This window comes from Neospora caninum, chromosome VIIb, assembly GCF_000208865.1.
Source record: "Neospora caninum Liverpool complete genome, chromosome VIIb".
Taxonomy (NCBI): Eukaryota; Apicomplexa; class Conoidasida; order Eucoccidiorida; family Sarcocystidae; genus Neospora; species Neospora caninum.
The window spans coordinates 3,542,154-3,680,894 of NC_018394.1; the positions used below are offsets into that span (position 1 = coordinate 3,542,154).

General features: G+C 55.6%; 14 protein-coding genes across 14 annotated transcripts in view; 8 read left to right on the forward strand and 6 right to left on the reverse strand.

Moving 5' to 3' along the window:
• Nucleotides 1-5,258: 5,258 nt before the first annotated feature.
• NCLIV_028430 (hypothetical protein) lies at nt 5,259-17,724 on the forward strand (the record flags this gene model as incomplete). Its single annotated transcript, XM_003883037.1, has 18 exons — nt 5,259-5,402; nt 5,859-6,021; nt 6,598-6,792; nt 7,411-7,860; nt 9,353-9,433; nt 10,652-10,780; nt 11,497-11,816; nt 12,751-12,831; nt 13,658-13,717; nt 13,779-13,841; nt 14,789-14,908; nt 15,350-15,362; nt 15,949-16,047; nt 16,212-16,313; nt 16,480-16,581; nt 16,746-16,847; nt 17,014-17,103; nt 17,690-17,724. The coding sequence occupies 18 exons, from the start codon at nt 5,259-5,261 to the stop codon at nt 17,722-17,724; spliced, it is 2,349 nt and encodes a 782-aa protein (XP_003883086.1).
• Nucleotides 17,725-22,938: 5,214 nt separating this feature from the next.
• Nucleotides 22,939-32,651, forward strand: NCLIV_028440 (hypothetical protein; the record flags this gene model as incomplete). Its single annotated transcript, XM_003883038.1, has 12 exons — nt 22,939-23,017; nt 23,737-24,015; nt 25,606-25,686; nt 26,612-26,734; nt 27,490-27,888; nt 28,837-28,917; nt 29,776-29,835; nt 30,824-30,925; nt 31,080-31,181; nt 31,637-31,723; nt 31,898-32,002; nt 32,620-32,651. The coding sequence occupies 12 exons, from the start codon at nt 22,939-22,941 to the stop codon at nt 32,649-32,651; spliced, it is 1,530 nt and encodes a 509-aa protein (XP_003883087.1).
• Nucleotides 32,652-34,373: 1,722 nt separating this feature from the next.
• Nucleotides 34,374-43,092, reverse strand: NCLIV_028450 (conserved hypothetical protein; the record flags this gene model as incomplete). The annotated part of the gene is made up of 11 exons (XM_003883039.1): nt 34,374-34,435; nt 35,518-36,091; nt 36,546-36,624; nt 37,248-37,511; nt 38,415-38,578; nt 39,165-39,236; nt 39,943-40,024; nt 40,514-40,585; nt 40,894-40,989; nt 41,113-41,617; nt 43,032-43,092. 11 exons carry the CDS (start codon nt 43,090-43,092, stop codon nt 34,374-34,376), a joined length of 2,031 nt encoding a protein of 676 aa, XP_003883088.1.
• Nucleotides 43,093-45,514: 2,422 nt separating this feature from the next.
• Nucleotides 45,515-49,917, forward strand: NCLIV_028460 (hypothetical protein; the record flags this gene model as incomplete). The annotated part of the gene is made up of 6 exons (XM_003883040.1): nt 45,515-46,975; nt 47,271-47,434; nt 48,031-48,043; nt 48,495-48,608; nt 48,966-49,549; nt 49,836-49,917. The coding sequence occupies 6 exons, from the start codon at nt 45,515-45,517 to the stop codon at nt 49,915-49,917; spliced, it is 2,418 nt and encodes an 805-aa protein (XP_003883089.1).
• Nucleotides 49,918-50,519: 602 nt separating this feature from the next.
• On the reverse strand, nt 50,520-55,163 carry NCLIV_028470 (conserved hypothetical protein; the record flags this gene model as incomplete). Its single annotated transcript, XM_003883041.1, has 2 exons — nt 50,520-54,489; nt 54,940-55,163. 2 exons carry the CDS (start codon nt 55,161-55,163, stop codon nt 50,520-50,522), a joined length of 4,194 nt encoding a protein of 1,397 aa, XP_003883090.1.
• A 5,038-nt stretch (nt 55,164-60,201) lies between these two features.
• On the forward strand, nt 60,202-72,170 carry NCLIV_028480 (hypothetical protein; the record flags this gene model as incomplete). The annotated part of the gene is made up of 13 exons (XM_003883042.1): nt 60,202-62,595; nt 63,169-63,430; nt 63,948-64,107; nt 64,581-65,296; nt 65,760-66,361; nt 66,778-67,172; nt 67,517-67,565; nt 67,955-69,263; nt 69,543-69,619; nt 70,058-70,186; nt 70,391-70,477; nt 71,034-71,173; nt 71,732-72,170. 13 exons carry the CDS (start codon nt 60,202-60,204, stop codon nt 72,168-72,170), a joined length of 6,759 nt encoding a protein of 2,252 aa, XP_003883091.1.
• A 2,414-nt stretch (nt 72,171-74,584) lies between these two features.
• Nucleotides 74,585-78,277, reverse strand: NCLIV_028490 (conserved hypothetical protein; the record flags this gene model as incomplete). Its single annotated transcript, XM_003883043.1, has 1 exon — nt 74,585-78,277. The coding sequence occupies one exon, from the start codon at nt 78,275-78,277 to the stop codon at nt 74,585-74,587; it is 3,693 nt and encodes a 1,230-aa protein (XP_003883092.1).
• Nucleotides 78,278-81,651: 3,374 nt separating this feature from the next.
• Nucleotides 81,652-86,526, forward strand: NCLIV_028500 (GJ17676, related; the record flags this gene model as incomplete). The annotated part of the gene is made up of 8 exons (XM_003883044.1): nt 81,652-81,774; nt 82,437-82,514; nt 82,997-83,254; nt 83,937-84,049; nt 84,411-84,489; nt 84,937-85,004; nt 85,293-85,353; nt 86,011-86,526. The coding sequence occupies 8 exons, from the start codon at nt 81,652-81,654 to the stop codon at nt 86,524-86,526; spliced, it is 1,296 nt and encodes a 431-aa protein (XP_003883093.1).
• A 2,333-nt stretch (nt 86,527-88,859) lies between these two features.
• Nucleotides 88,860-91,175, reverse strand: NCLIV_028510 (Uridylate kinase Ura6, related; the record flags this gene model as incomplete). Its single annotated transcript, XM_003883045.1, has 4 exons — nt 88,860-89,419; nt 90,080-90,154; nt 90,378-90,465; nt 91,116-91,175. 4 exons carry the CDS (start codon nt 91,173-91,175, stop codon nt 88,860-88,862), a joined length of 783 nt encoding a protein of 260 aa, XP_003883094.1.
• A 2,048-nt stretch (nt 91,176-93,223) lies between these two features.
• On the forward strand, nt 93,224-98,844 carry NCLIV_028520 (putative methionine aminopeptidase; the record flags this gene model as incomplete). Its single annotated transcript, XM_003883046.1, has 10 exons — nt 93,224-93,236; nt 93,884-94,093; nt 94,986-95,105; nt 95,569-95,658; nt 96,102-96,172; nt 96,632-96,702; nt 97,390-97,490; nt 97,827-97,874; nt 98,212-98,303; nt 98,785-98,844. The coding sequence occupies 10 exons, from the start codon at nt 93,224-93,226 to the stop codon at nt 98,842-98,844; spliced, it is 876 nt and encodes a 291-aa protein (XP_003883095.1).
• A 4,668-nt stretch (nt 98,845-103,512) lies between these two features.
• On the forward strand, nt 103,513-115,520 carry NCLIV_028530 (putative phospholipid-transporting P-type ATPase; the record flags this gene model as incomplete). Its single annotated transcript, XM_003883047.1, has 11 exons — nt 103,513-105,175; nt 105,725-106,107; nt 106,674-106,859; nt 107,330-109,171; nt 109,554-109,716; nt 110,259-110,368; nt 110,801-110,849; nt 111,594-111,754; nt 112,384-112,500; nt 112,882-113,233; nt 113,485-115,520. 11 exons carry the CDS (start codon nt 103,513-103,515, stop codon nt 115,518-115,520), a joined length of 7,062 nt encoding a protein of 2,353 aa, XP_003883096.1.
• A 3,896-nt stretch (nt 115,521-119,416) lies between these two features.
• NCLIV_028540 (conserved hypothetical protein) lies at nt 119,417-120,988 on the reverse strand (the record flags this gene model as incomplete). The annotated part of the gene is made up of 3 exons (XM_003883048.1): nt 119,417-119,752; nt 120,135-120,282; nt 120,645-120,988. 3 exons carry the CDS (start codon nt 120,986-120,988, stop codon nt 119,417-119,419), a joined length of 828 nt encoding a protein of 275 aa, XP_003883097.1.
• A 3,343-nt stretch (nt 120,989-124,331) lies between these two features.
• Nucleotides 124,332-125,981, reverse strand: NCLIV_028550 (conserved hypothetical protein; the record flags this gene model as incomplete). The annotated part of the gene is made up of 4 exons (XM_003883049.1): nt 124,332-124,492; nt 124,781-124,880; nt 125,465-125,542; nt 125,814-125,981. 4 exons carry the CDS (start codon nt 125,979-125,981, stop codon nt 124,332-124,334), a joined length of 507 nt encoding a protein of 168 aa, XP_003883098.1.
• Nucleotides 125,982-129,641: 3,660 nt separating this feature from the next.
• Nucleotides 129,642-138,741, forward strand: part of NCLIV_028560 (conserved hypothetical protein) — a gene marked incomplete at both ends in the record, with an annotated part of 18,829 nt that continues 9,729 nt past the window's right edge. The window contains 8 exons of the mRNA XM_003883050.1: nt 129,642-129,736; nt 130,213-130,711; nt 131,080-131,187; nt 131,988-132,028; nt 134,687-136,211; nt 136,960-137,307; nt 137,678-137,761; nt 138,457-138,684. Coding sequence (XP_003883099.1) covers nt 129,642-129,736; nt 130,213-130,711; nt 131,080-131,187; nt 131,988-132,028; nt 134,687-136,211; nt 136,960-137,307; nt 137,678-137,761; nt 138,457-138,684 — 2,928 coding nt within the window. The remainder of the gene's footprint in view (nt 129,737-130,212; nt 130,712-131,079; nt 131,188-131,987; nt 132,029-134,686; nt 136,212-136,959; nt 137,308-137,677; nt 137,762-138,456; nt 138,685-138,741) is intronic.

Below are 138,741 nucleotides of genomic sequence, written 5' to 3' on the forward strand. Positions count from 1 at the left end.
GAGCTGAAGGGATGGTTGTGCCCATGACGCCGGAGTATTTGTCGTCACATCGGCTTCTTTCATATGTGTTCGTGCCTAGGAATGTGTAAGAGTCACAATGAGGCTGTGTGTACGGTCCAGTGAAACAAAACGTGAATATAGGCATTGCACTTATTAATGTATGTAGGAACCTATACCCTGTCCTCGCCCTTGGTATCTACCCATGTCTATACATATATATATATATATATATATGCACTGGTCTAACGGAGCAGACGAATGTATATGCATATCTGATGGGACATGGGAAGAGCAATTGTGTTTGTGATGACTAGACCGGCTCCGTCCCACAGGGGTGCCGTAGGCAGCGAAGGTGGTGATTCCTCTCGAATATCTTTGCTGGTCCATGCTTCCGCCTTATATGACACCTGCTCGTGCTACCTCTTACCCATCCCTTCTGAGTCTCCCCTTTTCTTCTGCGACAAAAAGTCAAGTTGGTTTCCTTTTTCTGTTGCACCGATATCGGGATCTCGTGTCAAAGCTCTCTTCGGCACACTCTTGAAGACACAATGACCCGATGACGTCGTGCGAGTCACCTCATTTTGCGTATTCACCAAACAGCGCATATATGTTATCAGAAGATGTTTCGGCTGAGATTGTTGACGCGTCTGTCCGACCTCGTGCCTATTTGTCGACTATTTGTCGAGCTTTCCGGAAGTATACCATTCCCCTCCGCCAGCGATCTACACATACTACCATCACTGAGCTTCACTGTCTGTAGTCCTCTATGGATACTGGTAGCTGTCGTATCCTTGTACACCTACTGTTCTGTCGGTGAAGCCTTCTGCACACAAGCCTATCTTGCAATTGCCGTTTCTGCCGACGTACTTGTCTTTGGGTCGGTGGGTCTCTCTGTTTACCCACACTGCCCCAGAGTTCCCAGTCAAGTCTTAAATATGCCCTGGCTGTTTCGCTCTCCGACATGTATGGACTTGCTTGCACGGGCAAAACGACCGGAAGAAGATTTCAATCCCTGTTTGCTTTCTCCACTCTCTGTTGCCAAAAGGATGCACTGACCACCTAGGGAACTGAGCGGCGGTACACTGTTTCGATCGGCTCCACCTCTCGCATCAGCGATGCTCTCAGCTCCACCTTCATTTTGTTTTGCTGTCGGTTTTTTCCGTGTTTCCGTGACTCTGCGTTGCGGTCCTCCTGTTGGACCAGGGTCCTTCACAGTGTTATGCTTTCCTTCACAGTTCTCTATGGCACATTTTTACCTCGCTCTTTGCAGAGCGAAAAACAGGATTTCTCCTGGATGTGCGCTCGTATCATTCCCCATGCTTTTTCCATGTTTGTTTATTTAACAAACAACGTAGACCACCTACAACCTTATCGAGCTCCTTCTTCGCACGAAAGCTGCCTCTCACACATGATGCAATCGATATCCCGAAAGGAGGCGAAGATGCAGGCGCTAGAAAGAAAGCAAACAATTGCAATGCGGTCGCATATTGGCTCCATTTTTTGACCGATGCTTCTTTGGTGTACGCCACGCTGTCATTCACTGCAGTCTTCGCTTCACTCCTCTGTACCTAGGGTTCATTCTCATCCATCGTTGACCACAGAAGCCGTTCCACCACCCCTTCATCCCTTCACCAGTCGACAACACCTTTTCTGAGTTGGCTCAACTACTTGATCCAGATGAAGTAGCATATGGCACCGAACAAAAAAAATCCAGCAGTAGCGGTTAAACGATAGAAAAGTCGAGTAAAGAAAAAATATAAACTGTTCCCTTGTCGGTTCCCGCGACATCACTACAATTTGTCTCGATTTAGCTATACAGACTGCCGCATCGTCTTCAGGTCAGCTCTTGTCGTCAAGTGTTTCCTGTATCCAGTGCGAAATGGAGCTGACTCGCTGCCTCCCCAACTTTCTTGCCCAGACCGCAACAGCAAAACTAGGTCACTTCACCTGATCAGAGGCGTATGCATTCGGAAGTAAGAGGGCAACCGAAATCGTGTATGAGCACCATTGTGCTTCCTCTCGATCTGACGCTATAGTGTGTGCATTCTGTATGGGTGTAACTTCTCGCCACGCACTTTGCTTTGGCTTCTCGTTCCTCTTTATTCCCCATCCTGATGACACCATCCTTTTCTTCAGCTGGTTCCATCGTCCAACAACCGTCCCCACATCCTCCTTCTCCAGACAGAAGTATTCTCCGAGGAGTATACAGCTGTCATCGAAGACGTCACTTCCGGGAAGACGACGACATTTTTAGCTGCCAAGGACTGCTGCTGTGATCCTGTCACCTAAAGCTCAGGACACCCGTTTTTGGACATGCCATGAATAACTTCGGACTGCAGTCTCTACTATTTCCCCTGTCCTCCTTCCTTGATAATCCAGCTTTTGTCTTGGTTATACTCAGACAACGGCGGACACTACCGGCCGCTTTTCCATGCGGCTCCGCCGGAAGAGACCACCTTACCCCATGTGCTTGTATTGCTTGATACAGAAGCCTACGGTGAGGGATGAACAACGAACACACGCTGAGCTATTGAAGCATTTCGTTTCCAGCCACACCAAGCGTAAACTTTTCTTCTATAAACATAGTATTTATCAAGGCGGATTGGTACCACCTAATCCTCCCGGGGATTCCTTCTTTCCTCACCTTCGCCTTCTCTACAGTAAAAACCGGACCTGCTATACCACATCTCTGGTGTGTTTTCCAGACGAAAGCAGTGTAGCTGACATAGCGCGACCCTCGAGGAACGAAATCAAGGGAGGACTGAAAAGGCCAGCCGGCCTCAGGGAGTAGTCTTACGTATCGTACGCCGCGGGACGGATGGCACGAGTGCCCAGAAAAACTAAGTAGACCCCAGACAGAGAGCAGGTAATCTCCATTTAAAACGACAGACGATAGGTCAGTGAGATGGTGCTGAGGGGCAGCGGTGTATGCTGCACCATTTTTGTGCCACTGGGCCTTGGGACAGGGGTACCGGACTGGTGCCTCTCTTTCCTCTCCTGCTCATTTGTCCAGCAATCGGCTTACCCCTCACTCCCAGCCGTCTTTTATGTTGGTGTGAAGTTAGGAGGTACCTGCGTTGTAGCTAAGAGTAGCCCGGGAAGCAGGACTCAGAGAAGCAAGAGCACCAGAGACAAAGGTAGCAGAAAACAGCGAACGCACCAGAGCAGAAGCCCCGAACTCACTGGCGTCCCAACAACAGCTTCGGACAGCCCTTCTTCAAAGTATCACTTTCGTCATGGCCTCGTTCTCGACGGGGCGAGGTGTCCTTGCGAGTGTCTTCAGGCGTTGGAAATACCCACAAGGATTCAGACGAACCCTCGCGCTCACTACTGTGACGGAGGCTAAGATTGGAGTGCAGCGTACGGGCAGTTGTGTCTAACTGCAGGAATAGTGTAATGACAAAAATTGCCGACTTTCAAGTAGAGTGCACACCACGTTAAGACAGGTGTAAGGTGGGGGCGAGCGGCCGGGGAGGAGGGTCTCTATGGGTTCCGCTCGACATCGTCGATTGCACCGCGTCGGAGGCATATGAGGTTGACGAGCTTGAGAGTCCCCTAAATCGTCTTTTGGTATCCGTTGCCTGTCCAGAAGGCGAAAGGGGTTCTACATGTTCCAGTGGCATGATTCAAACCATATACTTACATATATACATGCGAATGTTCATACTTCCCTCTCCTGCCGGTGTCTTTTGCCCGAAAAGATCCAGAGTGTATGTCGCCCGGGCGCCGTCGGCGTCGAGTGAGGGGAATAGCGACAGGGGACCCGCTCTCGGTGTACCGGGTCCACCATAATTTTCGCTGTGCAACGCACGGTTTTTAATCCTGCTGATCGAATTTTCTTAGACGGCTCAGCTCTTGTGAGTCGCCAAATTTCGAGTTGCAGCCCTTTCCTGGGCTTTTTATCGATTCCAGTTATGCTGGATTCCATGTAAACTTACATGGTGCGTGGCTTCTGTGCCGAATAGAAACGGAGTCCACGGGATCCTCACCTTTGTTTTTTTGTGCAGGTTTTCTCTCCGCGGTTGCTCAATGTTTTCCGAGGTTAAACTTCCATGGGAAAACAGACACTTTGTGTTGCTCCGTGCCGTGCCCTACGAAATCGCGGTGGGGTCTTCCCGGAAGCGATGCGAATGGTGTGAGAGAATTGAAGTTGACTGTCGGTTGCTGTCCAAACAGAGAAGATTTACCCTGGTTAGTGTTTGCCTCTGATGTCGTTGTTGATCCTTCATCGTGAAAGGAAAGATTCCAAAGCTGTTGATCGTGGTCCAGCCATGTGGCTGCAGAAGCGGGGGTTGACACCGACTCAGAGAGTAGGATAACAAAGAGAAACGACATTTAAACGCTACAGTGGAGGAGGCACGGCAAGAAACAAGGTGTGCACAAGAAGAGACTTGTTACTGGTATGAGGCAGTAGGACTGAAGCGAATACCTACGTAGAGGGAGACACAGGTAACCAGGCGGAAATGAAAAATTTCGCGGGGCAGTGCTCGAAGACAGCGGGAATGTCGGGAATGGACAGCGTCGAAGGAAGCTTAAGGAAGAGCCAAGTGGTAGACAGAAATCGGAGACAACTGAGGCATCAGAAGATGTTGAGGGTGTAATGTGGAGACCACCGCAAAGGACGCGTTATACACGCCGTGACTCCTTCACAAGTTGTTCTGAATGCTTTTGGTACGATCTGTATTTCCGGTCTTTTTTTCACCGCCGCCAATTCTGGCCATCAACCAGCTCTGGGAATAAAATTTCCTGGCGTCAATATGCAAGTGCTCGTGGTCCGTTCATTTCCGCGACCCTCAGCTAGTTTGTGTGCAATGCCCACAACCTTGTCTCCTGGTTCAAATCCTGTCGTACTCTTCCCCGTGTTTACACCCCGTCATCTTCCACTGCTGCCTTCCAGCATCATTGAGTTTTATGTTCACTCTTGATCTCCACGCTTCTGATTCGACCGCCTCACGGTCTCCTATCTGGACCCTTTCCCGAAAGGCTCCTCGCGACGCTGGCGTCTTCTCCGTGTTCCTGTTCTCTCGTTCACTGGTTGCCAACTTACTGTTCCTTCTCAGCCTCGCTTTCGTGTCCTGACCAGCGCCTCCTTTTCACCTTCCTCCTTCTCCTTTCTGTAATTTACTCCTATCTGTGGTGTATCAAGCCTTTCTTCTCAACGTCGGAACTGACTGGAGCCGAAGCAACCTGTAACCAGCTGACTGGAGGTAAACTTTGCAGCGGCTTCGCTCTCTTCTCCGAGTCTGCGAACCCCCAGGATGAGCGTCGTCCCTTCCGGGAACCGCCCCGGCCAGGGGCATCCCTCTGCTTCTGTGTCTGTCGTCGCTCGTGCTGATGTTTCGTCTGGTCCGGGGAGTGTGGGGGACGGGAGCCTTGCTCGAGATGCGGTGGATGACGTTGGTGTAAGGGTCGACTCGAGGAAGACAGAGAGTTTGTCGTCCCCTTCGTCTCCGTCTTCTGTTGGGGCTACATCCGATGGGCGAGCTTCCAGCATTCTCGCACCTAAAACTAGGCGTACGTACCGGGCATCGCGAAAACTTTCGAGACGAAATGAGAAGCCTAGCTGTCATCGCTGCCATTCCGTTGGAACTGTCGCCTTGGCAGCCCTCACGGCTTGTCTAGTGTCCCTAAAACTATTCTTTTTTGCATGCGTCCGCGGCACGAACAACTTCCCCCCGTCTCTATCGGCTGTTCCTCCCGCTTTTCCTCTGGCGGGCGCGTCGCCCAGGACTCTGTCCTTTCTTCCGTACTCTCCCACAGCTTCTGGTGTTCTGGACTCGGGACATTTTCGGCGACTCGCCAGCACACCTCCAGAAGAACCTGATGAAGCGACACCTTCCATCAAGTCTCTCTGCCAGGCAGGGGAGGAGCCATCCGAGAGTTCAAGCGGAACTGGAGCGTCAAGGGACCGAAAGAGGAAGGGAGGAGAGGGACAAGTTCAGTCCTCGGGGACGAAGCGTGCACGAGGGAGACCTGTGCAGGAACCGACAGAGGAGGAGGACGAGATCACAGAAGGCACAGGTGCGGCGACACTCAAGTGTGAAGCGCCTGTCGAGTGTACTCGTCCCCCTAATGTTTTGGCGTGCCGCAGAGTTTGAAACGACTCGTCGAATCACCCGGAATACCACTTGCCTCTATTTCCCCCTTTCCTCTGCTGTGCCTATGGATCCCATTCTTGGTTCTGGTGATTCGGCCCGCCACTGTGTCAACTTTCGCCCTTCGCCCTTTTCAAGCCTACTCGCGGCATCATGTTGCCTTCACTCGCCCGTACGGTGTCTCAACCTGCCTGCGCTGCCGTGAACGTTCTTCTCGCACCATATGCACGGCCTCTGCACTGTCCTCCCGCCGTTATGTTTCGCGTCCCCGCTTCAGTGCGTTTTCTGCTTCCACGCTTCGTTCCTCGACGGTGCTCCTTTTATCTCCTCCGTTCGACTTCCCTTCTCACTTGCGCCTCCCCTGCTGCGTGTGTGGGTGTTTTCAGTTGTGTTCCTCTGTCGGTTCTCCGTTCTCTCGTCGTCGCGTTTCTGTCGTGCTACTTCCTCTCATTGTTGTCTCCGCTGGATGATGCTTAATGTGTGATTCTGGTGTGGTTCACAGGAGTAGAAAAAAAGGCGTTGAAGCCTGCGACGGAAGGCGACGGCGATGACGATGCACCCACCTTCAAAGTGGTGACGAGCAATCAAAGGCAGAGGCGGTGGCATGCTATAGAACGCTTTGTCGATACCGAGCACTTGGACCTAACCGAAGAGGAGCTGACACGTCTGCTGGTTGAGCCAGAAGATATCCCTCCTCGTAAGTTGAGGGTGAAGCCGAACGGCGCGTCGGGTTGTGCAGGTTCAGAGTCTCTGAGCGATTGACACTGAAAGTCCAGAACGCATGCGAACTTTGTCCACCGTGCGAAGGATTGCCACTACCGTTGCGAGCGCCTCTGTCGTCGAGTTCATGTCTGACGTGTTCTCTCGTGCATGCAAAGGAGAGAAAGAACCATTGGAAGGATTTAGTGGGGGTGAATCGCAGCCTGCATCTGAGATGGTTTCGTCTTCACGTATATCGCACTGGACGGGCATAGTCGTTCGTGGAGATCTGCAGACGGACAGGCGCGTCGTGGTGGACTGCCGCCTGCGTGTTTCATGTTTTTGAATGCCCGGTTCCTTTACTGTACAGAGCTGCCTCCGTTGACGACAGGCTTTACGCGCGTGCGATCCGTTGGACTGCTGTATTGTTTCACTCTGGGGTGGCAGCCTTATTGCCTGTTTCTCGTGGGTCATCTGAGTTTGGAGGCAGTTTCGCGTTCGTTTGCCATCCGCATAACAATTGTTTCTCTTGGAATCAACCGTTTAAGTTAGTGTAACCTTAACTTTCCTCATCGTCCTCTGTTTTTACTTCTGCGCTCTGACTCTGTTTTCCCAGCATCACATGCCAATGCCTACTACACCGTCCTTCTTACACTGTTCGACCGATTATCACACGACATTTACGCATTTAGAAGCGTGGCGAAACGCACCGGCACCATGAGAAACGTCAATAGGTTCCTTCGCGCTACCGCTAGGGCGGTGTTTTATGTTCGTCACTATGACCGGCTTGACCAATACGTGCCGCCGCCGTCCAATCAGGAGCTCCTCACATTTGCGGTCACGGCGAGGGACCGTTTGCAAAATGCCATCGGGCACTCGCTTACCATGCTGTTCGGCGACGATATAATGTTTTGCCTAGATCGCCTGGAGTTGGAGCTTCTGCGAATAGCCATTGGGGCGTCACGTGGGAGTCATGGCAAGCCGACGACGCCCCGGAGGACACTGATACTCCATGGAGTCAACGAAAAGGATCCGTACATGAAACACATCCTGGACAAGCGATCTGGTGAGGCACAGCTTTAGGGTGAACGATAAACAACACGAACGTAAAGTGGACTGTGGACTAAAGGAAAGTCTAAAGAAGTGGGAAACAGCCCTGTCACATCTGTATATATATATATATATATATATGCGCGGGTTTTGGGGTGTTCTAACTGAACTCTGACGGTTGGGAAACTTCTGAGGACGTCTGAACCAGTGTGCAAAAACGTGAATGTTAGTCGCGTACCAAATTGGTTGGGAGACTGCGAATGTCGTATATATCGGCCAGCCTCTTTACCATAACACCTTTCAGAATACATACCTACTTTTCGGTCTTGCACTCAGTTCGTCTCTGCAGACTGACACACTTCCCGGCCCGCTGACCCTTCGTTTATACAGGAATCTAGTCAACGAGCATGCCTAACCGGTCTCTGGAGGGTACTATCGTTGTTCCCATATAGTAGAAGATCTTCCTATTCTGCTTTCTGGTCATCTCCCGGTGTTTTCTTCAATGCGCTTGGCCTCCCTCCATCGTGCTTTCTCAACCTGTATCAATTTTGTCTGTACTCACTGATGCGCTCCTCCAGCTGCGACTTGCGTATCTCTCGGTGTATTTGTCGACATACTCATGTTTATCCGCCGACCTAAGCGCCATCGGGCGGCTTTTGTATGAGCTCACATGTGTATTCTAATCCATATTGGTGTTTCCACATATTCAGATTTATTCATATATATGTATATATATAGATATGCATTCGTATAGGTCGTTTGTGCCCTAGAATGTCTATCAGGCGGTGCACCAGTTTGCCCGCTTCTCGTTCTACATTTATATATAGATATGCATTTATGTAGCTTCAGATGCTGTTTTGCAGGTTACTGTGCTATGCAGTTCTGTGGCACATTTGCAGAGCGTTACATGTCACGTTGTAGGATCGGTCGGTGGTTGCTTAGACAGAGCCACACCTACGGGCGTACAAGAATATAGTTAAGGTCATACGTCCATGGGAACATAGGGGCAGATACCCCCAGTACATGTAGAAATATATATATGTATATATATATATATATGCCGCTGCCGTATTGTAGTGCATTGCCCCATGTGGACGTAGCTGCATACAGCCAGAGATGCAGAGATACATGTGCGCAACAGCCTAGGCTCCACTACTTGTACTACGAACTACCAGCCCCGATCAGGAACTGTCAGCGCTCGATCAGGATGGTGAAAGCCCTGAGATTTAACATATAGGACACCACGGTTTGGCGAGAGGAGGACGAGGTACAGAGAGTCCCACATGTGGCGGACACTTACAGGCTATCTCCGAAGGAACAAGCGAGTCGACAGCGAATACGTGTGGAGGAATGGTTGACAAAATAAGTAGGCGGCGTGAACGATAAGAGGCGAAACGTCTCTGAATCAATATCGCTGAGGAAAAGGAGGGAATGTTTCTGTGGCGTCGACGAAGATGTGGATGAGTGTCGGCGGATGGTATTTTGTTTGCCTTTGCGCTGTTCTACAGAGTTGGCCTGGCGCCTGACAGGCAGGAACCCCGTGGCAGATCTCACTCTGTGGCTACAACGAAACCCGAGCATCGACGAAAGTAAGGCCCAGCCAACGAGCGAGGAATTAAGGAAACATTGGCGGGAACAACAGGCCTAGACTGGCACACAGTGAGGGTTTAGGGCTTTCGACTGGGTGCGTTTTGCCGTCATGTCCCGTTCGCTGTCCTCATCCTCACGCATAATTGTCCCTCGCTCGTTCCTTTTTTCCTCAGTCTGCTGCTGAGTTCTTGCTGGTTCCATTTTTCTTTTTTTTGTATGGCTGCTTCCCGGTCCGATTACTGAATTTCGTATTCGTTCGCTGGGCTGTCCGTGCGCTCCGAAGGTGTTTTCCCATCCGCTTCGCTCAGCCTGCAGCGTCCATCTTGTTTTTTTCTTTTTTTGGGGCATCCGTGATGGTCACCCAGCTAGCTGCATTGGGCAGAGTTGAAGCCCACGAAGCAAGGGGAAGGCAGAAACAGTCCTCCCGTGTGTGCTTGTTCTTTTCTGGATGCTGTGTGTTCTGTGCTAAAATGCAACGTGCCCTCTTTGTCATCTGCCATTAGGATTACCTGAGAACAGCCTGCTAAAAGCCACTATCCGAGCAGATCAGGCAGGTATGCAGAGCAAATGCGTAGCTGAAAAGAACCTGCTACTTCCAGTTTTTCAGCCCACCCACTCGCCCAGATTCCGTGTTTTCTTGGGGGGGGGGGGGTTATTAGGGAGAAGCTGGAGTGACATTTCCGCTTTGCCTGACCATGCACGAACCCCAATCTGTTCGAGTACATGTTCCGATATGACTACGCTTACATCCGACAGCGCTACGTGCAGTCCGCCGTCTCCTGTATATTCTCTCAAATGCATATGTATGTAGGTGTGTGTATTTCGTTCAGGTTTCCTCGTGGGCCTACATTCGATATTCATGCCTGTGTTTCCACAGTCCTCGTCAAATGCCTTAGGGCCGGTGCTGAATTTCTCGCGTGATGCAAAAAAAAAAGCAACGCCAGTGTGTGTGTGTGTGTGTCGATGCGTCCATCAGCCTGCGTGTGTAGGAATGTAAGCTTTTGTGCTGATATTTGGATGTGCCCATGCATTAGTGTGTCCGTGGGGAATGTCGATATCGACTGCGTCACAGTTTTGCATTCGTTGGCTTTCCCGATGCCATCTGGAGTATCAAGGTCTTTATGGTTCACGATGAGCAAAATATGTACTTTAAATAATTCAATTTTACTGACGCATATAGGTCGCGGTGGAGTGACGCTTCTATGGTTTCGTCTCAGCTGCCGCCTTTGGCCCCCATGACCCGAGGGCGATATTGCGTACTGACGAGAGTGGCCGCCGGTTCCGAGAACCTACAGTGCCAGCGTTGCCGCCGGCGAACATTTTTACGGAGGATGTCCCTGGAACAGGTTGGTTTTTGGAATCGTCTGTTGTGCAACGAAAATTGAGTTGTTCGCAGGCTGCCTCCGTACCAGACGAGCCTGATGGGATCATACTCTTTCGTGAAGGGACACAGAAGTTCACTTGTACACGCATGTGTGTCGATGCAGATCTGCCATTATCTCTACATCTTATGGGGGCTGGAAAACGAGCTCCACTGTTTCCGTAAATGGAACTGTATTTTCATCTGTATGCATACATTAACGGTGCATGCTGGGATAAGGAAACGTATGAACTGTCACGCGATCGTATGCACAGCGAGACGCATCTACTGAGAGAGTTCCTTGAATGCCTAGACGCGGGAAGGAATGCCTGCGTGTTTTCTCGCATCCACCTCTATTCAAAAGCGTATTGTCCAGCACACAGTCCATCACGCGTCCGTACGCCTGCAGCAGTCGATGACCGTCTCTCAGGGGCCCACGCAGTCAACGTTACCACGGAGCGGTCAAGGAGTCTATAAAGCAAATCACATTTCCATCTGCATTCTCTATGCTCTCATGCATCCGACCCATAAGATGCGTTTGTATGTATGTGTATGTGAGTGAGAACATCTAGCACATCCAGTGGGAGTCCCAGCAATTTTGATGGTGACTCTGTCCTCTGGCGTACATATCTGCATGCACCTGTCCCGATTGCACCCTCTTGGTTTCTCGCTTTTTCCTTTCTTTATTGGTCTGTTGCTCAGATTTTCCACCTTCCGAATGGGCTGTGTTCCTCGATGACCAAGCACATCTGGCTATTAGAGACGCCGGAGAAAGCCGGAGAAATCTGTTGCAAAGGCCGACGGTTCTGTCCCTCAATCGCTTTCTGCATCGGCACACAGTGGTTTGTCTGCTCTTGGCTAGAGCGGCAGCGATATTGAGCACTTACCCGTCCCTCGAGCGTAATTACATGTTCGTAAGAGCTACGCAAAAATTGAGGGACATGCTCAACCTCTCCTGGCACAAGATGGGCATTGGAGAGTCCGCAGGAAAGAAGATTGAAAACGTCCTCATCGCTCGCGGTGTGAGTGCAACACATTATGCGAGACGGGAAGCAGCCGCTGAATCAGCCACCTACGCCACAAGTGACAGGCATGCCGTGGGGCACCGATTTGACGCTGTTGTTACAGGTGAGCAGAATCGGAAAAAACCGGACCGCACAGGTGAAGCGACGACGAACTGAGACTCCTCAGTTGCAACCACAGCTGTCGTGAGGGTCAAAAAACGTTTCGGGCGTTGGAGATAGGGAAACGTTTGACGGAAGCAGTAGAGAACGACTGGTCGAGGCAGGCGAGGCGAGAGCTTATAAGGATGTAGGGTAGGCCTACCCAAACGTGGCTGCGGATGTACACTGGAAACAAAAGGCAGTTTCGCTGGGGCAACGCACATGGTGAATTTCGTTACATTCGCCGGCTCCTCCCCCGATAGACACGGAAATGGATCCACATAGGGGCCGCTATGTACAGCCGTGTGCACAGGAAAACCGTGTGTTTCGGCAATGGGGCTACGGCGTTGCGGGGCGTCGCCACTGGAGGAGGAAGTTGCGAGCTTTGCCAGCAAACAAGTGTGGACTGCTGAACCATCCTATAGTGTCAGAAGACTAAAAGCAATGAGGGCTTCCGTGGGGCGCTGAGGAAAAGGCGAAGAAGGACCCGATCCCCACACGTGACTCGTCCCTCGGACAGGTTGACACAGCGCACACGCTGGCACTCAGGGATATCTCGTCATCTTATGGGAGGGTGTCCCTTTTCCCCCTCGGCTGGCGGTTTGCACGAGGAAACATCGTGTCGCCGGAAAGCAATCTATGCAGCGCCCTCCCCACAGGGGGACCACCGCGTACCATGTGTCTTTCGTTGGGTGAGACGGTATTTGGCCTTGCATCTCCTACGTTGTTCGACGCTACGTTTCTCGTGGACTTTGGTTCGAAGTTCGTCTGTCTGTGTGTGTGTGTGTGTCAGCAACGTGGACAGCGTTACGCCGCGTCGACATGGTGGAGTTACTCGCTGACGCTCTCGAAGGCGACGACGAATTTGCGCAGCGTACGTCCGATACACATAAAACCAGATCATGGGATACTAGTGAGAACGCAGGAGAGGAGAACTGGAGCAGGATGAACGTGAAGGGCGGTGAGAACAACGGATCGCCGGAGCGATAAGCGAGAATGTTACACCATAGCCATGGTATACGAAACGGTGGTAGATGCGGAGACACGGTCACAACGGTCGCGTAGTGGGCGGGCACGATTTGCTGGGAAGTGTATGTAGATCAGCTGGTTTAGTGGCAGGAAGATGAAAGATGGGACCACGTCGAGAGCGCTGCAGCCGGGCAAGTGGAGATGACCGAAGGAGAAAATCGAACATATGAGACAACAAAAATAAACGGCCTGGGAAAGCGGGGGGAAGGTACAAATAAGGGGTAAGTGGACCGACGCCTAAGAGGAAAAACGCGTAGGGATAGGATAGGTGAACAGAGCGTGTCCGAGGCAGCCTACGCGGCGAAAGCCAGAGGGACGAAATGTTAAGGGTCAGTTCAAGGAGACGTGTTGCGGGGGAACACAGGAGAGCCACGGAGCAACAGGGGACACGTCCTACGAGATAGGCAGAAGGACAAGCAAAAGAGAGGAATTAAGGAACCTGCGATAAGCACTGACGAGGAGGAACGCTGCTTGAGGCAAGCCGCTTTCCGTTTCAGCAGCGGCTCGGTGGACACTGTTCACGGTACACTACTTGGTGCAGGTGTCACCGCGCGCCTGAATTCACAGGCTTTCCTGCAGTACTTGCGCGCCTGCCCCTCGGAAGCACATGCACAACCAGTGCGTTGGAAGTTCCTCGATCTCTTTCTCCGTTCTCTGCTGGCTGTATGCAGGAAGTGATGTCAGCACCGAGCCCGGGAGCCTCCTCGACCTTGTGCGGCTGTTTCGCGAAGGTATGTGCACTGCCGACTGTGTTTTCGGTTCTCTGTCGTGTGCCTTGTGTGCGGTTCCCAGTCGGTTGCTTCGTTTGCTGCCGCTCTCTCCGGCCCTGTCTTTCCCCTTGCAGGCCCTATGCTGGTGCGCATCTCAGGGTCGCCTACTGCTCTGCTTTGGTTCTTTCGATTGTTCCATGGTATCTTGGCCGCTCGTTTTCCAGTTTTCGTGTGCGCTCGCGTCTTGCCCCCTGCCTCTGTGTTCACCTCGTGTCGCTGCGCTCTCTCACGTTTCTTGTCTACGCCGAGCTCATATGGTGCGGGGCCTACTGTAGCATGGTGTTGCGCCTGGCGTTGCTCCAGATTTCATGTGCCCGTGGCGATGCTGCATCTTTTTCTGGTGCTTGTTTCCAGACGTGCTCGAACTGCGCGTGTGATTCTGTGCTGTCAGCTGGCCACTGGCTTGTCTCGTGTGTATGTTTTGAAGTGCTGACAGTATGAGCAGGAACGGCTGTGTTGCTGTGGGATGGTCCTTACCGTTGTATCGCTGATATGGCTACAAGTGTCTCTGCGATCGGTAAAACGAGCGCCTCGTTGCGTCGTGCCAGCATGTGCGCCTTCACATCCACTTATAAAGGCAACAGGGTTACAGCTAGGTGGGCACGCGTGTGGCTATGTGAGCGCCTCTGTGTGGCTGGCCGTACGTGCCCCTAAGTATAGCGTAAATGCGCATGATGCACTGCCGAGTGCGATGGCGAGTAGGGACTATATCATTTTGTTTTGTCACAACCTCTTGCCAGTTATGTGAGCATGTATATGCGACGCGTTTTAAGATGGGAAACACATTTAGTAGTGGCCGATATAGTCGCTGGGAACAGTGAGTTTCTTATGCGCACTCATCCCCCCCGTGACGCATAGACAGTGACTATTGCCATCTCTGTCATTGACCCCTTTCTCGCTTGTCGCGTATCCTCAATGGCACGCCTGCTCACGCTGAATCTGGGTTTCCGCTCTGTTTCCCGCACATGCTGTCAGGGACCATCGCTTCCTTTTGCTTCTTTTGTTTCGTTGCGGTGGACAACTGCCCTTCAGGTTCACTGGATTTCTCTGTCCGAGGCACGAGACCGCTCCCGGGATGGCGGCGTCTTGGCAGGGGCCGATGGACCGCGGCGGATGACGGTCGAGACTCTCCCCAGACAACCCCGACTTACGGTAAGTGAAGAGCGGAGCGGACACAAACAAAGGTGTTAGCTGGGGGAAGATCCAATGTAGACCAGCGTGGAGCGAAAACAGATGTGTCACAAACGGCTGTGCGAGCGAGGCTTGCAGCGAGTGCTCCACGCATAACCATATATACATATATATATATATATATATATATATATATATATATATATATATATATATATATGTACATATATATGAATCGGTACATGAGCGGATATGCATAGGTATTCATTCATATATCCATGTACAGATGGTAATAGCTTCACGCGTGGAAGGGCCGACCTGGACTAGTCGTAAAGTAACGATTACGGAGCGGGTTGTGCATCAATTTACTCACGTGTCTACGTTGAGCTCATGTGTGTTCCTCTATTTCCGCAACATGTCTCATAGGCATCTGTGTAATGATCTACTCGCTTTGTGTAGCAGTGGGCTTCGCAACGTAGGCCCGCCACGGCTCGGTTCTCTTCTCGCGCTATCTCTGGAACTCTCCGTATCATCGTCTCTCTTTTTCTCCGTGTCGACGCAGACGTCCATGTGCGTTATTCCCTCTGCGCAGTATTCTCCTTACTCGTCGCCGTATACTCCTTGTTTGTCTAATTCGAAATTAGCATGCCTCTTTGTTCGACGCTCGACTCCCGAATCAAATCCTGAACGTGCTTGTCTGTCTGAATAACCACCCCTCTACTAATACAGACTTGCCTACGCATGCGACAGAATGGTTGTCTGTTTTGGCCGTTTTCGCTTCTCGCGCCACATAGGCGGTCGCAGCGACTTCGTGTCTATGTCGGTGACCGTATTCGTGCGAGTGCTGGTCAGCTGGTCCCTCGTCCCCCTGATACGAGGCCCATATATTCGATTCGTCTCTGTTTTTACTTCCTTTTCCGTTGCACTCGGTGTCATCTGCGCTCCGGGTATGGTTGTTCCGAGTCCATTTCCTTGGGGCGGTCCTCCGTTGCCGCGTGCTTGCATTTTTTCCTTTGTGTTTCTACTTGCCAATGTCTGTCTTATTCCGTGTCTCCATGCAGACACAGGAGCCCAGCCTCAGCCTTTTCACGCACCTCCGGCAGACGACAACGGCGAGTTGCCTGGTGCGGCTGCAATCATGGATGCAAGTCAACACGAACGTACGCGGTAACAGTAAAGCAGAGCTGACCGAGAGCGTGGCGGGTTCGTCGACACAGCCAGGGGGGTGTTGTTTTCGACTGTTTTGGCTAGCTGTGTTCGCCAGGTTGTCCACCCGGACACACGTGTTCACTGTACAATTCTGTTGTTTCGCTTCTGTGTTCAGTGTACCAGGACTACCCGGCACCCCAGCCATATCCCCACGCATATGACATCAACGAGCTGTTGGAGGATGTGTTGAGTGTCATCGAAAATGACATCGGGCAGGGTAAGGTGACAGATCAGCTCAGATCCTAGCATCTATCGGTCACGCTTGTGCAGAAATTACATGAGTTCCGGGGTCTATCCGGTTGCATATCCCACAGCGCCCGATTCCGGCGTAGCCATTATCCGCATTTCTACCTCATCCCACTTTTTGTTTCTGTTGTATTCAGACCACGACGGAGACCATCAACAACCTGTCGTTCCCCCTCATCCACACGACAACGGCGAGTTGCCTGGTGCGGCTGCAATGATGGATGCAAGTCAACACGAACGTACGCGGTAATAGTAAAGCAGAGCTGACCGAGAGCGTGGCGGGTTCGTCGACACAGCCAGGGGGGTGTTGTTTTCGACTGTTTTGGCTAGCTGTGTTCGCCAGGTTGTCCACCCGGACACACGTGTTCACTGTACAATTCTGTTGTTTCGCTTCTGTGTTCAGTGTACCAGGACTACCCGGCACCCCAGCCATATCCCCACGCAAATGACATCAACGAGCTGTTGGAGGATGTGTTGAGTGTCATCGAAAATGACATCGGGCAGGGTAAGGTGACAGATCAGCTCAGATCCTAGCATCTTTCGGTCACGCTTGTGCAGAAATTACATGAGTTCCGGGGTCTATCCGGTTGCATATCCCACAGCGCCCGATTCCGGCGTAGCCGCTATCTGCATTTCTACCTCATCCCATTTTTTGTTTCTGTTGTATTCAGACCACGACGGAGACCATCAACAACCTGTCGTTCCCCCTCATCCACACGACAACGGCGAGTTGCCTGATGCAGCTGCAATGATGGATTCAGGTCAGCACGAAAGCCAGCGTGTAGACCGAATGAAAAAGGAGACACTCCTCTGTAGTTCTGACTTCTCTTGAAAAAATTGTGGAGCGCAGCATAGGGGACCTTTCGTCTTGCCCGCAACCGACTTTTCCGGCACTCCTGCCTTACAGCTGGCAGCTGCATCTTTATCCGCGCTTATTTCTTTCCTTGGCCTTGCGTTTTGCTGCGACGGTAGTTCTTGGCCGTGATTCTTCTTTATTTTCTTCTCTTCGTTGCATTAGCTGGTCCTGTACAATGCAGGCACTCCGTTAACTCCCACCAGCTTTTCCGTGTCTCGTCTTATCTACCATCTTTTCCACTGTGCTACGAGACATGTTGAGCGCATCTGATATTCCTTTTTCGGTCTCCCCTGCGTTTGCTTTCGTGGCCGCCAACCCCCGTGCTTCCATCCTCTTTACTGCCCTCATTCTCCCCGTTTTAGCTAGAACCGCCCATGAGATTCACCCGCACACCCGGTCGGGTTTGCTGTCACACCTGAGACTCTTCCACTTACTGCATCCCATCGTCATTTTTCCTTTCTCGTTTTTACACATCTTTGTCCGTGTTGCAGAAGAAGACCCACAACAGGAAGGAGACGAATCGTGAATAGGAGAAGGAGAATGAGAAGAAACACCTGAGGTGCCATAGAACAAGGTTCCAACCACGACACAGCCGCGCTAGGTCTTTCGCCTCGTGACTTTACCGTAGTTGCCGCCCGCCCCCCTTAGAGTGATTTCTGAGAGGAATGCGTTCTGTCCCTCAATTATTTTTTTTTCTGAGAGATAAGGCTATTGCTCCTATCGTGCTCTATTTTGGCGTATGTTCCATACTTCTGCAGGCAGTCCCCTTCGGCCGCTCGGAATTTCACTCAACCTTAGCGGATTCGTGAGATTGTAGTGTGTGGGTGTGTGTATGTGTCTGCCTGCGTCGCTGTGTTCTCAAAGTAGAAGACGAGAAAGCGCGCGAACTCTTCTTCACTTCTCATCTGGCTTGTCGTTCCCCCTGTGTATCCGTGGACAACAGCCGCATAGGTTATACCGGTACCTGTAGGATATTATTGTTTCTGAGTCCAGTGCGAGCAGCGTAACCGCCGTGCCGCGTACTTCGACTGTACCGCGCTTCATTAGCGGAAGCGTTCCTGACAATTCACTGGGGACAGGAAGTGATGCTTGGTGCGAAATCCTTCATGCGAACTCCGCCCCCGCACCGAAACTGTACAGTGGGAACCTGTGTGTGAAACCCGCATGGTGTCCGTACACGAAACCGGTTTGTATCGCCCCCCCCCCCCCCCCCCCTCCACCACGCGTTCACGTACTCAGAGATCCAGGCTGAGACGAAGACGAGCGCGCCTAGCGAAATACGCGGGACGTCCACTGAAAGTGGATTCCTCCTGACGCAGCACTCTCGCAAGTGTCATGGACAGTGCAGAGGCCTGTCCACTGACTGAAACAAAGCGTTCTACATTCTTCAGTTCCACTGAACACCTTTGTGCCATCGTAAGCAACTATGGAGGCAGGGCCTCCGATGCAACAACCGTATGATCACAAAGACCCTGCCACATGACGGCAACGCTGGCTTAACTATCACAATACTGGCAGCTGTTGAAAGAGTAGCGGTTGCTGGTCGGTCCCCCCCCCCCCCCCCCCAAACCACCCCCAAGAGAGCTATCTGAGATCATGTCCGAAGCATTCAGCTCGCTTACCCCTGATGCCCCTGTTACGCACATATGCTGATAACAGCAAAATCCCGGAAGGCACAGCAGATGGCAACCATAATCTCGAGTTCATTGAAATCGTGGCGGTCTATGCGCAGGTGTAAAGCGCTGTTTAGCCGCGTAGCGAAGGGCTGACTCATGACACTAAAGGTGTTCGTGGCATGAGCAGAACACAGTCAGCAAAATCGCCTTGGATCCGACGGGCATGAAAAACACCGAGTCTGGCTTCTCCACATGTATATTCGTAGACATAAGGCAGGGCTACAGACGGCGCGTGGATCATCCACGAATAGAGTGGGGACGTAGAACATTCTGGAGCATCCGAAACCGTGCGGTGACGTAGAGCATGTGTGACAAAAGAAGACAGGCGATATCAAAAGGAAACGCGCGATTCCGGAGAAGTTGGGAAAAAGAAGACACATAGTACAAGCGCGCCAAATGAGGAAAGAAACACGACTCACTGGACGGTTTGGGCCACAAGCACATATTCAAACACGGATTGTAACCGTGACTGGCAGCGACGAGCAACAGTCAATGCTGCAGCACTTCTGTGTCACTAGGTGTTGGGACAGGAGTATTGAGTTAGTGCCCGCTTTTATGAAATTTCTTTAGCCATGTTTATTATAAAATTTAAAACTATAGTCATAAAAAGCACAACAGAACTTGGATCCGGTTAACAAAGACATTCAAGAACTAAACCAGTAGTCCAACTCGGAGTGAGTACTCGCCCGAAAACAACGGTGTACGGACCTAGAAATCGTCGGAACGCTTGCCGTCGTTGTGCGCAAGCATAGTGACGCACCGTAAGGGTGACCGGATCCCTCACACAGAGTCGATGGAAAGCTGCGCAGAGTTAAAAATCTCTCTAGTTCAAAGAAAGGGTGCCTTTCTTCAGGACTGAGATGGCAGCACTGAACCCCCCCCTACCGGACGACCTGTTAGGGAAAACGCCTTCTTGCCACGATACGTTTCCCTTCAGCTGCCTGTCTTCCTTTTGATTGGTAACTGTTGTGTCGGAGTAGTGGTTAACGTCCCCACGTTGCTTTTTCATTCTCTGCAGCAATGCTGTTTTTTTTTCGAGAAATGTAGACACCTCCGGGAAGAAAAATTCCTTCTCGAGCGGAGACGCTACCGACGTACCTCCCCCGCTCCCTGCGCCCCGCCCGTCCACCCCTCCCGTTGCATTGGCAACGATTTACAACGGCTGCAGTGCCGCTGTCACCCGGGGGATCGATGTTTTGTGTCGGTGCACTGCGTTAAACCCGCGGTAGCAACCGCACCCGCGGGCAGGAATACCCGGCAGCTGCCGAGAGAGGGTATACCCGACCCTGCCGCTCTCTCGGTGTACTTTTTGCTAAGCAACCATTGCCAACTTTTTGAAGCTCAAGAGTTCTCTCCCCTGCGTTTCTGAGTGAATGCGCCTCACTTTACTGCTGTTGAGATATCTCCAGTGAGGCTGAGACACACACGTCGACACCTGGTTCCTCGCTTTTGCCCGTGGGCAAAGTGCGGTACTCCATCGTGTATTTTCAGCGGTATAGTACGCAGAATTTTTCGTTGCCACCGCAAACCAGATCGAAATATACCGTGCTTTACCCTTTTCCTCTGACTCGCCTTTTTGCTCCGCCTAGGTTAGTGTCCTCTTTAAGCGAGCGTGTACCTAGTTCTATCGCACCTGGGCCGTCGTTGACTGTCGTCTCCTCTGCTTTGTACCGGGCAACAGAGGGGGCCGGCATTTTGCTTCCCCTTGCGCGCAACCGTTTCGGGTCTGCCAAGTCAGAAAGGTGGTGGCGCATTAATGAGGTCCATTCACACACAAAAAGTAGGAGTGGTGCCTCCGTGTCCACCTGGTACGTCTCCATATACGCGATTCGGTACTGCGAAGAACAACCGCCGCTTGAACCCGGTGCTACCGACGACCATGCTGGAGCTCTTATATGCTTTGACTTTTGCACTTCAAAAGCCGTGAGAAGCGTCGAAGGGGGACGGCCTAAAAGTAGAGGGCCCTCAGCTAGATGTCGTAGGAAGTGCGAGACAAATCGTGGTAGTGGAGTCACAGCATTAACTGAGAAATCCTAAGGAAAGAGAAGAACGGCGTGAAACATTCAGGGACCCCGAAGACTAAGCGAACGGGAAAACATCCAGAGGGAAGTATATACACCACTTCTCACTCATTGAGCCTCATACAGTGTACGCCTGGGACCGCATTCTTCTTCGTCTTCCCGCCGTTTGTCACTTTCCTTGACGTCTGCTGTAGATTTTTCTGTCTGCCTCAGTTTGTCGGGCGCACACCTTTTGTTGTTCTCTCTTTATATTTCTCAGCCTGATCCCTTCTCCAGTTGTCGGTTTCTTTCACTGTCTCGGTTTCCCCTGCATTTTACTGTGTGCCATTCGTTTTGGCCTGATTTCTCCAACTATCATCCTGCTTCCAGCAGGCCGCGGTTTCTGGTTTTTTCCGAGGCCTTCTACTCGGATTAAGGGCTCACAGAAACGTGCCTCTTTTAATGTAAACCCATGGGGCGGTTCCTTATATCATGATTCTACACCATGCCGCCCGTACCATCACTAAACCCTCTGAGGACACGCCGGCTATCTGATTCCCGGTCTCCTTTCCCTCGTTCCACCTCTTTCGATTCTGCTTCCGGACCAAAACAGAGTGCGACAGTGCATACTGTTACCACAGGAGAAGCGGGTGCGTCAAGTGTCGGGCAGGCGTGGAATCCCGTGTCTTCTGCGGTTTCATCTCCTGCCAAGAAGCCTCCAGATGCTCTGACAAGGAGAGGCTTGGGGACGCACATGACCACAACCAGAAGAAACCTCCTGGAACGGATGATTCGTTTGCAGAGATATAGACAGTCAACCTTCTTTCGTTCTGTCTCCCGTGTCACTCTCGCGGTTACGGTTCTGGCTGCGTGCATGATTGCTCTTAGACGTTTTTATTTAGTCTGCGTGCCTGGTGCGAACCGCGCTTCCCCACCTTCGCTTTCGCCGGGTTCTGGATTTCGTTCCCTTCTATCCCCTTCTTCTCAACCTGAACCGGCACGACTTTGGGAGGGAATGGTTACTGGGCAGCGATTTCGGCGACTAGCCGAGGCTCCGAAAGAGCATCCCAGCCAAGGAATTCCTCAGGATGGTTCTGCAATCTGTGAGCCAGAGGAAGCAACAGACGGTGACGGACGAGAGCCACAGGGAGCAAGCGGAAGGAAAAGGCAAGGCAAAAAACGCAAAGCAAGTCGTGAGGGCAGTGACAGAAACGAACACGGACAGAAGCCGCAAGGCCGTCGTCGACGAGATAAGCCAGTCCAAGAACCACCAGACGCTGAGGAGCACGAGGGCGCAGGGTCACCGAAAAAGGCCAAACAGGCTAGTACAGGTCCGCAAGAGCTGGTTGGTTGTCGTTAGTTTACTCCTGCAACTGTGCCCGTTATATGAAGTTCGAACTATAGTCGACTTGCAGACACCATATGTCTTGGGTCTGTTGTGTTTACCGCTCACCCACTTCTTTCTACTCTCCTAAATGCCAGACCTGTTCCCTTTTATCACACTCGCCGTACCTCCGCCACACTACAGCAAATCACCTGACTGCCCGCCCTCGCGGCTGGCCCTCTTTCTCTTCTGCTCCTCTGCCCGCGGTTCACCCCGTCGGGTATGTTTCCACTGCATCTCCTCTTTTGTTGTTTTCTGCTCTGCGGTCCCCTTCGCAGACGCCTTCCTGGACTTGTATGCCTCCGTGTTTTTGTTTCTGAACGCTGCTGACTCGATTTCTGCTGGGTAGGCCTCCTTGCTCGAGCTTCCGCGTCTTCGTCCGTCTCCTCATCCTTCTAAAGTGGGTTACATGTTTAACCTGCTTTAGCGTCGCCTCGCTCGGGACATCGACATTTGCTGCGTGCAACTCACTCCCTTCGACTTCCTCTCCACTTTGATATGTGTCCATATCCCCTACAGAAACTCTGGCAGGGGCACCCCTACAGCCGGGCACAAAATGCAAGAGGAAGAAACTTGCGGCCGGGTCCGAGGAAGAGGGAGAGAGCGACGAAGCAGTACATCGGAAGCAAAAACGAACATCACCTGAATCGCCAAATCGTAGCCAATCCCGCAAGAGCCAAATGGCCATCGACATGTACGAAGATCTAAGTGAAGAAGAGCTGGAGGCCATGGTTGTTCAGCCACAAGACACCCCAGACTGTACGTCACAAGAAGACAGACTCGCACTGAAGAACGCTAGTGCACAGAACAATTCGACAGACACTTCCACGGCACGCAACAGGCGAAAATGCGCCTCCTTTTGCAGCACATTGCGTTTTGAAGAAACCGTTGGTTAGCGGCTCGATCTGCGTCTTACGGGTGATGTATCTTAAACGGATGGGAATTGTTTCGGAAGGTATCGAAACATGGCAGAGAGCTTCCTGAATGCGGATGTAAATGTGCTACAGGTTGTACCTGAGCGTGCGTGATCTGGTTCGAGTTCGCTTGCAATCAACAATTCCTTCCTGTATTTACATCACAGTTTCGGAAATCCACCGAGCACTCAACCAGCCGCGCACTCGTGCCGTGGTGCACACACGGGGCCCCGTCTGTCTAAGTGAAGCGGTCCTCCGCCGGCCTTCCCCCTTCCCCTCGCGGTTAACCCAGGTGTCGACTTCAGTGACGAGCCTCCGTGTAGCTAGTATCGGCATTACTCTGACACGTCCGGTCGTGTGGTTCTCCTTCTCTCTTTTGTTTCCTGCATCCAGCAAGTGAAGTGGTTCAGTGGTATAACGCTTACGCGAAGACGATGCTGCGGGTGTCGACCAGCCTTAGGCGGAGACGTCTACGTGAGAAAGGTGGGCAGCACAGCGCCCGCTCCCTCAGTACGGGACTCCGCGTTGTGGCGAAGTCTATCTTCGCGAGTACGCGTTTTTCAGTAATGCAGAAACTTCTGCCGCCGTGTCCAGTTCCGTCGGTGCAACGGAAGGCCTCAGAGATCCACAGACAATTGCAAGAGACCATCAGGCGGAAACTCGTTGCCATCGTCGGCGAGGATGCAGCTTTCTGCGCACACCAACTCGAAGTGGAGCTGCTTCGCACAGCTGTGGGGGCGTCGCGAGGGGCTCACGGCCCCCTCAGGACAGGAGGGCGATATGTAGAATCTCCAGGTGTCACCAAAGGATCGCAATCAGACGAAATCTTATGGCAGCTATCAGGTAAGCAGTAAGAAAACCCGGGGACGTGGAGACGTGATACCACTGTGGCCGGGGAGCACATGAGTAGAGGTGCTGTGATCTGCCCGGGAATCACGACGGTAGCTGACGGAACGAATGGAGGTGGCTGCGGCAGCGACACTGAACAGCGGTATTCGTACGTTTGAACGCATGAAGCGAGGTATACGCAGTTTTTTTGTATGATGGCCGTAGCCGAATGCATCCACTTAAACGACTCTTCGTCTACGAAGAAATAAACGAAAAATCCATGTGTCGTACTCCGTTGCATACGGATGTATATGGTTCTCACGGCTGAACCAGGCTTTACATCCATGTGATTGTCTCTCTTTCGGAAAGTGTACATTGAGTTTATCCTTTATCGTAACGTATTCTGCCAAGAGTTGTCGCCAGTCTGGCGGCCAGTTCACTCTTGCGTCAATGACGCAATTTACTGACAAACGGATACGCTGATCGCGTCGTAGGTTTCCTTCGGTGTGGCTGTTGACTCTCCGGAGAGTTAATGGCCCGGCGCAGCAACCACCCTAAATACCGATCAGCTGGGCTATCTCTTCGTTCAAGGGTTTGCCTGCAAGCGCCTGTTGATCTACTTCCATGTTTACCTGTCATCGCGTGTAAAATCATTTGCAGGATTGTCTGTGTGCTTTAGCCCCGCATCCTTGTGCTGCTTTCTCCACTTAATCGCTTGCTTACAAATAGGATGACATGTTCAGGGCCAGTTTCTGGATATGCTATTGTATCCATATGTTTCCGTCGAATGCCGTGAGTTGTCTAGGCACTTAGCATATTTTAGGTTTCTCACGTTGCTTGTCGAGCTTCTTTTCTATGGAGTCAGACGCAGCTCTAACGACTTAGACGCAAAAACCTTGAAGCATAAGGATGCGGCAGTTCTAAAATCAACCGATGCGTTCGCACCCGTCTGAATCGATCATCGTTTGCGCATCTCACTGGATGGATAGTTTGAGTGTGTGTTATGGGCACCAGCATATAAAATACTGTTAGTGCACTCACCGCTTGTCACGGAAATATGCAAGGGAGGACATATTTGCGTATCGGTGCATGAGCATGACTTTGTATACCTATACAAACTAAGCTTCGACTTACGCACGTAACGCCATACTTGCATCCGCGTATGGCACGATTTACGGGGCTGGTGTGAAGTGGAGGGACACAAATAACACACGTGTTAGCTTTATGAAATTGTGCAAGTCATAGTGGTAGCGCGTGTTCGGGCTAGACATCAAAACGGATGTAGAGAACCTTATGTGTGACATCCCACCGCTTATCATTGCCACGGAATCATAGCGAAGGCAACGACGACGCTGTATATTGGCGTCGCAGCGGCCAGATGTTGGAGGAAAACTGCAGGCAATCTGTGACGTTATCAGCTGACCGGCATGAGACATGGGGGGAATGCTTGCCGAGCCTTCTCTGGTTGCCCCTGTATATAAACACACATGTGTGGCTTCATGTGAGTTTCTGCAGCTCTCTGGTTCTCGCGTGATCTCTGTCTATCTATCTACCTATCTATCTATATGTCAACGTAGAAGGCCGTTGTTGTCTTGTTGTGTACAGAAGTGGGCATGCGTCTTTCTGGCAGAGAGCCGCTTCTCGACATCCAGGCTTTTCTCAAACGACACCCAGATATCTCTGTCCGTGAGTACAGTGGACGCGGGTGTCTGCGAGTCAGTAAACAGCCCAGACGGGTGTAGAGGGAGGACCATCAATAAATTGAAAAACCGGAGAAACGAGAGCTCGCACTGCGTGCTGATGTCTTTTCTGCGTCCCCACGGTTCTGTGTGATTGCTTGTGTATCTGTTCTTTTCCGCCTCCTCCTCAGCGAGCAGAAATCACTCCACAGTGGCCGTCCGTAGAGGGTTGGTTTCCGTTTTCCAACATCGCCCAATCCGTGCGATGTTTTGCATCCACTTTAGGCTGCCGTCTTCTGTTGCGCACTGCGCGTGGGCTGTCAGCCTTTCGACTCCTTGCGATATCTCTCATATGTGCATTTTAGGAATCCCAGGAAACTCCCGGCTAAAATCTGCTATCCGAGAAGCTGTATCAGGTCAGGATACGTGGTGTATAGCCTCCATACCCGATTCGGTTCCTTCCTGTGGCCAACGCGCGGATCTGGGTTCTTTTGCGGGATACCTGTTTCACGATACGCAGAGCCTCATGTCCCCGTTGATACATCTACTCCGACAGAGCCGTGTTTGTCTGGGGTGACTAGGCTGACCCTATGGTTCTTGACTGTCACTTGCACGGTTGCCGCTCATATATCCAAAGAGTCGGGGGTCGTATGCATGCACTTTGCATGAACGTAGGTACATGTAAATAAGCAAAAGGATGGAAGGCGGCATATTATTTGGTGACGGGGGGTTGTGTGCGCAAGTCCTGGCACAGCAATACATCGACACTGAAACACGCTGGTAGCTGTTTCTTTCCTTGTGCAAGCTGTTTCGAGGGGTCCGCTCGAGGCGGGGAATCTATGAGGCGTCCGAGAGCTTACCAAAGCATCGCAGACGCTACAGTGAGTCCTGCTCACGAGTCGACGTATGCTGTGTCTCGACGTTGAACACAGATCTAGAGGATGACGGCTTCAACACGCCTACGTCACCAGATACCCCAAACTCAAAATCCCAGTCGAGTACCGATGTGTTTGCCCTTGCCAAGGAGATATTCACGCCCGATATTTCCGCTTCCGGTCAGTTGTCACACGCGCCGTCGATGCCGATCTCACCGCGGTTGTTGATCCAAGGACGTTTCTACATCCCTTGACTCGAGACCCTATTTCCTCGTACTTGTGTGTGCGTTAAAGTGCGGCTGTTTAGAGGTGCAGTGACTTGGTTTCTATGCGGAGGACGAGAAATAAGTTAGGAGTCTGCCACGGACGGGAATATATTCATCGGAATTACCAAGGGTTTGGTTCGTGATTCGCGAGAATGCTGGAAATGGCCTGACCCCACACTGGGATGGACACATACACATTTTCCTAGATAATCGTCGCCTGATGTGCATGTATATGTGCCCAGACAGGGACGCGATTCAGCTTATCTTACGAGTATAATGGATATAAGTCTACCTTGGTGTGCATGGATGCCGCATGTTCGATATCCCATGTCGTTGTCACGCTGTGTTATTTCCACATCCCGTCTAAACCTCTAGGACATACAACCTCCCGCAAATGCGTTGACTGGCAAAAAGTGTGGACCACCTCATCGTTTGGCAAATACTGTCTTTAGAGTATTGCTCTGACGCCACATTGAGCTTGCGGATGTTGTGCTAGACAGAGCTCTATCGATTCAGTGCGTCGAATCCTTTTTTGGTCCATCCCCTGTATGCGTCGGTGGCTACATACGTTACACTAACCTTTGCGACTTCGCCCAGTTGCATACAAATGCACACAGTTTTTCACTGTGTTTCAACCATCCTGCTGTTCTGGTATGGCCTTATGTTCAGCTGCTCCTGCGCAGGTCTGGGATGAGCTAGTGTCGGGAAGGGCACGGGCGGCAGGCGTCCGCATCAAGCAGCTTCGGTACCTACTTAAAAAAAGAAGAACGAGAGCTGCGCTTCAATCCGTACTCTACCACGTAGCTGGCGCGCTGCTACTTGGGGCCCGGACGGCACATTTAGCTAGAGAGTTGCCGCTCCTGCAGAGAAGCTCAGTTTTCTTCGAAGTGCAGAAGGCACTCTCCGTAGTGTGGAATACTTTTGGATTATGGACTTCCGCTGTGAATAAGCTTGAGGAACTTCTACTCCGCCACGCCATCGATGAAACCACGGACGTCAGGAGAGATGCAGCAGCCGGACCAGACGGCGAGGAGTTCCTGCCGTACAGGCTCAAAAATGTTGAAACAGGTGAGCATATTGATCGGCACGCCCCAATGAAGAGACATACCGACGCGCGGGAGTGGGAATATACTGAATTGGAGAAAGTCGATTCAACGCGACGCTTAGGCAACTCACTTGTCATCTGTCTGCAGATTCTCAATACCTGCGAGGAACACATATATTTGAGCCCAGCAGAAATCCAGCATCTGTGTGTGTCATATAAAAGAGGAAAGACAGTCAGGACAGGCACCTGCACTTGTTTCTCGGTCAATCCGAGGACAACGAAGCGATTGTGGGATGCGGACATTAGTTGCTTCGACGATCAGTCGAAATATAAAGAGTATCGCCCAAGGCAAAAGCCATGCCATGGGTGCCTAACTGCAATGTGATATAGCTTTTCTGGGGAGCACGTGATACGCGGTGGACTGAGGGTTTACATCTATAGGCCCTGTGCGTTTTGAGCGTTCGTTTCATCAACATGTCACTGTGGTTACCAATACCGATGTAGTCGCAGGCACTGGTGGAAGGCTCTGAATGAAGGGAGGCAACCGGCCACACTCTTCAGGACGATGGGCTAAGCAGCGGGCGTTTCACAGTTAGGGAAGACACAGAATACGAGCGAGACACAATCACAGTTTCGGGAGCTCAGGCGGAAGAGCCTGTTTCACTGTGCTGTGAAAGACTTGGAAGTTCTGGCAACCAGTAGATGGCGGGTACGGGCAAACGGTGAACCTGCAATATTCCTTGGACATCAAGGCACTACTTCTTTTCTCCCTCTCGTTTGAGTTGGCATCCTGTTCACACATTCGTCGTCACACATCTTCCTTTGACCGTTTTTGCACATATATAAGTGCTGCTATCGCGGAGTGTATCGTGTCCCCCCTTTCACTCTGTAGGAGCTGTTAGTTCTAGTGTGGCATTCTTTGTCCGAAGATGAGCGAACAAAGGCGTCTTGTGTATCTGTTTGTTATCCAGCGACTTCGAAGCGGCTCCGACAGTTCGATCTCCTGAAACTAGTTCTTGACTCAATTGAAGAGGACGAGCACTGGAGAACAGGTAGGCCGTTTTCACAAGGCGAGAGGGGTAATAGCAAATCGCGTGAAAGCACGCCTGGCAAGACGAACACAACGAAATGAGAAAAAGGGACATGACCAAAGAGCAGGGAAGTACAAACGCAAAAGCAAAGTTACATTACAAGTGGTGAGAGGGAGACGAGACACGGCAAGTGTGCGGGAGAACACTTCTCGCGTAGTGAAAGTGGGCGGACGAATGGTAAAAGAGCGACCAGCCTGAAAAAAGCCAATCATAAAGACAATCTAACGAAAGAGGACGCAAGAGGTAGAGCGGTGGGGAGGCGAGGATGGATGATCGTCAACGGTAGATTTTAGGATCTCCGACCAAAAACACGCGGTATGAACGAATCGAAGACAAAATGTCTGCTAACCGGCACCCACGCTTAAAGGGCAAAGACGCTACAGTTTCATGTGTACCGGTTTTGGATGGTGTTACATTTAACACCGCATCCCGAAGTTACACACCCGTCTTGCCTGGTTCCTTAGAGAAACGTGTTTTGTGCCCCTGTAACATATGTATCCTTCTGTCAAAAAAAACAAATAATACATGTCCGTGGTGGTCATCTGTTTTCTTGTTTTAATCCATTTAAAGCGTTCTCCCTTTATGTTTCTGCAAATGTAAAACTAACGGGATCGCCTAATAGCGTCCAACGGTAGGGGAGCGTTTAGCATTAAAAGAAAGCAAAATCGTCAAATTCTCTGAATACAGCAGAAGTGATCATGTCGATCATCTAATATATTATGCCGACGTTGACGTTCGCATTCGGCTCCTCACCATCTGCGCGTACGATTTCTCGTGATAGCGGACGCCTGCTGCGCGTGGGTGTTTCCACGTGTTCAGGCCCCCGTGGCATTGACGGGCAACAGAGGCTTCAGGAGCTTTTGTGGGCCTACAGTGGAGGTATGTCTGTCGTTTTCTCTTGGCGTCGTCTTCCATCCGCCTTTCGCTCGCCTTGCGCTATTTCTTTGTCGCCTCTGATCCCAGCATGCGGCACATCGTAGTCTCCGCCTGTACGTCTCTCCTTGACCTCTCTTTCGCTGTGTATTGTTTCGCGTCGCTCTTTCCGGTGGTACCTTGTCGAATGCTTTCGTTCGTATCCAGGGGCAGGGCCGTCTTCGTCATCAGCTCTCCTATCCCTGCCTCTGTTCCCATCTTTCCTGATCATCCTTTACCACTTGCCGCTGCATACCTCGTCCTGCCGTTTCAGTCTACCTTTGTCGCGGAAGTATGGTGCCCTGTTTGTTGCGCCTTTGTGTCCCGTTTGTTCCCATTGCTTTTTCTTTCGTTTGTATCGAGAACGTCCCTCAACGTATGCCACCGGAGGTCCTCAACCTGTCCTGGTTCAGTCCGCGCGTGTGCCCAATTCAGACAAAAACAGAAATCTATCTGCTTCTTCTTGTCACTTGTCCCAGGCTGACGATCAGAAAAAGTAGCCAGTGCAGTGGCCAGACTCATGGTAAAATGATGTGGAGCAAGTGGGAAAGTGTCGGCGGCGATGTCTTACTGTACAGAACACCCTGTCAAAATATGACTCGTTCGCATTTTGCCAGCGTAACCTTCGCGTTTTCCTTCTGCTCTAATCTGCTTCATCAGGGTCCCCGGATGCATCCCCCCCTTCTCCGACTCAACACCACGATGCGGATTTCTCTGCGCCGCCGGCAGCCGACTCGACGACACACGACGGAGAAGATGGGATCACAAGTTTAGACGCGGACTCCCGGGATTCGCTAGAAACAAATGGTAAACTTCGTGTTAGTTCATACGTTTCACTTCGCGTTCCAAGGCCGTATCTCGTTGGGGGTGTAAAGGTCCGACGGTCCGAGTTGGAGTAAAGGGGCATGTGCCTGTGTGGACTATTCTCTCCTGTCTTGTCCTCTGCGCCTCTCAGGCCAAACGCCAGACGATTTCGCGTCTTCGAAGTCTTCAACAGACGCCGATCTCGATGATAGTCCAGCTCTCGGGATCCTTCTGGACGCCGACGACAGCGACAGTAAGAAACCTCCAAAGGCAGATTTGACGGGCACGTGGCGTATTCACCGAGGTTTCGCGAGACCCATGTCAACGTGTTACGTGCTTGCTTGTTCCCCGTCCGAATATTCTTAAATAATTCGTTTCCTTGTCCTTTCGCCCTATGAACGCTTCAGGCACGATTTCTGCTACATCACCGATCCTCAGTCCTCAAATCCCAGAGGCGCCTGACACCCTAGACCAGGCGTATGCCATCTCCAGCGCACCTCAAGACGAACGTAAGGGAGATGAAGGCAGTGTATGCCAGGCGGAGACATGGCTACCTCATCTAGGGCTGCCGTCGTACGGTTCGGTCCGTCATACACGTCGCGTCCCCCCGCTAGGCCAGTGCTATTTCCTGCTTCAACTCTCCACCCATAATCTGTTTTGTTGACTGACGCCAAGCTGCGGCTCAGAGACGACCGGACACGCTTCGGCGGTGTCCGGTGATGTGGGGGCACCGAGGCCGCCCCCTAGCAATTTAGTTCATGGACCTCATGGCTAGCGATGAACAGGACAGGCAGCGACCAAAGAAAAGAAGATTGTAACCTGGAGATGGTGTGGCATTTCTAGTCACTCGTATGCCCGGTGCGCTGTGCCTTCTAACTCGTGTGCCGAGTCCTGTTATGACCATCCAGAGGCCAAACCGTTTGACGGCTTTTGTGAATAGTGGTGTGAACTGGATTTCTTGTAGAACCTGAAGTCCCTGTCTGGTTGCCGACGCTAGACGACGGCCTCATAGAGGAGGCATTAACCCTGTACGGTTCAGATGATTATGAAGGTACGACTGAACCAAAGGGCACCTGTTCGCAGGGGGGTACGTGTCTTCCATGGGACTGGAAGGGCGAATAGCTGTCGTTTGCTGCTAACGAATAGCCAGTTGCTACAGCGGTGTCGGTTCGCCTTTCGCTCGACTATCTCTGTGTCACCTCAATTTATGCTTTCCACAATTCAGAATCCGAAGGAATCCTGGAGGGGCCGTTCGCTTCTCTTATCCAAGACGGCGACGATGATTTATTGCAGCAGATGATCGCAGAGCTTGACGCTCTAGAAGAAACGGGTAAGGAAACACGAGAAACAACGCCCGAAACCAGTGTGTTTTCGTTTGAGCACGGACCTGCACTTTTCGTCACGTACGTTGGTCGTTTGGAGAAGCGTGACGTAAACAGGTAAATCTCACGTGAGCCGTCGTCGTTCGTCCTCCAGTCTGTTCACTGTTCAAATGTTCAGCTTTATTTGCGACTGTGGACACACTGTCTCCGCATGACGGGATCCTGTCAAGTCTTCCGCTTTTCCGTATACTACTGGAGCCGCCTAGCACGCGATGTCTCACCTCTCGCTGGCGTCGTCGCTGTAGTCTCCTGCCTCGTCTATAGGTTTCCTCTTTTCCATGGTTTCTTTGTTTTTCGTTTCGTATTGGGTCCTTTCTAGCTCTGGGCAAATTGCTACAGTGTTTTTTGGTAATGCGGGAACAGATGCCAGGGGCATCAATTCCCGTGCTCTCTCCGTTGCGTTGGAATTGACGCACAGGCCGTCGCTGAATCATTTGACTCCTTCATTCCCCGTTTGTTTTGCTATGCTGATGAACTCTGGTTTCCACCTTGAAATATGTGTTAGCTTTGTCTTCTCTGTGTTGCTGTGCTCTTTCCGTTCTCCGCCAACTACACTGTGTTCCAGAAGGAATCGAACAAGACGGAGCGCACAAGTGAAATGCCAAGGACACCAAGCGCCGGTGGTGTTTGTAACAGGTAGTCCACTGTGTGAGGGGGGTCAAGACACGACGAGGGCTGCTAGTTCAGTTGTGTCTTCTCTTTCGTGCAATAATTCTCCGGCAAAACAGGGATACTTGGGTCCATCTCGTCCCGCGACTTCATCTAATAAAGGTTGCGAGTCCACTACCCACCTCGCCGCCGGTGGCTGGGAAATATCCAGGCCGAGCTGCCACACCGTTACCAGGCCAGAAGTGTCTCAGTTCTCTGTTTGGTTCTGCCATCACTGTGACAATGTGGGCGACGAACTCGCGTGTTGTCTTCGTCTCCTCTTTGTTCGTGTGGATTTTTGTTCTTATTGTTCACACCTGGAACCGGTTCCACGTAAGGCGCTTCTGATTCGGCACGCGGATCGCCAGTCTCCTGTGACTCTTGGCAATCTATTCGTTCCATCGTTGACAGGCTCAAGTCATATCGGTTTTTGTTTTCATCTGACTCTGTTGCGTGCCCGCGAAACACATGGCTGAACAACTATGTAGAGCGCGAGGCCATCCACATCATCCTGACAGAGGTTGCATGTAGACTAAACTCGCTCATCGTGCGAAGCTGTCTCACCTGTGGGTCGGGCACAAGGGACTACTTGACATGCTGAATCTGGACCCTTCCTATCAGTCCAGTTTCTGGTGGTTCAAGAATTAGGTAGACAAACGCACAGCCATATACAACCTGCCTAGTCCTCAGAGTGTATGCTGAAATGAACTGTAGGTGAACCATCAGCGAAACCAAAGCTGGTGCATTAGATTGCTGTATCACTTCCGTGATACACCCCAAGCAGTCTTCTGAAAAAGGAACCGAGACACATGCACCGTCAGTGTTGACATGGTGGGGAAAACAACAGCCACCAGTCACTCATGATTGTGTCGGCAGAGCTGCAGAGACACGAGGAGCGGGTGAGCGATTGAGTAAGAAAATCGCTGAAGTGAAGAGGGAGGGACGGGGAAATGGAGGACACGCTGCCACAAGGAGACAAAACGTAGACCAGAGAGAGAGAAAGAGAGAGCAAACGAATGCAGAGCGACAAAATCAGAGTGGGCGACGGAAGAAGAAATAACGCAGAGACACAGCAGACTAATAGGAATTGAACAGGCACGGATGTACCAGAGGGTGGCGCTAGAAAGACAACAAGGGAGTGGTGGAGAAGCAGAATGAACTCGGGGTTCAGGGATCCGCAGTTGCACTTGCCATTGAAGCGAGATGCAAAACAAGCGATTACGAAGACCAGAAGGATGGACCGGATTTGTAAAGGCATCGAAGCAGGAGCAATGCCACGAACAGAAACGCGGTGAGGAACGGTTTTCCCTCACATGCCTACCGCGCAGATACAAACATTCACTGAGGGAGAGTAGGTCTCTGCAGACGGACCCAAAGCACCCCAACATGACTCGAAAAATGCAGGGTGAGAGAGAAGTATCATCGCGTACCATGGAGGCAGGGAGAAACAAACGAACGACACCATCCTTTCGAAGATGAGCCGCAGATGCAACAAAAGAAAACGGCCACAAACAACTAAATGATTAAGACGGAAGAATATCGGCAACACTCGAGTGACGAAGACGTATTTTCGTGCCCCAGTTCGCCGAAAAGAAACAGCGCAGCCACCGTGGGCTCCTATACCCTGGGGGTGTATCCAGCGTCTGTCCGTGTCACGTCTCCTTCGTCTGTTTAGACAGTGGCCCTTCGGACCTCCGTCGGATGGACGAACGACTCGTAGGAGAATGGCAGACCTGAGAAAGTGATGACGAAGGGGGGACGCAGGATGAAGGCGGAAGGGAGCCAGGATGAGAAGGTGAGGCGCAAAAGGACGAGTGAGGAAAACGCAATGATAATGGTCTACGGTTGCCTTCATCAGACACCCGTCGCCGGGGTGACCTGTGCTGGGATGGCGGAGACTGAGATAATACGTATGGATATGTAGCTTCAGATGATGGCAGTGCATGGGACGGCGAAGCAGATGGCGACGAGGAAGACGGCTGAACAGGACGGCTTAGCGGAGTCACGCGGGGTGAGCGGGAATTCATTTGATGACGGAAAGAAAATGGAGAGGAGGAACTGAAATAGGGAGTTGCAGCTGACGCTCCATGGGCAGACCCAGACGGCGACACAGATGCAGAGGTGAACGAAGCGAGCAGCGGTGACGAAGGAGACATGGGGTCATCGAGGCCTTCAAGGAAGCCATGGGATTCACTCTGAGTCCTCCGAGGTAGGGACAAATGTGGACGGTGTTCGTCGTCTGCCACTCCCTCCGCTCGGGCAGAAGATAAGGAGAGGGAAGAGGGGACACTTTGAAGAGGAACTAGGGAAAGGTTTCGCGAGGCCGCGAGAGCCCGAAGAGTAAGGCGACGACGAAGGCGATCTGCGAAAAAGAAAATGAAGGCCGATTTACGCCCAGTTATCACGTGGCCCTCTGGTGCACCGATTCGTGCTTGGAGAGAGGACACGAGGCTCTATGCTGCGAATTCAATGTGCTTCGCTCTACCGTGACATACATGCAACCTGTGCCGGCCTGTATGGCACTACCCAGGGAAAGCGACTCCCATATATATATATATATATATATATATATACATATATATATTGCACGCCCATGCCGTGAACAACATCAAAGAGCACGGGATCTCTATAAACCGGAAATTCATCAGCCTCTGCATGAGAAGGGTGTACGTGTAAATGTATAAATAAATGGGAAGCAACCGCGAAGAAAAGCCCCTCCACGATATTGTAGACCCCGAAAATGTATGCAGTAGTAATGCATTCACGCCCTATGGTATAGGTGTTCGTGTCTTGTAAAGGGAATTGTGTTGCATACCTAGCTTTTTCCTTTGGTCGTGGGTAACCGGCGCGGGCGCACATATTTCCTCGAGCGTCGCTCCGTTCTCCACCAGCTCCTCAGCCCGCTGGAATTCGTCGCAGATGATTTTCCACGCTGCAGCAGAGAACCGGTTCACTACTGCCCGCGTCAGGGGGCATCTCATCAGGACGCGGCGAGCCATGCTCAGAGGCGATGCGAACTCTCCAGATTCGTTGACACTGCACATGCCTGCTTGCCTCTTGCTTTCCGATTCTTCTGCTTCACCCTGACTGGAAGCGGAAGGGACAGCTGTGCTACTCTGCGGCGTAGCGCCGAGCGGATCTGCTAGTGCTATGGCCTTCAACGTTTCAGCGGTCACATGTGAAAGAGCTGCCGACGCTGCGAGGGATGACGCATCGCGCGGCCCAGAATGACACGAGGAAGACTCGGGAGGAGGCGAGCCCAAGGCCGACGAAGACGAGGAAGAACCAGGCGGAGGCGGGCATACTGAGATGGACCCGTCGTAAACCTCAACCGTGACCGTGGCGCCGTCACGAGGGCTGAACAGCTTGCTGCTGCGTTTGCCATAAAACTGCATGCATCAGAGAGCACGGCATGCTGGACACCTTGTATACTCCCTTGAGCATCATACCGATAGCGAAAGCTCTGCAGTAATTGCTTCAAGGATGCGGACGATAAATTGTGTCTGCTGTACGTGCGGCACCGGAATTGAAGGCAAGAACGGCCACTTGAGTTCTGCCAGTAAAAACCACAGTATACCCCGCGCCTCAGCACGAAGTGATCCGCAAGCATCTTCCCCAAGTTGACAGAGAGCGACATCAGTGCACACAATTAAACCGAATAACGAAAGACAGAGATACCAGTATACAGAGTGAGACATCAGGAGAGACGTGGAAACTGAAGAGCATAGGGACACGAGGAAGAGAAGTAGACAACGAGAACCAGGTACCTGTCAGAAGCCGCCTAAAAAGCATCCGAGACGGAAATCACAAAATGACGCAGCGAGGACGGTGCCCACACCTTACCAGGAAGAAATCGTGAATCAATTCGCCGACGGTTTCTTTATTCCGACCATACTCGGGGAAAAGGTTCGTACGGATGTAGCTGAGAATCCCACAAAGCAAGCGAAGGATAAGATACCGTGCATGGCACACCGCAAAGACGAATGAAACATCGTCGACGACGGAACGCGCGTGTGAAACGGGCAAGAAAAGCGGGACAAGCTTCGCTCGGATGCGTGTAGATTTATATGCGTACATATATACATATACGTATATATACATGCATACACATACATGAATGAACTGAATGAGACCGTGATCCTGTGCCTTGAAGCTCTACATATGCCTGCATATTTGGATAGAGATGAGATACTGTATCAGTATACCTGAGGCCGACGATCATGCGCTTGATAGGCGGACGGGTGGACGCAGCTAAATGCGTCGAAAACGGTAAGAGCGTAAGATACTCGAGACGTTACCAAAAGATAAAGAAGCCATTCGCATGTAACTGCAGGGCTAGAGAGAGCGATGCCGGGCCACGCAGGAGGCAAGCTCTGGGAGTGCCGTGCGGAACTTTCTACATGGGTTTGACCCGCAGGTCTGCGCCCGTAGTGGAACAAACTGCTGACGGGGCGCCAGACACCGGTGCCAGGACGAGCGTCCCAGTGCCTGTTCGATCAGGTGCATACGTGATTGCACATGTTCAGTATGCCTTTGCCGGCTTACTCTATATCTGTGCAGAAAGGCAGTGGCTTTAGGCCCTCTGCCGGCGTTCTCGGCGCCATCGCAGACTGGCCGCCTGCAGCCACGTCTTGCCTTGCATCTTCCTCTTTTCGTTTACAGTCAGCGAAGTCTTCTTCAGACGCTGGATTGCCGTCTGCTTGGTGGGACCCCGCACTCGGCGAAGAGGGAGAAGACACGGCAAGGAAACAGGAAGAAGGGGCAGCAGAAGCTGCCGCCTTTGCGGGGGCGCGGCCCAGCAAAATCGCCCTGGACGACGAGCAGTAGACACATCAAGCAAGGCGGACAGACGCGCGCCTCAGGCTCCGCTCGCCAACAAGCGGCAATGCGGGGTGACCAGCACGTGAATCCCGACATATATCACGCGCATGACGATCCGCATTGATGTGTGTAAGGCAATGTCAAGAAATATGCAAAAGATACCGTACATCGACGAAGGCCTGTCTCCCCCCTGATGCATCTGCTTGACTTCGCCCACGAGGAAGCGATCGAAAGAAACATAGGTTGCAATCGCGCATCTACATGTGTACTAGCATACATGTAGCAAAGACACTGCCGCCGGCTGGATACCAGGCTTTGCCTATCGATCCACATGCAAATTGACGTAGACACGGTAGTTACGGACGCGCATGCACACGTCAGAAACCGCACACATACATAGATATTTACGTGCCCGCGTGGGTGTCAGACGCAAGGGTATTTACGGGACGTCCCATCAGAGCGCGTTTGGCAACTCACGTGTACGGCGGCAGGATTGGAGGGCTTCGTCGTTGCAGGAAGAAGAAAAGCTGCAGCATGAGAGTGTATGTACTCAGCGTGCCTTCGGCTCTAAAGGGAAAAACAATCGTTGGGGTGCAACGACAGAGGTGAAACTGAAAGAGCCGCGCCAACATGAATCGCAGGCACGCGCAACCGCGCCACGACTCGATCGTCTGCTGGTCGCAGCGTCTCCAGAAAACACCTGCATCGTATGGCCTCCTCTGGGCCACCTTAAGAGCATCCCGCGTTCACTCTCGTGGCCCGGCTCGTCTCCCTGTCTCCTCTGGCCTCCCGCGTGTGCACAGTTGCCTCTGTTAGCAGCCTGGCGGCTGCGTCCCCGTCGGCTCTCTCCGCATCAACTGGTGCATGTCTTCGTCTTGGTCTGGGTCGCACCTGTTGTTGATGTTCCGTTGTTTCGCCCAGTGCTTGATGAAGCGCCCTAAAGGACGGACGCGGTCGTCGATGGCACCGAAAGTCTCAACGAACATCGAGTTCTCGAGGGCGGTACAGTTGTTCACGCTAACGTCGATAAGGCCTTTGCCGTGGGCGTTGCAGACCTGAGCACGGGAGGCAAGAGGCACAGAAGCAAACCACCTCTAGATGCATGGAGAACTCGGCCCTGACGCGCGTCGCCATCATTCGCTCCGGGACAGCCGAGCAAAAAGAAACGTTTTGCCGCCGGAAGGCGAAGCACCGCATGCGAAGACGGCAGACGGGATGGGCGGCGAGACCCGTGAGGGAACGGCCGACCGAAGGCGCGCGGAAACGGCGAGGAAGACAGGTACATGCGAGAGTGGAAGAGGAACGAGAAATCTGGCGCCAAAGCCTTGGGGAACGCGAGCACAGCGCAGGAACGAAGCGGGCGGCAGGCAAGGCGAGACGTGGGGCGAACAGGCGAGAGACGCGGAACCTCGAAAGGTGGGCACAGACGCGACGCGAAACCGCGTTCCCCACACGCAGCGGCAGATTGCGGGCGCCTGCAAACGAGACCCGGCCGGCCGGTGCCGAGGATCGATACGGGGTCGCAGCGGGCGTGGTAAACCGGATGGGAGAGAGAAAGCCAACCAGAGCAGCTGCCGGCAAGGTGGAACGCGAACAAGCCGACGAACGGACCAAGGCGAAAAAAAAGAGAAGCGAGTTTACTTTTGCTATCGGCACTTGAGCCGGAACGACTGTCGCCTGGCCAATGCGGTGCCGCTCAACCAGTTCTCTGACCTGCAAAAACAGCAACGAACCGACACACTGGCAGACGCCGTTGCCGACGTATACGCGACCGCGTATCCACATGGAATCATATATATATATATATATATATATATATATATATATGGCCAAATAGCCCCACTTGTCTGAGCCGCAGAAAGGGGGGGAACGAGACGCGCGGGATTGCCGTGTCGAAGCGGCACCAAGGAAGGCGTGTGGAGGCGCCACGCCTGAATACGTTGAGAGCCCGTTTGTATGGCGACCGTAGAGTTGCGGAAGATCCGTTCCTTGGCGTGACCATAGTCGTGCCCAGTCTCCTGTGTCTGGAGAGCGGGAAAACGCGGATGGGGCCCTCCACGTACGGGAGCAGAAGAGACAAAGGTCGGCCACACAAAAAGGGAGAGAGGACTACAGAGGTCTTTCGCACGAGAGACAGACTGCGCAGCAAGTGGAGGGAGGTGCGAGACTGCTGGAGAAGCCGGCAGCAAGAGGCCGAGAGATCCGGACGCCCCCAAGCTGTGTCCGCAAGCGTGGAGCGACCTCGGGCGAACGACGAAAATGTACACGTGGCGCGGAATGTAGGTTAAGCACAGAGAGCGCGACGGCAGACGCCTGGACCGCCAGAGAGCATCGAAGCAAGGCGGAAAGGCAGCGCGCGCGAGAGCGCAGCGAGTCGGGACAGCACCGACAAGGCGGTGACGCGCGCGCCTGACCTCACCACGCGGAGTTTCGCTCGTTGGGCGATGCGGCCTTCACAGCCGCTGAGGACGAGGCAGGAGTCGACGTCGCTTCCGCGGACCCTGGAAAGAAGGCACGGATCACCAACACGCGGAACGCGGGACAAACCAAACCCGGGATTTTAACCGCAGGAAAAGGGAAGGAGGCGCCACAACACGCCTGTGACCGTTGCGAAGGAAGCGGAACCCGAAAGGACGTGGCCGCGAAGGCACACTCGCCGCCGCCTCAGGCGTCGCGGAGCGTGGATCCAGGAACGCGCCAGCCCAGCGCGACAACGAAACGAACTCCGGAGAGAAATGACAAGGTGGTAAGACGAACGGCCCCCGGACCGGAGGGAAGCATACTGAGTCTGGAATCCATTGCTGGATATATTCGACGAACAAGCCGTGGAGCTCTGGATTCTGATCGCGGCGGGGACAAGCGCGAGAAAAGTGCCCAAGACACAAGAGCGAGAGAGATAGATGGTGCGTGACGACGGACAGCCACAAACAGCTTTCGATGCGTCCCCCGCGTCTGTGGAGTCTCGTGGCGTGTGGCGCCGTGAATCGTACCAGAACCCATTCGCACAGGAGCCAAACGGGACCAGCTGGCCTCCAATGTGCTGGCGGAGAAGCGGGCCGAGCCTATAAAGACAAGCGAACGAATGTGTGAAAAAATAGAGAAGGCGCATGCGCCAGTCTCGCCACGCACGGTTGAACTGACGGACACAAAAACCGCAGGACAACTGCCAAGGTGTTTCGCCTACAAGATCCCCGTGTGTGGCAAGACGTGCGTGGACAGACATGACTGCCGATCATAGGACACTGCCTACTGTATAAACGTGATCCGCATCTAGAGTGCTGCTGACACGTCTGTCCCGAAAAGCCTGGAAATCCGTGCACACACATCGGAGCCGTTGTAGGCCAAGCAGAGTCAGAACACAAGGGCGTACGTGTCCAGCAGGTATTGCTTCTGCAGGAATTGATCTGCGTCCGGGAGCATGCGCTGGTCTATCTCGAGAAGCTGCGCGCCCAGTTGCGCCTTGTACCTGCTGCACAACCGCGCACAAATCCACGAGATGAGCGACGCCTCAGAGAAGTCTCACTACACGTTCGCAAAAAGGCAGAAAAGCGGGAGTCTTGAAAAGAACGAAACGCGGTCGCTGACGTACTCCTCGCTGCCGGTCGATTCGCGACACACGGCCAAGTCACGTGCCGCCGCAATGGACGGGAGCGACGACGCGTGGCGAGATCCAGTCGGCGAAGAACGCGAGTGCCCCGACGAAAACGGAGACGTATTTGCGGAGGCAACCAGGCCGAGAGAAGCCGACGCGGCGGGGCGCCCACAGGACAGCACAGCTGACGAGGGCCCGAGAGCCGCGGGAGCGGCTGTGGGGACGCGGCACGGCGGCGCATCCGCCCGCGAGGAGGCGACGGCGGCAAAAGAGCGGTGAGAGGAAAAAGACAACGTAGCAGGACGAGAAGAGATTAGTTGTTTGAAGCCTTCCACCATCGACCTCGATCTAGGCCGGGGAGCGGAAAGAATTGAAGCTGTGCTGCCGGAGGCGTGGACCGGGGCGACCGCGCGCCGCCGCAGTGACCGCCCAGGGAGCGGCAATCGGCCAGGCGACGCACCCTGCGTAAGTGGGACCGGCAGCCGAGACGCCGAGGGAGGCGCTGGAGCCGCAGAGCACCCAGGGTGCGCAGAAAGAAAAAAAGAGGGTTTCGGCGAACCGCAAAGCAACGAGAAAGAGGTGGAGAGGGAAGACGTGAGTGCAGAAGGCAGAGTGTGAGGTGACGGGGGGGAAGGCGGAAAACGACAGGTTGAGAACCGGCCCAGAGGCGAGACACACGCCCCTGTAGAGGAAACGAAACGGACGTCGGTGCGCACCGCCGCAGACCGCCAGTCAGCCAGACACGGCGCCCACGGGCCCTCTGTCACCGCATACATCACCCGGCGCCGTCGCGCGTGCATTTCGCGTTTGCCCCCGGATTGGACACAGCTCGAAGCCCCCACGCGGCGATCCAACGCGAGCCTGGTGCGTCGCACCTCGCGGGCGGCCCCGTGTTTCGGACAAAGTGAGAGACTCCCGGTAGGCCTGGGGCTGATTCGGCAGACGCCGCTGCGAATTTGGGGGCGGTGCGCGGGCTGGTCTGCAGCTGTCGCTCTTGCCCCGTAGTCGACAACACATCGCGGGATCCGGTCTCCTGGCCTCGTGGGAAGGCCTGTCGGGCGGACATTAGGCGTGTATCCCCGAGACCGGGGGCCTCCACCGCCCCGGAGACACTTGTCTGCGGCTCCAGTGTCTCCGCGCCACAGATCCGCCCCGCGGAGCGTCCGCACAAAGCCCGACGACAGGGGGATCATGCTTTCTGAGGAAGAGAAGATGCCCTGGCGTGCAGGTGAGCGCGTCGACACATGCGTCACACCGTTCCTAGCAAAGAGCTGGAGAGAAAAAACAGACAGGCTGCGAGGAAGTGCAGAAGTTGACCGGACGGCGGGCTCCCAGCTCGGTGCGCTCTCGGTGTCTGCCCCACCGTTTTCCTAGTGTCTCGGCGGCTCAGATTGCACGCAGCGGCGCCCCGCGCGCGCGGTTCAACTGCTGGACAAAACGGCGCGCGCTGAAGACAACGCGCAGGCGCTCAAGCAGAACAGGCGCTGGCAAGTGAGAGAGGGGAGCGTCGGCCGGTTGCATCGACGGTCGGATGGGAACAGGGACGGGGGCCAGCACAGGAAGTTCGTTTCGCAGAAAGGAATGCGCGTTAACACAGTCTACAGAGAGGAGGCGCAGGGGGACGCATTTCAATTCACCAATCGGCGGAGAGATTCGCCCGCGAGGTCCCGGAGGCTCCTTCCACGGATACAGTGGCCCATGTGAACACCAGACGAGGCAGAAGCGCTCGCGGAACCTTGTCGCGAACCGGAGTTCCCCCGGCGAAGTAGATGAGGCGCAGAGGGGCCTCTTGCATGTCTGAAAGACGTGTGTCTATTCGCGGTTTACATACGAATCTGTTTGCATGCATGTGCATGTATCCATGCCTGTTGCACATACACACGGCTGTGTCTCCACTTCATGCATGTAACACGCACCAAGTCCAATACCGGGCTGGAACTCGCGTTTCTTCAGTCGTTCGTCGCTAGATGCTTCCATTTGACTCACGTGAAAAGACAGCGATCACGAAAAAAGGGGAATGCAGCTGGGTCCGAGTCAGAGAGATTCAAGCCGCACAAAAACCGCACGGGCTGCGCGACTACGCAGGCGGCTCTTGCCCGGAAAAAGAAGATCCCAAGCGCACTTGCGCTCGTGGCCATTCGCCCGACTTGGCTAGAAAGTCTTGAGGCCAGGCGGAAACCTGAAAGGAATGACCTGAAGACGTTCTCGCGGAACGCATGCATGCACGCGGCGCCCCCCGCCCCGAGGCGAGAGAAGAGCACACCCCTTTCCAGCTGAGTTGTGAGCATCTTGGGACGGGGATACGGCCCCAGCTTTCGTCGGTCCGTGGAGCTGAAAAGGCAGATCTGCCCTCGAACTCTTTCGCCCCTCAGAGGAGAAGTGAGCGCCAATCTGTTATGATGTAAACTTTTTTCTGGAGACGAAGAAACCAGCGCAGCTGCATTTCACCGTCCTTGCGCCGCACCCGCGGCTGCTCTTAAACATGCGCCGACATCGACATCTACACACAAGACAAAAGCTTTCCTGTCCGTCGTTTTGTCTCCACCAGCGCAGCACCCGTTTTCGTCGATCTGCGTCTATGCTTTTTTTCCCGGCCGCGCCTTCGTTGCTAAATCTCCTTCTCAACGGAAACAGCCGTTTTTTCTCTTCCGTTAAGCTGGATTTGCGTTCGGGCCCCTTGTCAGTCTTCGGTCTGTCTCCCAGGTGGTGTGCTCCTTCGGGAAATTTCCCGCCAAGTAGGTTCCCATGTTCGTTTCGTCCTTAACGGCGTCGCGTTTTCTCCCTGTGCATGTTTTGGCCCCGCCACTCTCCTGCTGCCAGAGGTTTTTCGCTCCGGCTTCTCTCAGCCCTCGTTAATGCAAACGCTCTGTCGCGCACACCGTCTTCCTCATCTGTCGGTCGCCGAGATGGGTGCTTCACGCAGAAAAGCAAAGAGCTTCATCTTCCTGCAACCAAATGAGACGAGGCTCTCAAGTGTGACACAGCTATCCAGGGTCCAGGCATGTCCCTCTAAAGGGAGAAACCTACTACGCACTCCTACATTTACATGGATTTGAACAGAGACACCTGTGTACATGCAAGCACACATGTAAACAGGGAGAGAGAGGGAGAGACAGACATATGTATATCTAGGTAGACAGATGGGGTTATGTGGACGTTCGGCACACACGTCGTTGTATCTGTCTTCTTCTGTGTCGTGAGCGGCCGTCGTTTCCTGCTTCACTGTCTCTTTCCTAGCGCTTATATCTCCAATGCGGCTGCCGTATATCTGCCTCAATCCAGAGGACCATCCCGCGATGGTGCACACCACAGAGGAGAGTAGTGTGTTTCTTCCCTCGCGTGCCGTCTCGCTCGTCTGCCTTCTTTGACGTTCTGCACCATTAAGGCGTATGGGGACTGCGCCACCATGGCGGCTCGATGGTGGGCTGCGTCGCCTTCGCTCATTCTCCTCCTCCTGTTCTCGCCTGTTACCTCTTCTCGCGACGCGTTCGCCGCTCCTGTCGCCCACGAGCTGTACCACAGCCCGTCCTCTCGACTGTCCCTGTCCCCTCGTGGCCGCCACAGATCCTGGCCAGGCCCCCCCGACCGCTGCGGGCGCTGCGCCTCCGACGGGGGCCTCGTCCTGTCTCTGGAGCCCACGGCGAGACCGTCCCTTCCGCTTCCTCCGCTGCCCGGGATCCGCGTCGGGGACTCGGCGCCTACGGCAGCGGTGTCGCCTCGCACCGGGGGGTTGCGGCGACCCGTCGACCGGCGCCGCCCCCCTCCAGCCGCCCTCCCGCGGGCGCCCAGGGCGGGGCGAAGCTCCCAGGCCACACACGCCCGCGGGGCATGCGCCGCGCGAAGGAAAGAGGCGCTTCCAGCGTTTCCGTGTTTGCCAGGGAGCGGCTCTGAGTCCGCGAACCGCCACCAGCAAACGCACGGAGTGAAAGAAGGCGGGCGACTCAGCAGGGAACGCAGAGATGTTTCTTCAAGACCAACGCATTTCTCGCCCTTGATTCGCGATTCTCGTCCACTGCTCCTTTCTCCGTCTGTCTCCCGTTGGGTTTCATCTCCAGAACGAAAGAAACTTCCACGTTTCCATTTCGTCGCCTTCTCTACTCGCACTGCCTACCCGCCTGTCCCCGCCTTCACGCTGCTGAGTGCGACGGCTCGTTTTCTCTGTTCCTGCGCTTACGTCTGGGCCCCGCGACGCCACGCCTCCGCGGCCTCTCCTCGGCGACGGAGGGGACATCCAGGATGCCTTTCTGCGTGCAGCTGTGTGACCTGCGTTTCGACGCGGCGCCGTTCCTTGTCCGACGCGTCTTCTCGCTCGCCTTCGCCAGCCTTGTTTGGCCCCTCCCCTTTCCCTGTTTCTGTCACGTCCGCCTGTCCGTCATCGCTAGGCCCTCGAGAGGGTGCAATGCGTGTCCGAGCCCTCTCACCTGTTCTGTGGTATCTCCCTGCTTTCGGGCCAACGCCGTGTTCCTCGCTCTCTGCGACCGCTCCGCCTCATGGTGCTGGGCCTCAGTGTCCGTCGCCTGTCCCACCGGCTTCTCCATCGCCTCGAGAGAAGCCGACAGTCTGTCTGTACATCCCGTGCACGCATGCAGCGCCATCCCAGTCCGCTTCTTCCGCTCCGTCACCGTCGTCTGTCTCCCCCCCTGGCAGCCCTACGCACAGCCCTCCAGCTGACCCCCCTGCGGCGGCGCCACCGGCCGTGCCGCCCAGCCGGTCGCGCTCGAACTTCCGTTTTTGTTCAGACAGCTGCCGGGAGGGGCTGTTGCTTGCTCTCCCTTCTGTCTCTCCAACCTCCCTGCCGGAATCTCTTAAGCACTTTCTAATCTCGTACACTTCGGCTTTCCCGGCGCGATCTCTTCCACTCCTTTACGTCGACGCCGTACAGGCGGCGTCTCCCGCGTCCGCGCACACCGAGGCGACCGCGGAACTGTCCGCCGAGCAACGCCAAACGTGTGCGGCTGCAGTCGGTCCGCTCGTGGGCACCGCAGATGGCCGCATCTCTGCGGCGTATACGCACTGCGACGACCGGCCGTCAGGGCTTCCCATTGTCTACACACCTTGCGTGGTGCCTCCCTCGTTCCCGCGCAACCATGCTCTTCAGCCTCAGAAACTCGGTCGGCTGTTTGCGCACTTGGCTCACCAGAGTGAACGGCGAGACGCGCGAGCACTCGACGAGGGCCGGAGAGAGCAGCGAAGCGAAGCGCCGGAAGCTGTCGAAACGGCGGACGCGAAACAGATCGCGCGGCGGGACCCGCGCGACTTGGCCGGACGCGCCTCTAGGAAGGGCGAACCCGAAGGCGACTTGCGGCACAGCTGCGCAGACGCCAGAGGGCTTCTCAGGGGAACGCGAACGCTGAGCGATCCACGCGACCCGACGACGCCCACCGGCGCAGGCACGGAAAAGAGCGGTCGGGCGACGGAGAGCGCAGACAAGAGCTGTACGGATGGACCACGTCGAGAAGGGCATGTTCCGGCCTCCAGCGCGCTCTCCGTGTCCTCTCCTCGCCATTGCCCCGGACACCCAGCGGCCGAAAACCGGTGCGGGCGAGACGGGCGTCGCACGTCCACGGCCCCGCAGACTCGGCGGCTCACGGACGCGCACGAGCCGGCACAGACCAACGTCCAGGCGGCCTCGCAAGCGCGGCGAGTGGCGCCAGCCCGACGCGCTCTGGGGACCTCTGTTGCCTCACGATTCTCGCTTTTCTCTCCGATTCAAGACGCCGACGTCACCTGCGCCTGGCTGCGTAGTGTACATACGGCCGACTACGTGCGCGCAGCCTCGGCAGCGGCTCTCAGCGAAGCGGAGGAACGCAAAATAGGTCTCCCAGTCACCAAAGGTTACGCATCCAAATCGCTTGCAGAGGTACGTTTCCGCGGCGACTCTATTTGCGTCTCTTCCGATCCCTGCGATTTGTCTTCCGCGCCTCCGTGCGCCCTTCCGGCCCTTACATCGACGCGTCCCGACTCCATCCACAGTCCGTCTGTCTTTTGGTCTGCTCCTCAATCTGTTGGGCTGTGCGGGCTATCGGCGCTTCTGGATCCCCTTCGCTGCTCGCTTGCTTGCCTGGGCCGCTACCTGCGCACGTTTCTCGGGCACCTTCCGCTTCCACACACACGTTTGCTGAGTTGCGTCTGACAAATCCACACGTGTCTCCCAGGTGACGTCGACTGTCCTGGGCACCTGGCTCGCCAGTCACTTTGGCATGGCATGCGTTGTCGGCGGCGGAACTCACCACGCGAAGAAGGCTCACGGAGGCAAATTCTGTGTCTTCAACGACGTCGCCGTCGCGGCTGCACTCGCACTCAAACAAGGGATTGCTGAGTAGGGCCCTCCGCCACGGGCGAGGAAAGCGCAAAACGCTGAACCGGACTCGAAGCCGCAGTCGGACGGTTTGGAGGATACTGTCGTCCGGGTACTCTTTCCTGGCAATGACAGATACGGGGCGGGACGGCACAAACGGCGGCCAGGGCCGAAACGAGAGCCGGTGACTAGCCCAACGGCTGAAGCGTCTGACGACGCGGAAAGAAAAGTGACCCACACGTGCCAGGATTCGAAACCGTTCTAGCGGGAGGCGGAGACAGCGGTATTGCGTTCTCGCGTCCCCAGTCGTCGCTGTTGATTTCCTGTGCGGCGCGCCCTTCAGTGTCGGCCACAAACGTGCAAACCCTCAAATTGCTGATCACTTGTGTGCCTACCGGTGCTGCCCACGGCGCCTTCAGGCCTCCGCCGTCGTTTCCCCTTTTCGCGTTTCTCTCTTTCTCGCTGCCTTGCCGCTTTCGGCGAGTTTCTCTTGCGCTTCCTGCCGGTTTCGCCACGTCACCCTCCCCTCCTATTTTGTGCATTCCTTTGCTTCGTCGGGCGGCTGTGTCCCCGATGGACTCCACCTGTCTTTGCTTCGGTTCCGGCTGTTTTGCCAGGGGGTATCATACCGTAAGTCGTCCTTTGGTTGTGTCTCACGCTTGTCTCGTCCCTTGTCTCTCGCGTTGCCCCGCGTCTGGCTTTGCAGCCGCATTCTCATTCTCGACCTCGATGTCCATCAAGGTGACGGAACAGCCGAGATCTTCGCGAACGAGCCGCGGGTGAAAACGGTGTCTATACACTGCGCGGACAACTTCCCCTTCCCCAAAGCCCAGTCAGTCGCGTCACTTAAAAAGACGCAGTCTCGCCACAAATGCGTCAAATCCCCCACCCCACCCCTTGCGGCACCCCACCTGGCGTGGTTGCTATCTAAAGCCGAACGAAGAATCAGTCATACCCATATGCGTACACCTACACGTGCATTGTGCGTGAAGATCTAAGTAACATCGTGGTGTGCGTCTGTGACAGCCGCCGTGGCTTCGTTCTCATTCGCTGTCTTTTGGTTCATCGGCTGCCTTCTCAGTGCAAATTCTGTTTCCTGATGCCCTCGACGGTCCCGGGAATGCGCAGGTCAGATGTCGACGTGGCGCTGCCAGCGGGTACCGGAGACGAAGTGTACTTACACCACATAAATGAGGTAGGCGGACATCCAAACGGGGAGAGCGCCTGGTCGCCACAGACGCAAAGATGAGTTTCAGCGTCCTCACAAACCCACGTTTCGTGGTCCTCCAGCTTTTATGACCTACTAAGACTAGCACACCTTACTGGTCTGGTGCAGTCTGACGGCAACAGGCACGCATGCGTAACCTGCTTCAGACCGTCCTCTATGTACATGCATTCCTAACCAAGATTCACACATACACCTTTCCGAACGCGTCGATGATGTGCACATATGTATATGCATATGAATTGCTCGAGGCACGCACATGCATGGAAGTGCGTGTGTACTTCAGCCGCCGGGGCCGGGTATGGACTGTCTACTTGCTTCGCGTAGGTTCTTCCTCGGATGCTCCGAGAGCATTGTCCGTCGCTTGTTTTCTACGTCGCGGGCGTGGATATCCACGAGCGCGACACTCTGGGCAACTTCCAAATTACCGACGCGGGCATCAAGAAACGGGAAGAGCTCGTGTTCTCCCACTGCCTCCGCTACAATCAAGAACTCATGCGGCGCGCAACGCAGAGCGAGGAACGTCCCCGCACGCCTGACGCGGCCGCAGAACGCGGCGCAAGTCCGTGCGAGCCCCCGGGCACGACGCCGCGGCCGAGTGGCGCTTTAGGCGTGACGATTCAGGGCCGAGACGGCCCCGCTGGCACGCACGGGCGCCGCACGACGTGGACGCAGCATCCAGACCGAGAGGCGTCTCTCGAGCAGGAAGTGGGAACGCTCACGCACGGGGTGAAGGCGGATTCCCTTCCGCACAACGGCCGGCCTGGAGACGCGACCCCCGGCCGCGCGGAGACGTCCAAAACGCCGGCGCATGCAGTCGCGCGCCGCCCCGTCGCTATCTGCTCCGTCGTCGCCGGTGGCTACAGCGACGACATCCAAACCACTGTCGAGAGCCACGCAATTCTTTTCGAGTGAGTCGAGACAACACGCGAGTCTGCCGGCGGCCCCCGTCCCAGGCCACACTCGATTCGCACCGGAGGGCGACGTCCTCGCTCTTTCTCCGTTCCGTTGCTTGATCGTGGTTCGCGGTTTCGCCTCGTCGTCTTGCCGCATGTATCATTCCCCGTGGCCATGCCGCGCGCCTCGCTCCCTCACCCTGTGTCCGACGTTCCCCCACGCGTTTTCCGCCTTGTCTCACGTTCCTGTCCCCTCCCCCCCCGCGTCGGTGTGGATTTGTGGTTTGTTGCGCCGCTTCAGGACTGCGGCGTATTTCTGGACGGAGCGCCGATTCCCGGACTTCTACACGCCCCCTTACAGGGCGCACTGCTGGCCGTATTAACGGTCTCGGCCGTTCGCGTCGATTCCTGCGGAGAATCCCCCCGGACGGTTACGCGCTGACTATTTATAGAGACCGAAGTCTTCTTGTCCTTCCACAAAGAAAAGCCCATCGCGTTTTGGCTTCCTCACGGAGCATGTCAAGTTTTCTTTTCCTTCGCGCAGCTGCGACCTCGCAGACGCGCCCGCCAGGCTCTCGCAGTGTCTAGTGGAGGACGTCCTTTGCTCTTCGCTCGCTTCCGTTGCTCGGTTCTCTTCCCGCTGTCTTTTCTGTTCAACGATATTCCTTTTCTGCTTCTGCTTTCTCGCCGCCCTTTCCTCTGCGACACCTGTTTGCATGGACTCGTCCTCTTCCTCGTTCTCTAGAGACAAAACCTCCGCTGTATCATCGGTTGCCTCCTCCAGTGAATCAACCTCTTAACCTGAACTTCTTTCCCCGCCCCGAGGAATGTTGTCGTGGTTTCGTGTCTTCGTTTTTAACGCCGTGCATGGGTTCGCACGAGCATCATTCTCCCCCTGCCGTTGCCGGCCGAGGACATGCGCCGACTTTCTCCTTGCTTCCCTGAGATTCGCCTTATGTGTCCGCGTCGTGGCGCCCGTGGTTTTCTAAGGCCCAGCGAGTCTGGTCTTTTGTTCCGTTTCCTTTTCAACTGGGAACTCTTTCGATTCGTCTTCGCCGTCGCTCCTTCCTTCGAGACACCACGAACCGCCTTCCCACTCTCCCCCGCTTCCGCTGTCGTCCTGCCTGCGTTCCTCGCCTTCGATGCCCTCGCTGGCCTCTCGGCTCGCCCGTCGTCGCCACCCGCCCTGGCGCTCCTGCGCATGTGCGTGCTCGCGTCCCATCGCGTCTCCCCGGCTCTCGCACGTCCACTCGTCATTTTCGTCTTCGCCCTCCGCTTCTCCCACCCCACAAAAAGCCTCCTCTGTCTGCCTGCCGCGCTGCCGCGCCAACCGTCCAAAGACGGGGGGGAAGACAGACTGGTCCTCCTCGTCTCCAGCACGGACCGAAGATGCCGAAGACGAGTTCCTTTGAATCGCGAAGTCGCCGACCCCGCCCCTGTCCCCTCCCCACGAGACGTCTCTCACTTCTGCTGTGGCGAGGTCGCCTTCTTCACCGCTTGCCACAGACACCCCCGGGCGACCTCCGAGGGTATCCAGCTGTCCCCCCCGAAGCTCGGGCCGCCTGGCACGCGACGCCCCTCCTTCGCCGTCCTTGGGAGACACGCCGCAACGCGCAAGATGACCGGAAAGCTCTGCAAACAGACTCCGCGCACCTGGCGCCGATTCGGCTTGTCGCCGTAGGCGGCGGGCGAGTTGGAGACTCTCGGGAGTCACCTCGCCGAGCCCGACGCCTGACAACAGACAGCCGTATGTTTCCGGGGCAGTGTCAGGTTCGTCGGGGCGCCTTGGCCTCTCATGGAGTGGAGACGCGCCCTCCTGACGGGCGAGCCACGCGCAGCTGTCAGCATCTCCCCACCTGACTGCATGCGCTTGGGTGAACGACGAATGCGAGTGATCGGCTCGCTGGCCGTCCGCCTCTTGTTCTTCTCCTTCGGGACCTTGGAGCTGTTCGCCTCCGTCGTCCGTGCTGGTTCCGTTCGCAGGTGGCCGCCATCCCACCCACTGCGTCTCCGGTGGATTGCGGAAGTCGAGCAACTCCTCTCGGTCGTCTTCCTCGCCTTCCTCCTCCCGCAGTTCGAGTCTCAGGCGGCGCGCTGCTTCGTCTTCGCTGTCTTCCGAACCGTCCCCCGCCCCTGGGGGCACGCCCCGGCCGCTCTCCGCCCCTCTCTCACTCTGGTCGGCAGGAGCTGCGGAAGGCGAGGCAGCCACGAGTTCCTTCACGAGGCGCCTTTGTCGGCGTTGCCGCTGGATGCGCGGATGCGACATGAAAACGCGCTTCAGCTCACCCATCGCCAAACGGCTTTTCGCTAACGCCGCCCCGTCGAGGTCGTCGTTGAAGAGAGGCACGGAGTCGAGTGCAGGCCTTTGTCGTTCTCCGTCTTCTTCACCTAGCCCTTTATAGATCTCGAGCAACTCCTGCGGCGGCGCCGGCAACGCCAGACGTCCCGTCGCGCCTTCCTGCTGCCGGTCTCGCTCCTGTCGCACCTTCTCGCCTTCGCCCTGGGGACACCTGTTCGCGGTGTCGTCTGTCTCCTCTCCACCGTCTTTCGACGACGCGTTCTCCACACCCTTCTTCCTGTCTCTCTCACGCCGTCTCCTGGCAAACAGATGCAGCGCCCGGTCACAACTCTGCCTGGCGAACATCAGTTGCTGCTGAGTCGCTTGAAGGACGTAGACCCACTCCGCATCCGCCAACTCGTCTGCCTCCTCCGCGGAACTGTCCACCCGCGTTTGCTTCCCGTTGCTTCTGTCTCCCATGGGCCCGAACGCAGCCGCTCTTCCCATCTTTGCGGCGTTTCGGTCGGGCGCGAGAAGCGCCGCAGCCTGGCGAGAGTCGCTCCCCCGGCACTTGGTGCACAGCTGCGTCTCGGCGAGGGACAAGGCCTGGCGCGCGCCGGGATCCTCCGCCCCGTCAGCTTCCCGCGCGGACGACGCGGGGCGAAACGACCTCGAGCACGCCGCATTCGGGCCGAGACGCAGAAGCGCCAGAGCGGCGGCGACGTGCTGATTAAGCCTGCCGAGTCCGAGGCGAATGTCGCCAGGCGACAGCAGAGTCGAAGAGTCCCGGAAAAGAGGAGACACGGGTGGCGGGTCCAGGCAGCACGGCACGACGGAGACGGGCGCTTCCCGAGCGGGGTTTGTGCGCCCGGCAGACGCGTCGCCTCGCCTCTCGCCGCGCGGTTTGCCGCATCCGTCAGCTGGACAATCAGGGGAGGAAGCGGGAACAGACGACGAAGCGGGCGGGAGAGACGGAAGCACAAGACGCGGCGCTCGAACGCCAGTGGCGGCGAGTCGCGTCCAATCGTAGAGAAGTGCACTTCTCAGGCGGCCGGTCGAGTTCTCCAGTTCGCGCTCTGCAATTCTAAGCGCGAAGAGAATGCCGACGAGCTGGACGACCGCCTGCCACGAGGCTACGGCGACACTCGCCAGACACTCGAGGGCCTGCAGCGTCCTCGCAGCCGCCGCAACGGCAGTGCGAACGAGGCGAGGGAGGCGCGAGACGGGGACGGTGGCTGAAGCAGGCAAACCGGGAGAGAGGAACGTCGCGCCTTCGAGTGTCGGGCACGCGGAGCGGCTGCCGTTGGTGATCGCACCAACGCCCGACGCACAGGACGCGAGAAGGGAACAGAACGGAACGGAACCGGCAGATGCAGCTGACGCAGAAACGGTCGAAGGCGCACCCTCGCGGGCGGCGCCGCTGGGTGGGATCGGCTCCCCTCGAGCTCTCGCGTTTTCCGGGAGCGTCTCGGGATTCGCGACGCTTTCAAGCGCGCCGTCGGTCCTGCCTCCCACCCCCGCCTCATTGTCTGTCGTGTCGCCGTCCCGCCGCCCTCCACCCATCGAACTCCCTTTGTTTCCCGTCGCCAACTGCTGTCCCGACACCCCCTCTCGGGCGTTGCGCGCGCCGTCCTTCTCGCGGGCTTCCAGGAGCTCCTCGAAAAGCGACGGAAGCGCTGCTGCCGGTCGCCCCGCCTCTGCGGCCGTCAGGGCGTCTGCGGAGACGTCGAACTTCACTTCTTTTCTTTTTGCGCTCCACCGGTTTGTTGCGGAGACTGCAGACGTGCCTCCCGCCCCTCCACTCGCAGGCGCGCGCGGCTGGCGAGCGTTCTGCCGCTTCCACACAGAAGGAAATGGAGTTGCAGACTCGTCGGCTGCGGAAGGAGGCAGTGGCGGCCGGCACCTGGTCTGCGAGAGGGGCGAGACGCCCACGAGCTCAGGGGTGGCGTCTGCCGCCTCACCTGCGGGCTTCCGACGGAGCACCATGTCTCGTTCTGCCTTCGCAGAGGACGAGGAAAGGGCTGTCGACTCGCTGTCAGACCAAGACGATAGAGACGCCGACGGCCCCGATATCGCGTCGGATATCAGCTGAAGGAGGCACGTTTGAAAGCCAGCACACAGGTCCCGTTCTGCTAGCCACACTTGCGAAGCGACGTCTTTCATATTTGCGAGAGAAAGCGTACAGTCCGACTCCTTGTCGGGGCCTGCACGAGGAGACAGAGAGGCCTTTCCGCACGCTTCTCCCCGGTGGGCGTGGCCATTTGACACAGTGCGAGCAGCGGGCGTCCCCGACGTGGCATCACCTGGGAGTTCGCCTGCGACGTCCGAGCGCATTTCGCGAAACAGATCTCGACAAGAGACTCCACGCAAAAGGATCTCCGTCGCCCGACGCAGGCCCCTGCCGGTGTCCAGGCCTGTCTCCACGAACGTGCGGCGCACCTCTGCCGTCAGCGCCGTCGCTGGAGACGACGGAACTCCTGACGCAGAGGACACGGCAGGGGAAGAAGGCTGAGAGGATGACACGTCAGAACACACAAACTTAGCAGACCCAGGCGAGCCTGAACCCGCCTTTCCTGAGCTCGAACCCCTCGCCGCGACGACCTCGGTGCCTACCGCGGCATCCACCAGCATCCAGTTGTCAACTGCTCGGTGTGTCACCGCTACCTCTTGCGTCCACCTGGAACAGTCGTGCACAGACAACTCAGTTCAGCAAATGTACATCAATATATATATATATATATGCGTATATACAGGTGAAGCTTCCCAGATACGCCTGTGCGGGTAAATTTGCGGCGTCGGCAGCGGTGTGACGCCGTCTCTCCGTCTCCAGAGGGTGGTGTGTGTGTGTGTGTGTGGCGGCAGCTGCGATGATTGGACACCGTGGAGAGTGAGGCATCGTGGCGAGAAGGGCGAAAGACAAAGAGAGTGAATGGCGAACGGATGCGTGAATCGCGAATCCTAGCTACCTGAAGCAGCTCACGCCCACAGGCAGACTCACGCTTCCCCGTATATGATCTATTGGTTCATATTTTCACATGTGTATCTATGCATGTGGTTATTATGGTCGCCTCCTCCTTAGGCCTACAAAATGTGTCCCTCCGCACCGCGCGAGAATCCCCTTCCTCACCTGAGAATCTCCTTGATGTACTTTTGTTCGAGCACAAGCAATGAAGCCGCTTTCTTCCATCTTCGAACCACAGCCTGCGTGCCCCATGCTCCGACCGCGAGAGGCGCCACGATTGCGGCACCGGCAGCAGCGAGGCAAAGAACAGCGCAGACCAACCCGGAAGTGAAGAGAGCGCCCCAGACGCTATCCGTCTGCAGTTCGCCCACGGCCGCTTCGACGCGCATGCGGTCTTTTCGGACAGGGGAACCCTCTCCATCACCCGAACCAAATAGACGAGACACAGAGGAAGACGCAAACGAAAGAGACGGCAGTTGCAGTAGGAGAACCACGAGTCCCACCCCAGCCACGGCGAGGCACGAGGCAAGTGCGAAAGTCCCTGAGGCACAGAAAACGCGCAAAGCAGCGTTTTGTGTTTCTTCTTCTCTCCCCGCCCTCGGCGCCAGCGGGAATGCTGGCACTGCGCCGCGCGTTGAACATCTGCGCTGTTGAGGTCGAGGGGACAAGGCCTTTTCTTGGGAGAGCGGCGGGGTGTCCCCCCTTCCCCGCGTTGACTCGGGCGCGGGAGCGCCTGGGCGAGGGAGACTCCCTCGCGGGAGGCCTCCAGAGCCTCGACCGTGCCCCTCGGAGCCGACGGACGAAGGCGAGTAGACAGAGGGCCTTTTCCCACATTTGGACGAACGGGGACGTTCGAAGGCAACGACGGACGGGAGATTGGGCAGGAAGAGCAGACGGTGTTCAAGAGCCACAGCTTGGCAAGTGCGAAGGAGAAGGAACAGTGAATCTACGACATCAGCGTGGAGGAAATGGAGCAGACGGGAGAACGGCAGACCAGAGAAAAGGCTGCAGGGGTTCTTCTCTCTGCTGTTTCGTGGTGCATTCTCTGGCTTCTCCGTCCCTCTCAGGATCCAGTGCCTCGTCCCAGACGGCGTTGAGTGAAGTGTACGGAAGTCATCGTCGCTAGTTGGGCGAGGAGACACTCCAGACGCGCCTGCAGAGAACGAAACGGAGCCGAGGTCTCCACGGCAGCCCCTCAAGGGCCCGAAAAGAGACGACCGCATCGTGAGCGGAGGGAGGTGAAGCAAACGAGGGAAGAGTACAGGGGGGGAAAGAAGACAGCGGGGGTGCGTGCACCAGCTGGGCATATGCGCACGAGAGGCGGCGAGTTCGTGAACAGTCACGGGATGTAAGCCATGTCGCAAACGCATCTACCCCTCATACATTTCGCACCGGCCCAGGCTATGTGAGGCCGTCGTGAGTGATCACACAAACACAAACAACACAAACACGGATGCATATTAAAGTCCATGGTGCCATTGACACGTGTACAAGATATGCTCGTATGACAGGAAAACCGCTTTACATCAATGTGCAGTCCGTATGCATGTATATGTCGACGGATCTGCAGCGAAGAAAGATACGGAGGCCCGCGCCGACGTGTATTGTGGCACCGTTCCGAGCGCGTATAAATGCAGATCCGGGAACGCTAGCGGAACGGCGTCCACTGTTTTGGAAAAAGGCAAACACCTGTACAAAAAAGGGGAGACGCGCCGTCAGACGAAACAGGAAATTCAGAAAAGGGAAGAGAAAGAAAGGAGCTTTTTTCAGAGGAAGGAATGACCCCTCTCCTCCTTGTCTTCTGATTCACCGACAGGAAACTCTCGTCTTTGTTTCGTCCGGTGTCGGGCTACGCAGCAGGCAGCTTTGCCGCTTAGAGTCGGCTTTTCGAGCATGTGTTTGTCGTCCTTTCCGGAGAGCAAGAACGCGGCGTTTCCCCCCCTGTTCCTAGCCTTTTTTCCCTCTCGTCTTTCCTCGCTCCGAGGCCCGCGGTCACCGCGCACACCGGGCGCCTGCAGAAAGCTCACCGGCAGATTTCCCCGCTGTCCGGAGGGGGTCTGCGGTCGATTTGCTCGCTGTGAATGCACACTTTTGTGCGCGGACCGAGAAAAATTACCGGCAAACTCTCCCAGCTCGCCTAGTATACCCCGTTTCTCCAGGACAACAAAAAGGTTCGCTTTCTTGTGTCAAGTGGCTTTTGCCTACGAAAACCTGAGGAAATGGGTGTCCCTACATTTTGTGCGATGGACGGACTCCGGGCCACACGAAAACGGGCGGACGAACAGCTCCGGTAGTAGTGTCTCAGATTCAGGTTCTCTTGTCATTTCCACAAACACATGGATACCTTTACAAGCGCATATATCGCCGGGTGAGCTCCGGCATTCGCGGGATAGTGGTACCCTCCTGTGGCGCCGGCCGGAAGCGGCGGAAGACATCGGCCTAGGACGCAGGTTCTGAGCGTAGGCGAAGCAGCAAAAAAATTGACGGGCAGCGAAGTGCAGTCTACGTCTCGGGGAGTAGAAGTCGAGTCACCAGGAAACAGGATTTTGTAGTAGCAGCGGAATCCGCCCTTTACAGGGATAGGCGCTTCAAAGCAGGCGACGGTGAGGCGAAGACGGAACACGTTTTAACGAGAACGAGACGATTCCACTAGCTTTCAACTCCGTCCTCCGGTAGTGCGTAGTTGAGAGTTTCATTCACACTGTTCTGACGGTTCCGATCGTATTGCGGAGAGGCAGACGGGTTGATGTACTTTATGCATCTCTCAGTTTGGTCGTCTGTGCAGATAATATTTCTTCCGTTTTCGCACCTCGTTGCCTTCCTGCGGCCGGGTATACAGTCTCTGTCTCTTCTTTTTTCGTCACTGCTGATCCAGGGGCAACTACATCATCCCCCCGCTGCCCGGACGGTTGTCGGCACATAGTCTAGTCATCTGAATATGCCCCAACTACGAAGCGAGTGCAAGTTTCCATACCCAAGCACGGTTCCCTGCAGGAACGGTCAGACCTGAGACGCCTGCATAACTTTTCTCCTCTGTACACCTGTGGGCACCCGCCTTGCCTGAGCTCACCTTCACCTGCCTCTTTCCTTTTCTCGGAATGCCCAACATCAAGCAACCGAACGCCAACCCCTCTCTACGCGACTGGATTCCTCGTTGGGGGTTTACTTGATACCGTCGGGAGTCCTAAAGGCCCTCGAGCGCCACATCACGCGCGGCAACTGCACTGAGACTATGGATCCGTAGATGAAGAACGCAAATGAGGTGGTTTGTGTTTGCGGCTTTCAACTTCGAGACCGAAGAGAGCTGCAGTCCCCTCTATACGCGAAAAAATGGATGGACCTCCTGAACCAAACGAAGAAAACTGGTGCATACGTGCGCAGGGACTTCAACTCGGGAGCGGGAATGCCCATGAATCTTTCTATAGATGCACATTCTTTTGTCATTCGCTTGGGTATATGCAAGCACATTTTGAATCCAGAAAAACGTGCACCTTCTGTGTATAGGCCGTTGGTCGTCTGAGGGAGGATAGATCCCCCAGCTGTCACACTGTCCTCCGGAGTTGTACGCCCAGTGAGGCGATGTGCTGCAGGATCTAATGCAAGGAATCATAGTCGTCCCGTAGATGCGTTCTTCCTCCACATGAGGAGGCCTTCGCATCCCGTCTAGTCTCCTGTCAGATTGAACGGCAAGGAGCGAAACGGACAACGGATGCTTTAGACATACACGACAGCCTCGCTTCCCGTTCGCTCGACATTCGTAGCTGAATCGTGTTCACTGGGGGTTAAAAGTGAACTGAAGCGGAGGAAGAAAGTTGCATCCATGCCCACGGTCCCCCATCCTCTTGCCAAACTGCGTATTTCCTTTTCTGTCGAGCTTGGCTCGGAGGTTGGAAAACAATCGTACCCTCCGGCGCGGAGTCGGATCCTTCGTGTCGCGGTTCGTGTTCGTGGTGTCTTGGACGGTGGACCAGGAGAAGCGAACCCTTTGGAACCTGATATCCACAAAAGCGTTGACTCCTTGTTTGTTCTTCGCAAACATGTGAATGGCACAAGAGACCCGTACCGGACAGTCCATTTCTCCTTTGAGAGATCTTTCTTTCGCAACCGTGCGGTCGCTCGCAGCAGCGCCACGGAGGTGCGAGAGACAAGGCCGCGCGGTCTCCTGCGGTCGCGCACACGCGTGAAGTGGGAGAAAAGGAACGGGCGAGCGTTTTTGCCGCAAAAAGCGACAATTGCCTTTTTTTCCTGACCGTCGTTTCTCTCTCTCGCTTCGTTTCCTTTCCACCGACCTCTCTCCATCTTTTCCCTTTTTCTGGCACCACCGCCGTCCTCTGTGTGCTGTCTCGCCCCCCTCCCTCCTCACGCATCTCGAAGAAAAGGTGTCCGTGGCCCTTGCGTTCGCGTTCCGCCTCGTATCTCCCGTTTCTTCTGTTCGTCTCAGAGCTTTTTCTTCTCTCTCTCTTTTCAGAGGGCCGAGAAGGGAAGAAAGGAACGAGGTGCTCCCTCGTGTGCAGTCTCGGCGTTTTCTCGACTGTCTCCGGAGGGCGAGAGAGACTGGGGAAGAGCGGTCCCCCTTGTCTTCCGCTGCTTTCCCCGTTCGAAAAGACTCCGACAGTTCTCTTCGTTTTTCTTCGCTCCGCTCGTGGGTCTCCGCCCTTGCGTGCCCATAAACCGAGATCTTTCGGCCAACTCCGGCCGCGCGCCTGCACTCGTTGCTCCCGTCTCGTTTCCAGCTTCCCCGGCCCTCTTTCCTCGTCGTGTCCAGATCCTCAAGCTCAGCACCCCTTCTGCATGTCTCGCGTCCCCTGCCTTTTCGATTGCCGCGCCTCTTGGAGAGAAAAGGCCTCCAGTGTCTTCTGACCCTTTCCCTTTTTTGCCGCGCCTCTTGGAGAGAAAAGGACTCCAGTGTCTTCTGACCCTTTCCCTTTTTTGCCGCGCCTCTTGGAGAGAAAAGGCCTCCAGTGTCTTCTGACCCTTTCCCTTTTTTGCCGCGCCTCTTGAAGAGAAAAGGCCTCCAGTGTCTTCTGACCCTTTCCCTTTTTTGCCGCGCCTCTTGGAGAGAAAAGGCCTCCAGTGTCTTCTGACCCTTTCCCTTTTTTGCCGCGCCTCTTGGAGAGAAAAGGCCTCCAGTGTCTTCTGACCCTTTCCCTTTTTTGCCGCGCCTCTCCGTTGGTCTCTCCTCGGCGCCCCATCCAGGCGCGTTGTCTTCATCGACGCACCTTCTCTGGAGGTTTTTTTCCTTTCCTCCTCAGTCTCCTTAGAACAGCGGCCGTTCCCTTCGCGTCATCCTTTGCACACTCTCCCGTCGCTTTCCCCGGTCTGCTCGCAGCGAACAAAACCCTGGCGTACGTACACACAAATACACATCGGCACCCGTCTTTCTCTCTGCTGTCCTCGACTTCTCTCTGACTCTCGGGCGTTGCGTCGATGCCGAAAGAGCTCCGCCGTGCTGCGCCCCTTGCGGGACGGCCTCGAGCTCTCTCTCCGTCTCTGCATTCCCCCTCGAAAGGCGCCGAGTTTCTGCATGTTCAAGTGGACGTTTGTGCTGGAGCAGAAGACCGGGAAATCTCCCAACAGATACACACCAACGCACCGCAACAGGGCCAGACGACCTTGACTTCGCCACAACCCGCCTCGCATTCGCCTCCTTGTTCGTCCGTCTCTCCTTCCTCGTCCTTGGGTTTATCCTCGTCGTCCCCTGCATCTCCTTGTCTCTGTCAGACGCCCCTCGCCTCAAAACTTCTCTCCGCTGCTCCTGCCGTTGCGCCGTCTTCCTCCTTACTCTCTTCCTTCTGTTCTTCGTCCTCTGTGCCGGTGGGCGCGCGAAGCGACGCAGGGCTCGGCCTGAGGGAGACGCAGGCCTTTCCGAGGAGCGAGAAGGCGCAGAACGAAGAAGACACCGCGCGCCGTGAAGGCTCGGCGCCTGGGGCGGCTCCAGCTGCGTCGCCGCCGGGGCGCCGCCTGGTGACCGGGCGAGGCAGAAAAGGAGTGAATCGTATCAGGCGCTCCCAAGAGCGAAGCGAAGACGACATCGAAGTTCAGATCAGCTCCTCTGACGACGACGCAGAGCGCGGGCGCGTGCTCGCTCTCCTGCATGCGAAGGGAAAGGGGAAGAAAGCGGCGCCTTCGACGAAAGGGTCCGGGGCGAAGAACGGCGCGAGAGACGACCGGAAGGGAAGCAGCGGAGAGAGGCGAGGGAGCGACTGCGCTCCGCGGCCAGAGACAGAGGAGGCTCGGGAAGCCGCGCGGAACGGCGGGGAAGATCCAACGAAGGCGTCGGCACAAGGCGACGGGCGCGACGGCCAACAGGGCGCCTGCGGTTTGTGCGAGGCGAAACCGCGCGCAGAGGCCACGCCGGGGATCGGCTCGGCAAGCGAAGCACCGCGTGGAGAAGGCGCGAAAGCGAAGGGACGCGGGACAGGCAGAGAGCACGTGACGGGCAAACACAGCGACGCAGAGCGCGACGGTTCCTGTGCCGTTCAGAGCGAAAGCGGGGCGGAGGAGAGAGTCGAGGCGGCGGGAGGATCCTGGAGACACTCCGCGGCCACTGCGGCGAAAGCGCATCCCGTGCACACACGGCGTGAGGCAATGGGGCGAGACGTGGAACAGGCAGGAGACCGGGCGCGAGAGAGCCAGCAGGCGCCCGGGGGTGCGCGGAAGAGAGGCCGCGAAGAGAGGAGGAGTGAAGAGGAGAGAGACGTTCGGGAGGGCGAGACGGAAGCAGGCGGGCCACGCGCCGAGGGACAAAAGCGGCTGAGAGAGACGTCTGAGAAAGGCGACGGGGCGAACCCCGCGGGACAGAAGCAAGAGCAGAACGCAGCCCTGCACGAAGACGGTGAAGACGTGCGTGCCGAGCAAGAAGCACACCTTGAGCGGGCGGCGCCCTGTCGACAGGCGTCTTTGCCCGGGGGGGACGCGTCTCCGTCGTCTGCCGTTCTCCCTGCAGCGCCTTCTGTCGCGGGCGACCCTGGAGAGCCCTCGCCTCTCGCGCCTCCCGACCTGGGCGACTGCGATTGCAGCGCACCGCGCGAGACTGCCAATGCGTCGGAAGCCTCATTTGGTGCCTCGCTGTGCCCACGTCTTAGCTCCGAAAACGCCGTTGTCCCCAAAGCCCGGGAAACGTTTCCCTCTCACGCCTGCTCGCGAGAAGATGCCGAGGGCGAGCCGTGCAGAAGCGAAGAAGCCGCTCTGTTTCGTTTCCAGAAAAAGATGGAGACTCTGGCGCAGGAAGACCTCGGGACAGCGCACTCTATAGCGGTCGACACGCAGGGCGCTGTCCGCGTCTTCCACGCCGCCTTGTGGTTGGAGCATCTCGCGAAGAAGCGGGAAAAGCGAGCGGAAGACGCGCGAGGAAATGAACTCGAGCGCACTGGCGAGAAACGACACCACGCAGGACGGGCGGGCGTTGGGCGCGCGGTGCCTGGAAAGGAGGCGAAACGCGACCAGAAAGGGGACGAAGCGGATACCGCGGCCGACTGCGAGGACGAAAGCGAGAACGGGGGGGGGAGAGCGGAGACAGGACCGAGGCAGGCCCCGACTGAGGGCGCGACGGGACAGGAAACCGGAGCAGAGGAGACAGGCGAGGAGCTCGGCGGAGCCGCCAGAGAGAGACCAGAAGCCCCTGCGCCTGTGTCGTCGGCGCAAGGAGAGGAAGCCGGAGGAGGGCGAAAGGCCGCAGAAAGGAAGAGAGGCGACAACGACGCGGGCCCCGGGTCGTACTACGACAGCGACTGCGACTCCATGTATGGCGAAGGAGCGGACCTGGATCCTGTGGACGAGAGCGTGCAGAACGCCCTTCTGGGAGACCGCGAAAACGACGTTGTAAGGCTTGGACGTTCGACGTCAACGCAACAAACGCGACGCGGGCGGGAAGCAGACAGGGGGCCGGCCGGGTGCACGCGAGCGACAGCTAGAGGCTCCAGAGGCAAGAGTGTGTAGGAGCAAAGCGAAGGGTGCGGCACTGAACAGACGCAATGCTGGACGGGGGAGACCGCGCGCAACAGAGACGAAGCAGGCTGGAGCAGAACGGATTGGGCTTTCGAGCCTGCGGTGTGGGGCGTCGCTCTGGAAGCAAGTGGACGTTGCCTCAGCTGGAGAGTGTGGCAGGCGCAGCAAGCAGAGCCAGAGGGGAACTGGACAGATGGACCGCAGCCGCGCAGTGGCGAAACGGCGAAGTACACATGAGGGGAGAAGCAGAGTTGCTAGTCGGCGGTCGCGTGGCCCCCGCGGGGAGTCGCCTGGGGACGAAGAGCCTCGCGGCTGCGCAGGCCGGCGGGAAACAACGCGTGGAGAGGAGGGAGACAATGCGGCGGAAGCCGCCACCGGAGAGGTTCGGCGAGGCATGACTGGAAAGACGGGTGAGTGACAACGGTGTTTGCGTGCGCGTGTCCACAGATCTCCCTCGTCGAGGCCTGGCGGAATATCCAGCAACTCTGTCGTTCAGTCGGCTCTAGAGATGCCATTGCCGACGTGTCGTCGCCTTCACGCTCCTCCCCGCCCGTTTCTTGCGACTCGCCTGCGCCGTCACCTCTGTCAAAGGAGGAGAGAGCTGCTGTGCGTTCTCAGGCGTACAGACAGCTGCCGCCTCGCGTGTGGAACGACAACCTCGAGCTGCACTGTGCGGTGTGCGAGAGGGTGAACCACGACCCACACACGAGTAGGTTTCCATTTCCCGTCCTTGGGCGCAAATGCCGAGAGGTTGTCCAGGGGATCCATGGGCAGAAAACTGTAAAGACTCGCTAGCACGCGAGTGACGGCGTGGCGAGAAAATGACATTCTTGGTCCGTGCACTCAGTTGATCGCGCGGTAGGGATCCCCTCCTTCGTCCCTCCTCCCGACGTGCGCTGGGAGCGTCTTTCCGTCTCTCGGGCAGAGACAAACGTTCACACCCACGACCGGACCTATTCTCTTGTTTCACTTTCGCTTTCCTTCTCCCACGGTGTCCGCTGCGTTTTCGCCGCCTCTGATTTCCTCTGCTTCGTTTTGCGTGCGTCTCGCTGCCGACCTTTCGTTTGCTCGCCTTCCCGCATAATGGCCGCGCGCGGCGCCGCATCTCTTTACGGCGCGCGGTGTGCCGGTCGTCTCCTCCACTCCCTCGCTTCGTCGGCTCTCTTCGTCTCCAGCTTCCGGCTTCGCGTGTCTGTGTGCCTCTCGCTGCTTGCCGCGTTCCGCAGCGACTATGCTGGTGTGCGAAGCCTACTGCCAGCGCGCCTTCCATCCTGCTTGCGTCGGCTTGGGCAACCTGGAGCTCGACTGGGCCGACGAGGACGAGCTGCGGTCTCGCGCCTTCTCCTTCCAGTGCGAGGACTGCTGCGACGAGGTTCTCCGGTGCAGGTAAATCAGCCGCGCGTGCAGAGGCCCCTCGCCTATTGTGCGCAGATACTTTTGTAAACACGCACATGCATACGCATGAGTGCCTGGGCCTTGAACACAGCTTCTTCGAGGCGAGCGGCCGAGCGGCGACTCCCTCGGGGCGGGACCTCTTCGTTTCCTTCTGCGGGTGCGCCGACCTTGCGAAGCCGAGGCGGCCGTCGACGCAAGACGCAGGCATGTGGAGGCCGACGCTGTCATTCTCTCACTGGCGTACCCACAGAGCCCTGTTCCGTCTGACGCTATCGATGCCGGTACCTATACATATATATATATATATATATATATATATGCGTGTTTGGACGTGCATGCATGGGTACGTTTTTTAGGTCGGAATCTGGGTATACTGCTACTGAACCAGTGTCGCCTGTCTACATCGGAGTTGCACGTTGCCGACTTGCGCGTGTGTGTGTGTGTGTGTGTGTGGCGTCTCCCAGCGCGTGCGGTCTCCGCAAGCCTCGGCGTCAACTGTCCCGCTGCAGCCACATGCTGTGCCGCCGGTTTTACTGCTGGCCTGCCTGCGTGGAGGCGACCGTCCACATATCGCCTTTCCAGTCGGGGCCTCTGGTGCCGTCGCTGCGAGCAGACGACCTGCAACGCCTGACAGCGAATCGCGGGGCGTGCGCGAACTCCCTTCTGAACCGCCGGCTCAGTAAGAAAGAGGCGAAGCACAAGCATCGCCCGGTCTCCGGTGTCCCCGCGTCGGCCCCGTCCGCTGATGCTGGTGGATCGGCGGCGCCGACTTGCGCAGAAAACGGGCGCTCTGGCGTATGCGCCGCGGAAGCGGTGGACGCAAAACCGTCCCCGGAGACAGGCGATGCGGGCGGGGGCAGCGAGGAGAGCGACGCGCAGCGCGCAAGCGCGACTGCGGAGGGAGATAGAGAGGGTCAAGACGGTCTACGCAAGCAAGTCGCGGGGGCTGGAGACGCCGAGCGGAGACCGGGGAAGGGAGTCAGACCCAGACAGAAAGAACAGAAAAAGGCAAGGCGAGAAGCGCGAGCTGGCGGCGCGCCTTCGCTCTTATTCGCGTCGAGAGAAAGCCACGCTGAGAGAAACGACGCAGAAGACGGGCAAGGCGCGGAGGCCAATCGTCTCGTGGAAGCTGCGCGAATTCTGTACGAGGCAGGCGAAGATGTGTTCTTCGACGCCCAGGGTATGGAGGCAAAAGGCAGCAAAGCAGCAGCAAACGCAGAGACTTCCTTCTCTTTTCCCGTCGTGTTGAGTCTGCTGTTCGTTGTCACGTCTCCGCCTTTTCCTGCTTTCAGCCGTCTCCTCTGTTTTGAGGGTTCGCGCCTCTGTCCTTCACGCGCAGTGCCCCGGTCGTCCTCCTCCGTCCCTGCGTCGAGTTCGGTGTCTCACCCTTCTTGGTATCTCTCCGGCCTTCGCTATGTGCGGGTCGCCCTCTCATTGTCGGTCCTGTTCGGCTCTCCTCCTTTGTCGTTTCCTGTCTCTCTCCTGTTGCCGTTTCTTGTCTCTCTCCCGTTGCAGTTCCTTGTCTCTGACCCTTTGTCCGGTGTCTCCGTCTGCCCGTTCCCTCACGACCCCGCATTTTTCGGGTTCTGCGCAGCCTCTCGCCTGACGCGCCCCGCTCGCGCCTTTGTCTTTCTTGTGTGCAGGCCGCGAGCGTTTCATCTGCTCCCGTCATTTTTGCGTGTCTTGCCACACGTTGGAGACGCAGCATTTCACGTGGGAGACGCACCTTCGCCAACTCGCTTATCTAGCCGACGACCTGCAGCTAGCGGTGCCCAGCTTATCTGGGGCGGCACCGGAGCGGGACACGGACACGGGCACACGGCACAGAAGCAGCGAAGACGCCCTGGCGACGCAGGGGGGCAGTCGCCAAGCCGAGCCGGTGGAAGCGGCCTTTGAACTGGAGCACGGGAATCGATCCGGTACCCGCGGCCATCTGCAGAGACGAGGCAGGCATCACGGCCGACTAGACGTTCACGGAGGGCGCGCAGCTGTTCCAGGGAAACCCGGAGACAGCGTGGGCTTTCCGCAGTGCGGGGCGGTCCAGGCTCGCGGGATAGCCGACGAAACCCCAGGCTCCGCTTGGTCTTCGGCGACCGCTTCTGCGCTGGTGGCATCGCCTCAGGGAGATGCGCCCGCGAGTCAGATGGCTGCAGTGAAGAGGCAGCTCGCCTTTGCTCGGGTCTGTTTCGACTTTGTAAAGGAGTCGACGCGAGGGTGGACGGACAGAAGAATCTTTGCCAAGCAGGTATGCCACGACGTGGTCTCCCTATTCCAAGCGGCGGTTCTCTTCGCGTCTGTTTCCTGACTTTCCCGCGGCCATCTCGCGCGGCCTTTTGAACGTGTGTGTCGGGTTGCCGCGCCCACAAGATGTGCCCGAGCGTAGGTCTCATTTTCGTTGTCTCCACTCGCTGTTCTGGCCCTTGTTCGTGCGCGCTCGTTTATCTTGGCCGTCGAAACTCGCCGGCCATTTTCTGCGTCTTCCGCCTTTCCCCGGCAGACGTAGCGACACTGTTCGAACCCGTATTCCCCCTCTACCCTCTATGGCCGTGGGGGATGTGCCGGCTCGGCAGGGCTTTTCTCCACCCCTCGTTTTCAGTTTCGCCCCTCGCCAGTCATTTCATACTCCCCGCCGCTGCCTTCTGCTCTGTGCGTGCCACGCAGTACAAGCTGAATCGGCCCGACCCCTTCCCCTCTCTGCTGGTTTCGCCGCTCGTGGACATCTGGGAATGTCAGCTCTGCCGGGCTGCCTTTTGCAGTCGCTGTGTGCCGCCCGCTTCGAAGATTCTGAGTGACGCTTCGGGGTCGATTCTCTGCGACTTCTGTCGCTTTTCCGCGAGCTGGAAACGCCGGAAAGACGCTGCGCTGGGGCCGTACGGCGGCCCCGGGGAGGCGCGGCACGCGCCGTGCAGAGGCGCAGACGAGGCGGGCGAGCGCGGTCGAAGAGACGGACGAAGGCGGAAGGGAAGGAAGGCGCGAAAGGAGGAGGAGGAGCGACGGATTGCCGAGATGATCAAGGATGTCGTCGTGGGCGCCGACTGCATGACCAGTCTAACCACGTAAGAGGCGAGGGAGAAATGGAACGAGGCCGCAAGAGAAGAGGCTCTCTGGACAGCAGGCATTTAGGCCTCGAAGGGAGAGACCATGCCGTCGACCCTCTGCAGAAACGAAAGCGCCTGGGGGGCGGGGGGAGAAGTATAGCCTAGGAAGGCCCTGTCGGAGCCGACGCGGAAGGAGTCTTTAACCTGAAGAGATTCAGCGTTCACTGCGAGAGGCAAGAACCGCAGGACTCCCCTTCTGAGGGTTTCGGTTTTGTCCCGCTGCCGCTACGCTCTTTCGCGATCCGTTCTCTCTGCTTACCATCGTTTCCCGGTCTCTCGCTGGCGTGTCGTGCTGTGTGCAGGAACTTCCGTCGCTTCCTGAGGGCAGAGTCTTCTACGCCGGGCCAGAGTGTAAGTCGCCTTCTACGAATAGCGGAGATACTGTCGCAGGCGTCCTTGCGCGACTTGCGCAGAGACACTTTTTCCAGTCAAAGAGCACGAAGTCTCACCGGGTTTGTTCGGCGTCTGCTGCCCGCACACGCGCTGCGTCCCTGTGAAGTGTGAAAGCGTGTCCGTTTCGTTCACGGAGCTCAGACACCAATGCGCTTGAACGAGTTACCAAACGTAGCTTTGTCGCCGCCTCTTTCCTTGGTGAAGCGTATTTTCGCGTCGCGTGTTTGCGTTTCTCCTTTTGGCCGTTTCTGTTCTTCACCGCGCATTTCCTGCCTCTCGGCACCGAGGTCGCCCACGCGTCGTCCCACTTCACTTCCCGTGTCTCCTGTCTCCTCTCGCCGCGTCAGGCCTGCGTCGCAGCTCCGGTTCGCGTCATCGACGACCGAGCCTGGGAGAGCTGCGCGCTTCTCGAGGACGAGCCGGGGCTCGATGACGCTGCAGCCGCAGCCCCGGCGGTCCTCTCGCCGTCCGCTTCAGCCTCCAGCGCCTCTGGATCTAAGGGCCTTTCTTCGCTCTCGGCGGAGTCGGCGCGGAAGCGGCTGCATGGCGCGCCTTCTCGGAATGCGTCAGTCGGCGAGGCGGGGGAGAGCGGCGAGCGGAAGCGGCGGAAGGCACGCGACGGGGAGCGCGGCGAGGCGGGCTCCGGAGGGGCGGACACTCCTGGCGCGAAACCGTCTCGGCAGTTGGCGGCGGGGGCGTTTGGGGCGGACCGTCTGAATTTTCAGTTCACGACGAGTTGCATTTTCCCCGCGCAGTGCCGGAACCTGCTGCGGGCGCGCAGCGAGGGCGAGATGTGCGTGTGCGCGGGGCGAACGTGCGACGCCGACTGTTTGAATCGGAGCCGCGGAATTCAGTGCGACCGGAAACGGTGCAAATTCGGGCCAGTCGACTGCGGGAACCGACAGTTCAAGCGCGGGGGCGGCTCGGGGTCTCAGGCTTTCTGCTTCGTGCAGGACTGCGGCGAGAAGGGTTTGGGCGTCTTTGCCCGGGAACGGATCGAAGAGGGAAAACTGGTGATCGAGTACGTGGGCGAGGTACTGGACTCGCAGCTGCTCGCGGCGCGCGTGCGCGCGTACACGCAGCAGGAGTTGGTACGCGGCCAGCCGCAACACTGGTACGTGATGGAAGTCATTCCCCACGTGTACATCGACAGCACGCGCGTGGGGAATATTGCGCGACTGGTGAACCACAGCTGCGAGCCGAACTGCTCACTGCAACGCGTGAACGTCCACGGGACCTACCGGATGGGGATCTTCGCGTTGCGCCCGATCCTCCCCGGGGAGGAGATCTCGTACGACTACGGCTTCACCCGCAAGGGCTTCGGCCAAGGCTTCGTCTGCTTCTGCGGGAGCAGCAAGTGCCGGGGGCGGATCGGCGGCGACAGCCGCCGGAACAAGTTTGGAGACGTCGCCGACAACGCACTCAAGCGAAAGGAGGGATTCGACACTCTGCTGTGCAAGCAACTCTGCCAGGCCATCACGTCCCAGAGCTTCTCGAGGGCCGAACGCATCCCGCCGCCCTCCCCCTACACGTGGCGACGCGACGGCGTCGGCACCAGCGCCCAGGCGCGCGCGTGGCTCGAGAAGAAACTCGCGGAAGGAGAGGCCGACAACCCGTTCTTTGCGCAGTTCATCTTCGACTTCCACCTCTATGACGGTAGGGAGAGAAGCGCGCAAGAGGGTGGAGTGGCCAAACGGGGGGTGCTGAGAAAAATCGGCGACGCGAAAAAAGATGGAAGGAGAGAAGACGCACGACTGCCGAGTCGCCTCGCCTAGTCGCCTGTGAAGCCGGGCGCAACATTCAAGAAGGAGAGGGGGGACGCAACGGAACGAGTCGGGCACAAAACGGAAAACAATGCCACGTCTCCCACCACAGCTCCTCCTCTCGTGTGCGTGAACGCCAGATCAGTGCTGTCTTTTTGGTGCATTTCCACAGCCGCCGTAAACTTCGTCAAACTCCTCCTGCTGGACGGAAAGACCGTCGAAGAATTCGCTCGCAGCAAAACGAAATCCGTGAGGAAAAACTCTCTGCGCCCTGCTCAAGTGCTGGAGGCCAATCCCGATCGGCCCCCACCCATGTGTCCACATGCATACATGCATATATATATATATATATATATATATATATATATGCAAGTACTTGTGCAGAGGCGGCGTGGCGAATACATGGTCACCAGTTCACTCGTCATATATATATTACATGACGCAGGACAGTGTTCATCGTTACGGAGGGAGATGGATGGATAAATAGGCCTCTAAAAGCCTGCATGCATATAGTGATGTTCCCTTAGGGTGACACAAAAATGCGCATGTCACCGGAACAGATCAGAGCGTGTGTGCATGTGCGTCCGGTGTTCTCTTTCCGAACAGCCCCCGTTCCGCTACTCTGTGTGGACGTGTGGGTGAATGCGCATCTCTTGCTGGCGATCGCCTGCGTGTTTGTTGGCGCAGATGTGCATGGACATACCTTGGAGTTTGCTGGCGAGTGACTTCAACGACAAGGGCATGACGCAGGCAATCCGGCATTCCATCCTTACGGAAGAGCGCCTAAACAAAGCCAAGAAGTTCTTTCTTTCTAATGTATGTCACCTCGCCAGATTACCGGGGGGGGGGGGGGGGGGGGCAGGATCGGCTCCACTGTGATACATACATGCACGCATACATACATGCATACGTGTACATTTGTTTGTGTGTATGCGTCTAAGTTTTTTTCGTCGCTTTCGTTCACGCGGGGTTGGCGTATGAAGCAGGGCGTTTTCGCCGTCTCTGCGTTTCTCTCTGCAGATGGCGATTCGCGCCGCAGTGGCGTCGGGCCGCTCTGCGCAGACGGCCTTGCAGGACCTCGTCGACCTCAACTGGGGTGCAACGGAGGTGAGCACAGGGAAACGAAAAGCTGCAGGTATTTGCGCACGACGCGAAGGCAAGACTCAACTGCAGAGCTCTCCCTCCAGCGCGGGGTCGCCTAGCTTCGCGAGAATCCGGCTTTCGTTTTTTCCTGTTTCTGTCTTACTCCGGATAGTCGAGCTCATTCCCCACGTTCTGACCCCGCGTGGGCCTCCTGGGGTTGGAAGGGCGAGCCTTTGCTGCAGTGAACAGAGCCGCTCGTTCCGTTTGTTCTACCGTTCTCGCATGTACCGTCGTGGTCCTGGGCCTTTCCGTGTGATGTGCCCGTCTCCTTTCCCTGCGCCCGCTTTTTGAAGTTGCTGCTTCTTGTGCCTCCCATGGTACAGTATATGCGCCTAGTCCTACACTTTTCGTCCTCTAGTGTTCGTTCGACCAGGTCTGCTTTTGCCCTTCTGCCTGTGGGTGTCTCTCCCCGGTGCGCCGATCTTCTTTGCATTTTGTCGTCTCTCTATCTTCAGCCTCTTCATCGCGTGTACGTCATTGGCGCGACTGGTGTCCATCTGTTCTGTTTTTTGCGTTTCAGGTGTGTTCCCTATGCGATAGCGAAGGCGTCGTCAGCGTCTGTGACTCCTGCGCCGAGGCTTACCATGCCGACTGCGCGGAACTGAGTCAAGACGACGAAGGCCACTCTCTCTGTCCTGCGTGTCTCCTCTCGGATTCTAGGTATGAAGTTTGAAGCAATTGTCCCAAGAGCGGTGGACGAACGCACAGTGTTCTCGACCTCCACGGATTCGGATTCGTTTCTGATTCTCAAAAGGTTTTCCGCTCTTCAGATACCCGGATGTATAGGAAGATACACAAACCGAATATGGTCTTTCCGTGCCACTAGCTCGCGTTCTCTATGTTTATGTAAGGATACCGTCGTCTACATATACATGTATATATGTAGGTACACGTATGTGTACATGTGTCTATGAGGCATATCGGTGTGTTTTGCACGAGCGGGTGTTTCGTATGCACGTATTTTCGACGCTCTGGATAGAGACCGTTAAGTGCGTATTTTGCGGGTTACCGTGACTGCATCCACTTTCGCGTACGCGTGCTGAGCGTGTGTTTCCTGTGAATCGCTCTGCTGTGGTGCGCCGGTTTTTTCTTGTCCTTCCTGACACCGAATGCGTCTCTGCTTCTCAGACATGGCGATGCGAACGTAAGCCTTAGAGTCGCGTAACTCCACTACTGACAAGGCGGTGCTTGCTGCGAGGGTGTTTCCTTCTTCTACAGGCGCCAGTGGCATTTGATGAGCGAAGCTCAGCGCGTCCATGTGGGCGTGCGGTTGAACGCGCTGCGGCTCCTGGAGGCGCTGGCCAAGTCGCCGCATCAGCAATTGTTCCCGCGTCAAGACACGTTTCCTGGCGATTTGAACGCAGGTGCTCGCGACAGGGCGAAAGGACTTGAAAAGGTCGAAGACGAGACCGAGGGTGGCGCTGGATCGTTGGTCTCCAAGCGAAATGGGCGTACCGACGCTTCGAAGAAAGGAGGAAAAGGGAGTGTCCGGTCAGGGAATCTTGGCCATGAGAAAGGGAGAAATGGAGCCGCTGAGGGGGGCGGGCAGACCTTCCCCGTGCTCGCTGGATCGCATGTGGACGACATCTGGTCCGTGTTCACGCTTCAGGATGAAGAAGAGGCTTTATTTTTTGAAGCAGGTTATGTGGAAGAGTAGGCGTTGCCCGCGATAAGGAGAATGCCGTTTTAATCACATCGTCTTTCGTGGCATACGGAATAAAACTCTACACGAACTACCCGGAAAGTGGTGACACCAAAACGGAGCTTCACACGCAAGCAGTAAAAAAAGGAGATAAGCGGCATGGCATGTAGCAGAACGGCAGCATTCACGAAATTCATGTGTCCCCGTACAGGGCGGGAGTTCGGCACGTGTTCCCTCACTGCCGTTGTTGCTCCACACTGGAATGGAGGGACAATCTGCGCGGAGCTTAGGGATTCTGCGGTGCTCGGGAAGAGGCAAACGTTTTCCTCTCCGGTGGACAGTGGGAGGGCGACGATACACGATCGTGTCTGAATATTTAGCACCTAGTTGCTCTTCTTTCGTGAGCGAAAGAAGACTTTTGATAAGCAGAAGCTCGTGGTGAGGAATCGATTTCTCCTCAGCAGTGGAGGAAAAGGCCTCGGCGGTGATCCGGTCTACGTGAGGCGCCACGGCCGTTTAGGCTCGGACGGTCCGTGGGTTTCTTCTAAAAGCCGACTCCTCTTGTGTCCGACAATGAGGAGCGAAACGCAGCACCTGATGGTTGTGTGACTCTCAAGGTTGCGGCAGTGTCCCGCGCTTCCACAAAAAAGTCGCACGGACGTGACTCGAACAGCAAAACAGCTGGGTAAAACACCTTGCTCCGGCGAGGGAAAAACGCGCACCGAACCATCGTGAATGTTGGGGACGCGTTAAGTGCTTTGAGTGTCGAGTGCGCGCTGTGGGTGTGGTACAGGCAGCGGTCGACGAACATCTCTGCATTTGTAGGCGGAAGTATCTTTATGTACGTTCACAACACAACAGCTTCAGACAATCCGAAGCATTGACGTGGTACACGTGAACCCAATAGTGGCATGGATGTTGTGACCACCTTCGTGAGGAATCAGACAAGCTGCGTAAATGTTTACACTTTCGTAGGAAGAGCGGCGGCTTCTAAGAGGGGACTCAGCAGTCCACATGTGGCGCATGTCTCACGACACAGAACAGTGTGTTTGGAGAGTGGGAAAAGCCTATAGCTGCTCGGGAGGCGAAGTAGAAGATCTCTGGTTACCATCAGGTGGTGATACCGAGCTGAACTATTACCAACGAGAATGTGTACGCTCCCAACTGAATTCATAGATTCTTCAAATGCCGTTCTGCAATATTTTACACAGCCCATGTTCCCCACTTTAAACTTCGACAAAGTGGTGAGTCAGGCTGCCTAACTAAGCGTCACTCTCCAATGTTGTGCCACACGCCGTGCTCCGCTGTGTTTCACCCTCGACGCCCGTCTTCGTTGTTCCCGGCATTTCCACGTGTCGGCCCAGGCCGCTACGTCCCCTGAAAGCGCTTCGCACCACTCAGTTACGCTCAGGCATACTGTGTGCTTCAGCAGATACAGTTCTGGTCAGTGGCTGTCTACGCCCAAGCGGGGAAACTGAGTGGAAGCACTTCAAATCCGCCTGCTCGTGCAACTCATTCTCCACGCGGTGTGTACTGGCAACGGCTCCTACTCAGTCGGAGCGTTCATTGCGCCAGAAAACCCTCTGAGTTTTTACTGAGGCAAACACAAGTGGACACGAACGTCTAGCGCCGGCTCAGTTCTTGAACATGCATGCAAGAGTAAACTACGACGACCGCGGGGAAGCAATGCGTTTCTGTCGACATTGAAGCCAGGTCTCTGTTCCCCGCGTGTCCGCTTCTCTGTGCACGCTATGAAACAACTCTAGTTCTTTAGAATCGAAGGGGAAGCGCACATCCCGATTCATTTTCGATTATCCCTCGGCCTTGCTGCTGGCGATAGCACGTTCGACTGTTATGTTACGGTTGGGCGGGTCTCTGCCGAATGTAACCCTGTGAAGGCAGCTGCTTTATCCCGGACGACGTTGCTAATTCCATGGGGATACGGGAAAGCGTCACTGTCTTGCGCAATTACTGTTTTCGTGTGTCGCGTCGCCCTTCACGATCTTGGCGTATCGAATTCTTCTCACTAATCGCCTCCCACGGTTTTCAAACTTCCCTACATATCTGGACTGGCATCGTCACCGTTTCTCTGCCCAGACCCCTCTCTGAGGAAACAGAAGTCTTTGCTCTTGGTCACATATGATCCCTGATTCCTGTTGTCTCTCAGTTCGCTTGTGCGATTTGTAGGCATACGCCAGAGTGCATGCTTCCCTTGATTCCCCGAGCCTTTACAAACATACGTAGTCATACGCATATATTCCATCGTGTAGGGAGCAAGAAATATATTTCTCTGCAGTCCCCTCCCCCCTTCCCGAACCCCCCGCACTCGCTTCGTCGAGTATTCGGCGGCTGGATGAATGCGTGAAATCGCTTACGAATGAGAGTGGGGATCGCTCCTCAAGGCCACTTTGGTCTGAAATTTGTGTGCCTCACTGGGCTCCACAGTCTGGCGAGAAGGATGTCGCCACGACTTCTGCCATGCTCGGGACGTGGCCATCGTCAGAAGAGTCGCTGTCGCTGTCGAAACCCGTAGCCCCATATCCAGGGGACACCGGCCATGGATCGTGTTCGGCTCGGCGCCAAGTGCGTGGTTCTCGACGGGCAAAGAAGGCGGTTGGACAGGCTGCCTCACTCTCAAGTCCAGCTTTATCTCGCTGTACCCCTCCCATGTCGTTCCTCTCATGCTTCGCCGTGCTTGCCTTCTCACCTGAACCGTCCCAGTGCACGTGGGAGGAATTCGCGCCCCTCCCAGAAGGGGTTCGCACGGAGGATTCGCCGGAGGCCAGAAGTGCTCGAGGTGTGCAGGGCGACGCCGTCCCAGCACTCGTGCTTCGTCGTGTGTCTGCCTCTTCTCGTGTCGCTCCATGCTTGCTTTCCTTTCCACGTCCGGTGCCCCTCTCCTCCACCTGCTGTCCCCGAGGCTCACGCGTAGCCCCCTCTTCCTCTGTGTGGCGCACGGCCTCTTCGGCCTCCTCCAGGCCTCGCCCGCTGCTCCGTTGCTCGCCTTCGTCAGGCTCCTCACCGGCCATCCAGCGCCGAAATTGATCGCGGTGTCGCCCCCAGAGGACAGCCGAGCCCACGGCGCTTGTGGCCATGGCCAGCATGATCCCGCCCATAATGGTGTGCCCCGAGGCGAGCGTCGCGAGGCCTATGCCGACTTTGACGCTCGCCCATATGCCTGATACTTCAGGCCCGCCGACCTCGGCGAGATCTGCAAGCTCGCGCCGCACTGCCTGAAAGTCTCGGGCCCTTACCGCCCTCCTGAAGCCGCGGAAGTGCCGTCGCGCTCGAGTGCTCTTGTCTTTTAGGGAATCTCTGAGACGCTCGCGGAGCTCGGCAATTGCGCCCCGAGACAATCCGCTTTCAGGCGAGGAAGCAGCCGCCGTCCACCTCGCCACACTGCCTCCGGTGGCCACGCGTTCTTGAGAAGCGCCGCGAAACTCAAGCAGGCGGCTGGTGAGAACTGGCGAAGCGAGCGCGGCTTCGAGAACCGCATCCATCTGCGCTTCATCCGCAAAAAAGTCCCAGTCGTCATCTTCCCCATCTTCGTCAGCTTCGGCAACAGGTGACCTCGTCCCATCCAGGGTGGTCGACGCCGTCTGAGGAGATAACGAGGCGAACGTCACCAAGGTCGGTGTCGGCACTGGGCCCATCACGTCCTTGGTACTCATCGACAGACGAGAGATATATCCCTTCGCGCCGCAGTCCGTGCCTGCCTGGCCGCCTTCTTTTTTGGGGGGACAACTAGAAGAATCACAACGCCCCTGGTGTAGTTGCTGAGTCCTCGCGGTTTCTCGATCTTCTGAACTTGTCTCGAGGAGAGAGGGCGTGCAGCCTTCTTCGCCCACCCTCTGGGAATCGCGAGCGGACGGCTGTGAAGCGTCTTGGTCTCCCAATTTGGAACCATTTTCAGCGTATCTACAAGTCGACCGAGACCGTGCCTTGTCATCAGACACCGTTCGGAACAGCGTGCCCCAGGGTAGCCACGACTTTGGCATTCGTGCGCAGTCTCTGCTTTCTACTTTGTCGCGGTGATCCTCATCCTCCTCCTTCACAGCCCCCCCGTCCTCATCTGTAGCTGTACGAGGCGAGTCGCGTGACTGTAACGGGGGTTCCCCATGGCAGGAGTCTGAACTTCCTGACTCCTGTTGTCTTACTGTCCCTTCTAGAGGAGTCGTGCTCGAGGCTGCAACACAGGTTGCACTACGCGCAACGCCCGAACCTTCATTCTGCGAGACATCGTTTCTTCCCTCGCCGCACGGTACGTCAGCACCACGTGCAAATAGCCCCGTGGTCCCCACCAGTGCGGACCACCAATTCGGCAGTCCTGGCGACGTCGCGGTTCGCTGAGCTTTCTCGTCGGAATCTGCTGCCTTCCCCTGCAAAAGAGGCGTTTCACCGTCCTGCCGTTCCGTCGCGTCTGAGTCGCATCTAGGCTTCTCCCTCTCGGCGCCGTCTCTATGCTCGCCTTTATTCTCATTCGAGATGCACACCGCCTCGGCTGCAACGAGAGCAGCGGCGACTTCGTCCCAGAGTGAGCGGCTGGAACGCAGTCGAGTTGTCTCCCTGCAGGAACCATCCGTGTTCCCCTCGGTGGCCGGTGCCCCTTGAGCAACGTTCTCCTGCTCAAGCAAGGTCTGTTCACACTCTCGGAAACAACGGGGTTCTTGGCGCTTCCCCTGCTCTCCCTGGTAGCTGAGTAAGACACTGGAATGTCGACGGCAGTTTTCCGTGAGTACTCGCATGAGTCCCTCCTCAGTTGGGGTGTTTGCACAGGCCTGGAAAGAGGCAAAAGAAGGTTCGAGTTGTGGCATGTAACTCGGTGACGCCTCCTCGTCCGCTACGCTCGGAGGGTGACTGCTTTCACAGCCGCCTTCTTTCCACGCGTCTTCGCACGAACGTTCACTTTCCGTCCAGATGACGGAAGACAGAATCCGCGAAATGATGTGCCGCCTCGTTCGTTCCGCGCTTCTGTTCGACTGTCTCTCCTCCGTTGCACAAGCACCTGTCCTCCGGAACTGCTGTTCACTGCCATCTCCCCCTGAATCAGACGGCTCTGTGTCAGAGGATCCTCGTCTCTCTGTCGGGCAGCCAGCACCGGAGACAAAACTTGGAGTCTCCGCTCTCGAACCACTGTCACGCATAACTGCATCCAGAGTCTCGCAAATCCCCTCTGTCTCCTCTACCGCGTAAGTCGTCCCGGTTGTCTGTTGAGTCACTCCGAGGGTATCTAACTGAGGGGGAAACGGAGACGTCCCTCCCTCCGCGGCGTTATTATCGAAGCAGGTAACGCCTTCTGGAGCGAAATAAGGCCTATAGTATGACGCATCCTGGGGCACAGCAGGTGAAGCCGCACGAACCACGGTCCGAACGCCAGTGGCGGAGGCCCTGGAAGAGCAAGCAGGTTGGGTGAGGAGCATCAGAGGTGCCTTGGCACTGAAGCACGGGACACCTTCCTTCCCTGCATTATCTCTGCCAGCCGCGGCTTCGTCTCCGCCCACAGACGGGGATATGGCGTTTCTGGAGACGGACAACTTCTTTGAGGGGACACGCGGAAACGAGCACGGTGAAGCCCCCGCCATAGGCGACAGCGGATGGTCTGTTGAGGGAGACGGCTCGGTGGACTCTCCCCCTGAGTCTCCTTGCTGTTTCATCCCAATCCCCGTGCAACTCGGGCAATCCGTAAGCCTAAGTGAGCAAGTTGCACGCGCATTACCGAAGTTCTCGTCCCGAGGAAGTCCCTGACCTGGACCAAGTGAGGGGGAGACAATGCAGGATGGAGTTTCGCCATCCTCTCTGCCTGGTGTCTCAAGGCCACCTCCCTGTGCCATACCGCAGAGCCGAGATGTGCCGCTCCAACGTGGAGAGCAGCCATCGTGTCCAGCTCTTGGTGAACTAACGATGTGTGCTGCGTCTCGTGAAGACGCACGCACAGAGAGTGCTGAGGACAAACAGACGGAGGAAAAAATCGGGCGCGACGCTGGGGGTAGCTGATTTGTCGACTCGCACAGGCTTTCCACGGGCTCCGTGGAAACAGACCGCGCACCACGAGAGCTCTCCTCCAACGTGCCTGTGCCGACTTTGCCGTGCCCCCGCCGACGCCGCTGAGACGCGAAAATCATTGTTCCGCTTGTGTAAGGAAGTCAATGTTCGGCAACGCAGAAGGCATAGGGATAGCCTTGACGTTCTACCTAAAAGGCTGCACTAGCCGCCGGAGGGAAGGGTCCGCTGAACTTCTTCGGACACGTGGAATAAGCTGCTTACGAAATCGCAAAGAACAGTATTCTCATCGACGGCTCCGCTGGTCGGCCAGAGTATGCCTGCCCACCAAACGGCTTTATTGCTGCACGTAGGTAGAAAAATCGAAGCAGCCTCCTCCCGCCCCCACTGCAGCTTCTGGAAAGGCTCCTCCGCTCTTCGGGTATATATATCTGGTGAACCCTAGTAGATGACAAAGACCTCGCTCAAACCGAAACGGATTCAGTGTAGTCGCACCATCGAGACCAGTGAGGTGACGTAAGGGATAGCGACGGTGGAAAAAATTCAAAATAATCAACGAAACAGCGGCAACTCCGCTAGGACTTGGCTTCAAACTGTAGTTTGTGACAAAAAACGGGTCAAAAGACGAGCTAGGAGCCTCGTTGTTGTGCGTCCCTACGGCAACCAGGTCACACGACACCGTAACCTAGTCAAAAAGCTCACAACAGGAGAGCCAATGGGCAGGAAGAAGGGATACAGATGGAAAGGCACTAAAGCACGTACGTCTTTTCGCACTCGTTTTTCGAGACGAATAAAAAGGACCCACAAAAAAGACGGAAAAGGCGATGGTCGCGAGGAAACCGCCGAAGCAGGACCCGATACAGCCACGGAACCGGGGTAAGTCTACGCGTGTTTGTGGCTCGTCACGGCCGTCGTCTGTGGTTCTTATTTGGGAAAAATGAAAAGTCGAGAAGCTTCCCGACACGGCGGGCCACACAAACGCGAAGGCAAGAGCAACCGACGCGCAAACACGTCTCCTGGCGCCAAGCTGTTTATAAAGATGAAATCGAAAACAGCGCGTGAAGTGAGCTGGGCATTGCAGGGAGTTGGGCAATTGACAGCACCATATTCTGCACGCGGCGATGAAAGAGGACGCAAGAAGGGCGCGTGGACTGAAGAATGCCCGGCATTTCAACACCAAACTTCAGTTTGACCGTTTCGTTGCCGTTAGAGTTGTCAGCGCGCTCTCCCGTGGCTCGTCCGGCGCGTCTTCCGGTTCTGGGTCGTCTCGCAGCAAGAGAGTGAGACTCGGAAAGGACGAGGCGCGTTTACACTTCCAGGGGACCAGGTTCTCAGAGCGAATGCAGCAAGAAAGCTAAAACTCTTCAACACTCGTGCTGCACGGCGCTAGTGAAATGAGTCCCCTGTTGCCGAGGTTGGGCGGACACGAAGGTCACCAACCTAGCAGCAATCTCTGTCGTCGCCGGCCTTCCACAAACTGACAACGACGGCAGCAACAAGCAAAGTCGGTGAAGCAGGCTTTCAGGCACAAAGGTGCGGGCAGTACGTACGAAGGAATCCCACGGGAAAAACAAAGAAAATCACGACGGCAAACGGGCTTTCTTCCTCGTGAGAGAAAAACACCGCGAAGCTGGCACAACAGACGAGCCGTGCTCGCTTCGGCACACGGCTTCTCACTCGAGCGCTCGGGCGATTTTAGCTCGTCCGTCGCAATGCCGAAACAAGCAAAAGTCGGCAGCCGCCGTACAGTAAGCTATTCCGCGGAAAGGGTGCGGCTAGAATGGAAGCAGTGAGAAGGCACACTCCATCCTCAAAATGTCGTTTCCAGTAATCTAGACAGAGACAGGCGCGGAAGGATACGGAGGAGAGGTGGACCGCGTAAGCACGCGACCGGAGAGTCACGGGGCCTCACTGCATCCAACTGAAGTCTCTCGGTTGTTTGAAGGCTGCGGACTGCGTAAACCGAGAAATGAGAGGGCGGGCTCTTCTAGCTACACGAAGCATAGAGCGACGCGGGACTACCTAAAAAGTCAAGGACGTTTCACAGCAGCCGAAACTTATGCGGGAACCGTGCGCCAGCCGAGTCGCGCACGAGACGTTGGCGACCCGGTAAATGCGATACACGGGGGCCAGGATCTCTACGGCTGCGCCACAGGAACTCTTTGGGATGTGCAAGTGAATTTGATGAGTCAGTTGTCCCAGTGTAAGCCACGCGCGGGTGATGTTTGTCACGCAATCCTCGAGGAGGGATGCTTTTTCTGGGGGAACCGCCGCAGCTAGCAGAACAGGGTACTTCTGGGCAACGGGCATGCGTGTGGCGCTGGTTCCAGGACCGTAAAGAAAATACCAAATGCACCCGCCTCGGTGATACTTCGTGTAGGAAAGGCGACGTCTGATATCCTGTCTGGTGGCCCCCTGTCACCCGTGCCAATAAGCGCAGCTGGTTTTCCGGCAGATTTGCTGTTGAGTTGGACAATGCGGATTGAAGCGTGCCCGATCACCCAACATGAGCCAGTAAGTCGATCGCCCGTGTGTCTCCCGCTCTATACTCTCGTTCTATATTCCCGTGCTGTATACCCCATAACCTTTAGAACCCCTGAACCGGTACGCGAACCGATGCGTGAACAGGTACATGCGTACCGGTCCCACGCACAAAAAACGCCTCCTGAAGCTAGGTATGCAGAGTTCTCAGCTGCGCACCTTGTCCAGCTACGAATATAAGCACATATTTACATACGTTTATTTCCTAAATCCATGCAAACTTCGTGCGCCTGCGCCGACGGAGAATTCCCAGATTCGGGGGCAAGCGACTTGCGGTCGTGAGGGCGCAGAGTGACCGGCAGGAGACAACTCGTGGGCAATTCGTTTCTCCGGTTTTGAGAGACGGGAAGTAGCAAATACGAGATTTACATCCTAATGTCGACCAGCGGCAGATGAAATTCGTTTCTGACTGTATGGAGCGTCGCAATTTTTGTTGCAGTTGGGAGCAGAGGCCCAGGAGGAAATTTCCTTTTGCTTCCGCACTCCGGAGACAAGAAAAGTCGCTGCCATGTCCCTCGTTGTTCAGTCGCGGGGTCACGGTGCGGTCGAGAACGCCACGCCTCAACACCGGTTCCGCCTCAAACCGTCACACTCTTTTTTCTGAGAGTTTTTTTTCACGGCGGTACATTCCCGAGATTTTTAACGGAAAGAATACGTGGCCTCCGGTCTTGTCCCGCCGTATAAACACGCATTCGAACGCGCTGCTTTCGTTCTAGTCTCGGTACCGCATTCTTCCGTGACGCGCAGTCGACGAGTGGTTTGGACGCTGCTTCCAACCGCTTTTTTATTTTTCCAGACCCCCTCTCTTTCCGTATCTTTTTTCAGTCCCGGCTTGTTTACCGACTTTCGCGGGCGCTGTAGGAGCATCTCCCTCGGTCGCAGGGACGGATCGTGCGCTTCGTAGAGACACCAAAACACCTCGGGTTTTAAGATTTGCCCGAGAAACTGCTGCAAAATGCCAGGTTCCTGTTTCACAGAAGACGTCGTTCTCCTTGACGGCGGTCTCGGCACTCATTTGCGGGCCTTGGGAGCGGAGTTCAATGGTGATCCGCTGTGGGCAAGCAAAGCAGTTCTGGTGGTACGTTCCATACTGCAGCCGAGCGCTTTGTCTCGATCTCTGCGTATCAGCGAGCTTTTTAGGTTGCTAGACGCAGGACGTTGACGACTTTGAAGTCCCCGTCACGTGGTTTATGCGTGTACCAGCGAATGTATGCTTGTACGCAGGTAGATATACGGCTGCCTGTGGGTACAGCGAAATATCAATCCATATAGGCGTAGATGGACGACGAATATGCGTGTAGACATATTTTGCATCTGTACACTAGGAAAAAGTGTCTCCGTGATCATTAAACACATACGTCCTGGCATACTACCCTTGAGCGATGTGAGACCAGGGGAGAGAATCGCGCCGCGGCAAGTCGCACGCTGTATGTACAGGGGCTTCACATATTCGCTTGCATTGCATCATAGAGCGATCCGCGATTTACGTGCCTATTTAAAGGGCCACATGCCTCAGAGAGTCCGCATAAATATGACCTGCAAGAGAGTGGTGTGAATAAACGTTTTCGCCCTAGATGATGCATGCAGGACACGTGCTGCCTCGGCCGTCTGTGGCTCGCATCTTTTTTGCCTCGTTTCGACGGGACTGCTGTACAGTTTTGTGCCTTTCCGCGTCTTGTGGACCGCGTGGTTTCAAAACCTCGTAGCCTGAGCTTGTCGCATGTGTTCACTTGGATGCAGGCCCCGGACCTCGTGCGACGTGCACATTATGACTTCTACCATGCGGGCGCCGACGTCGCCATAACGGCTACCTACCAGGTGAGAATATCAGATAAAAGGCGGGTGTCGGCGCGGATGGCGCTCTGTCACCAGGGGAAATCGGACCGTTTCCCGCCCGCTCTTGAACCTCGGTTGTAGTGGCAGGTAGCAAGCGCCTCGCAACACTGCTGCGGGGGCCCAACACGGTACGCCACATCACGCAGGAACGATCTAGCTGAGACCACTGGTACAATGGGAATAGCGTACAGAGTGCGGCACGTCGCGGGCCAGGACAACGCACACGTTTTCAGCTTTTTGTCGAACGGCTTGGGGGCTTCATCGCTTCATTTGTAGCGGGTGAGGCTGGGTCAAACGTTCGTTCCTTCTCTCTCGCCTCTTCGTGTTACACGACGCCCGAAGGAAAGCGTGGGTAGACCATGGGGCACCAGCCGTTGCGTCGACCGTGCAAGGGTCCGCTGTCGGAGATCGCGAGTTTGCCCCCACCAAACCGTCTTCTTTCTTGTTGCCGTATCTCCCACAAGGCGTCCCTCACGGGGTTTGCAAAGATCGGTCTCTCTCCCAGCAACGCACACGAAGCTGTCGCTCTCGCGATCAACCTCGCCGCCGAGGCCCGACAGCTGGATGAAGACGGCGATGCGCCGGCGTGCAGTTCCGCAGGGGACGAGCGGGAGAACGAAGGTCCTGAGGCGCGAACTCCCGAGGCTCCAAGCACTGCGGGGAAGGGCGGATTCCAGGAAGTCCATGCTAGGGACGCCGACCGGCCGAGACGACGGCGGAACGTGAGTGGAGCGGATACTTCCTACTTCATATCGGGTCCGGCTGCGGAGACCCGCAACTGTGGAGTTCGAGAAAAAAGGTTTGACTAGCTGCACGCCTGGTGGGAACGGGGCGGCTGCCGCGCAAGGATCCCGGCGGATAGAGGACTGCACGTCCTCGGGGCGGGGGGGGGGGGGTGCTGAAGCCTGTGAAACGTAGCGCGTGGCCCCCTCAGAATTCGAGAAGAGCCTACGGACGTCAGAGCCGAATCAGTGACTAGATACGCACCGAGTCTTTCGATGTGGAAAGCGCCTCCACGGTGTGTTTACACCCATTAACGTGGACTCACGAGCGTAGACACTTTTCCGCAAGAAGGCAGGCACGTGCATTCGATTTGGCAAACACAACTCCACCCGCTTGGCTTGGTCCCTTCTCGCGCCCTTCGCCAGGTTCTCGGGCCTTCCTCTTCGCTCGGCGAAGAGTCGGCCGGCGGCGAATCGAGGGAGGACAGCGAGGCCGGAGCGCGGGCCCGAAGGATCGCACGGGGGTCTGGTACGAACTGTGTGTAGGGTTCTCGGCTGTTTTCCGTGCCGAAGCGCGAGATTTACGCCCCGCGTAGGAGAAAGCGTAGTTTAGGGCTCTCGATTCAGTTGCTCCTCGAATTCAGCCTCCGTTTCTCTCTCGGTGCGTCTCTGTCTTTCGCAGCGCAAGATCTTTGTGAGCAATGGCTCCTATGGCTCAGCTCTGGGCGGGGGCGCTGAATATCGGGGCAACTACGGTGTCTCAGAGGAGGTGTTCCACGACTACCATCGCTGGAGGTCAGTGCGCACGCTTTGCGCAAATTCGGACTTCAACTGGCAACCTCCAGCCTTTCCTTTTCTCTTCTCTCATGCAACCCCTCCCCCCCACATCCTTGCATAGTTGTGTGTGTACTGACAGAGAATGTCCACATGCGGTTCGCTGTCCATGTATATACATATATATATATATATATATATATATATGTTTCTATCTGATGATGCCTTTGTTTTTTCCGTGATATTTTATGCCATGCCTGTATATGCGCAAAAACGTGGGGATATGCACACATACCAAAACAGGCAGTGCCGTTCTGCGTATCAGATGTGTACAGATTCATCTGCACATGTCTCCGGGCTGCCTTCCTTGCGACACTTTTAGGTTGCAAGCGGCGCTCGAACTGGAGCATCTCGTGGACGGCGTGGTATTTGAAACTCTGCCTGAGAGCGCAGAAGCAAAGGTGCGTCTCTGGCGTCCATAGGCAGTTCGTTTAGGGCGACGGCAAAACGTTCGGCAGACGCTCATCTGTTGCATGTGTGGAATCCTGTCCCGTTATACTATACATATATATATATATATATATCACGTGGCTTCTCTCTGGGAAGTGCGGTGTCACGAGGGAGACTTTCGGACACGTCCCGCGTGGCCTTCCGTGTGGTCGAGGTACATATCCCGAGCCCCGCCACATGTGCGGGCATAGGGTGATGCGAAGCGGACCCTGAGGTTCATGTCTTTGACCACTGTTATAGGGATGTGAGCTCCAGGCAGCTCTGTCGACGCAGTCTCAAGCTGTCACGCCGCGTGGGTTCTCGATGCGACTGTCCTGATGCGCCGCTGGAGGGAAGTTGGGGGGAACACAGGCTTGCTACAGCTGAATAGAAGTTTCTGGTCTTCGCAATGTTCTCAGGCGATTGTCTCCCTCCTGCGAGAGTTCCCGTCCCTCCGCGGCAAAACTTGGATTTCCTTCACCTGCAAGTAAGTCGATGCATATCACCTTCCGTCCGGCGCGCATCCGGGTCGAAGAAGTAATCCCCTCCTGTGCAACTTGAGGCCGTGTGCCGTGCGAGTGCCTGCTTGATTTCTCCAGCTCTCGCTGGGCTGATCCCTGGGCGGGTGCCGGCGCTCTCTCCCGTTGGTTTTGGAAGCTGTCCACCGTCCATTCAGACACCGCGCCGGCGTTCAGTCTCCATCGTCCTTCAAAGAGGTGCCCGCTTTTCAACCTTTCTCCCCTCTTCCCACTGGGTCTCCTTTTTTTCTCTGCAGGTCGCCAACGCAATTGGCTAACGGCGAGGATTTCCGATCCGCCGTGGCCGATGTCCTAAAAGTAGGTTCAGAAAGCACTGGCGCGATTTTCTTCGTTGCGTCTCGTTCACTCAATTCGCTTCCGCAGTTGCATTTGCGTCACGTTGTTGGGACCTTCGTTGGCCGTAGAGAGACACACACACGCTTATTTGGTCGCGACTCCGATGTCCTAAGAAATACATTCAGACTGTGCTCGTGTCGCTCTCGTGGAATGTTCGTCGGTGGCGTCCAGCTGATCCGAAAGAGGAACGCTTGAACCAGCCTGCCCCGAGAGAGAGAGAGAGAGAGACAGCGAATGCACAGATCCGGTTGAGAAAGGGGATCTAAGAGGCGACACGAATTGACGGCAGTCCCTTCTGTTTCACCCTTTTACCCACAAGCAGTCCATCCGCTTTACACGATGCTGTAGATCTTAGCATTGCAGGCCTCCACATTTCTGATTTCCTGACACAGACTTGGAGCCCACACCGTTCGCGTGTGAAATCGAAATAGGCGCTGCGGTCGTGTCTGTGCTGAGGGCCTTCAGTCGCATTTGCCGAATCTCGCATTCCGTTGTATCCCCATCTACACTAGAGCGGGGACGTGCAAGATATTCACACTTTCCTCCGTGGTACCACGAATGTTGACGGCTGTGCATGCGGCGCCTCCCCCTGTGCCTGTACTGCTGTCTCGGTCTCAGCTGGATGGGCGGGACTGTTATATCTCGGGCATTGGCGTGAACTGCTTGCCGGTCTCGACGACGGTGCCGCTGCTGTGTTCGCCGCCTCTCCGCGACTCCCTCGCCGTGTCTCTGGAAAAAAGCCGGGATCCGTGGAACCTCCACGTCGTGTGTTACCCTAACAACGAGGGTGCCCGGAACGCTGCGGCAACTTCAGCGAAACCCGAGTCGCCGGAAGTCTGCCAAGAGTTGGTCCACGGTGCTGCCCCACGCGAGTGCGACCTCGTGGATCGGACGACCGCCAGCGCGCCGACAAAAATGACTTACCTTGCTGAATCTGCCCCCGATGGCCAGTGCGGTCACGCGACGTTGCCGGCAAATCCCAGTTCACGAGATTTCAGCCTGAAGCACCCACTCGCATCTCAGGTGTCGGCGTGGCTGAAGGGCGGAGTTTCTGCTGTCGGCGGCTGCTGCGGTACCAGTCCGGAGGACGTGAAAGAGATCGGCGCCGTTCTCGAGAACCTGCGCGTTCGATAGACCGCTTGCTGGATGAGTTGCAGCATGCAGGGGCAACTGCAACGTACGCAGTCCAGCGCAAGTGTACCACGACAGCGTAGCTGTATGTAATTGTATGTACCTGTATATATACGACCGAATGTGGCATACACATGTGCATACAGGACCCTGTGTGGACGGTGCGAAGTGCCGCTGTTTTTTTCGTTTAGCTGTGCGCGAAGCACATGTCGCGTGATTGTGTGACGCAATGCCAGTCAGGGCTGTAGCATAATACAGTATACGTCTGAATTACATTCGTTTATACAGACAACAAATGCTGCCAGATTTCTTCCGGCGAACGGGAAAGCCACGCCGCAGCGTATATATTTGCACGTGTGTGCAAATGAAGTCGTGTTTTTTTATAGGTTGTACATGTGTGCAAATAGGGTCGTTTTTTTATAGTTTCCATAAAGGTGCAAATACCTGTGTTTCTTAAAAGCAACCATAGAAGTCGCTCCTGTCACGACGATGCGAACTATGTGTTATCCATGGGGGCGCGTGGAGCAGATGCGCACGGTGGCCTGGACGCAGACCCCCGCAACGAGTGAAGGAAAGGGTATCATCTTGAACATGGGGATCTGTCTATATGTAGGTAAGGCGGCAAGCTGCGAAACAATTCTCCTTGGTTCGCGCAGAGCGTTTCGCCGTATTTTTTGTCAGCTCGCAAGCTTCGAGCCCTCCAATTTTACTCTTCTACCGGGACAATAGGTACGCGGTCTCGTGCACGTGTGGTTCGACAGCATCAATGTAGGGGCGCGAGAAGGCCAAGTACCTGTTTGAGGGAATGCGTTGTAACATGCTTGTCCTCTGGGAATTTTTTCTAATGCCTGTGACGTGTGTTCATCACTCACCTTTCAAGAGACGCTCGATTTTGCATCGAAACCAATTAACGGTGTCTAGTCGGAATTGACGCTTCTGAATAACTTTGGTTGGAAAAGCTAATTCTTCCACTGCAATTCTGAGAGAGCTTCGAGAACAGCTCTTTGTAGACAGGCGAAAACGCACTTGGCACTGCGGTAGAGTGAAGGCACAGCAGGCGTCAGAGCAGGAGCGCCCCCACCTTTCACCGACGCCGTGTTGCTCGAGCTCTGTAAGAAGTTTCTGTAGTCTGCAAGAAGTTTCTGTACAGGGCTGCAAGAAGTTTCTGTAGTCTGCAAGAAGTTTCTGTAGTCAAGCATCGAAACTGGCCCTTCGACGCCCGCTTTCGGGAAGGTAACGCCGCAGGAGTATCCCAAAGCGAGAAGCATTCTGAACTGACAAAAGCCAGGAGACTGGCTCCACGAGTAGAAGCGAAGAAAGCGTTTCTGTCTCCTATCGACGGAGCAGAAGTGCAATATATTTGTGTCTGTGTTTTGGAGCAGGGAACACACAGCTTGGTGTGCGTGTCTCCATAGCAGTGCCTCCCCGTGTCTACACGAAAGAGTTGCGGTGCCTCCCAAAGATCGTTATTTCTGGAGTCGCCCGTAGCTCACGGGCGTGCAGTATACCTCTCCGGTCCAGAGACGATCCGTGCTCCAGCGCTGAGTGATGTTGGCATGTATCGTGTTTCGCCGTTCCCCTTTTGGGGAACGCGCTCTCCCGCAGCTGTTTGCCACAAACGAAAGCAACGAGCGAACCAAACGTAAAGATTTGCAGCGTTCCGCCTTCAGCCAAGACGCGAGACTCGCGTCGGAACAGTCCGCATTGACAGGAACTCATGCTAAGGAAAAAAGGCATTTTGAGGTGCACTCTTCCACGAGAAAAGGATCCTCCTCCCACGGGCGTCTCCCAGGCGCCCAAAAAGAGGGGTTTACCTGTTCGACGCCCCCCCCCCCCCCCATGCGCTCGGTTGTGTGTTTTTACTGGAGGTTGTCTCCACCTGCACTGGCCGCTCAAGTGGAACACGCTGCGGTCATCCCCAAGCAGATTGTATGCCTGTGCTCACCTATCCGCTTTGTGCCATGTGGCGACTGCCTGATCGGAAGGCGCCTGTGAGGTTACGTGGACAGTCCGAGGGTCCAACGGCCCCCGCATACCGTAGGCGGATCGCGCTCCACGGACGAAGACCGACGTCTTCTCAGGCGCTTTCCCGCAATACCCGCCACAGATAGCAAATTCCTTCTCAGGGACGTGCGCGGTCCTATCGACGCACCCCCGTATCCGTACGCATGGATGCGTATGTATATGTTTAGCGACACGTACGTGTCATCATAGGCGCAAAACCAGTGTGTGCTTTACACACAGACACCACGCCTCCGTACACGCTATAGCTCTGTTCCCAAGCGCGCGACCCCTGGGTAGAACAGACGCAGCGCCACGAGAAGCTGTTTCGGCCCTCACAGATTCTTAAACAGTTGATCGACGCAACTCCACACCTGCTCGACGGATTGCGCCGCATCGATCGCCTTGACTTTGTTTTGTTTTTCGAAATACTGAATAATGGGCAGAGTCTCCTCCTTGTACGTTCTGAATCTCTTCTTGATGGCTGCCGCGTTATCATCTGCACGGCCGCTGTGCTTTCCACGCTCCAACAAGCGCTCCTCCATAGTTTCCTCCGAACAGTCCAGAAACAAGCAGAAAGCGATCTCGACGCCACTGTTGTTGTCGGCAGCGCACGCGCCATTCTCTTGCGTGGCGGTTTGGCCTCCCTCGGCCGCCTGTTCTTCGGCCTTGAGCTGCTCCATCACCTGCTTGCACTGAAGAGCAAGTTCTGGGTCGGAGGCGCTGATCTGTTCCAACTTTTTCAGCAGATTCTCGCGCTTGGTGAAGGACATCCAGCCTTCGAGATTGTCCTGGTTGCGCGGAAACCCATCGATCAGGAAGATTCGCGACCAGCCGCGCGCCAGCATCTTCTTCAGAAGCAACGTGAGCGTGATCTCCACGGGGACAATGCGGCCTGCAAACTCCAGTTGCCACAGCCAACGAAACCTTTCTGCGCCCGAAGCGGGGCCGTTCCCTCGCTGTCCGACCTTGTCCCCGCACTTTTTAGAAAAACACCGACCGATCAACACAGGGTCACGCCTCCCTGCTTGAGTCTGCGCGCGGCAGATCGGATACACTCGAGAGATAGCCTTCTTCAGAAAGAAGGAACGGCGCTACGTCGCGACACGGGAAACGCTGACTGCGTCCATGTGGGGTGGAGAACACGCCGCGAGATCAGGATCCGAAAGAGAGAATCCTCCACACGCTGCTGATGTCAACCTACGGCCCTGAAAACGCGACCCCCTCCAGAGGGAGAGAAATACAGTGGAATGTAGGTACAGTTCCTGCCTTGAATGCATTTGAGCGTAGATGACAGACGCTTCGCGCAACCGGGAAGGCAGCGACAGAGCCTCTCGCCGCAGGCAGAGATCTGACTCTGGTGCATGGCCAGCCCCCTAAGCAGAGTGTATATTGCGTCCAAAAAGACTTTGCGGACAGAGCGTTTCTTGCATTTGTTTTAAACGTTCCACGTTTTTTCTACGGTTCGTCTCTCAGCCTGGAAATTCGTTGACACATTCGGATGTTTCTTATTCGTTTTTTCGCAGGGAACACCCCTTTCACTCAGGAGCCGTACCTTCGCGGATGCATTCCTGAATCAATTCGCCATCCTTGCTGTTGGGTCTTTGGCGCTCCTCGCGCAGGCAGTCGCCTATGCAGCAAGACACAACGAAGCACAGCAATGCCGAGATGACAACTTCAGTTTTCTCTTTTTCTAACCCGCAGCGACACAAGACCACCTGGTTCAATGCACGTGGCGGAGCTTTTCTTCTCTTCACAGTGCAAGTCAACTGAGGAAGGCCCTAGAGTTGTGAAACGTCTCTCTCTCTCGACGAGGCACAGTCCCGAGTGGTCGTGTGGATAAGCGGACGGACCAGCAGAAATGTGGAACACCTCGTGGTGCTTCGTTAGCAGTTCGCATTGAGTCCCTTTCCCTGCTCCGGGGCCGCCCAATACAAAAACCTGCAAACCGGAAAGGCAGACAAGGAAACGACGACAACGTGTTCGACATTGAACAGACAGAGCACGGATCCGCCCGCTCGCACCGGGCTCCAACCCCGAACCTTCTCCGAAGGAAGAGTGGCAACGATTCAGGCGCGCCGTGGACACGCTGTGCTCTCTACAAACTGGATCAGGTAGGCGTTTCAGTCGGAAAAACACATCAGGATACTGTATGTTGCGAACTTCCGCTAAACAGGCGCAGTCGTCAATTCAAGATTCCCCGGAACTACAGGGACACGTAGTGAGCCTCCACCTAAAGTGATGACGCTTTGGATCGATTGTCTGTTTTCTCAATTTCTCGCTATTCGTTTCGTCTCCTTTGTAACCGGGAATTGGCCGGAGTCGCTCTCCCTCGGAGGCGTTGTCTCGTTAGAGCCCGAGATATGAATAGACTTGGATGGCTCACTGAAGAACCCTTCCCGAGATTCCTCTTCGTCGCACGGGATAGAACAGATCGCATCCCCCAAGCGTGCGATTGCTCTCGATACCTCGCTTCGAAATGTGTCACGTTTGTAGTTTCGAGACTTTCCGTGGCAGAATCTGGTGCAGGGCCCCACTCCGGGGCTGACCCCCAGCCCTTCCCCTCGGCTACGGCAGTTGAATAAACTCACGATCTTCGGCTTCTTCCCGCAGGGGGTATCGGCGCTTGCGACAGTGTTTGCTGCCGCCATCGTGCCCGCTTCTCCACAAAGCGTAGATCGGCGAGAGTGCGTTTGCAAGAGCGTGCAGAACCGGTGACCCAACGGAGCAGACGAGGACGGCCCAGGCGTAAATCCCCGGTCAACGTGTGGCGTGGCCGGCCGGCGAGCTCTCCGTGTTTCCAGCGCGCGACCCTCGTGGGTTTCACGCGGCGAGAGTCCAGACGTGGACGATACGGCCGAGCACAGTACAGCTAGAACGGTGGGGACCGAGTTCGATTCAGAGGAACACGGACAGGGCCAGAAAAATCGGGTCTCCGGTGACTTGCTGCGTGACGAACGCGTATGTAAGAAACACGGGACTCTAGGTTGTGGCGGCAATGCCCGTTTTCGACAGTCGCACCTTAGGCCGGCGAGAGAGGGTGGAATGCGAAGATTTGTCCTAGTTGCTCGAAAGGGACCCGATTCTGAAGGCTGCCGCGGCCTTACGGCAGGGGGAAACGAAAACGGGATGAATCTCGGCGCCTCCGAACTTGGGAAGGAATATCGTGAAGCAGAGATGAACGGAAGTTTCGATAGAAATGATGAAAGGCTGTGCTTAGGTGTCTCTCGAAAGGCAGGACGGATCAGAGAAACCTGCGATCGTTTGTGGAACTGCAGAGCTGGGCAGAAGGCCGCGCTCCGGTGTACGTACAGCCCATGCACGGTGTTGGGGACGAGGGATCCTAGAAACGACAAAACGTGCACAAGAGCAACGGGCAAACGCCAAGGTGCTTTGAAAACAGACGACACGCTTCGACATGTGAGTGACGAGGAACTCCTTCCTGGGCCTTGGAAACTTCCCATGGGCAGTGGCAGGATCATGAAACGGCATCACCGGACTACAGGAGCTGATCGTTTTGTGGCGAACCAGATCCTGATTTATCGTGGAACGTTCGTCTGAATGTGTTCCGTCCCGTTTCGACCCCCAAAGGGCAAAACCATGACACTGGAGGAGACATTCAAGTTCTAGGTCACGTCGGATGTGGGCGCCTGAGGAGGATTCTCTATCGAGACTTCGCCACTAGGGAATCTGCACCAGTCGCGTCCACGTCGTTTACGGAATGTGCATGAAATGCAGTGCAGCAACACAGTTCCAACAGTAATCCTTCAGGCCCCAGCCACAGAGGGAACAGCGGACAAGACCACGCGAACGGGGCTCGGCTGCATGCAAGCTGATAAGGGTTAGGGTGCTGGGGCTGGTCGCGAGTGCAGCCTGCGTGTAAAAAAGGTACGCCGACGGCTTAAAACCGGGGCACGAAGGGCGCTGAGAAAAAAGAGCCGGCGCATAGCCACGTAGGTACTTGAGAGCGTGTGCGCGGTGCGAAGAGTCGCAGACTGCTCGGACAGATGCACACTGCGCATTTGGAGACAGCACACGCGACGTGCATCTAAGCGGTCTTTCAGGCTTTCCAGAAAACAACACAGACCCAGACGCCCGTCCACTTTCTCTCAGGAGAGACATCCTTGGGAAAAGGTGAACTTTTCAAAGACACTTCTTAGGCAAAACCAGCAAACCCGTCACGGGTCCGTTTGAGTCGTGTGGCGGAGCGAGCGTCAAGTTGTCACGAAGAGAGGGCGGCTGAGGCGAAAAAACGCGTCTCCAGCACTACTGAACGTCACTTTTTCAGGATACTCGACCCCGCATTTCTCTTTTCCGTCGATGTCTGCCTGTTTTTGCGCTCTTGCGGCGCATGGGACGACTACGTTGATCAGGATGCGGGGCTTCACTAGAGCGTCAGGGGGGACCGTCCTTTCTTCCGTATTTGAATCCTTTCGGGGCAGCTTGGCAGAGAACTGCGCGAAGCCGTCATTGCGCCTGCTGTCCCCTTGTTCTGCATCGTTGTTCCCCGCTGCGAGAGTCGTCTCGTCCCTGGGGAACACAGGGATATCCATTCCAGGACCGGGAAGACCCCTCTCCTTAGCCCTCGGGCCACGAGCCGCCGTTCCACGAGAGAATCACTACACGGTAATTCACGCAGGTGCTTCGAAGGCGACCGGAAGGCACTTCCCCGCCACTCTGTCGCCGTCCAGGTGTGCGAATGAACAGGGAGGGTTAGCGAGAAAAGGCGCCCGTCCAAATGCCCTCGAGCCGGCCCAGGTTTTCCGCCACGGACTCTGTGGAAAACCCTCTCCGCCGCGAACTCGTGAACGGAGTGTGCAGTGCACTCCTGCACGGGCGATCCGTCGACGCTCCTTTTCGACAGCCGCGGCCACGACGCGGCCGCGAGTGGGCGCAAGCGGCAGCAGTTCGATCCTCACTCCCAAGCTCGTCCTGCGCCGAGACGAAACGGTCAAACGACGCTTTCCGCCCAGCCTCGTGGAAGGTGTGCAGAAGGGATGCTTCTCTTGCAGGGCGTCAAGAGATGGGCAAGGCCGAGAGGAGCGGTCTCTCGTCACTATGTGGAATCGTGTGTCCCTGATCGTGTTGTCCCGCTCCAAGCAACTGCTTCTGCTGGAGATTCCCTCCGTTTCGCCTTTCGTGGCCCCGACGGCTGCAGCCGCGGACGCGCTTCTTCAGGCTACGCGACGTGCCCCGAAAACCGCGTCTCAGGCGATCCCCATCCCCCAGCGCAGCCTCTCGGTATTTTCCGTCTGGTCGCGTGCTGGCTTCTCCTGAGGCTTCCACTGAAGTTTTAACACTCGACACCCTGAGCGCCTCAGGCTCTTCCTCGTTTCGTCTGTGGGTTAAAACGTTTCAGGCGAATACGCGGTGCTTCCCGCTCACCCGATCCCCGCCTCGATCCCGCGGCCGCCGTACGCCAGCAGTTCCAGGGGACAAACGGACAGAGGCTTCCACACGTCAGACGCACCTGGAGAGATTCAGACTCCCGAAGCTCTGGAGAAAATCCGGGCGGCTGCTGCCGTTGCAGCGAATGCTCTGAAACTCGGCCTCGACGCCGCCCGCGAGGGTAAGGGCTCTCAGGAGAGACTGATCGTATCCCAAGCAAACGCATTCCCGACGCGAGAAGGGCCATCGGGAATGCGCCGCCGTCCCCGGTGCCGCACACAAACCGTCGTGACGCAGTGCAGAGCCGATCGAAGCAGCCAAAACGGGAACAGCGCTCGAAAACGTTCTGAGCAAAGATTCTGCCGTGCATATCTGCCGAACAGGCAAGAAAACGTTTTCGCGGAAAGCTGGCTTCTCGCTCGCGTGGACAGCAGAGAGAAGGAAAGCGAAACTTTGCACACTTTTTCTAGGCAGAGAGAGGCCCGTACAGCGGCGCACCAGGCGCGTCACGTTTTGTGTCGCACAGCGACAGACGATCTCGGTCTCTTCGACTGCAGTGATCTGGATTGAACGCCTTGGCAGCACGCATATACAGATATATATATATATATATATATATATTTATATATATTTATATATATATATATATATCAACATAGATTGGAGTGCATATGCACCCGCAACGAGATCCACGTATAGCGAGAGGGCGCGCATTCGAGCGGTGGCCTGGATGTTCCTGTGCCGCGTGTGAATGGCGTGATGTCTTGAAGAGACACTGTGCCCTAGGCGTCAAAAATGGGGTGGAAAGGATGCCGTCAAATGGATGTCATCAACGGGGGGTTTTGGGCCCCGTGTTCGGCCACTCTGCTCGGGTTCCTTTCCTGACGAGAGTCGAGGCAGTGAAGACTCGGCGCAAACTGTTCACACGGCTGAACGTAACGCTGGTAGCAATTGAGGCTAGGAAAAACGCGCAGGGGAACTGAGTTCCGTGGCAGCCTCGACCGTCGCTGGAGCACCCAGGAAAGGCGCGCACACGCTCTCTGTGCTTCGACACCGTCTTTGAGCGCGTGCAGGCGTAACGACCGAGGACCTCGACAAGATCGTGCACGAGTACATCGTCAGTGTTGGGGCGTATCCTGCAGCGGTGAACTTCCACAACTTCCCCAAAGCAGTCTGCGCGTCCGTTAACGAGGGTGAGCGCCGGTGCTTCTGCTCTCTCCTGTCGCTTCTCTCCGTGAATCCCACGCCCCATCGCCTCGAAACGCCCGTGGCTAGTTCTCGAGCGTCGCCGGGTGTCAGCTTGCCTGTGCGTGTCTCGCTGCCCGCCTTTTGTCGGTTTTCGTGTAAGAGTGTCGCAAGGCATTTACTTGCATTTAAACGGTTCGAGGAACCGTGCTGGTCCTGTCCCGGGAAGGGGAAAGTGGGCGTCCAGTGATCTCTCGTCGGAGCACCCCCGCGGTTTTGAACGTCACACGTCCAGGCTGCGTTTACCCGGACAGCGTACTCCCTACTCAAGGTTGCGACATACGCGAACTGTGTGCTGCATAGTAAAAGCCTTCGCAGGTGGTTAGACAGCGGCAAGAGACCACAGCGGCGTGTGTGCCGAGAAGACAACGGTTGCACATGTGGGTGTGCTGGTGCGTTTCCGTTCCGCAGCCGTTTGCCACGGGATTCCCGACCTTCGTCCTCTCCAAGATGGAGACATCGTCACTTTGGACTGCACTGCCTATGTCGACGGCTTCTTTGGTACGTGCCAGGAGAGGGCGGTTTCGTGGTTGACATGCCTTCGATTGGCGATTCGGCTCTTTGCGACGCCCTCTCGCGTCAAGTGGAAACAACGCAGTTTCTTGTGTGTCCTAGAGGCCACACGAAACCTGAATCCAGCTTTGGTGGCGCTCCTTTCGCAGGGCGCGCGCGGCACGCCGTTCCGGGCCGCAGAGGCTCACTCCCTTGAACCAGGCGCCTTCCGAGGACTGCTCGGCCCCCGGGCACAAGCGCTTTCGAGCCTCAAGCGGAGACTGTCTCTCAAACGGGCGAGGACTGAAACAGGAAGAGAAGGCGCGTGCGTGGCCGGTTTGTTGAGGGAATCCGGCAACCCTCGGAGGTCCCCTGGGGCCTCGATGCACGTTCCGTGAGGAATTCTCGAAAATGCGCACGCGTGTTCCCGGCTTTTCGTCCCTCTTCTGCAGGAGACTGCGCAGGCACTGCGATGGTCGGGAATGTTAGTGAGGCTCACCGTAATCTCGTCGAAACGTCCAAGGTAAGGTCGCCACCGGTATCTTCTGGTGTCCGTTTCGACGGCTCTCTTTCTCGTGTTCCACGTGACGGGGTACATCCGTAAGAGGGCACATAGCTCCAGATGTGTTGCTGTCCAAGGTTCCACAACGCCGTCACTTGGCGAAGCCTGGAGGTCCGCTCGTGACACCGAAGCGCCGCGCGTATGCCACGAGACGCTTCCCTCATTTCCTCTCGAGAGCGCCCCGGGGGCCTCCGCCTCTGGAGTGTCGCGGTATGGCCTCAGCATGTCGCCTCGGGCGCACTTTGCGCGTCCTGCACTTGGCAAAAATGCAGGTTGTCTTCCACAGCTGCCGTGTACACCCGTTTCTTCGCTCCGTTGTTCCCCTCTCTGCCGCTCGCCCGCGGGCCTTTCCTTCGACGCCGCGAACGACTCGAGCGACATAGGCAGTGAATTTGAAAACGAATTTCTCCGTTTCCTCAGGAGTGTTTGGACGCGGCGGTGAAGCTTCTCCACCCCGGCTTGCCGATCAGGGAGGTCGGTCGATGCGTCGCGTAAGCAGAGAGAGGACGTCCAAGAGTGCTCTCGCGGATGATCGACGAGTAAAGGGGGGAACGATGAATCGCTCTAGCATCGCCGGCCAAGGCCGAGGTGCGCGGGGTTTGAGTCAGCTGAGAGTCCCCAGAAACCCCGAAGGGCGCTACGGAGACAGGAGCGTTTCTTCCTTTCGGTTGCGGGTTGTAAAGCCAAGCACTGCAGCTGTCCCTATGGGAATGAGTAGATCAGAGCAGTCGTGCAGTTCGTCGACGGGGAAGTTATTGGTAGAGCGTTATTGTGGCTAAAAAGAGAAATGGTGTAATGGAGAAGTGTTTTTATGGCGCGTCGCTTCGTGCCAGAATCTGCTTCCGTACGTTTTTGAAAACTCTGTTTCAGAATCCCCAGGCCTTTGCTTCTTTCGGGCTGCAGAGTTCGTCGCGGGGCACAGGGAACCTGTCCCGTTAGATCCAGATTCTGATTTCAAAACCTCAGCACAATACCCAGCTCTTTGTGGGAAAACCAAAGCCAAGGTCTGGTTTTAGGAGCAAACAAATGCGCGTCTACGCAGGCTACGTGACGGCTCTCCTGGGCCTTTGCAGTCCCGGGCCCTCCCTTATTCTCAGACCGCGTCCCGTCTTGTGGATTTCACACGGCGTCATACTGTGGTGTTTCTTCCCTGCCATGTGCTTTGGGTGTATCTGCAGAGAGCTTGCGCAAAAAAGGGGATTTTCAGTAGTTCGCGAGTTCTGCGGTCACTTCATCGGGCGCAAAATGCACCTACCGCCGTTGATTTCTCACGTCTACCGTAGGTCTTTTCTCGCTCCGCTGAGGACCAAATGGTCATAGATGCGGTCCTGGGTACTTGCCTGCGAAACCGCTCAGAGTCTCTGGAGCCGTGACATGATGTTCGGCGGCCAGAGGGTTTAGAGGGTGTGTAGGGCCCTTCCAAGTACCCTTCGGACTGCTGTCCGGATAGGCGGTTGGAGCCTTTAGGTTGGAAAGGGAGGCGTTCGTTTCCTCTTCGGCCTGTGTCGGGACTGGGGCCGTCGAGAAGAGTCGAGAGGCAGTCACTTGCTCATTCTGGGACGTCGTTGACCGTTGGCAATTTAGAGGTAGTGTGCGTTCTGGAATGTGTTTCCAGCAAACGATACACAGGGCGTTTTCCGCGTTGGTCAGACCTTCACCATCGGTAAGGGGTGCCAGCGAGGCGCGCAGCGATTTTAGAAAGGCTAGAAAGGCTTGTGGCTGTCAAAAACAACGCAATAGCAAAAGAAACCCCCTGACACCCTCTCTCCAGTTTTCTGCTCGGGTTCGGAAAACTGGGCAGCTTCCAGGCGCGGGCCCATCCTTTCGTGGGTCCCTACGTAAAGCTACAGATGTTCCTTCGGGCGCCCCAGGGCCACAGTCTGTCTCGCGCGGCGGGGGCTGCAACCTGTCTCTTCCCTGGGGCTCTGCCGCTGTCGCCATGCCTCCATTCAGCCGGGCGTCATTCTCCCTCGCACCAGTCTTGGTGTTGGTCTTTGCAGAGCCAATTCTCTGCGAAGGCGCTCCAGACCTCTTCACCTGGAAGGACGGGTGGACCATCGTGACCCAAGACGGCGGCCGAGCAGCACAGTTTGTAAGGAATGGAGAAAACGCCGTCTAAGTCTGACAACTGCTCGTTCAGATCGTCCCGTCCTGCGTCTTCGTGCCGCGAGAGAATCACTGCTTGAGCAGTCCTGCTTCGCCTAGACGTCTCCCTTATGCCATCGGCGGACGCGCATACGAATGCGGTTCCCCACACAAAAAGTGGGGACATTTTCAGGCGTGGACGACCTCTTCATGTTCAAACGAAGCGGCTTCGAACTCAGCGTGTCGTGGCGCGAGGAGGCTCACCCTCGGTCGAATCCCACCGCGTGGATCTGCGCCGTGCGTTGTGTCGTGGTAATAGCAATATACAGGGTCTAGCTATGATCTTACGTTCTTAGTTACGCTGCACGGAGGATGCGGTAACTTCTTCTGCGTGATGTGGCGAGAGTGTCGGTGAATGAATTATCAGACACATTGACGATATTCTGGTCGTCGGTCCCCGTCCCCCCTGTCGTGTTTTTGCCTCTCAGGAACACACGATCCTAATGACGCCGGAGGGCGCGGAGCTTCTCACCCAGGCGACTATTTGATTTGCTGTGTTCTCATCACCCTAAGCAGAGTCTTTTATCTGCTTGTGGGGCGTCTGGCGGGAAGTCCACACCGTGCAAGCGCGTTTTCTTCTGGAGGCGCACTGCGCTGCGTACGTCATCCGGTTCCAGCATTTTAAGGCAGCAGAGGTTGACTGCTCTTCGGGGAGGCTTTCAAACGTCTCCACGCGTCTCATGCTTCCGTGCTCCCCGGCCGCTACGCCCTTTTCCAGCAACGTTTTATAAACGCTACAAGAACGGAGATGTTGTAATTCTCATGCAAGACGTCGCATACGGTTCTCTGTGCATGGCTTGGCTGTCCACACATCGTGCAAATAGACCACAGAGGGGGGGGCAAAACTCGAAGGAAGAAGAATAGCTCCGATGCCGAAGCAGTCTCGACTTGCCTCTCAATCCTGCGTGGCTCACGGGTGTCTGTCTGCACAGGGCTGAAACTGCATATGGGGGTACACTGGGTTCGACATATTTTCCGTACCCCCGTCGCCTTTTCGGGTTCTGTTCCTCAGTGCTAGAGGACGCACCTGAGGCGCCATTCCGCAGGGTCTGTGCGTACCCCTTCGAGAGGATGACGGCTGCGTCGTTCGTGGCTGTTCTCTTCGGGCTCCATGGGCAACTGGCCGGCTGTCAGCCATGACTGGGTCCTCTTTGTATATGCCTGTTCTTCTATCTTCACAGGTCATATACAGTTACATATTTTATTTTCTGCTCTTGACTCATGCGACTCGCCCGCACAGATTCGATTATCTGCCTTTTACTGACAGTTGCGCGGCCGGGGGATCCAGATTCCTACCTGGCACTCCCCCGTGTGAGATGGATCAGAGAGACTCCGCAGCATCTAGGGCACACCGCAGAAGTCCAGGTCTCAATAGCGCGTCACTTTTTCTTGAAGGCAAAACCTTCTAACGCGACCAAGCTGGACGGGTATCAAACGCCCTCTGCTGCCGAAGGATAGTCGAATCCTCACTGTGAGAAGTGCTCGCCGCTGCCTCCTCTCAGACTCCATAGTGGGAACCCAACACTGCGGCAAACGCCGTGAAAGTGACAGGCGCATAGCAGTGTATAGAAATGGAAACACAAGGACATATCCACGTACACAAGTCATGTCTGTGTGCCCACGTTGTTCATGAACTTCAGAATATGCAGTCGTATACGCAAAATACATGTATAATATATATATATATATATATATATATATGGATCGTTTATGGCGGCCTACGGACACGCCCCCGAAAACCACCTTGCGGTGCGGGACCTGCCGAAGATGGTCCGAGTACTCCCGATCGGCGGATACCTTCCCCAAGGGCTGTGACCCCCACCAACGCTGCTCCGACGAAAACGCAGCATATCAGCATTGCGTGGAGGCGAAAGGCAGATGGCGCTTGTAAGCCGTGAGGAGTTTTGAGCCAGATGCTCCGGGCTTGACACAGACGGAGCAGGTGTCTGCTCGTACGTCGCCTGATGAATGGAGGCAGACTAGGAACGCCTGAGCACAGTTCATGCAAGGGGTGTACAAAGCTGTTGTCCTCGCAGTATGCACCCGTACTGCGGTGGACCTACGCATACCCGGAAGTGGCGGCCGTTGAACCCCATTCCAGCTTAACGTAGACACGCCCAGAAAGCGATATCTCGATTGCACCTTTTAGTGGCAAAGGAGAACCTGCTGTCGAGGACACGGATCGTGTCGCTATTCGTTTCTAAGTATCCCGCAGCAAACCATGCACTCTGAACTCAACAGCAGCGAGCGAGATTTTATGAGGACGTTGAGAGATACCCGAAGAGAAGAAACTCAAGCGCGGAGTGTGAGAAGCTTTGATGACGACAGAGACCTCTAGCTAGCCCCTTGAAAGGCAGCACAAAAGAAGAACCTATTAGACTGCCTGAACACGCCTACTGCAGAGGTTCACGATTCACGATATGCCTCGGGATGGTGTCGCGGCCGCATTCAGTAATGTCAACACCCCGCCGATAATACTGACTCGCTCCCAAACAGAGAGCGATGATGCGAGTTTGGGGAGCCCTCAGGGAACTACAAACTACAAAGTGCACGGGAAGTCAGCGCAACAAGGAGCAGACGATGGAGGCAGTCAATCGTCCAAATGGTCACGGGGGTACAGAACGCCTTCCGATGAAAAAAACGCAGGTGAAAAGCGCAGCACACGGGCGGTTGGTCATGTGATAATCTCAGTAACTGATACCAGATCGAGAGAGAAATATCAAAAAAAAGGGAGGCCAAGAATCCAGGTAGGCAGACAAATGACAGCGTAGACGGCGAAAGCAAAATTAACACTTTTGACCCGGGCGGCAACAACAAATGTTGGCACTTCCAGCAACCAATTTTTTTCTCCTATGTTGGGGAATCAAGGCAGACTGACTGGCAAGTGCTTCAGTCCACACTCAGCTATACCTCGGGAAGACCAACAAGCTGCAGTGAGCTACAGAGTGAACGAGACGCAGGTGCAATGGAGAACTCGTTGATCTCGGGCATCTACGTGTCCGGCATGAATCGCCACCGTACTCCTTCAGAATTAAGGCCAAACAGTGTGTATCGTGAAACGGGTGCTTGGGATCAATCATCTCGAGATCAAAGCCCTTTCCCTGGAGATATCGTTCTTCCAGAAGAATACGGCCTGCGTGTATTTGTTGCCGGGGCGAAGCGCCAACCTCGCGCCGTGTGCGTTTGCACGTTACTCTTCACCATACGCGGCGGATGGTGCAAGTGTGTGTCCCTGTTCGTGTCTCCCCGAACGGAAGCCGATGGAAAAATGTAGCCGCTCCCCTTCAGATGTTCTCCAGACTTCACGCGAATGCGGGTTTTTGTGTCACGCTGGTACCTCAAAAGAGTCTCGAGGGCGATGAAACTATCCTCAGTCCTTATTGCAGTGTACTTAAGTTGTTGAAACGTTGACACCGGCTTCGTCTGCGTATATGTGGCGATTTGTTTAGGTGTGTCACCAGCGCTCGCAGAGACTGCGAACTAACGCTCTCCAAGGACTCCAAGTTCTACTGCATGCACGTGTGTATCTCGGCTTGTCCCGGAGTTCCGCAGGAGACATCCAGGAGTCTCAAGCGTTTTCATGCCTCACTGGAAAAGCGTCAGGATATTAGTTAAAATCTCGCCTTCGTAAGGACCTTCCGTATGCTCGTCCTACCTCCCCTTTCGCCCTCGACAACACGTCAGGTTGTCGTATCGCCGCTTGTTGCCTCATTTTCTTGCGGCTGTCTGGTCAAAAAATGTCTTTGGTTCCGCTTCTGAATCCGCCTTCTATCTTGCTTTTTACCCGTCCCCTGGGATGGTAATACTCTCAGCTACTCTCGCCTCTCTTTTCGCCACCTTACCCTGCTAACTTTTCCCTTCCTGTGTGTCTGAAATTTGGTACTTTTCCAGAACACGCATGCCTTCTCAAACAACACATCCCTAACTCATAGCTCTGCTAATCGCAAGAGGCACGCACCGCTCGTGTCGCCCTATCGAGGCACTAGAGTCTCGCATCTCTGAAAAGAGGCCGAAACGTTGGCGCTTAATCTGTATGCTCTCTAGCATGCGCCCTCCTTTTGGAGGGCGCAACTCTGATTGTGGTCGGCACTGACCACAAGGTTGCAAGAGTGACACGGTGCGTGTGTGCGTACAGAACGCACAACGGTTTCCTATCGTGACACCAAGAGCACGCAGCAGTACAGTTGTAACACCGTCTGGGTCCGGCTCGGGGAAGTCGGCCTTTTTCGTCTGTCGCCAACGAGGGATTCTGTGCCATCGGCTTGCAGAGACATTTGTGTGTATCTGATAGAGCTCCTTGTGTGTGGGCATCCACGTGCACAGACGAAGACGCATGTATGAATGTACTACTGCTATCTGCGTGATTGACTGGGCGTGCCTCCAGGTGTGCCTCTGCCTCCGTATATCTGTTGTGTTCGTTATGACTGTTCTCAGTGAACGGGGGCGCACAGCTACGGGTACATCTCTAGGTACATCCAGACAGATATGAATGCAGTTCTGTGTACGCCTACAGTGCAATTGAGGCTCGCGTGTGTGTTTGCAGTCTCACGTGGCGAACGGCGGTGCCGTTCGTGTTCTGCGTTCTGAGGACCTCCGTCTTCCGTTTCTGTGCGTTCTCTGGCAGCCGGCCGATTGCCAGCTGGCGATTTTCTCTTTGTCTTTGACGCTCGAATGTCTCGCGCGGTGTTCAGTTCTCTCTCCTAAACCATGCACAGCCGCCTAGCTATCACGCCTCGGTGGCAGCGTGGGAGAGTCGAAACGGACGACAGGAGAAAGGTGAAAACGAGGGGGAAGGAAGGCTTTCCAGGGGTTCATCGAACTCGGACATCCTCCAATCTAAATCGAGCGTAGCACTGTTTGCCTGAATAGCAACTTTCGCCCCCTCTTCCCCTTGTGGGTTTTTCCTTTTCCTCGTCTTTCTGTGGATGCCTCCCTCGATCCAATGCCCTACCGAATCTCCACCTCCGGCGACTTGCGACGTGTCCGGCGTCCCCTTTTCAGGGAGTCTCCCGTAGTCGCGTTTCGTTCGAATGCAAGCAAGGAAACGAGCAGCTACGTTTCACCCCTCGTTTCCGCCGCTGCTGCAACTTGCTTCTTTCCCCCAGCGACAGGCCGGTGTGTTTTGCTTGAGCCCGCGGCCTTCTTTTGTTCGCAGAATGGCGGTCTCTGGCCAGGCGGAGGCTGCAGCTGATCGCGGTGTCCTCGCGAATTTGCTTTGCTTGCCTTTTGATATATGGTGGAGAAGCCGGCAGAAGCGGCGAAACGAATACGTGTTTTTCCTGACAAATTACAACTTTCACGAAGACGGCGCGATTCGCGAGAGACTGTTGGAGGGGCCGCGCCAGGAAGTTGATGACGAAACCGATGGCGAGGGTAACCGCGCGGGAGACAGGGAAGCTACCCGCTCTCTCGACACGCACCCCGATGTCTCCGGAGAGAGGAGACGGGACACACGGCAGTATCGCTCGGCGCTTTTGCGGCAGCGCGTGCACGCGCCTGTTCATCACGTCGGCGACAGCCACGTTTCGTTTCTGAGGGGTTCTCGGCCCGCCAACGAAATCCACACCGCCAAGTACACCAAGGTTACCTTTGTCCCTCTGGTGCTTTTCTACCAGCTCACGCGGTTCTCGAATTTCTACTTCCTCTGTGTTGCCATGCTTCAGCTGCTTCCTGCAATTAGTGACTCCGGCGGAGTCCCGACGTACCTGATTCCCATCTCGATCATTGTCGGGCTCTCAGTCATCAAAGAGTTCTTCGAAGACTACAGCCGCCACAAAAGCGACGAGGAGGAGAACGCCAAACAGGTTTTGGTTTTCGAGAGTGGCAAGCTGGTGGAAAAGCAGTGGAGGGAGGTGCGTGTCGGGGACGTCGTGAAGATCACGGCTGGCCAGCAGTTTCCTGCAGATCTCGTGCTCCTTAATTGTGCACATGACTTTGGGATTTGTAACGTCGAAACGAAGAACGTGGACGGAGAAAGCAATGTGAAGAGCCGCTTTTGCTTACCGAAACTCACGCGCATCTTCGCAGACGACAAAACAGCTGGAACCGCTAAGGTTCGCTTCATTTGCGAGCCTGCTTGCGACAACCTCACGAGTTTCAACGGCAAGGTGATTCTTCCCCCCCTCTCCAATAGAGAACCTGACGAAAACGATGAGAGACACAGGAACTTGATCCCCAGTTCGAGACACCGGTCTTCGAGGTCGGGGAGCACAGCTAGAAGCACGACTGGGTTGCATCAACAACAGGCAGACGCGGCCACCGAGAGGGTCTGTGGAGGGCCAGGCGCAAGTCGCGCCGTGCACGACACGGATGGGGCTGGTGGGAGACGCATGCTTCGCGAAGGCCAGCTTCCGCAGATGGAATCCAATTCTCTTGGCAAAGGAGAGGCATGGAACTCACCTAAACAGAGGCCTGGGTCGTCCTACCGCGCTTCACGCTTTTCTGCACTTGACGCAGCCCCAGACCCAGAGAGCGCTGTCCTCTCAGAGCAGGCGGTGATTGACCCACATCTTGAGTCAGAAGGCAGCGAGGAGCGGCCGAAGGAACTGACTGGCGTCGGCATCGTTGGAACGGGAGAAGCGGACGGCGAAGAGAGAGAAGGCAGCAGGCGTGAAAGTCGGAGACAGGAGGCCCCGGAGATTCAAGCCGGACGGGGGACTCACAACCCTTCAGCCGATGACCCACGACCGGCCGTGGAAGCTCCTGACAGACGAGGTCAGGGGACAGAAGAGGAAATCGCGCTCAGCGTCAACCAGCTGCTCTTAAGAGGCACATCGATGGTGGAAACCAAGTGGGCATACGGAGCCGTCGTTTACGCAGGTCAGAAAGAGGAGACCGAAGCATAGGAAGATAAGGAGTGTGCTCTTGTTTTCCGCTCGGCATCTTCAGAACTCCGGTCCTCTTTTCCGCACCTTTGGCTTTTATCAGCTGCTGGTGGGGGATTTGTGGCTTGGTGCCGGTTTCCCTCGGAACGTTTTTGAGCTCTGCGTTCTATCTCATTCTACCTCGCCGACTGGTTCTTGTCCCCTCTTCAGCTTCGTCTGTTCTTTTCATATGTTTTTTGCCGTGCCGCAGTTCCACTGCTTTCACATGTGGTTTCTGTTTTCTCGGGCGTCACCTGCATTCCTCGTGCTTCTGAACCTCCAAAGAGTCCTATATGTCTCGGCTCCTCGATTCCAGGCGACTAATATGTCGACGCATCGTTCCGCCGCCTTGCTGGTTCACCGCCCCGTCGCCTCATATCTTCGACATCTTGCCCTCGGGAAACCACCCTCAACTCTTCCTTCCTCCTCTGCGCATGCCTCTTCTCTCGGTGTCCGAGCGGTTCACTTCCCCTCCTGGCGTTTTGTCGTTTTGTTCACTGCACAGGGAGACAGACGCGCCTGATGATGAACAGTCGCGTGGGGGCGGTGCAAAAGTGGTCGCGCCTGGAACTCAACTACAGCTCCCACGTCGTGGTCATGATCCTGGTTCAAGTGCTTTCAGTGCTTCTCCTCTCCTTCATGTCCATCTACTGGATCGAGACGCAAGGCTACCGGGCAACGTATCTCGACCTGCGGTCTTATGTGTCGACGATCAAGAACTTTGGTTTAACCTTCGGCGCAACCTTTCTGGTCTTTGCCTCCTTCGTCCCCCTCGACCTCTTCATGCTCTGGGAAATCTGCCGCTTTGTTCAGGGTCTCTTCATCAATTTCGATGAGGAAATGTACAGCGCCGAAGCCGAACGCCATGCACTGAGTCAGGCAGCTCAGGTACGTCGGCAGAGCCACGGGTTCACCAGACGCAACACACGTGGCCCCGCCCGGACAGACGGGGCATTCTCAGGAGGGGGGAGACGCGGGAGGCGCTCAGGGAGTGCGCGGGGCGTTAGAGGGACGTGCAAAATCTAGGGCAGCGCCATGCCGCACATGTGAGAAACGGACTTCAAGTGGGGTTGTGTCGAGAGCCTCGCGCAGAAGGTCGCTCCAACCCGTACACTCAAACCGGACTAGCTATCGGATACAACAACACAGAAGCCTTTGCTTGTCTCACGGCAAAGGTTGCCTGTTTTTACGCTATCTGCGGCGGCGCAGTCCTTTCCGAGGCATCAATGTGACTTGGCGGCGACGCTCGGGGATTCTCGAGTGCAGTCCTGTTTAACGTGAAGCAGCTCAATGGCCCTGGCTGACTAGTCCGCTCCCGTGTCGATGCCTGGTCGCTTACAAGTGACACGTGAGGTGGGGACAGGGGCTAAAACTTGCACAATAGCGACTGGCAGCGCATCCTCACCACTCTCCGTATGTGGGTTTCCGTGGCCTTTCGGTCTGCTGGTTTCCAGCTGATCGAAGAAATGGGGAACGTGACCCACGTGTACAGCGACAAGACCGGAACGCTCACGAAGAACCTCATGCAGCTCAAGTGTCTAGGCCTCGGAGATGGCTTCGAGTACGGCATGGATCTCTGGTGCGACGACCGCGCGGAGATGAATGTCGCCGATCGAAAATTCCAAAAGCAAATGCACCAGGTCCGTGACCTGTAGGGAAACGCCCCCCTCCACGTTCCATTGTGTTATCAGAGCATAGTTAAGATGATAACTCTTGTGGAAAGAGTCAGGTCGGTCTAACGTCCCGTTATACTATATATATCACATGGCTTCTGGTACTTTGAGATCATACTACCGGCGAGAAGGGAAGTGTGTTTCAAAGAAAAGGGATGTTTAGCGGGGACGTAGAACGCACTCCCTTCTCCCAGGAGCTTCGTTTCTTTTCCCAAAGAGTGATCGCCTGTACTTTGGACTTGCTTCCCGAGCGAGTGTCTGTGGCGATCTGAAACCTGTTCACATTTTTAAAGTGTCCCTCACGACTCTTCGCAAGGCCAGTGCTTGCCAGGAGAAGGGGTGTTGTCCAGACTCAAGATGTTTTCTCTGTTCTTTTTCGAGACGCTGGCGACTCTCTCATCTTCTCTCCTTCTTATCTGTATTCGCTTGCTTTTCAGCTGAAAGCCGAAGCCCGCCGGCGCGGGGCTGTCTCACGCCGTCTCGCCCAACAAGCCGCGTCGACTTCGGCCTGCCTAGGCATGCCGTGGCCTGTCTCGGGCGGCCCCGGCGTCGCTCCTGACGACCACCAGGGGCACGCGGGGGCCCGCGGCTTTGGCAAAGGCGTCCCCAGTCCCTGTGTCTCCACAGATCGGTTTTGCCACTCTGAGTTTGGAGGCACGGCAGGCGACGCCTGGTCCGAGACCGGGGCGACGGCGCAGGATTCCTCAGACGCTGTTTCAAGGACGCCTTCGCGTTCGCGCTGGCCGCTCAAGGACAGGGGCCCGCGAGGAGCCACCGGCGGTCCACGCAGAGGTGGGACCGAATCGGACTTGTCCCAGAGGCAGGGTGGAGCGGCAAGCAGCAGCTCGGGGCCTCCGCAAGCTGAGGAAGTGCTTTCTCGAGTTGGTTTTTCGCGTCACCAAGCGAGAGAGAGTGGCCTAGAGAGTCGCTCGTCCCCGCTGTTCCCCGGAGGCGCCCTCCGTCCCACTGTGTGCCATCCAATCTTTCTCCGTGAGGCCAACAGCTTTGTCAGTCTCGACCGTGTCGAACTCGCAAGGTCCCTTCTCCAAGCGCCTCCGAAAGTTGTCGACTGTGCCCGCCATCTGTTCCTCATCATGGGCATTTGCCACACCGTTCTGGTTCGCGAGAAGAGGCGCGACCAGCGGGAGGAGTCGGAGCCCGCCGGACCTCCCTCGCTCCTCGAGCGCGTCGCCTCGCAGCCGCTTCTCGCGGATCTGGTGCCGCGGAGAAACAGTCTGGATGGAGAAGGCGGGGACGGGAAGCGCGGGGGAAGCCGGCTGCGCGGCGCAAGCGAACAACGTTATCGCCGGCGAAAACGACGCAGGGGGATCGGCTCGGCAGCTGTGGCGGCGCTTTCCAGTTGCGCGGGAGGGGGCGGGCAGGCGCTGCGGAAGGTGAGTCGTCCGCGGCTTCGACGGAGCCAGACGATCTCGATCGGAGACAAGATGGAACACCAGACGCGGGGCGAGGGCGAGGACGGAGTGCCGGGCAGAGACGCCTTCGCTCCGGATCCCCGGCGCACCGAGTGGGTCGACGAGGCATCTGGCTTTGCTTTTCGCGAATTCGACGAGGCGCCGCCGCAGTACGACGCGAGCTCGCCGGACGAGTTGTGTCTCATCAGTGCATGCAATTACTTTGGTCTCGAGTTCGCCGCCCGGCCTTCGCTCATGGACGTGGAACTCGAACTGACTTCCTCCTTCATGGTCGAGCTCCTGCTCGGGTGGAAACGCGAGGTTGAGGCCCGGAAAACGGACCGGGAGAGGGGACGCGAGGCGGAGAGTGCAGGGGGGCGGAGCCTCCCCGAAGACGAGAGGAGCGGTCTCGAGTTCACCGAGATGACTCGCCGGCTCATCGTGAAGCAACTTGAAAGGGCCCAGCGCCTCGTCGCGGGTCCCAGATCGACGAAGGCCGGTTCCCCGCCCGCTCCCTCGGTTCCTGACTCTTGTCCTGAGGCCAGCGAGAGTGCGTCTGCAGCTGCGCCGACCGCCCGTGCGGGCGGCGAAGGCACAGAGGACAAGGGAGCTCAGGACGGTCGAGAGACGTGGTCCCGAGCATTGTCCTCCGCCGTCGCTTCGGTCGAAAAGTCGCAGGCGAAAGAAGCCGGCAGCCAGGCCAGCGACAAGCGCCGTGTCTCACGGTCTGCCGTCCCCTTTCTGTCTTTTGAACTCCTCGATGTTCTCGAATTCGATAATGACAGAAAACGAATGAGTGTCATCACGCGAGGCTTCGATGGCCGAGTTCTGCTCCTTTGCAAAGGAGCAGACACGCAGATGATAGAGGTACGGGCGAGGTCGGGCGACACCGGGGGACTCGCGTGGGGAAAGTGTCGACGATTTCACTGAAGCGCAACGCTGAGCCAGGCCAGCGGCACAGCAGCATGCGCTGCTCGCGTCTCGAGCGTCGCGTTTCTCTTGGAGCTGCGCCGTACCCTAAAGGAAGCTTCGCGCTCAGAATAGATATAAGTCCAGTCTAGGCTCTCGCGCGACCTACACGGTCAAGCCTGCTGGGTTGGTGAACTGCGCGCAGGTGTTTCTCTGAGTGAAGTCCGGACAACACGACATAGGAGGCACGATGGCGAGAGGTCGCCTCGAGGGAGAGGCTCGTCTGTTGCGGATCATCTGCGATGTCGCCTTCTTCGGTCTGTGGGTACTCCGTCGTCAGGTTGCGGCGCGTGGACAAGAGAAGCACTTGGCGGTCATCAACGCCCAGCTTCACGGCTTCGCGTCGTCCGGACTCCGAACGCTGGTCTTTGGGTATCGCTACCTGCCCCCGGAGCTCTACTCAGAATTCCATGGGCGGTTCACGCAGGCGCAGCAACTTCTCGGTGAGGCCAGACCCGAGCCGAACCCTCCACAGCAGCTTCGATGGGGTCCGAGTCCCTATTCACTTGGGGCGTTGATCGCCGCCAGGCACGGAACTTCCAATGTATACCGTTCCTGCATGGCGACGTCGGCAAATACGTGTTCGTACACAGAAAGACAGACAGCAACCCACACTATAAAAGGGGAGGTGGATGTGGAGTTGTGCCGCTGCTACAGGACGTGCAGCCAGCGTTTTTGTCGGTGCGCGAGACGCTTCCAGGACGACTTCAGTGGGAGAAGAAGCCGAAGCTTCCCGTCTGGTTCGTGGCGTTTTTCCCGTAGAAGCAAGTCCTAGGAAGCGACTGTACATAGAGTCGATCTTACGCATCGTCTTTGTTATCGTCGCAAATTGTCACTGCGACACTCTGTTCTTCACAGCCCTGTCCTGTTGCCTTGAAGCTCCACTGTCCCACGCAGTTCTACGAGGGTGTTCAGCAATCGAAAAACACTGCTCCCGGCGCCTGAATGCTAGACTCTAAGGGCGTTGCCCCCGTTGTCTCTGTAGGCGAGGAACACGAGAAAGCCGTCGCGGACTGCCTTGCAATGGTCGAGAGAGATCTGCTGCTGGTTGGCTGCTCGGGCATCGAGGATCGGCTTCAGGATGACGTTCAGGGGGTAAGGTCCTCACAGCGCGCTCGGCGTTACCCACCCACGGCAAATTTTCAGTGGCTGCTTAGAAAAACAAGTTTCTCTCTCGCATTTTTCACTTTGGCGTTCTTCGCGTACTCCTGACCCCTCGGTTCTGAGTGTCCTGCTTTTAGCTGTGCTGCTGATTTCGGGTCTTTCTGTCACTTTGCCACGTGCAGTTGACCTTCTCGGTCTCTTCTTCACCGGCGCCTTTCTCTCCACCATTTGCCCTCCTCCGCCCCATGGGAAGCTGTCTGCACATATCGCATGCTCAGAGGGATCTGACTATTGCTCTAGAACGCGTCATAGCCCGCGGATGTCGTTTCGAGGCCACGCTGCATTGGTTAAGCTGCTTCTGGGCTGTTCTGTGCTCGCTTATTCCGTGTATAGTGCCTTCGTTTCTTGCGTGATGTGCGCCAGACGATCAAAGACCTGAAGGCGGCGGGGATGAAGGTTTGGGTGCTAACAGGTAGGTCTGCCCCTGTCGTTCCCCTGGCGTGTCTTTCGCTGCGACGTCTATAAATTAGATACCTCTAGCCCCTTGTCGTGTCTGCCTCTCCACGCGTCTTCGCCAGCGGATCTCGCCCTTGTTTCTCCACACGACACAGCTTCTACACATAATCACAAAGTATACCTGTACGGAGTGAAGAACGTTTCCAACAAAGACGTTGTGTGTAGGCGTCATCTCGTAGAGCGTGTACAGGGCCCTATCAACTGCCAGCAAGTGACATCCGCATGCGCGTGCCTCAAGTTATGTTCTGATGCGGATGTTTGGCTGTTGCGTTCGGAAAGCAGCGAGGCCAGGCACTCGAGATCTCTAAACTGCGTCCGTAGTCCTTCAGAGATGTTGGTCCGTAGACACGGCAGAACCCCTTTGTCGGCCGGGAGGGGGGAGTCGGACTTCAGCTCTTTCTAACAGAACAGAGGCACGCATCTCCCCCTATTTGCGCACGCCCTGTGACGCCGGTTGGTCGCCTGGGACCTACGAGGGAACTCCGCGTTACCGTTTAAGAGTTAAAGCGAGTGGGAGGGAAAAGCCCCCTTTATCGCCTCACCGACCCTAGGCCGTTGCACGGCACTCTGTGGACTGTTTTCCTGTTGCTGGCATGTCTCCTAATAAAGCTGTGGCCCACTTGCTTCGGTTGGCCTTGACGCTTGAGACGTGGATTGCATCACAGGGTTCGTAGAAGCTATACCGTTTCCTGTTGTCCAGGAACTCTCGCCTCGACTTTGGGCTTTGCTTCTGTAGGTGACAAGTTGGAAACAGCCATCAACATTGGCCACAGTACGAACCTGATCAGCGATAAAGCTTATAACGCAATCATTGACGCGGACAGCAAGGATGCCATTGCCGAGCAACTCACCAGGCACGAAGTACGTTCGTTTCCGTACACTGAGATCGGTTCAGAAAGTGCTTTCCGCAAGCGTCAAGTATCCGTGTCCCCACGTCGTTTTCTATGTGTGTATACTTACTGGTCACGCAGCCAGCGGCAGTGAATCGCCACGACACGTACAAGCATCTGTGTCTAAGTATACAGCGAAATGGAGGTGCGTGTATGTGTATGTTGCAAGCATCACACATTGTAAACTTTTTTTCTGAGGTATGCGGACGTGTGCGCAAATACTGCATGCTGGAATATCACCTTGCTCAAAGTGCGTCGCCTGCGGGCCTCGGGAACGTATTCTGTGCGAGCGGCCGCGGCTGGTCACCCACTGTTGCGCGGTCTCTCGAGTTTATGGCGGTCGCAGGGACACGCATATAGGGAGAGAAACGGGGGGAGAGGAGGGAGACTGAGCATGTCTGTGAGGGCTGTCGACGGGGGAAGCGCAAAGACCGCGGAACGCCCGTACAGCTGAACGGGTGCCTGGTCGTGTCTCAGGCTGAAGGGCACGGTAGCCACAAATCTGTCGACGACTGGTTTTTGTGGAGATATGCTGCTTCGATCGCCACTGTAAAAAGTAGCGTTCGGGCTGCGCTTTCTCTGGTTGTTTGTCTCGGTCAGCGGCACTGCCACATGGCGAATCTTCTCGACCAGAAAGGAGGAGACGTTCGCGATAGTCAGTGGTGGGCTGAAATCGACTGGGGAGACTTGGGTATGGACCCCGAGGAAGACGAAGAGGTAAGCATCTCTCTCTGCAGGAAACACACGAGCAAACCTCGAGCGTCGGTTCCAAAGGAGCATGACTGGAGGCAGGTCCGGACCGCAGGCGGAGAAGGGTGTATCCTACGGATACATGTAAACTGGTGCGTGTCCGTCAACGGTATTGGGATGCCCCTTGCTTTTGGGAGTACGTCGGTGACCGCAACGAAACAAAATTAGAAAGTGGCTCTCGATTTGCAGGGCTGCCCCCCCCCATGGGCCTCCATGCTTTCTGCTCAGTATCGAACATGCAACGTCAACAAGGAATCGCTGCGGAGCCTGTTCGATGCTGAGTTTTTGTTCTCGCGGTTCCCAGTCTCCTGTCGCCGCGTTTGTGCATGTGGATTGCCCCTCACTCAGGTCCGAGAACTTCTTGACAAGCAAATGTCGAAAACGTATCGTACTGAGTGTTCGCGAGGAGAAGGGGCATATCCCGGTTCCTCCACGGAGAATGCGTCAATGGATTTGCCGCCGCAACCGGAGGCGACAGATCCGACTCTGTTCCCTGACCTGTCACACAAGGACCATCGGCAAGGCAATGCGCCACTCTCGACCCCAGGCAGTGGGTGTGGATCAGCAACTGATGCAGGAGACCTCGACGCCGAAGAAGGCCGGGGAAATGCACGTAATGAAACGACAGCCCTTCTGCTGAAAGACTCTCCGCCGGGTTCGACACGGGTGACCCGTGTCTCCAATGCGAAGGACGTTGAGGGTACGTGAAGCTCTAGAACTTTCCTTGCCTGTGCAATGGCGAAAAAGTCTTCGATCTGAGAACAGGCACTGCGTCTGAGTCGCAGGAGACGCGAGAGAAGCGCTGGCACTTTGTGGGTCACGATTGCGAGTCTCCTCCAACCAGGAGTCGCAGGCACGGTAGATACCGCGTAGAGTTTCGGTGTGAACCGCGTATCGTTGTTGGAGAACCTGATAATGCCTCTCGTGGTGTTTCTGTCACTGCGTCTCCAGATCGCTCGTCTCCGACTGGGCGGGGCACGCTCCGGGCGCCAGGAACCTTCCACGTCGCCACGGTGCGGTCTCGATCCGAGACGCAGGTTGAGGCGAGAGATTTGCCCCCTGTGCCAAAAGGAGACTCGGCGGGGACGGCCGGGTTGGGCACACCTGGGAGTGGCCAGGAAGAAGTCAGTTCGCAGGGGGGGGCGGAGCAAGTCGCCGGCGTCGCGTTGCAGTCGTCTCCCAGTGCCCCAGCTGCCGGCGGCGGCGCGAAACACGGAGGGAAGCAGCACGGGAAAAGGCAGTCAGTTGCTTGGCGAGCGGCGAAACGCATCAGGGGGGGTTTTGCAGGGTTTCTCAATAGTAAACAGCCAGGCGCGAGTGGCGACTTGTGTTCAGACGAGTCAGGCACGGACTGCATGACTCAGTCTCGAGGTGTTCGCGGGGTGCCATGCTTCTCGGGCTTGGGGGGTGATGTCCGGTTTCGAGAGTTCAGCGAGTTCTGCATGACTGTGACAGGTTCAGCTTTAGCAGTTATCATGCAAGATCGTTTCCTGAAAGTCAAGTTTTATTCCTTAGCGCGTCACGCCTCCACGTTGATAGCCTCACGAGTCACGCCCAAACACAAGGCGTTGCTTCTCAGGCAAAATTCAGCATTCAATCCACGAGGGACTTCTCTAGCTATCGGCGATGGAGCGAATGATGTAGCTATGATCCTGGCAGCCTCCGTTGGAGTGGGCATTTCAGGGCGCGAAGGCCTGCAAGCTGCCCGGGCGGCAGATTTTTCCATCGGCGAATTCCGGCTTTTGAGAAAGCTGTTGTTTGTCCACGGACGCGAGGCTCTTCGTCGAAACTGTATTCTGGTGTATGTCTGCATTTTCCGAAATGCGGTTATGTGCTGGTGCACCCTAGCCATGAATTTTCTTTGTGGCTTTAGTGGGCTAGATGTGTGGAACCCCTGGACGAAACAAGTCGTCTCCCTCGCTTTCACGTGTCTGCCGATACTCGGTTTCGTCACTCTCGATCGTCAGGTTCCACATAAAGTACTTCTAGACAACCCGGTGTTATATGAAATCATTCCGTCCACTTTATGGCCCTATTATACCAGTCAGAGGGCTGTGCAGGCGCGTCAATGGCTGCAATACCTGGTCCTCGATCCGGCAGCGCGGGCGTGCCGGGCGGTTGGGATGCTCCTTGTGTGGCCCTTCGCCCGTTGGTGTCACCGGATAGATCTCTCTCTTCTTTACGCGTGGTTTCAGCATCGAAAGAAACCTGAAAATGACCGGTGTTACGGCACGCACTGTTTGCTTATCTGGCTCGCGTTTGCCCTTTGGGTAGCTGTCTTCCAGTTGACATTTACGATCTACAGTGTGGTCGGTGCTTGGACGCCGTCCGTGAATCGGTCTCATGGCTTTACGTCCCTTCAGCTTGACTCTTTCTCTCATGTCATGGAGTTAGCCTACATTATCATCGTAAACGGCGTCGTTGCGGTGCTGTCCAACACGTGGACAGTTGTAGAAATCGTAATACATGTAGGAGAGCTAGCAGCAGCACTTCTTTTTTGGGTCGTCATCACGTACTGGAAATTGTTTTTGAATATCGGCGGAGCAGCGATGCTCCATGGAACCTACGTTCTTTGTTCCTTGTGTGCGCCGTACTACTTTGGGCTTACCATAACAGTCCTGGTTTGTCTCCTGCCGCTTCTGGTGCCCATGGCATGGCAGATGGTCCGCAAACCCGCGCTGGAGCAAGTCCTGGTTGAGCAGCTAAAATTAGGGGCCTACAAACCCGTGGCAGCCAGGCGAGGACGTCCGGAAGGGGTGGCGTATGTCGCCGTGGAGAGTCCGCAAATGCGCCAAGAGACAGGAGCCCGGGGGGGCGAGGACGATTACAAGGGTTTCGCGTTTACACACGAGCCGGTCTTTGGTGTGCTTCCAGCGCTTCAGGAGGCATACAAAGCACTCAAAAAGACGGGGGAAGGTGCGAAAGTGCTCCTTCGCAAGACGCAGACATTCATAAAAGGTGGAGAGGGGTCCGATGCGAAGAAATAAGTCACGCATGTGGGGATGATTCAGCCGCTCTTGAGGGAAACCTCGAAGACGTTGGCAGTCAGCACGCTCTACCATTTTCTGTTGTGCTGACTTTCTCATCCGCGTTGTATGATCGCGCAATGATCTTTCACCACCAGATGTTCCACGCGGTCGTGATGGCATTGCGAGAGGTGGAATCAGAAATCTGCAGTTACAGAAGAATGGTGAATTCCTGACTTCACAAAACGTGAGCTGCATTGCTGGCGACTAATCACAGTTTTAAGAGCTATCTATGTATGTTTTGTGTGCGGTCCATAAGCATGTACTCTTTGTTCTGCCATTTTTGGAGGAGATCAATCCTAGCGCCGTGTATTTATAAACGGGTGCCTCGTTGTTCCGTGGTTGTTACAAGAACCACTTTTCTCTAAACCTTCGTAGCAGCTGCGACTCTAGACGCTGTCAGCATTCAGGTGGTGCTTATATTGGTTTGGACAGCTGCTGTAACTGGGGAAACATATTTTTGGGCTGTCCAACCAGAGCGAAAACCGTTGTTTTGGGAGATTCCAGAACTGAAAGGGTCCGGTTCCATTAATATGGTGGGCTCAGGATCGTCACTGAGAGGGTTTTCGTCTGACAGTGTTACGTGTCAACAGCGGCGCCTATTAGGAACTGGTGAAGTCAGCTTTACACCTGCCGGTAGATGGGCGATTCCACCGGGAAGGAGTAGCACACATTCCCTGAAAAGGAGTCATTTCTTTGTGGTTACAACACTGTGGCACCTCGAGTTCCCTGTCGACTGTAGCGACTTTAAATATCGTTCTCACATTTTTGCGGTGTCATTTATGTGACGCTGTCATAGTCTGTAACCGTGATTCTTTCCGGCGGTGGACGTGAAAACGTGTGATGTAGACGATATGGAAACACGGTCGTTTACAGTATACAGGAGAAAATGGCGATCACCATTTCATTCCATTCTCTTTTCACTACCCCGCTGGGTTCATTTCATCTTTCCGTAGCTGTACTAGTACACCCGGCACCGCTGCCTCGATGTCGTATCCACAAACCCTTCGCAGAAACGAAACATGGCAATGCAACATGTGTCCGTCGTACGTTGTTAATCACGTAGATTCTGTAGCATCTGTAGATATGGTGAGAAACATGGGTCTTTCACAATCGACAGCGTGTTTTTACCTGAGAGTCTGCTCTGGTCACTGCTGTTAGGAACCGACAGTCTCACCGTAGGCAAGGCGATGTTTGCCCCTCGTGGGGATGAGGACGGGAGTAAAACCTGCAAGTCGACACACGCACTGCGAAAGAAATACAGAGCAAGGCGCTGAAGTGAGAACAAAACGGCGAAACAGGCAAACAACATCAACTACGGAATACCTCATTTCTGACCTTCTTTCAATAGCCGTGCCACGTGCATGGTGTCGGGAAAGCGCTTTGTATCTCGACGAGAAACATGTCAAAGGAGTGCTCTCTCTGCGTCCAGCCGAGCGAACCTGCGCAACACGTTTTAGACCAGGTATTTCTGGGTCCTTCGACACTAAAAACAAGGTGATTCGCAGCCCCGCACATTTTCCGATGTGCGCGTACTGTGGAAGTTCTACTGTGAGGGAGGCCTCTTGCTGAGTATAGCTTGCATTATCAGCAAGGGAAAGCAGACTGATGTAGATAGTATTGGTTCCAGGGCCAATGCCAGGTCCAGATGATCGGGCCAACCTCCGGATTCTGGGAAGCACAGCGGGAAGTTTGTGCATTCGGGCTGTCGGAGAGAGTTAGCTGACTGCAAAAGGATCGATCCGAATGAAATTCTGTTGGTCATTACCTAATTACTGCGTCGGCCCAGAGGCCAAGGAGCGGGTTTGACGATAGAGCCGCACGACGTGGAAATGTGTATATTGCTTCGTATGATTAGGGCACCCTTTATTGCAAGATAGTGTCCACTGGTGCGCCAAAGAAAGTATAAATAAAATCTATGAGAGCTGCCGTGTCGATTGCCGTGCCAATGGTACAAGTATCTCCACACCCGTACAAGGGACTCCGGCGATCGCTCAAGAGAGGCACGCCTCCGTCCGCGTATTTCAGACAGGCGCGTCCTTGCAAAGGACAGGCCTCCCTCCACACATTCCTAACGGCTCTTCAAACCAACTTTTTCTCGCTCGCTGACGTGCGAATCCCGCTCAGGCTACGGGGGGGGGCCTACAGTGCCCCGTCGCTCTTGATTGGTGTTGCACAGTTGCCAGCTCACAAATACCCCTTTCCGCCCTCCAATTTGGCCTTGCCAACGTCAGTGCAGGCAGCTGTATCCTTCACGTCAAAAACGCTACGAGTTGCGCCGTTTTTCTGTCCATGTTGATTTTGGGGAGTTTGGATGCTGTGCGAAGCACACTTTGCCAGCACGGCAGTGTGTGTGTGTGTGTGTGTGTCGAAGAGGCGTGTACGTTAAGCGCGCGTTCGGCAAATTGTACAGAGCATCGCCAGAAGCATTCTGCCTCGTCCAGAGGGCTCCTGTGAAAGTCGCTTGCGGTATAGTATGGTTGAATCTAGACCACGAGGTCGTCAATGAATAACTGAATGCGGCTAGTTAGGATAAATTGGTGGCGTGTCACTTTGGGTCAACCCCTATTCACTGTGCGTGCTTGACCAGGAGAAGCCGTTCGTCAATAATTGCCCCTCTTCGACGCTGCTACACACAGCCCCTTCAGAGGAGGCTCACAATCTTCTGCTGGAAGGCAACGCGCCGCCGGCAGAACAACGCTCCAGAAGCAGGTTTCTAAATCGGCACGGCGTTCTATGGCTACCATGCAAGTAACGGTCCGACGCATTTGAGAAAGGGATAATTCGATCGCTGGTGAACGTGTAGAGATAGTACGTTCAAGCCTAATGTTAGGGCGACGGCGTGGCCTCTTTGATGACCCCTCTCACGCATCTTCCTTTCGTAAACGAATAGCTCTTTGCCAGTTTTTCTGCTAAGATTAAGGCAAGTCCATGCAGACTTCTGATGGCAAGGCGTTACTGTGGACAGCTATCAGCGACACTGCCCGGACCTTCCGTTTCGCAAGGCTCCTTTCCATAGCTTTCAAGAACTTTCGCGCCGCCGTAGTGTTTGCAGTTCCACCGCGCATGACAGGTGAGATTGTCGCAAGATGCCGCCTGAATTTGTGTTACTGTTAAAAACCTACAACTCCCCTGAGTACAAAGAGTTTCTGGCATTATCCATACAAGATGACTTTACAGCAAAATGCCTACTGTATATGTGTGGACTTGGTGTACCGTTCTGAACAAGCGTCACTGGCTTGAGATGTGCACGTGTTGAGTTTCCGTTATCCCCGCCGGACTCCACGTGCGCCAGCAGTGAAGCATACCTGTTGTCAGTCCCCATACCAAGTAATGCTTATGTTAGCATTATTTCGGCGTGTAACACGGCTGTCCGCTCACCACTGAAATAGAGATTCCATTTCCACAGGTTTTTTGTCGCCTCAAGTCTGTGTACCAAATGCATGGCCGGTGTCACCGTGGACACCGGCCAACTGAAAGAGGAGAGAAGGAAACGCTAGTTCCAGGACGGATCACGCGACGCTAACCTGCGTTAATCACAGGAGAGGGGTCGTCGCGAAACCCACTCGGGGGCGGGAACGAATGGATCAGTCGTAAGCACATACGGTATATCGTTTTCAACGCAAACGATTATTATAATGCAAACTCAGAAGGTAGCATCAAGAAGTGTGCTTTCCATTTTCCATTCACATCCATCCGTGTCACTGGATAGAGGTAACCTGCTAAACCAGACGGCCTTCAAGATCAGGAGGCTTGCGTGCACTTTCCATAGCGCGACGTATTGGTTTTGGGTGTGCTGACCTTAAATCGCGTGTCACTTTGTACCGGTGTGGAAGTCTTCCTCTGTAGACACCCTATCAATTGACCGACTCCAGGGACTCCGCAGCCCCTTCTCCGCTTCCACGCTGAACGAATACCTTGGCTTCCATCGGCTCGCCGATCGGAATCAATGTGCTTGTTTCGGGCACAACTGCGACTGCCTTCACGTTCTTCAGCAGGTCGTACAGCAGTCCGTAACCGGTCATTTCGCACGTAACTGCCTTCCCAGGGTTGTCGACAGGGCATTCCAGCAGGAGGACTCGTATTTGCGGTGCTTCAGTCTTCTCGAAGTTCTCGAGCAGCATGCACTTGGATGGAAACTCCCGAGTTATTCTCAGGAACGCCACCCATGCCCGACAATATTTCTCCGGATTCTGAACGCAGCAAATCGTATCAGAAACCAGAATGATTCGACGGTGGCCTAGCTAGCCATTACACCTGCAAGCTTTGCCAAACGCTTTCCAAAGAAGGCGATTCGCTGGTCGCGCGCAAATGCACTGTGTGGTGCCACATATTTACGAAAACCGCTAGTGGCGCGAAGATGTCACTTCGACGTGAAGTACGTCTCAGCCGCTAGCCGGTTGCTGGAACGATAAAGGTACCTACCGCCAGTTTGAAGATGGCGGCAAGTATTCCCTAATATGGCGTCAAAATGGCTGTCTCTCCCCAACACTATCCACTCGTTCTCCAGCAGGCACATCGTTGCCTCCAAGTGGGCTGCGTCCACAGAAGCGATCACCCTACTTTTGGACTTACATGTGCTTCCTTCGTTAAGACTTCTTTTCCCTTGTTCACATTAAACTTGTGACCAGGAACTTGGACAAGAGGCCTCAACCACGCTAGCGCGTTGTCTACCGGCGTGCGACTCCACCGGACGTACAACGAATCAGTGTCCTTCTCGTACCTGAGCACACCATGGAGGAACCAGAAGCCACGGCAGAGTAAGGGAACGGTATTTGGTAGAGACTCCAAGCAGCCCACTGGGGGGGGGGGGGGGGGGGGGCGTACCAGAGTCCTGCACTCGCATTGAGCGAACAACTGAGAGCGTGCGAGGTCCACACCACTACGATGGCATCCTCTCGCAGTCTCCAGATATCAACAAACGAGGGGAGGATCACACTACGGTACGTGGTTGGGCATTAGATCACACCTGGAGCACACCGCAAATGAACAGCCACGCGGGGAGAACACGACACGGCTGACCCAAAACAACGCATGTTCGCCACATTGAGAGTGGTGTCCGGACGCCTGGTGGCGCGAGCTTACACTAAATAGGCTCCAGAGCTTAGCTCGGCTTCCATGGGAACAGAGGTCCTTCTGGCTTTGTCGGACTTGGGGAGGGTCATGGGGACTGGAGGCGGCGCTTGCTCCCGCTTTGGGGGGGGTTTGAAGACGCCGCCCTTGATTGGCGCTCTTTCAACTCCAGCTTTTTCTGTTTTGTTTTCTGCTACCGATACGCGGGTGGCCGCCGATCCCGCGCTGGATGAAGGTGGCGTCGCAGTCGTCACATCGTCTGAAGGAGCCCCTCCGCCAGAGTGCGCCTCGACGGGCACACTCACGACTTCGTGAGACGAAGCGTCCCGTTGACCACCGCAGCAGCACCAGAACATTTTGTGCAACAATGAATAGGAGTGCAGAGCTTGTTAACAACCGCCAGAATAGCTCCGCAAAGAAACGGAAACCCCTGAACGAAGCTCAGTGGAAAACGGAGAACTTTTTGTTGTGGGAATGTTACTCAGTGCATCGTCGAGGCGTAGCGCATGCTTTCGCTAGTCACGTCTCGTCAGCATGAAGCGGATGCCCCGCTGCGACAACCGCGCCAGCAAGCATACAGTTTGACGTCGCAGAGCACGGGGAGTGGAACACACTCTGACTTAGAAGGAAGTCTTACTCAATCTAAATGAGTGTGGAGATGCAGGAAAGAACACAACGCCGGAGGTATGGTCTTTTGCGGGAAAAGTTTTGGCACGGAAAGGAAACAGCGACTTTTCCGTAGAGTTTTCCGCGCCGGCTGAGTGGCGGCGAACGTGCCTGATTCACAGCAACGCAAAAGTACGGGGTTAAGAAAGAACAGCTTCTGAGAAAAGCCTCTAAAAGCATTTTTCTTTAGTTCACAAAAGTGGGGAAAAGGTGATCTTGGATCTTGAAGGAATCGGCCACAAGTTGGAAAGGTTCAACGGTGAAATTCCCCGGGAGCTTCCTGGGTAGCTTCTCATCGCGATGCGTAGTGGCTGCCCGAACACGTGCACAAAGCCAAGCGCTGGCACAAGCCGTCAACCGAAGGACGGCGGACTCAGCACAAGATAACTCGCAAAACCTTTTCTCGGGTGCGTTGACCGATAGTTGTGAGGTTGATTTGCTTGGCGGGGCCATATACACCCTGTATATATCTCAAACACAGCTATATTGTCCAGCTGCATTCCATGCACACAAACGTACCGCGCTCTCTGCGACATTCGTCCCATCGAAAGCCGGTCACGCAACTTCCGCAGTCAGGAGTAAACGAAATCACCATCAACTGCCGTTCTGCAACGTCTGAAGCCAAACAAAGTCGCTGTGAACGGAGGATGAATTGTTTGAGGGAGGTAAGCTGGGATCGTATGTCTAAGGCATGTCCCCTCTGAGAATTCATGTTGGTACCAGTGTGTATGTGTGTACTAGGGATTAACGCCGGTGTACCGTTTGTCCACCGAACAGACCGCATACTGATACCAAAATGATGGATGTTCAAACACATACAGGAAAAGAATGGCTAGAGAACTGACCTGGCTCAGGTTGTGTCGGCTACGGGCAGTGCAACCTTACAACAGAACCGTAACACAGAAAGAAAGTACGTTCTTGACAAAATCTATGCTGTGACGCGTCTACTATCTTTTCACATTTCATCCACAACTAAGAAACGTCTGCGTTACTTTGATAGGGCGAGAAGAATTTCCCGGGCCTTCGCAGTCAACTTCCTCATCTGAAAGCATTTCTAAGCCACAACGGTGGAATTGCGTACAAGGTGTGGGAGTCCCAGTGGGTGCAACACTACCACCACACTTGAGAGGATCTCGCCATTTCTATCGATGATACTGGTTGTTTATCTGATAAAGTGAAGCATCCAAAGAAGGAATACCGAAAGTGTCGTCACAGGCCTTCCGAGAACAGGGATCCGCAGGCTTACTCGCCCTCGAACTTATGTAGTTGACGGACATCTTTCATTCACCGCTCACAGCGTAGAAGGGTCCTCTCCGAAGATACCTAGCAGCTGCGGATTGTCAGTACAAAGCACGATGTTCGCCGATGCGGGCTACTTTGTTTTCTTGCAGTCAACGGCCCCTGTGTTATGGTTTTCATCGAGGCCCACTACATAGTGCGGGAGTCATCTAGTGTGGTTCGTTTATTACACGGAATATGCGGCCTCATTCGAAGCGCTGGCAGCAGCACCGTGGGATTGCACGAAGCAGCAGAACCAGTAGCTCGTGTTAACTGCAACATCTGTTCGGCTCCTTGGAATGTCTCCCCAAGAGATCAAACGCGTTAATTCTGGATTTCCAGGCACGCTACCATTTCCTGCAGCCGCCACCTCACGCGTAGTCTTAATCAGCCATTAAAGGCAGCTAGGGTGGTGCACGGTTATCTCTCAGACTTCACACCGCGCTGCACGGCCACTACGATACGCTTGTGATTTGACGACCACAAATGACAACGAGATCCGGGTAATAGTCCAACTGCTCGACGAACGAATGCCTCTGGGAAACGCAACCCTTCCTTTTCAGTGAAAACATATGCATACTCCATCTGCCATTCATAACTCCCACAGCTCCCAAGTGGGCTGACAAGAAGTCCTGAACTAGTTAACAACGACTCGCGACTCACATGGCTATATGAGTTTACGGGCACTAGGCGGACAGCAAATTCACAGAACGCACCTCCGTCCCCGGCAAAACATATATATTAAACCTGCGGTAGCAGCAATGGTAGATACACTCTGTTGCCTTTGATTTGGAATTGTATACTTCCCGGTCAACACCACAAAACTACGAAGTTACTCGAATAGACCCCAGACACCACAGCGCCCCGTTCACCTAAGTTCCTCGTAGAATGCACACCCAAAAACTCTTCAGCCCTCCGCTGGCCTCTTACCAGCATTTATTGTGGTAAAGCCCCAACCTTTCCTGGGCTGCCTTCATTGCCACTGGCGAACTGTACGCCCCACTGTATGCATGCGGATCAACACACGCAGCATGCTGTCCCCCCGCACCACTCGTAAACAACCGAGCAAGTAACGCCTTCATCCACCAAAACGACGGAAAATAACACCGGCACAGAAGAAGTTCCCCCCCCACGCACACTTTCCGTTCTTCACTGGTTCGGCTACGCCCTCGACAATTTGGCCGGAGAAAACACGCATAGTCGGTTGGTGCGCTTTTCAAAGTTTTTTTCGATGCGCTCAGGCCCTAACAAAGTAGCGAGGTCCGCAAACGATAGGGCAATGACCGGCAGAAACCCGACCAAGCTGAAAAGCTGCATGCATTGCACCCTCGTCGAAAGAAACGTGTGCATTCCCAAACGAGGACCGACACCATTCTGGGCCCCATTTACTCCTGGTTCGTCAAATCAGGGGTTCACTGCAAGGTAGCTTACATTCCGACGCCTCCGTGCACTGATGCTACCCGTGTGAAGAAGAATTAGCACTGTCAAACAACCACGGAAGAAGTCAGTAGACGCCGCAACCCCCTATTTGAAAAGTGAGATGGGTTCCTGCCAGGCATCCGTTTCTATTTTCTTGAAGACAGAAGAGCACTCATTTGGCAACCACCCGGCGAATGCCCTCAACGGGAGCCCTCAACCAGTTTGAAATCCGCCCAGTCTTGAAACGCAGACGACAGTCCACCTTTTTCCGCTCTCCCAAGCAGCGCAGGCTCACGGCCAACTCTCATTTGAGCAGCGGCTGCAGCTGGAGTGCCTTTAGTACCCGACTCCGAAATGAGCTGCGTCGTTCTGGCTGTAGACCAATTTCAAGTCGGAAAGAAGCATCACGAGCAACAGGGAATAAATAAATGACAGCAAGCTTCCAACTTCCAGTGCTCGAAGGGCCCAGTAGTATCTGCGAGAGTCCTCAGGATAACCTGCAAAAGACATTAAGAAGGTTGCAGAAAAACAATGGTTCTCAACTTTGTCCATGTGCACTAAACCTCCTGTGAAACAAACAAACGCGTCTAACTCACCGCATGCGTATACACGCGTGCATACATCTACATTGGTTCACATCAATCATGTATTTCCGCCCCAAATACAGGGAGAGGCAGAGGAACGCATGGCAACAAACACAGGGGACGCGAGTGGCATCGTCACCCATACCGGTCCTGTGTGTTATCCCACGAGGTCTGTGCGGTCCTCACGGACACCAGTCTTACGGAGATTGAAGCAGAAAGCGAAGCAGCCCACTGGGGGGCAAATCAAAGAGGCCAGCAACGCCAGCACCACCCAAGTAACGTTGTCGTCCGTTTTGGATTGCTGTGCAACACAACAAATCGAACGGACACTGTCACGGTCGTGCTTATGAGTGTCCCCATCTTCTCAAACAGCGGAGGACTTCAAAAAGGAGACATTCCTCCGTTACCAGCATTCCCACGTCTTCCTCTCACGGGAGTGCGTGCAGGGACGGATCTTTACTTGGACCTGCTGGTGCATCGTACAAGCCTGCCAGAGCGTTTGGGGTTCGCACGCCTCGTCATAAAAATATCACGCACAAGATGAAGGATGAGGCGTCGCCCGTAGGGGAAAAAACAATGCGCACCGAAACGGAAGATATGCAAAAGAAGTGCACCTCTCACGCGAAACCTTTGCCCTCTAAAGGGGAGACCGTTCACGTCTACAGAACGGCTCCCGTTAGTCGCTAAACATCTGCAGGCCACACCCGCAAAGTGTTGAGTCGTTCCCAACGCATGCCTAGTCTCGCGTGACTACATGCCTGTTCAGTTCCAAGACTACAGCCCCATGTGCTACACCCTGTGAGTCACAACTTTCTTGACTGCAATTCTCAGGGACGCAGAAATCATGCGAACCGCGTTTGCTGCGTGCGAAAGACTGTGTCCTACCCCTCCAACAGAGAGTGCCACGTCCTCGTCGCTGTTTGCTTGGCCATCGGCTTTGATCAAAGGCTCGTGCACCTGAGACTGCGTGCAAAAGCAAAGTTTGGCGCAGCAGGGACCGAATTCCGGCAAACCTACGAGGAGTGTTTGGAATGTTGCGGTACTCCCGTCTCTCCCCAGTGCAACTCTTTTCCCGCACTCTTACTGCAGACCTACAGAGACCAGACCCGAAAACAAGTAGGTACAAGTTCACGCGATACACCGCTTTGCACGAGAAATCGTTCTGAAGCAGGGACACAAGGTTTGAAAACGCCCCAGTGTGTCAGCAGTTGAGTCTCAGAGGAAAGTCACTCACCTTTCGTTTGGAAATTCCAGATACCTCGTGGGGCGCAGCGGGAGCACTGTCGGCAACTGTTGCCTCATCCAACAAAGGTCCGGCGGCCTGAGGGGCATCCGGGCCTCCAGCAGCCTCAACAGGCGTGGCTGAGGCGGCGCCAGCGCCGTTTTCTACGGGTGTCGACATCACGAAAAAGACCAGAGTTAAAATATGTTTGGCGCCGAAGCACAGCAGAAACGGGCCCCTTCTGCAGAAAAGTCGCACGCTGCGGACCCACAGTGTTTCTTTGTCTCTCCTCTCGACGTCCACTTCCTGACGGAACTGGGTTCCTCACGAGTGAGTTTGACAAAGCGACAAACGAAAAGAATGCGGTACGCCTTCGAAGTCCCGCGAGGATTCCCAGAAAAGGACAGCCAGCGATCAAGGGACGACCGTGTCTCAACGTCACTGGAAAACTGCCGTTTTGGTTGTTCTTCCCCCTGAGAAATACTAGACACAGTATGCCAGGTCCTCGGAAATCAATTTAAGCATAGACTGTGGACTGGGCGAACGGCACGCGCAAAAGTGGACAGCCAGGCACCACGCGAAAAGTGTCTAGAGAAAAAGCCACTTGCACTGCATGCTTCCGGAACCCGATTTGCTGGCGGCGGCTGGGGCATGGTCCGCCGCGTATTCGCGGCGCATCACGGTCTGTTCCTTTTTGGGAACCCGAATTTTGTACTAAAGGTCACGGGGCTTGACTAACTGGGAATCCACGTCTATCTCTGTGGGGCCAAGCTGGAAAATTGCAGTCTTTGGTTCAAAACTGAACTCATGGGAAAGAACACGGTCGGATGCATCTTCTTCCCCCTCCCTGACACGGACTCGCAAATTTATCCATCGCGGACAGCGCGGCGTCAGCCGTCCCAGCCGAACAGGGACGGGGGGAAGACTGAGCCTGTTTAAACGAAAGCGCATGCTCTTTAAAAACTAGCGTACGACGAGGAGCAGCTACAGACACACGACTGGCACTTTCGCGAGTGTGTTCGTTGTTGGGTACCACGGTAAGGAACGCCTGTCTCCGGGGCGACACGGTGTGGTACACTTCATGGCCAGCTCTTTAGCGAATGCTTGATAAATACACCTCAATCGACAGTGCGCTTGAAGGCACGTAATGACAGTCTAGCACTTCTGTAACCCCGAGACTGCACATTTCTCAAACGTACAGAAGCCAAACAGTATCCTGATCGCTCACGTTCATCTTTTCATCTGCTTGCTGAGCATTCGCTGAATGATTTTCCCTGCAGATGAGCGCGTTCCGAACCGTCCAAGCCAGTGGGAAGGCAGAGGCTCATAAGAAATAACTGGTACAATAACAAAGAACGAGGCGCAGCCCATCTTTAGGCGCTTCCTCTGGCCTTCCCCCCAGGAGTTCTCTCTCGCGTACCCGTCTACGTGATGTGCGCCGCCCGTCGTAGTCCCGGCAGCAAACGCAGAGCCTAACGGGCAAACCCGCATACGTCTTCCGGGTACCGGAGCAACGCTTAACACTTACATGGCGCTACGTTTTAGAGCGGCGACGCCCCTTCCGTTTAGGAGACGCGAGTGCATTTCGATGCAAGCAACCTGCTCCACAGAATTGGCACGTAGCGTCGGAGCGAAAGTGCCATAGATTCCAACGTCTGTAATCCAGTTTCCACTGGACAGTAGACCTGTAACCCTCTTTCCTATATTTCTAGGAAGAGGAGAAAAAAAGTTGAATTTCATGAAGGAATGTTTGTGCGATTAACCTTAGGGGGAAGCTAATGGAATGTGTTTCTCAATAGCAGTAAAAAATGTTAAATGCGTTTGATCCTTTACCACGTCGGTGAGCGCGGAGTCTCCTGCAGTTTTGCTTCGTGGGGAAAGGGTGCGTCGCGAAAACAAACAAACAAATCCTGCGCGTTTGCTAGCATGGAATCTAATATGCAGCTCCGTTCAGGGAAATCAAAAGAGCTTTCACTGTGTGTATTTATGAAACGTGATTAGTTCCTCTGCATCCTGCCTGGTTGCAGAATCAAATTTGATGTCGAAGTCGAGCCAAAATGCCTTGTTGGGCACAGACAACGCTTCACAACACACACCACACGTGGAGAGATCTTCGCGCGGCTTTGGCTGCAGTGTATCCCGAAAAAAGGTTGATCTGTACCTTTAACCCCGCTGAACAGAAAACTGCGAATGTGAAGTGGCATACCATATCAGAGACAGCAGTTTTCCTCCATTGTCAAAACCATCTATATCGATGAAGCGGCTAGCCCCCGACGCCTCAGAAAGCTTCCGCTGCCGACGCAGTTGTTTTCTTCTACCTTTTTACACGGGATCGAATACGCACGAACTGTCTGCCGGTTGACTTCACTTGTAACTATATCTTTAGCAATGAACTCAGTATACTGGTCTAAATATATGCCGCCGGATGACGGAAACAAGAGATGCAAGCGAAGCAGCTGGTCTAACAGGTGTGCTGCCAACTGGGAAAGCTTCTACACGTGCTTATCATGGTCTCCCAGAAGAAGCGATTGTAAAACTGGTAAAACGGAAATACGCGTTTCCCCCTCTTTTGTGAACGGAACCATCCAACCTGTTCGTTTCCGGAAAATCCACCGCACTGCACTACAAAAAACCTTCATCACGGGCTGAAGGTGTAGGCCCCGTTGTCAAATCAGGCGGCACTAGTTCGAGCATGTCAGGTAACAATTCGCTGTTTCTATTTAATGACATCCTCTCCACAGAGAATTTGCAAAGTTGCCTTCTGCGCAAAACATGCTCTGGTAGCATGTGCGGCATTGCTACGATGACCATCAGCGGTGGCTACAGGCTCGCGACCACGTACCCATGAAAGAGATGCTTTTCTACTAGTCACAGAATAAGAACAGAGCCAAATGATATCTTGTTTCGCCTCTGCAAGGCAAGCCAAACAACCAAACGTTGCTTTTCCGTCACTGCGGCGTACATTTTGCGACACTGAAGGCTCTCGTCCGCAGTGCAACTTGCTCCTGAAACTCACTTTTTCGCGTGTGAAAACGCATTTTGAGCTTAGGTGAGAGTTGCAACTTGCCAGGCACACAAAGGCCAACAAGACCAAGAAACGGGGAAAGCTAGCATCTTTTGCATCGTGCATTCTTTCATGGAGTTACACACAAATGTGCCGGAAAAAACAACACGGCAGCGCATCCGCTGTCTTTTTGTTTTCACTGCCTAGTGGCGCTCTTTTTTTATCGCTGGCACAATTGAATTCGTGCATGTACTGGAAAGACGATCGGTGGCCTCCCAGCGAATAAAACGTAACTGACAGTTTATGTGAGAGCTTTTTCCAAGTTTTGATTTGTTACTTCGTCTCTGATGCCTTTCCTAAGCGAAGATGACAGGCTTTTGAACACAAACCTTCGGGTGTCTTCACATTCCTAAAAATGTCTTCCCAATACCTGGGTACGGCACTGGAATACTACGAACGCAAACCGTCGCGATTCTGTTGACCCCTTTTGCTTTCCGAATCGAGTGGTTTCTTCTTGGAAAGCTGAAGGAATGGCGTCACCTTTTAAAAAACACAATTTTTCGACAGCTGTTGGGAGATAGCCCTCGTTTCTTTGCCCTCCAGAAGACCGCCGACATACACAGGAATTTTCCCCCCAGCCTCTGGATCTGCTTTCGTTGGAGTTCTCTCCACAAAATTCGCGGACCGAGATACTGTGAAGGGGCCTTAACATAGGTCGCCTTTTTGTTCTTGAAAATTAACAGATTGCTCGAAAATGTTTGTTTCAGTCTCTACCCTCTTCCGCTGTGATCGATCACGCCAATGCGTCACCTCACCTCGGCGACACCGATGTTACAATGGATGTCGTTTTCGAGTTCACCCGCGTTGTGATTTCGGCTGTTAGCAAACGATGCGCTAGTGCCATCCTCGAAGTTGCTCGACAGAACCCACGGTAGGTCCTTATTGCCGCAGGAGGTCACGTCATGACCTGACGAATCCGCGCGCTCATTGAGTGCATAGGAATTGAAGAAACCAGTTTTATGCGCTTTCTTCTAAGGAGATGTGATCCCGTTGCGTAGTTCTGGGACAAAAAGCACAAAGGACGATCGTGTGAACTCGAATGCCAGAATCATAACCTCTCGCGCGCAGCCAGCGCCTTCTTCAAAAATCGGAAGCGACATGCACGTTTTTCCTGCTTGCACACGTTAACATTTGACGATAATCCTGTTTGCATTCGTCCCCAACCTCTGACGTGTATCGTCTACGTATCGTGTCTCTGAAGATGGACTGCCGCGTGCACTTCTGCTGTTTCGACAGAAGGCAAACGCGTTTTATCTTTGAAAAAAGAGTGTTGGGGAGCCAGCTTTTGAGGTGACTGTCCCGCCTCGCATGTTCAGCGCCTTGACTTCTCTCGTGTCGTGTTCTCAGGTACAGTGGGCGTCTGATAGATATGGGCCAGGCGACCAATCGAGCGTACGTACACCTGAAATACTTCAGCGGGATAGTTCTCATGCCGCCGGGGCACGTTCACTCTCACCCGCGGTGTGCGTCTCCACATACTTCCCAGTCTTCGCACTCAACTAGCAGCCAACCGTCTTCGCAAAAGGCGAATGTGCAAGCCGCTGCTTCTCCAGCAGCTGAAGGAGGTTCGGCTGTGTCTTCGCAGCGGCCGCTGGACGCTGAACCTCGGCCTCCAAGTGCCTCATCGCAGACGACTCAGGCAGACGCTTCCAACGCAGCATCCACGTCTTCCCCGGCTTCTGCTTCCCCGTCTTCTTCTTCCCCGTCTTCTTCTTCCTCGTCTTCGTCGTCCTCGTCTTCGTCTTCCTCTGGAAGCTCGCACGCCGCGCCGTTTTCTTCGTGGACGCGGACAGGGACGAGGATTACTCTCAATGTAAAATCCCTGGACGACGACAAGGCCCTTGAGGTGAGTGAAGCAGTGACGTGCCCCTCCAGTTCATCGCTCCGCTGTGGCCAACTGCCTGCCGGGTTGCACACAAGGGTGTGGTCACCAAGAAAGGTAATATAAATACAGGTGGACACGCCTAGCGGCATGAATCTGCACGCGCATACGTGTGTGCCTTCACGTATAGGCACAGCATGGGCGGCTCTGCACACTGCTAAATGCGGGCCCCGCATCCACTGAATTTCAGCGCTTGATAATTCTGCTGTCCCGAGAGCAATATCGCAGACGCTCCTGGGCTTTTCTTTTGCCTTCTAGCGCTTGTCCGAAGAACGGCGAGAGGTCTTGGCAAGACCAGGGTCCTTCATGGAAGCAAGTGCCTTTCTTTTCAGGTTGGAGCTGAGGCTCTTAGCGATGGCCTGGTGATGCTCGTTATGCTCTGCCTGGTCGCCGTCGGTCTGTACATCCGGCGCTTCTACGCCGCTCGGACAGAGGCGAAGGTGCGCCAGCGCGAAGCTGAACTCCGGGAGCAACACGAAAAGACTCATCGCGAGTTGGAGCAAGTGGTCCGGTTCCTCAAACATCATTTTCCGGACTTTGAGATAGTACAGACGACTTCCCCCGAGAACACCTGTGCCCCCAGGGATCCACAGCCTCAGCCGGAACATGGGAAGACTGATTCGTCAGATTCTCTGTAGAAGTTCGTTCCCCATAGGGAGGGGGACTCAGGGAGAACAGCTGGTGAACGCACCACTTCAGCTCCGGCGGCGGAGCCAGAAGAATTGCGACGACTGTTGACAGGATTTCCAACGCAGCATTTATACTCTTATGCTTCTGGCCTCCTGCCGGGTAACTGTGCCACGGACAAAAAAGCCGCGGGCGAGTCGTCTCTGCTGCGCTGGCGGAAGCGAGCTCCGGAGGCTTCAGGCCCTGAAAACGCTCGCGGATAACCGGAAGGCCCTCTCGCGAATCGCGCACCGCTAGAATAACGTTCTACAGAAGACAGCTTTGGTGGATTCACGGGTTGCTTGGGAGGGAGAGGGGGAGCGGAGCCTCTGCATCTCTTGTTGGCCCTTTGTTTCGCGAGGGCCGCGTCACGAAAAACTCAAGTTTTCTCTAGGATACACGCAGCGGTGCCACGGAAGATTTTGCGGTGCGCGGTTGTTTTGCAGTAGTGAGCTTCAATGCACATTCTCACGGACAAGCGTTTTGCGTCCGAATCCGTCAATGTCCAAGTTGCACAGCGCTCTGGAGCGCCATGTCTCTGCGTTCTGTATCTCGATGTGCTCTGCATCTGCAGGCGTGCATCTACACGCATTCAGAATGTGTCTCACCCTGTGAGTTAAGACCGTTTCATGCACTCAAATGAATGTGTATGCATCTGCCGGTACACCGGATGCGCTCGCAGGTATAGATATGCATGTTTGGTCGATTCTACATGGACCGAGCATCTGTAAAGGGAACCCTTCGGTTGCTATGCAGTTTGTGTTCTCGTTATTTTTTTCCGGGGCTCATCCTTTAAGGGAAGCATGGATTTCTTTGCCTTTTCCCGCTGAAAGGACCTTCCACAGCCATTGGGTAATGTCAGTGGACCACAGCTTGCTGTCGCATTCACCCTCTGTTCCGTGAATATGAGGGACCGAGAAGGGCTCGGCTTTCCCCTTCCCTGTCAGGGGCCTTTTCCAGTGGGATTCTTATGAGGCATTCAGCGTGCAGATTCACTTTCCGTTTCTAGAAAACCCAATCTCTTATGTCCCTCCTCACTTCCATGTACGTGGAAGCCGGCTCCGCAGCCAAAGAACGGTACTCAAGAAGCGGTAGCCTTCTTTGTGGTCTTGCATACCTTCAAGAGGTACAGAAGGAGAGACCTTCAGTGCGTTATGGAGGTTCCGCAGATGTGCCTGAATGCAACCGTAGGTTGCACATGACTCCGTCCCCACGTTATATAACAGCTCTGGACAACATACGAGTGAAGTCGCTCGCGAAATAGCTGCGCTCCGACACAGCGAAAAACACAGAGATGTTGCTTGCATTACCGCATGGTTCAGTAACAATAGTGCATGACCAGAAAGGATGGAATGCTTGCGTCATACTTTCTTAAGAATAGACGACGGCCTTGTCTACCGCGGTTTGACGAAGTGAACGCCGGAACACAATGGTACCGGAGTGGCGGACTCTCCAGAAATACATAGAGTTTGCGACTAAGCAGGAGAGCCTTTGCTCCACTGCTTACGGACGGCCAGTACCACTGGTATTTCCTAGTCTGAGGTGTCCTCCTGCATCCACTTTCTCACTTTGCTGGGGCGGCGTGTACTAAGAAAAAGTATGTGCGGCCTTGTGTGCGGCGCTGCCTTGTGCGGAGAAACGCGTTCCTGAGACCGTGACGTCCGTCGAACGTCTCCACGGATTGAGTCAGACAAAAAACCAGCGTTTACCATCCGTCGAAGCACTCGACGGCACACTAGGGCTTCGATGCGCTGTACACGTAATTTTTGCGGAAGTGGGGCTGAGGGAAAGATTCAACTCCTCCCCCGGGTAGAGTCAAACCTTCTTCGCCCAGTCTTCAGATGCGGTGAAAGGAGAAACAAGAGAATCGGCAAGATTCTCTCCCGCAGTCTCTGTTGGACTGCACGTGGCGCTCTAGCCCACCCGACACTCCTCGGCCAACCGGCTCTCGCTGGCTGTTTGCACACCTGGAGGGTCACCGGATGTGTCTTGTCGCATTTTAGCTCCCAAGAGCAGAGAAAAGCGAATCCTCTCTACTTTTCCACTGACTGTATAAGCAGAAGAAGTTTGTAGAAGGTTCCCTGTCCGAGGCTGGATGTTTCCATCCTCGACACACGTCTTTTCATGTTTCTGAACCCCTCTCCCCCCTCCAGCTTTCCTTGCGTGCAGGCCGCGCATGTGTACGAGGAGGACTGCGCCAACCTTGCAAAATTCTGGCCAAAGAAGCTTCGAGCCTCTTCTCCCTTGATGTTCTGTGCCACATCCCTTGTCTCCAAATTATGTCCGAGCACAAAGCATGGATTCCGTCGCGGGTTTGAGGCGCTGAGCTCGGCCCCCCCTGCTGTGCTTCCTCAGTGTGTTGCTCCGCCCGATTTTCTTTGCAAGCTGCGCGCATGTACCTTGAGCACGTTTCGGTGGACGCCGTCGAGGAAGTCCTGAGCTATTCTTGTCAAACCCGGAGTGCTAGTGGTTCTCATGGCAGCAGAATCTGGGAGAATCTGGTGAGAACTCCCGTTCACATGAACACGGGGCTCCTTTTCTCAAGAACACCGCCCCCCTTTGTCTCGTACGCATTTCCTCCGCGCGGTTTCTCCTTTCCTGCTTCTTTTCTCCACTTTCCCCGCGTTTTCTACGTTTTCTTGCCGTCCTTCCTCTCCGCCCGTCCCTTCCTGCGTTCAGTCTCTCGCGTCCGGCCTGGCGCGCACCGCCAGCCATCGTTCGGGGTCGCCGGGCCCTCCCCCGGACAAAGACACATCTGGTCTTGCCCTATGGAGTGGCGTGTCACGAGGCACGACCGTTCCTGTGGCAAAACTCCAGCAGACCTAGATTAGAGCACCCTTTCATGCGAATCAGGTTACGGGGGGACGCCGCTCGGCCCAGCGTCGAATCCGAGTCTGAGCAGGCGTGAATATACCGCTGAAACGAAAAGGCTCTCGCAAGGGGGAGCTCCGAAGGAGATTCCTTTGCCAAAGGATTCCAGAACTGGTGTTCCAGCGCCGCGTGACCAGCGGTCGAACTGTTTGGAGGGGCTCTCACGTCCACGCCCAACTGAGATGGAGAGGAGGCGACGGGTGCACAAGTGGAAGACAGCCGTGCCCGGACCACTTCATCTCACCCGCAGTTCGCAAACGGACCAGTCGTTTACAGCGAACCGACTCTCACGTTTCCGCGCGAGAAAGCGAGCAGAACCCTGGAATCCTGGCGGGTGTCGGTAGGCCTCATGGCTTCCATGGATTCTCTGCCTTCTCCCTTTGCTGCTCTCTCGTGCGGTAGCGACGGACCTGCGCTCGCCGACGGTGCGCCGGCACTGGCTTCGTCCGACCCCTCCTTTCCGCCACCCTCGACTCCCATCTCGAGCAGCGCAGCTCGCGCGTGGCGCGCACACGCTCTGTTTCACGCAGTCGCTTCGTGGGAGGCCATCCTCCGACTTTTCCCGAGCCACCATGAGCGCCTGGATCTTTTGCGCAAGCAACCCAAGTCCCAGGCGTCCCTCCGCACGCTCGCCCGGTTGATGCACACTCTCCCTGCCTCCGCACACCACGCTTTGTGGCTGTCTGTCGTGGGCCTCGTGAAGACGATCAACCGGACGCCCAGACCGGCCTGCGACCTGGCGCCCGACGCGCGTCGCGGAGACGGTCTCTCGGGGCAGCCGGCGCCTCCGCGAGTTCCCGCGGGAGGCGGAGACGCCCACGAGGGAGACTGGACGGACACCTGGAAGGCCGACGGCACGAATGGTTGGGCGGCTGGGGAAGAGCTGAGGCCGCGACCTGTCAGCCGGGAGGAAGAGAACGCGAACCCAGAGGCCGTTCTTCTAAGGCGCTTCTCCGTGCTAGCCTTGTTTCTGGGGGCCTTTGTAGACCACCAAACTGCCGTCAGTCAGAGAAAGCGACGGCTGCAGCATGGGCAAAGAGGAGCGTCCGGTCTTCCCCGCTCCGCTGAAGGATGCAGGGAGGCTCCGGGGAACGACAACGAACTTGAAAGTGCTCCATCGCTTCCCGAACAAGATGACCGAGAGCGCAAGGGCGGAGCCGCCCTGTGCAGAGGCTCGGGGCCCGTCCGCCGCTCGCTCGAGTCCCGGAACGCAGAGGAACCTCCGGAGGCGAAGACAGCTGGTGGGTGTACGTACGCTCCACCTATGGGCGTATACGTGGTTGCGTCGTTTCTGAAAAACAATTGCTTCCGTCTGCGCCTGCCGCGAGTAACGTCCAAGACGCCCAAGGCTGAGAACGCATGTGACCAAACGAAGGCGGAGGCGACAACCCAAGAGAACATCGGAAGTTCCACGGAGGCCGAGAGCGTCCTCGGAGGCACTGACACCGAGTGCAGCGCCACGGGGAAAGGCCGACAGCTGTTGAGTTCGGATGCCAATGAGGTTGACGCGCAGCGAGACGACCGCGGCGCGGGGCCAGCTAGCGGGGCCGGCGGGGCGTCGCGAGGCGGCGCAACCCAGAGCAGGGCGGTGGAAGCGGCGAAAGACGCATCGACGGAGGACGTTGGCGAAGAACTGCGGCTTTTGCAGTGGCGGGTCGGGGACATCGTTGTCAAGTTGGTCGAGTTGGGATTGTTTGTCTCGGCACCAGCTGCGCAGCTCCAGGCGCAGGGCGAGGAGACACCCTCGCTTGGCAGGCAGGGGCCAAGCCCTCCTGCAGGCAGTGACGGACACGTTGCTGACGGAGCGACGCAGGACGCGGAGTCAGGGGAGATCCAGCAGCTGCCTCTTCCAGGGAGACAGTCCTTCGTGCTCTCTGCGCTGCTCCATCAGCTTCAGCTAGTTGCCGCAGCTACGACGGAGCCAGAGGTAGGGAGACTGGCGCGAGAGACGGCTCTCCTGAAGCGGTGCCGCTCGCCCGTTCGCTTCTCCCGCTGGAGATCCCGAATCGCGTTCGTTCTCGCGAGACACAGATGCATCTCCGCGTTTGCCTCCGGTAGCACAGAGCGAACACCCGTCAGCGAAACACCGCTGCGCTGCCGTGCGATACGCAGCGATCAACTGTAGCTGCGTGGCTGGCCCTGGCGCGTCAGGTGAACACGCGTTTGGTCCTTCCGTCCTTGGTCGAGATCCTGCAGAATCTCACCTCTCATGTTCCTCGGTTATGCTGCGGGTGCCAAGCGTTGGCCGGTGCCGTCCTCTCGCGGCACACACTGTCGTTCCCGGCCTCTTGTTTCCCGCCTTTCGTTTCCCAGCTCTCCAGTGTGCAGGCGCTGTTTGAACTCAGCCGACTGAGGGGACCTTTGCGCCGCGCAACGTCAGGCTTTCTGAGGATGGGGAGAAAACTTGGTGACCCGTTTGCATTCACGGCCGTTGCCGGCTTCCGTCTCTACCTTCGCGGGGCCGTCGATCTTTGGGCTTCCGGGAATCGTGTAGGCTCATTCGTGCAGGCGCGCGGTCGAATGTGTTTTTGGTCGAGTCGAGATCCGAGGATCTCAGGTGTGACGCGCGCAGAGTGGGGGGAATCCCCGTGGGCGCGACGTCCTTTGTTGTCGGCGAAAAAGGAAGGAAAACAGTTACGCCCTCGTTCTTGTGCACGCCCTTTTTTTCTCCTCAGGAACGGCGTCAGCGTCTCCGGAGCCTCGCGCGGTTTGCGCGGCGGCCCCACGTCGCTACCCCCCTCGAGCGTTCTCTCGCCGCCGCAGATCGAGCGAGTCCGCGACCGGGGCGAGCTGTCTCTTCGTCTTCTCGTCTGTGGAATTCGCGTCAGCCGTTTCAGGACGAGGAGCCCGGCGACGCCCGAGGACGGAGAGAAGCGCAGCGAGACGTTGTGCTCGAGAAAGTGCTCCTTCTTGTTCTTCTTCTCCTTCAGCCTCCCTTTCCCCTGCTGCAAGAAGAAGGGACGACAAGGCTCGTCGCCGCCTGGTGGGGGCGTCATCAGGCGCTCCGCCAGCTGTTCTTCAATGTAAGAACGTTCACACGTTTCCGGCGTGCAGGGTGCGGGAAAGCAGGGGGAGTGTCGCTTGTGTTCGCGCTCGGAGCGTCGCGAGACTGACGCGACGCGGCCAGATCGTGGAGCCTCTCGCAGGTGCGAGTGGGGATGAAGCCCTCGCGATTGGAGATGGTGAATTCCAGCTTGCAGTATTTGCACTCGGGAGGTCACCGATCTCTACGGTTCAGCGAAGGCGGACACTCTCTCCGTCAGGGGCTCGGCCGCGCGTGTACCTGAAAGAGATGCCTCTGGCGAGATGCCTCGACCCTGTGTTAAGAAGGAAGAAAGGGACAAGGACGGCTACGAGGAGCTAACTTCGATGCGCTCTTTTCTGTGTACTCAGAACCTCTTAGGAGTGTTGGAGGACGAGGCCGTGCCTCTCTGGCAACTGGAGACGCTGGGGAAATTCTTCTTTCTCGCTGTGAGAGTAAGGGATCTCACCAGCTCTACGTCAATCTCTACCTGGCTGTTTCCCCTCTCAAGGCAGCTACTAATCTTCGCCTTGGTACAACGATTGCTCCGCCAACGTGCTAATTAGATATGAGCTTTTTTCAGAGAGTTACTATTTTTATAAACACTATCTCGGCCTACATTCTGATGCGCGCGCACTCAAGGAGAGACTTTGTTGCTGAACGCCTTGACCCACATCGGGGCAATGAAGCGAACCCATCAGATAAGGGCTGAAGCTACACTTTCTGTTACACAGTAAAAAATGGGAGTCCTCGGTTTACACGCTGAAGTGGTGTCTTCGCAAGGCGCCCTTTTCCGGTGCTCTCTGACTCCCTGTCGAAGAAAGCGTGTGACCCGCGTGCAACCTACGACTGACTCTTTGCTGGCACTTCCACGCTTGTGCATGTAACTGGAAAGGACTCGCCCTAAACGGAGGAGTCAGGCAGTAACACACCCAAGAAGGGATTTGATCATTTGTCCACATTGAAGGTGCGCCTTGAGCGGTGTTGGAAGCTTCGTAGCCCAGAACAAGCTGCGCGTGGCGACGCCGTGACTCCGCACCCGGTTTTTGGTTGGAGACCGAAAGTTCTGTTTGTTCTGTATGGACATGGCATGCTTTTTTCCACATCGGAGAACGCTTTTTGCGTGTCGCTCTCTCGGCCCTGCGCTCAGCTCTCTCTCGCATCTCCGTCCCCCCTGACTCTCGAACTTCAGCAGCTTCTTCGAGCCTGCGCTTCTTCGCCCCTGCCGCTCGCGCACCGCTGCCGGGTCTTCCTCGTTCCGTTCTTCCAACAGCCTGAGTTGTCGCCTCACCTCGCGTCGCCTCAGGATCCTGCAGGCTGTCGGGTGACAGCGAACGTCGTCAGTCTCGCCGATGCCTTTCTGTGGCGATCCCTGAAGGTGAGAAGAGCCGAGCGGGGGGCGAAGCAACAGACGCGCAGAGCATCGCGCGTCTGT